The sequence below is a fragment of the Schistocerca cancellata genome, chromosome 7 (genome assembly GCF_023864275.1).
Source record: "Schistocerca cancellata isolate TAMUIC-IGC-003103 chromosome 7, iqSchCanc2.1, whole genome shotgun sequence".
NCBI classification, from domain to species: domain Eukaryota; kingdom Metazoa; phylum Arthropoda; class Insecta; order Orthoptera; family Acrididae; genus Schistocerca; species Schistocerca cancellata.
This window is the reverse complement of record NC_064632.1, coordinates 588,436,329-588,580,507: the sequence shown is the minus strand read 5'-3', so window position 1 is coordinate 588,580,507 and position 144,179 is coordinate 588,436,329. Positions and strand designations below refer to the sequence as shown.

The following is a 144,179-nucleotide window of genomic DNA, read 5'->3' as shown; positions in this document are numbered from 1 at the left end:
TCCACACTTCCCTCCAATACTAAATTGGTGATCCCTTGATGCCTTACAACCAGGCGCTCAACTACATACCCGAAAATGAAATACATTCGCAGTATATCCAGTCCTTAATGCTCTCAGCAAAATTAAGATGGGGCCAATTAAACACATGCCATCATACGAGGGCAGTTCAATAAGTGATGCAACACATTTTTTTTCTCGGCCAATTTTGGTTGAAAAAACCGGAAATTTCTTGTGGAATATTTTCAAACATTCCCGCTTCGTCTCGTATAGTTTCATTGACTTCCGACAGGTGGCAGCGCTGTACGGAGCTGTTAAAATGGCGTCTATAACGGATGTGCGTTGCAAACAACGGGTAGTGATCGAGTTTCTTTTGGCGGAAAACCAGGGCATCTCAGATATTCATAGGCGCTTGCAGAATGTCTACGGTGATCTGGCAGCGGACAAAAGCACGGTGAGTCGTTGGGCAAAGCGTGTATCATCATCGCCGCAAGGTCAAGCAAGACTGTCTGATCTCCCGCGTGCGGGCCGGCCGTGCACAGCTGTGACTCCTGCAATGGCGGAGCGTGCGAACACACTCGTTCAAGATGATCGACGGATCACCATCAAACAACTCAGTGCTCAACTTGACATCTCTGTTGGTAGTGCTGTCACAATTGCTCACCAGTTGGGATATTCAAAGGTTTGTTCCCGAACTTCTCCTTCTTCATGACAACGCAAGACCTCACACAAGTCTTCGCACCCGAGAGGAGCTCACAAAACTTCAGTGGACTGCTCTTCCTCATGCACCCTACAGCCCCGATCTTGCACCGTCGGATTTCCATATGTTTGGCCCAATGAAGGACGCAATCCGTGGGAGGCACTACGCGGATGATGAAGAAGTTATTGATGCAGTACAACGTTGGCTCCGACATCGACCAGTGGAATGGTACCGTGCAGGCATACAGGCCCTCATTTCAAGGTGGCGTAAGGCCGTAGCTTTGAATGGAGATTACGTTGAAAAATAGTGTTGTGTAGCTAAAAGATTGGGGAATAACCTGGTGTATTTCAATGCTGAATAAAACAACCCCTGTTTCAGAAAAAAAATGTGTTGCATTACTTATTGAACTGCCCTCGTATATCAACATCTCCAGCTGCCTAGCTGTAGTAGTGTATGACTGACAGCTACGTACAGGAAGGCCACGTCAGATTGGTGTGTCCCCACTGACACCTTACGCAACTCCCACTGGGCAATCAGTGGTGGGATCACAGGGCCACGACCCTTCCACTCACTTACGCTGCAGCAGTGAGGCCAGTATCTCCACCCGACACAGGACACTCCCTCTCTCCCGACACATTACGTTACGACACCACACGAGGGACAGATCTGAATAATGATGTGACAGACACGGAGCAACAGCTGGAGGCCATTCTACAGCAGTCTTTGCCCACCACAGTTTTTGATGCATTTGACTTAACATGCCAAGATTGTGTCGGTTGCTGGTCCGCTATTGGAGTGACACGCAACGGCAACCCATTATCCGCATTCCAGTTCTGAGTCACGTGTCCACAAGCAACTCACGCTGTGGAAACACATGAAGCGACATCGGACACAATCTGATGACTGTGTCTTGCAAGCATTAGCCACGGAAGATAGACATCTTGCGACCGCCGAGAGCAGTGCGCGAGCCTACACTGTACAACACTCAGCAGGCCGAGAGGCCACGGCGCCTGACGTACTGCCCTCAGCCACGTCTCTGCCCCGTGAGCTGATCTCTGCAGCCAACACCCTGCTAGGGTCACCTCCGACTCCACAATACGCCGTCACAGACGATACCCCCCCAAACACACACCACAACTGTTGCCCACCCAAACCACATGGGCGGACGATACCGAAGAGGCCGAGACGTCGACAGTCGACCACGAAAAGCATGAGTGTGCTCCCCATACTAGACAGAGACAATGACTGTAATAGTGGGAAGCAGCGATTGCGCCACAGCTGATGGATCACCTGTGCCACTTACTGGCTCATAGCCACCTTTTCAGAGGAAATGGAATTGAGGTATACAGAACTGCGACCATCAATATCAACGACATATGTACTTGTCCTAAGTTACTGTTGTTACAGGACATGATAAACGCAGCTAAAGTCGTATAGCTTTCCTCCAAGAAGTCAGCACAGCAGCGTTCCCTGACGTACAAGTTTATGGTTACAATGCATTTGTGTCCCACGCTTCACCCAGCAGCAGCGGCGTCACAATACTCCTTGAGGAGATTCCAGGAGGAGCTACAGGCTAATGGCGTGTTCTGCCTCCCCAATGCCAGAGGGATGGCGCTCACAGTGCTTGGAGTGCAACTTATCAATGTGTATGCTCCATCTGATTCCACAGCCGCCTGAGGCAGTGCGCCACGTTTTACAGAAAACGTGGCTCCTTTTTTTCAGGGCAGACATGACGAGATCGTTCTTTGCAGCTAGAACCACACAGAGCACGTCCCACAACGCTAATGTGATGGATTGCTTGTGACAGACTGATCATCTCTCGTACCTAGATTGCATACAGTCACAACACGGCTGCATGGAACCATCGGTCACTCGACTTCTATTACAATGTCTTACATGACAACAGTTGGATGCCACCCTCACCAGAGAGACAAATAGCGGTAAACAGGACAAAAAGACAGATTGTGGCAAACATACAGTGACAATCCGTTCAGTCATACGGGCACGGACGCCTGATATGTTTACGGTGGACAGACCAACCAGGTATCATGTTGGTAGAGAACGTCGACGGCGCCAACGAGCACCGACAAATGTCACTGACGTGGACGACAGGCGGCACTTTTCCACACAGCGCATCAGTGTAGCCATCTATGAACCCTACAACATGTTCCACTCGGCTCAAGACCCCAACCGACTGTCGGTGATGGAAGTCACAAAACAGATCTATGATACGTTAACGCCTGCCATGGCTGACGCCTTCATAGCGCACGTAAGGAGGAAGGGCTTGACGACTGCTACGGTCGCAGGTTCGAATCCTGCCTCGGGCATGGATGTGTGTGATGGCCTTAGGTTAGTTAGGTTTAAGTAGTTCTAAGTTCTACGGGACTGATGACCTCAGCGGTTAAGTCCCATAATGCTTAGAGCCATTTGAACCATTTTTAAAGGGCTTGACGCCATCAGTAAAGACGAGACCCATAGATCACCGGGCTTGGATTTTAACACTAAAAGCTTTTTATACTCAAGCAAAGGTTACGTTAAATTACAAAGTATGTAGGAAAGCTAATCCAATGGCAACAGAGAGTTTTTTGAACCTCGTTATGGAACAAGAGTGCCGATAACACAGATGACAAAAATATAATGCTTTGCTAAACACCTTTCTCATCCTTTTTGAGAGTTGCTTTCCGTTAAAACGTTCTAAACAGGATATTAGCAGTAAAGTGCAGCCAGGATGGCGGATAGTGGGATAAGGATATCATGTAGAACAAATTTGGGAGTTATATCAAAATGTTAGAATTAGTCACAATCAAGCCATTACAAACAGTATTGTAAGGTGCTAAAAATCGTTATTTGGAAGGCAAAGAGTATGTGGTACGCAAATAGAATAGTTAATTAACAGGATAAAATTACAAACATATGGTCAGTTACGAAGGATGTGTCTGGTCAGCAGCACAAGGTCGATGGTATAAAGGCAGTTTGTAGTAAAAATATTTCTGTTAATTATAAGTCAGATATACTCGTATGTACGGTATTTAACAATCACTTTCTGAGCGTTGCTGGTGAATTAAATAAAATCTTAGTTCCTACAGGTAATCATATGACTCTCTTCCTTTCTGAGATTTATGCTTGAAATACTCCTCTGTGATACTGACAACGGCGAGATCGAGGAGTCAATAATTAAATCACTGAAGACTGAGGACTCTCATGGGTATGATGGAGCGAGTAGCAGAATATTAAAGTACTGTTCTGCACATGTTAGCCCTGTACTAAGTTTTTCATTAAGAATGCTCAGTTTCCTGAACGGTTAAAGTACTCAGTAGTAAAGCCGCTTTATAAAAAGGGAGAAAGGGATAATGTAGACAATTTTAGATCTGTGTCAGTGCCATCAGTGTTTTCTAATGTTATTGAAAAGGCTGTGTATGTCAGGATATTTCATCATTTTACATCACACATTTTTCTGTCAAAGGTACAGTTCGGCGTTAGAAGTCGTTTAACAACTGAAAATGCTATATGCTCTGAGGTGCTGGATGGATTAAACTAAAGGTTTCGAACACTAGACATCTTCATTGATTTAACAAAACGTTTGATTGTGTTTATCACAAAATATGGCTCCAGAAGTTGGACCATTATGGAATATGGGAAGCAGCTCACAATTGGTTCACCTCTTACTTTAACAACAGACAGAAAAACGTCATTATACACAGTGTTGAGAATGGCTGTGATGTGTGGTCTGAGTGGGGCACATTTAAATGGGAATTGCCTCAGGGATCAGTGCTGGGACCACTCCTGTTCCTTATATATATATATATATATATATATATATATATATATATATATATATATATATATATATATCATATGCCCTCTAGTATTACAGGTAATACTAAAATATTCTCTTTGCTGATGACAGTAGCTTGATAGTAAAGTTATGTTCTGTGCAACAATGGCTCTGTTTCAAATTGTGCAGTTTGTTACGTAAGTTCATGACTTGTAGAAAATAAACTAACGCCAAATCACAGTAAGACTCAGCTTTTACAGTTTCTATCACACAATTCAACAAACGCCGACGTTTTAATTTCACAGAATGGGCATATAATTAGTGAAACGGAACGGTTCAAATTTCTAGGTGTTCAGATAGATAGTAAACTGTCGTGATAAGCCCACGTTGAGGATCCTGTTCAAAGACTTAATGATACCATTTTTACTATTTGAATGGTATCTGAAGTCAGTGATCTTTCGACACGAAAATTAGTCTACTTTGCCTATTTTCATCCACTTATGTCGTACAGTATTATATTTTCGGGTAACTCTTCCCATTCTCAAGGGATATATTTGGCTCACAAACAGGCAGTTTGGGAAATATGTGGTGGACGTTCGCAAACCTCTTGTCGCCCCATTTCATTAGTCTGGGTATTCTGACATTGGCCTCTCAATAAACGTATTCTTTACTGTCGTTTCTTGTTAACAATATCAACTTATTTCCAAGAATTAGCAGCATTCAATCAGTTAACACTAGGAAGGAATCCAGTCTGCATTTGGATCACATTTCTTTGACTCCTGTGCAGAAGGGTGTGCAGTGTACTGCTGCACCCATTTTTTATAAGCTACCACAAGTATTCAAGAATCTTAGCAGTAATCCACGCGCTTTCAAAACGAAACTGAAAGTTTTCTCAGGTGTCACTCCTATTCTGTCGAGGAGTTCCTTGAAAAATTAAGCTGATTCCTATGTTTTATTGTTGACTGCATTTACTTAAAAATACGGCTTGTCGTTTTTTTTGGGTTCATAGTAATTTTTTTATGTTATTACTTTTATGTTGTAATTTCATGAACTGACACGTTCCATGACCTTGGAGATTTCCTCCTCAATTTCGTCCTATGGAACTAGACGTGTAAAATAAAAAATAAACTGGTGATCCACATATCAGAAGCTGCTGTCCCTAGAGACGTCAGTTCTAGCTACCTTCGATGAAGGAATGGTCATCCCTATCATAAAACCGAAAGGCATAACATGGTTTCGAGATTATTGCCCGTTAACACTTTTTAATTATGACATGAAAATGCCGACCCGCCTCTTGTCGGCACGCACTCGCTGGACGCTGTTTAGCGACATCTCATACGGCCAAGCGTCGCTAGGAGAACCAAATAACACCACGCTGCTTTGTGCAGATTTCGCGATGCGATAGCCCTACCGAAGACGACAGTTTACCAGTGCTCTGGCATCCCTGGGAAGCTTTCAGAAGAGTAGATCACTCTTGGTTGTTGCATACTGTCCTGAACATGGGCTATCCGCAGCACTTCTTTACCTCTAAGGGTGACCTCCAAAGTCCTAATCAACGACCAACACACGCTCCACACTTCCATCGCACGTTCTTTGCTGAAGGGATGCCCGTTATTGGCACTCTTGTACACACTGGTGGTGGTGGTGGTGGTGGTGGTGGTGGTGGTGGTGGTGTGTTGGGGCTTATGGGCGCTCAACATCGAGGTCATCAGCGCCCTGACACACATTAAAAGGAACGAATGTGGACAGACCTAAGAAAACTAAAGCACACACTCAAAGAAAGCAGGAAAAGAAGGAAAATGCTACATAAGAAAGTAAAACCTAAGGAAAGGGGAAACATAGCAACAAGAATGTCACAGGAAATTGTTATTGGCTGGCCACTTACATAAAATATGGGCGAGCTTGTCACACAGTGAGCAAATTAAAATCCTCTCCCTAAAATCTTTGTAAAAACATTTGACAGGGCACAGAATTTTAAAACTTTAGCCACATTCGTCCGAGTGTTGCCTAAAAGAGATGGCAGGTCCGCTGGCAAGTCAGCCGCGACCTGCTGGTCAGAAAATAAAACGCAATCCAATAAAACATGGCGCACAGTGACCTGCACGCCGCAAGCACCACACATTGGAGGGTCCTCTCGCCGGAGCAGGAAGCCATGCGTCATAGGGCTGTGGCCTATTCGAAGCCGAGTGAGGAGAACCTCGTCTCGTCGATAGGGCTGAAAGGAAGTACACCACACACGCGTTGTGGGCTTGACTATACGGAGCTTATTGTCAGTCACTTCCAGCCACTCATCCTCCCACCGACGCATGACCCGTGAGCTCAACAGCGAGGTGAGTGCGTGCAAGGGGATAGCACACTGAGATACTTGTGGGGCGCGACACGCCTCCTTGGCTGCGAGATCTGCCCTTTCATTCCCAGCAATGCCGACATGCCCCGGAACCCAGCAGAAAGCTACAACCTTCCCCAGTCGCTGTAGTCGGAGGAGGGCATCCTGGATGGTCTGGACAATTTTGTCTGCCGGGTACAAACGTTGCAATGAGTGAAGGGCACTGAGTGAATCGGAACAGACAAGAAATTTAGGATAGGAAGAATGTCTCGTGTGCTCCAGTGCCCGCAAGATCGCAGACAATTCTGCATCAAAGACAGTAAAAGTCTGAGGCAGTCGGACCTTGAGGACACGATCCGGAAAAACAACTGAGCAACCAACAGAATCCCCTTGTTTCGACCCATCCGTAAAAACAGCTACATAGTCGTGGTGCTCAGATAAAATGGCAGAAAATGCTGTATTGAAAACGGTGGCAGGAGTGCAATCTCTCTTGTACTGCAATAAATCTAAAACCACTCCGGGCCTCTTCAGTAACCTTGGATTTGGGGTTGTACACACTCCACACCGAGGGACTCTAGTACGCGTTGCACACGCATCCCAAACGGCAACGTAGCCCGGGGACGGCGGGAAAAAAGGCGGTCCAGAGGTGGATGGGCAACAAGACGGTGGGCAGGCGAGCTGGGAGCTGCAAGAAACTTACAAGCCTGGCGCACCAGCAGGAGCTGCCGCCGGATGGTAAGTGGCGGTTCGCCAGACTCAGCACAGAGGCTGGGTACGGGACTGGTCCGATAAGCACCCGTGGCTGGTCGAATTCCAGCATGGTGAACAGCGTCAAGGATCCGCAAATAAGATGGCCTCGCTGACCCATATACTGTGCACCCATAGTCCAGCCGTGAACGCACAAAAGCTCCATAAAACTGAAGGAGACGCGCCCTGTCCGCGCCCCAAGACCTGTGGCTGAGGCACTTGAGGATGTTCAGTGCCTTCAGCGTTCTGGCTTTCAAGTCACGTAGGTGTGGCAGCCATGACAACCTGGAGTCAAAAATTAGGCCCAGAAACCGCACTGTGTCTCTAAAATGTAGGACAGTATCCCCCATATGCAAGGCAGGCAAAGTAAAAAGACGACGAGAACGATTAAAATGAACACAAACACACTTATCGGCAGAAAACCGAAAACCCGTCTTTGCAGCCCACTCCTCTAACCGTCGCTCTGTTAGCTGCAACTGACGGCTCACGGTTGCAACACTGGAGGAGGAACAGAAAACAGCAAAGTCGTCCACAAACATGGAGCACTGTACTGGACTCCTCACTGTAGACGTTATACTGTTGATGGCTATGGCAAAGAGGGTAACGCTTAAAACACTGCCCTGGGGGACACCGTTCTCTTGCTCAAAGCGATCAGACAGTGTGTTACCAACTCGGGTCCGAAAAAACCGCTGAGACAGGAAAGACCGAATGAAAATGGGGAGGCGGCCACGAAAGCCCCATTGATGCAGTTGTGCAAGAATAAAGTGTCTCCAAGTAGTATCATATGCCTTACTGATATCAAAGAAGATACCGATGCAGTGATGCTGACGGAGAAAAGCCTGCTGAATAGCCGCCTCTAGTAGGGTCAGGTTGTCGACCGTGGACCGAAATTTTCGGAATCCACACTGAAAGCGGCTAAGGAGCTGTTTGGTCTCTAACAGCCAGACCAGACGCCGGTTAACCATCCGTTCCAGGGTCTTTCCGACACAGCTTGTCAAGGCGATACTACGATAACTACTGGGACATGTGCGGTCCTTTCCTGGTTTGAGGAGAGGGATGAGGATTGCCTCCCTCCCTCCACGAGGTGGGGAACACTCCTGTCTGCCATATGAGATTAAAACATTCGAAGAGGATTTCCTTTGACGCCGCTGGCAGATGTCGAAGCATGGAGTACCGGATGCGGTCGTAACCTGGTGCAGAGTCAGAAGTCTCAGTAAGTGCCGATTCAAGTTCCCACATGGAGAAAGGGGAATTGTAGGCCTCAGAACTGTTCGACCGAATGTCCAAGGTCGCTCTTTCGACAGCCGCACGGTAGCGACGAAACGCTGGATCCTGATTTGCAGTGTCAGTACTCTGTGCAAAATGCTCTGCCAGCGTCTGAGCAATGGCTCTGGGTGTCGTTTGGAGGCATCCCTGGTTCAGGACAGCAGCTATTGGTAAACGGCTATGTTTACCGGAAATCCTCCGGATGGCTTCCCATACTCTTGTGGAACAAGTGGAACGGCTGATGGAGTCCAGGAACTCCTGCCATGACCTTTTCTTGCTCTCTTTAATGAAACGGCGTGCCCTGGCTCTCGCGATTCGAAAGGCGGTAAGATTGACCACTGTTGGGCGGCATTTAAATCGGCGAAGAGCCGCACGCCTGTCCCGGATGGCTGAACGGCACTCTTCTGTCCACCAAGGCACAAGGTGCCGCTTAAGAGCAGGTCAGCAGCATGATGGACCACAAGCGTGATGTGATCCACCCATTCCTGTACGTTATTGTGGCGGTCAAAGATAGCCAACCGAGTGAACAGTGGCCAGTTAGCCCTGCCAATCATCCACGATGGTGGCCGCTGCTCCAGCAATACACCATCCAGGAGATGAATGCGGATAGGGAAGTGATCGCTGGAATGAAGGTCGTCAATGACCTCCCAGTAAACACAGTCGGTGAGGGTTGGAGAGCAGAAAGATAGGTCAATGGCTGAGAATGACCCTGTAGCAGTAGAGAAATGAGTCGGAGTACCTGTGTTGAGGATGCACAACACTTGAGATGTTAGGAGGCTCTCCAAAATTCGACCTCGAGCGCAAAGAGAAGTGGAGCCCCACAGGACATGATGGGCATTGAAGTCTCCCAGGAGGAGAAATGGGTGGGGGAGTTGGTCGATAAGATCTGTGAGAATGTCTAAGGTCATTGCATCCAGAGGGGGTAAATAAAGGGAGCAAACGGTAAGCCTCCGAGGTGAATGAATTTCAACTGCAACTGCTTGCAGGTCAGTATCCAGGGGGAGAGCAGAGGAGTGGTGGTCATTATTGACAAACACAGCGACTCCGCCTTTGGCCCTTTCTCCAGTCAGGTCATCTTTGCGATATGACGTATAGCCCCTTAGTACAGGAGCATCAGATGGTTTTAAATGCGTTTCCTGTAAACACAAGCACAGGGGGCGTTGCCGTGCTAGGAGGTTCAGTTCCTCCACATGTGCCCGGAATCCATTCATGTTCCACTGTATAATGGGAGCCATCTATCAGGGTGGGAGTACCTTCATCCTCACTTTCTGTCGGGGAGGAGAGCCCACAACAGGTGGAGGCTCAGTTTTGGGGTGAGATGATTGCCCCAGTCTGACATCAACCTCCATCGCCTCAGAAGAGGAGTCGAGAGAGACGTCAGAGAGAATGACATCCACATCAGGAGACTGTATAACTGCAGTGTCCTTTAGTGGGCGAGTCTTCACCTTTGTCTTTGGTGTGTGTGTGTGTGTGTGTGTGTGTGTGTGTGGTTTGAGGTTTTCGGGCGCTAAACAGCGTGGTCATCAGCGCCCAAACGCATAGAAACAGGAACACATGCAGTGAAGGGACGAAGACGGACACCGAACAAGGAGAACGGCTAAAAGACACAGACCTGACGCAGTTCCAAATCCTTCGATGTTCTGGCCTGAGGTGGCATTGGAGCCAAAACCTCAGAAGCAGTAGGGGGTGTAGCAGCGCTGGGCAGTGCACAAGACTGGACCCGGGAAGGGGGGGGGCGGGGGGGGGGAGCAGCAGGCTTCACAGGAACGGCAGCAGCACACGTACATTGACAAGCGCAGGTGCTAGTGCTAACAGTAGCAACCTCCGTTTGTGTAGCGGCATCGGTTTTCAAGACTGGTTGTTTGGGAACGGAAGAAAAGGAAGCAGCGAACGTGGGTGGCTGCATGGACTTGTAAATTTTCTTCGCCTCACCATACGGGATGCGTTTTGTAGTTTTTAGTTTCTGGATCTTCCGTTCCTCACGGAAAACTCTGCATTCCCTACTCCACACAGGGTGATCCCCAGAGCAGTTGACACACTTGGGAGGAGAGGAGCAACCAACTCCCTCATGGGCGGCTTTACCACAATTCCCGCAAGTGGCTTCCCCTTTACAGCCGATAGTAGTGTGTCCAAAGTGTTGGCATTTAAAACACCACATGGGGTTGGGGTAATAAGGCCGTACACTGAGACGTAGGAAACCTGCCTTCACATGCTCTGGCAATTTGGTGCTGTTAAATGTAAGGATAAATGAGTCAGTCTTTATGAGAGCACCATCCACCCGTTTCATAATGTGTTGCATGTCGTCAATTCCTTCCCGGGACCATTCAGCCTTTAGTTCGTCTTGGGGAATGTCAACGAGATCTCTGCAAGTCACAACACCCTTGCTATAGTTCAAGGTGTTGTGAAATTCAGTCTCCATCGCAAACTCCCCAAGAAATTGTGCCTTCTGAAGGTTCTGGACTTGCTGGAAGCTAGATGTTTCAACCAACAAGGTGCCATTTCGCAAGCGCTTTACAGATTTTAATGTGCCAGCAATACCTTCTAAGCCCTTCTGTATATAAAAAGGCGAAACTTTTTCAAAACTCCCATCTTTTCTTTTAATTATGAAAAGCACATTCTGCGAAGCAGCATGCGTTCTGTTACTACTACCTGAATCAGGAGGACTGGCTACACGAGCCCTCTTGTTGGATTGGGTGTCAGAACCCACCAGCGGTCCACCCTTTCCCTCAGATCTGTAAGAAAAAGCAGAAACAGAAAAATGTTGTAGGTAAATTGTCTTATACCGGGGTGACAAGTGATAGGGTAGCGATATGTATACAGGGTGGGCCATCTCAATTTTCGGATGAGATTATCTCGAAAACTATAGATTGGGTAAGACAAGTTCGTAAGCTCACAGGGGACACCAAAAGATACTACACGTGACCTCCAGCCCCCGCCCCCTTGGGTGGGGCAGGGTGCAACTTTTAAATCTTAAATGGGAAACCCCATTTTTTATTGCAGATTCGGATTCTCCATAAAAAAGTAATCAAATTTTGTCTGAAACATTTTTAAACCATTGACAGATGGCGCTGAAATCGAGAAAAAAGTAAAATTGGGGAAGAACTCTGATTTATTTGGAATTATCCGAGAAAGACGCATCAAAGCGATAAAAAATGTGTGCAAATTCTTTTGTTACGCCAAATCAAGCTATTTTTGTACAAAATGTGCTGTATCCTACTTTCAGCGTTATCCAGGAACGTAGAATGATGTTACCATCCCGTGGTATGGCAACACACGCTCTTCGAATGCGTTGCTCCATATCGTTTCGGGTTCTGGGCTGTCTTTCATAAACAATATATCTTAAATAACCCCACAAGAAAAAAATCAGGAGATATTAGGTCTGGTGAACGTGGAGGCCACTGAATTGGTCCACCGCGTCCTATCCACCGACCAGGGTACCGTAAATTTAAAACGTTCCGCACATTTTTATCATAACAGGGAGCTGCTCCGTCCTGTTGGAACGACATTCGTTCAATAGTTTCTAAATCAACATGTTCCATTAGCTCCAACAAACCATCGCGGAGAAGCTGTAAACAAGATTCCCCAGTAACTTTTCGGTCAAAAAATAGTCTTATCAAGTAACCGTTTAAAATTCCACACCAGACCGTTAACGACCATTTGTGTTGACTGCCAACGGGTCTGTGCCAGTGTGAATTGAAGGGGACCAATACTGACAATCATGACGATTTAATTCGTCATTGTTTTTTAATGTGGCCTCATCGGTGAACATAACGTATCTAAAAAAATCATTTCACCTCTTATTTCCAAGACCTATTGGCAGAAATGCACGCGTGTTTGCTAATCTTTCGGCGTTATTGCCTGTCCGCGTGATATGATACGCATGATATTTATGTACCTTCAAAATCCTCAAATCAGTTGATTTTGGTATTCCAGTTTCTCTGAATCGCACTACTCATTTCGGGATCCAGTCGAACACAGACGAGAACGGTAGGGCTACGAGCGTCATTTTCATTGTATTCGCAATGACGAGGTTGACATTGCATGTATCCATTTCAAGCCCGTTGAGTGCAATTTCGAAAAATGTTCTCGCTTGGATGTCGACTGTTTAGGAAACGATCCGCATACCTAAAATTATCATGTCAACAATCTCTGTAGGAGGATAGTGAGCCATGTTTCGCTAAAGAATAGTTTACTTTCGTCATTTGTTCACGGTTCACAATTTGAAAGTGAAGTCACGTCTGATTTTTTTTTTTTTAAATAGAGGTGGAGCCCCTCCACGCCCACACCGGCATGATGGCCAACACAAAAGGTCTACTGCCATCTCTGCATAAGGGTTAGTATTCACTAAAGTGAGGTGTCGCAGGATGTGGGTACTGCGATGTTTGCGTACGTCTGCTTAGGATTAACCATTAATACGCGCTCATCTGGAGATAGATTGGTCGAAATCTGACGAAGGGTAGCGGTTTGAAGGGCAGAGGAAAAAAAGTGCCAAGGCAAGAGCCAAGGGAAAAAAACCTCTGCGAAAGTTAGGTCGGGCGGCAAGAGCAGTAGCGGTTGTCTTGCTGCCTGCGATAGGTTGTGCAAGGATAGGCTTTGTTAGTAGTGGGTATCATGCATGTCGATACCTTGACGTTGTGCGTTTGTGCTGCTCGGCGGCTGGCGCTGGGTGCTGGTATAGAGTCCTCGTTCAGCGTCCTGCTACCTGCAACAGTTAGGTTTGTTATCGGTCTTGTGTCCGATAGGTCATATACCGGAGGCACAGTGTGAGAGAGTGTTTGCAGATTGTTCGTGCGTCTGTGGGCGAGCTCGTCGGTGTCCCTGCTGTGGCCTGTTGGTCGGCTCTAATAGCAGCTGGTAGTTGCCAGTCAGTGTTGCTGATATGCAGGGGCTTACCGACGTTTGTCGCTGTTTGCGTATGTTAGTTTACCATAGGTGGTTATGCCCTAGCTAGCAGTGTCTTTGGTCGCTTGTGTTTCCACCTGTGGTTGTGATCGTAGTTTCCCAGAGTGAGGATGAAGGGATTGTTCGAGTGTGTCGAGTTCCTGGTATAGTCGTGTGGCGTGTTTTTTGAATACTTCCTTGAGGGTATCAAGGCGGTATTCATGGTGAAGATCCACTCGCAGTCGAGCAGCCGACCTGAGCGGAACGCTGCTCTCTGCACCTGGCGTAGCTGCCCACGGATAGCTCCTCGGAGTGGTCTCTAATAAGCTGCAACTGGCGTAGCTGCCAGTGACGCTCTTCTGAGCGGCACGAACCCGCGCAAGCCGCTTAACGCTTCCGGGCGCTAAGTGGCAAGAGCTTCGGCTCAACTCCCTGCAACTTCGGCTGCAAAGCCCCCAGCGGGACTCTCCCGTTCTTTGGTAGGGTAATCTCAGTGTCAGGGGCCCGTTCACGTCGGATAAACCCAGGCACTGTAGGCCGCTCTCTTCAAGCCGCGCTCTCTTGCGCCGCGCATTGCACTCCGCGCAGATAGGTCGTAGGGACACCCCTCTTCTGTAGGAACACGATACACAGCGCTTTCGCTAAAAAGCAAATATTGTCGCTCCTTGAAAAGAGCAAAATTGTCGTGCATCCATCCTTCCCTATCCAAATAAATAAATACTCCCGAAACAGCAAAGATGTCCGATCTTTCCTGTGCTTCCCCACCACTCACCCGCAGCAAAGCTGCAGCGCAAGAGGCGGTAATGCCGGCTACTCCCGCCATCATTTCCGTCCCACTGTCCACCTTCCGAGAGCAGGTTGCCTTGAAGGACAAACAGATCGCGGAACAGCTGGAGCTGATCGCAGAGCTGATGGGCAGTGAAAACACACAGACAGAAACACCCACACCACACACACAGGCACCTGCTGAACAACAGAAGGACATGCCCCCTATTTCACCTCTGGCGGCCCAGGCACCGACGGAACCGGATCCAGAGCCGACAGAGGACACAACAAACACAGATGAAGACGGGCCGTGGCAGCAGGTCGGCCCAAGGCGCAAACAGCAGCCAACTACGCAAACAAGTGAGCCCACAAACTCACGAGGCAACGGCCGAGCGCTGCTGCCAACACCATCCACATCGCGAACAAATAACAACAATAACATCACAAGGACCAACACAAACAACCCTGCGACTGCAGCAACCACAAATATACACGCAGCTACGCAGAACACAAACAACACCGCGACTGGCTTCCCACCGGTCATCATTCACAACTATGGAGACCTAAGTCTCCTAAACAAGGAATTTAACAATAAGCACAGCCGCACAACATACTACTCTAAGCTCACCGGGGAACACGCCGCACTGTACGTGGCGAACAAGTCAGATTACACAAACCTACTGGACTTTCTCAAAGAAAGGAAGGTAGAGCACTTCACGTACAGGACAGTGCTGGAAAAAACACAACAGTACGTGATAAAGGGGATAGACTCACGAACCCCGACCGAGACGGTACACAATGAACTCTCTGCTCTCGGGTGGGAGTGCATTCGGGTAAACCGAATGTCAGAGTTCGGCACAGCGAGACCGTCTCACGACTACATGGCGGAATTGGCCGACACGGCCAACTCCCGCGACCTGCTGAAGTTGAAGCTGTTTCTTCACATGGTCGTCAATGTAGAGGTGTACAACACGCCGCGCACCCCCCAACAATGCCACAACTGCCAGCACTTTGCGCACGCGGAACTGTGGTGCTGCCCATCCGGCAAACTACAGAGGGTGCATTGCATACAAAGCAGCTCTGAGGCGCAAAATCGCGAAACCTACCGCCATCACAGTCCCAAAACCGCCCCCGCACCCAGTAAGAAGTGAAATATCCTTCGCTGGAGTGGTCGCTGGCAGCCGCAGCAGTGCGGGACGGTCAGAGGATCCTCAGAGCTCAGGGCACGCACAACAAACAGCCCCAGCAACAGACACACTACAGACAAACACAACACCTTACGCCACACCAGCATCGGGTACACCACACGAAACCAGCAACAACACCACCCTACCCCCTGAGATCGCGGACTGCAGCTCACCACAGGCTACAGAAGACGCACCAACACAGGGACGAGCACAGCGCCAGAGGAGGAGGAGAAGGAGAAACAGCCGCAGCACGAGGAACACGACCACACCACAAGTACACAGACAACAAGACACCAACACTCACGAACACAACCCGGACACCAACTCAACAACGCACATAACACACCCACTCACCACAGAGAATACACAGGCGCCCACAACTGCCACACGAACAGCCGACTCTCAGGCCAGCCCTCACCAAACGCCAACACTGGAACAAGCGGCCGCTAACACGACCAATAACTCGCAGGCCGACATGACCAACATTACGACAACATTCCAGAGAATAATGGAAACATTATTTCCCGGACGCACGACCACCGAAATAGTCACGAAGATTATGGGGTGTGTCTCACAACTCTTCATGCAGTTCATGTCGGGTACGCTCAACTGGACTAGCTCCCAAGCCACTATCACACCGCTTTTTACACTACTACATGGATAATACACCACACCAGCCCCCAAACGCAGACTTAAACACAATCTCACAGATGCTGTTTTGGAATGCCAACGGGATCGCAAGCAAAAAAGCCGAGATGGCCGCGTTCATGGAGCGGAAGAGTATTCGAATCGCTCTTGTGAACAAAACACTGCTTACGCCTCACAAACAACTAAACTTCCCAGGGTATTGCGTCTATCGTACCGACCGAGCGGATGGCAGGAAGGGAGGCGGCACGGCAATCATCATACACAGAGACATAGAACACACGAACATCGAGCTCCCAGCACTTGAAAGACTAGAGGCTACGGCCGTCAGGGTCAAGTTCAACTGAGCTCACACCACACTGGTATCGCTATACAATCCTCCTAAAAACATAGTAACACGCGATATCAGCACAGTACTCAACATAGCACCGCGGGTAATAGCCGCTGGAGACCTCAACGCAAAACACCCTGATTGGAACTCACGAATACGAACCTCCAACGGCAAGAAACTGTACGAACACGCACTAGGCCGAAACTACATTATACTTGGGCCGGACGTTCCCACGTTCGTGCCTACACAGGCTCGACATAGGCCAGACGTGTTAGACATAGCCCTCATAAAGGGCATCACATGCACACTCAACCTAACAGTTGAAAACGATCTGGACTCAGACCACATGCCTGTAATACTGCACATGGAAGAGACACTGCAGGACATCGCACCACGCAGGATGCTTAACTACAAGCGTGCGAATTGGACACTGTTCAAGGAAATGCTTGATAGTCGCATTCCTGACACTCACGAAATTAACAACACACAGCAAATCGATGAGGCTGTGGAGGCTCTCACAACTGCCATCCAAGACGCAATGACTGACGCCATTCCATTTACAACACCAAGACAACACTCGACGGCCCTGCCCCAGGAAATCCTGGGCCTTATCTCAATGAGGAACCGCCTCAGGAGATACTGGCAGCGTACCAGGCGCCCATTCTATAAACTGCACGTCAACAGACTCCAGGGCATAATACGGAATAAAATACAAACATTCAGAAACGAGCAATGGGGACAGAAACTCGCTGGGCTGGATACCACGCGTCCTGGCGTGTGGCAGCTGGCCAGACACTTCACCAGGGAGAAACATTACATTCCCACGTTACAAGGACCAGACGGCCCGGCCTACTCCGCGACGGAGAAGGCAGAGCTTATGGCCACAACACTTGCAGCGTCCTTCATGCCGAATCTGGTTCCTTCAGACCCAGCATTCACACTTGAAACGGACCTGGAGGTTATACGACTTGTAGCCCAGCCCTCGCGCAACGAAATAAGACGTACTAGCACAAATGAAGTCACATGGGCTATCAAGCACACCAACGCTAGAAAAGCCCCTGGGCCTGATGGCATTCAAAACCGTGTCCTCCAGGAGTTCACGGATAAAGCCGTAGAATACCTCCACACTTAACGAATGCCATCCTGACACACCAACACTTCCCTGACTTTTGGAAGGCGGCCAAGGTCCTGATCAGGAAGCCAGGGAAAGACCACTCCCTCCCACAAAATTACCGACCCATCAGTCTGCTGTGTTCGCTCAGCAAGATTGATGAGAAGGTAATACTAAAACGTATCACTAGGCATTGCATCGCCAACGACACCCTAAGACCGGAGCAATTCGGCTTTAGGAATCACCACTCAACAACACAACAACTCCTCCGCGTAGTCGAACACATAACACACGGCTACAACATGAACAAAGCCACAGGGGCCGTGTTCTTAGACATCGAAAAGGCTTTCGATCGTCTCTGGCACAACGGACTCATACGCAAACTAAGCGAAGCTGGTTTCCCGGACGGACTCGTACGTCTCATACACTCATATCTCACGAACAGATGTTTCAACACTAACGTGCAGGATAAACAATCAACACAACACGGTATCCAAGCTGGAGTACCCCAAGGGAGCATCCTAGGGCCCATCTTGTTTAACTTGTACATTAATGACTTCCCAGCAACACAAAACACGACGTTAGCCGTCTATGCGGATGACACAGCCATCCTCGCGCAAGACTGGAAACCGTCGAACATCAATTCACGAATACAGACAGCACTCAGAACAGCTGAGCCTTGGTTGGAGCGATGGCGTATTAAAGTAAACGTCGACACGAAGCAGTTCTGTTCACACGCAGACCGAAACTACTGCGCAAACACCAACACTGTAGACCAATAACACTACATGCACGCCCAATACGTTTCCGAGAGAAAGTCAGATATCTTGGTGTCTGGCTGGACCGGAAACTTACATGGGGGGACCACATCGAATACGTTGCCAACCGAGCGCACACGAGGCTCAAACAGCGCTACCCAATGTTCAACAGGGGAAGCACACTGAATAGGAGGGTGTCGAGGTCCCTATACATGACACTGATTAGACCTCTGATGACGTACGCGGCTCCCGTCTGGGGATATGCAGCTCCTACACGACTGGGCCGCCTGCAGATCATACAGAACAAGGTGCTACAAATCATTAGCAACGCTCCACCTACACACGCACCGTGGATCTTCACCATGAATACCGCCTTGATACCCTCAAGGAAGTATTCAAAAAACACGCCACACGACTATACAGGAACTCGACACACTCGAACAATCCTTTCATCCTCACTCTGGGAAACTACGATCACAACCACAGGTGGAAACACAAGCGACCAAAGACACTGCTAGCTAGGGCATAACCACCTATGGTAAACTAACATACGCAAACAGCGACAAACGTCGGCAAGCCCCTGCATATCAGCAACACTGACTGGCAACTACCAGCTGCTATTAGAGCCGACCAACAGGCCACAGCAGGGACACCGACGAGTTCGCCCACAGACGCACAATCTGCCAACATTCCCTCACACTGGGCCTCCGGTATATGACCTATTGGACACAAGATCGATAACAAACCTAACTGTTGCAGGTTGCTGACGCTGAACGAGGACTCTGTACCAGCACCCAGCGCCAGCCGCCGAGCAGCACGAACGCACAACGTCAAGGTATCGACATGCATGATACCCACTACTAACAAAGCCTATCCTTGCACAACTTATCGCAGGCAGCAAGACAACCGCTACTGCTCTTGCCGCCCGACCTAACTTTCGCAGAGGTTTTTTTCCCTTGGCTCTTGCCTTGGCACTTTTTTTCCTCTGCCCTTCAAACCGCTACCCTTCGTCAGATTTCGACCAATCTATCTCCAGATGAGCGCGTGTTAATGGTTAATCCTAACCAGACGTACGCAAACATCGCAGTACCCACATCCTGCGACACCTCACTTTAGTGAATACTAACCCTTATGCAGAGATGGCAGTAGACCTTTTGTGTTGGCCATCATGCCGGTGTGGGCGTGGAGGGGCTCCACCTCTATTTAAAAAAAAAAAAAAAAATGTTACTTTCACGCTTCGTGTGAACCACGACAACTCTATTCTCATAAAGTCTTATTTTTATCCTGCGTGACTACGTACCCTCCCTTAGCGTGAAATATTTATTAATAAGACAGTCAAAAAAACTACTAACAGTCCTTAAGAATCAGCGTACTGAAACAACGTTAAGAAACAGACGAATGTAGCTTCCATTACACCTCGTAAGGAGAGTGATTTAAGTCAGAAATGGGAGCGGCGCCAGACAAGCAGCTCTCAGTGGTTCTGATTTTTAATGTCAAATAACAGTTGCTGTTGCCAGCCACGATTTTCACGCTTCTGAAAATAATTCCCAAAAAATGGTCCAAATGACTCTGAGCACTATGGGACTTAACTTCTGAGGTCATCAGTCCCCTAGAACTTATAACTACTTAAACCTAACTAACCTAAGGACATCACACACATCCATGCCCGAGGCAGGATTCGAACCTGCGACCGTGACAGTCGCGCGGTTCTGGACTGAAACGCCTAGAACCGCTCGTCCACCGAGGCCGGCAATAATTTCCATTTTTCGTTTCATTATGGCACTTCAGTTGCGATATGTGAGCTGCCGCATTCTGATGGCTTCAATACAAACACGCTTAACATTAGTAATTACTATGTATAGTTCTGTATAGATAGTGGAAAATTTGGAAAATACTTCTTTTTCACGTCCTCCTTTGCGGATGTTAAACAGCGCTTACACAACTGACGATACAGTTTTCATTTAACTGCGCGTGTTTATGCCTCATAGTAAAGGCACCGGACTAATGCAGCAGACCACACATCCGAATCATCATGCGTAAATGCCACAGTACACGAGACACACACTTGACAACGGGGAATTATTTCCACTTTTAGGCCAGAAGTGTTCACACGGGTCACGATAATGCCGCTGTGTGTGTATGTGTGTGTGTGTGTGTGTGTGTGTGTGTGTGTGCGTGTGTGTGTTTCCACATGGGAAAAAGTTAAAAGGAAGAGAAGTCGAGCGTAGTACGTGCGTTCTTTTTTAACAAAGCGAAGAGCTTCCGAAACTTGAACTGGTGCTGGACACATACATTTTGCAGATTGCTGAGACACGAGATTTTGTATAGATCATTAAAAAGCAATTCGTTAGAGAACTGGTAAGATCAATACTACACTACTGGCCATTAAAATTGCTACACCAAAAAGAAATGCAGACGATAAACGGGTATAAATTGGACAAATATATTATACTACAAATGACGTGTGATTACATTTTCACGCAATATGGGTGCATAGATCCTAAATTGCGTACTTATAGCTGTCCTGTGCGGCCGTTTTTTTAGTACGACTTTAAAAGAGAGAGATTATTAATTGATCACGGATGCGTCGGTTCTCGATTGTGTTCAGGAGACGTATGGATTGATTAATCGAATAACTGACCTATTGACCCGGATTGCCTTCACGCAATCAGAATCTTCGACGAAAATGTGTAAGGGACCTATTTGAATATAAAATGGAAACGACAGCAAATTAGTGGAATTTCGTAAGGGATAGATTAACAGATCAGAAGTTGAACACATTAGTGGTCTCCCAAATACAATCGAGACACCGCGATAAAGTGCGAACCTGTAACAAAGCTCATATACAATTTGAGCGTCATTTTTGGTTAGTGAAAGAAAAGAATAAGAAGAAAATTACTGCATCGTACTATATTAATATATTTTGAACAAATTGGCTTTAAACTTCTACACATTGACAAATACACAATAATTGCATGACTTACATCTGATATTTCTTTTGTAAATGGCGCAGTCCAATAATCGCTGCTTTGTTAGGCCGTTCCTTCTTAAAATTAAATGTCCTTGCGGTGCGTAAGCACACTGTATCCACACCCGAGTTACCGAAATGTTTGTTCGTCGTTTTACTTAGTTTTTACACAAAATAAAATACAACTTGTAGCAATGCTATATAGTACGTCTTAACATGTCGGCGACCAAAAATACAAGGGATAATGAAGTCTCTAGAATATTTTTTAACAAAAGATAGATTGTTCTTTCTTCTGTTTCGCAGCTTCTTGCTATCAAGCGCTGTGGCAATGATTTTAAATATCTGTGCCCGGCGGGTCATAGTGTTTAGAGTACACTCCTGGAAATTGAAATAAGAAAATCGTGAATTCATTGTCCCAGGAAGGGGAAACTTTATTGACACATTCCTGGGGTCAGATACATCACATGATCACACTGACAGAACCACAGGCACATAGACACAGGCAACAGAGCATGCACAATGTCGGCACTAGTACAGTGTATATCCACCTTTCGCAGCAATGCAGGCTGCTATTCTCCCATGGAGACGATCGTAGAGATGCTGGATGTAGTCCTGTGGAATGGCTTGCCATGCCATTTCCACCTGGCGCCTCAGTTGGACCAGCGTTCGTGCTGGACGTGCAGACCGCGTGAGACGACGCTTCATCCAGTCCCAAACATGCTCAATGGAGGACAGATCCGGAGATCATGCTGGCCAGGGTAGTTGACTTACACCTTCTAGAGCACGTTGGGTGGCACGGGATACATGCGGACGTGCATTGTCCTGTTGGAACAGCAAGTTCCCTTGCCGGTCTAGGAATGGTAGAACGATGGGTTCGATGACGGTTTGGATGTACAGTGCACTATTCAGTGTCCCCTCGACGATCACCAGTGGTGTACGACCAGTGTAGGAGATCGCTCCCCACACCATGATGCCGGGTGTTGGCCCTGTGTGCCTCGGTCGTATGCAGTCCTGATTGTGGCGCTCACCTGCACGGCGCCAAACACGCATACGACCATCATTGGCACCAAGGCAGAAGCGACTCTCGTCGCTGAAGACGACACATCTCCATTCGTCCCTCCATTCACGCCTGTCGCGACACCACTGGAGGCGGGCTGCACGATGTTGGGGCGTGAGCGGAAGACGGCCTAACGGTGTGCGGGACCGTAGCCCAGCTTCATGGAGACGGTTGCGAATGGTCCTCGCCGATACCCCAGGAGCAACAGTGTCCCTAATTTGCTGGGAAGTGGCGGTGCGGTCCCCTACGGCACTGCGTAGGATCCTACGGTCTTGGCGTGCATCCGTGCGTCGCTGCGGTCCGGTCCCAGGTCGACGGGCACGTGCACTTTCCGCCGACCACTGGCGACAACATCGATGTACTGTGGAGACCTCACGCCCCACGTGTTGAGCAATTCGGCGGTACGTCCACCCGGCCTCCCGCATGCCCACTATACGCCCTCGCTCAAAGTCCGTCAACTGCACATACGGTTCACGTCCACGCTGTCGTGGCATGCTACCAGTGTTAAAGGCTGCGATGGAGCTCCGTATGCCACGGCAAACTGGCTGACACTGACGGCGGCGGTGCACAAATGCTGCGCAGCTAGCGCCATTCGACGGCAAACACCACGGTTCCTGGCGTGTCCGCTGTGCCGTGCGTGTGATCATTGCTTGTACAGCCCTCTCGCAGTGTCCGGAGCAAGTATGGTGGGTCTGACACACCGGTGTCAATGTGTTCTTTTTTCCATTTCCAGGAGTGTATTTGAACGCTGGACGCGAGTTTTGGTATAGGCGCGCATTAAAAAAATTACTCTCGCGCCGCGATGCTTAGCATCTTTACGAACTACAGGTCGTTGGCTGTCCTTTTCTTTTGTGACAAATATCTCGCATGCAAAGTAGCTGAAATCCAATAATATTACAAGTTCCATCATTCCAGTACTCAAACCCGATAAAAACCCGCTTGATGTGGATAGCTATTCGCCCATCAGCCTCAAGAGACGTTCTCTGTACGCTGCTGGAACGTATGATGAGGTCAGCAGTTGGGTTGGGTCAGGTCGGGTCCTGCAGTCACATGACCTTCTGGCTCCATGTAGGGTGGCTTCCGCCAGGGTCGCTCTGCCACTGACAACCTTGGTTCCTTTGAGTCTGCCATCCGAACAGCCTTTCCCAGACGCAAACACCTGGGTGCTATCTTTTTTTATTTACAAAAAGTGTATGACACCACCTGGCAACATCATCGTCCTTGCCACATCATGCGAGTGGGGTCTCCGAGGCCTGCTCCCATTTTTATCCAAAATTTCCTGTCGCTTCGTACTTTCCGTGTCCAAGTTTGTGTCCCCCACAGTTCCCTCGTATCCACGAGAGTGGGGTCCCGTTGGGCTCTGTGTTGAGTGTATCTCTATTTTTAGTGGTCATTAATGGGCCGTATCTTGGTGAGCTGTCCTTCCTTGGCTGCCCTGCGATGGACTCGTCAGTAACCGGACTCATTGCCATTAATTTTAGCTGACAAAGCCTCATCGGCTAATTTAGTTTCATGTTTTATACGTGGCGGTGGGTTTTATCATTCTATGTAAGTTTTAGCGTGTGTGCTGTGTCCCTTTGTGTTCTCCACTCTAATTGTTTTATGGTGGATGTTTTAATGTGTCGCAGAGTGACTGACTTTTCCTTTTTATTCTCGTGGTCGACCAGCCACAGTTATCTGCTGTCTTGTTTTTACCCCTTCTGCCTGTTTCTTACTTGTCTCTGTGGTGTTATTTTCCTGTTTGGTCCATAGTATTGTTGGTTGTCCTTCTGTCGGTCTTCTGGTTCTTCCTTTCTCATGTTATTGTGCTGCACATTTCCTTTCGTTTCTTCTTTCCCATGTGTAATTACACTCCTGGAAATGGAAAAAAGAACACATTGACACCGGTGTGACAGACCCACCATACTTGCTCCGGACACTGCGAGAGGGCTGTACAAGCAATGATCACACGCACGGCACAGCGGACACACCAGGAACCGCGGTGTTGGCCGTCGAATGGCGCTAGCTGCGCAGCATTTGTGCACCGCCGCCGTCAGTGTCAGCCAGTTTGCCGTGGCATACGGAGCTCCATCGCAGTCTTTAACACTGGTAGCATGCCGCGACAGCGTGACGTGAACCGTATGTGCAGTTGACGGACTTTGAGCGAGAGCGTATAGTGGGCATGCGGGAGGCCGGGTGGACGTACCGCCGAATTGCTCAACACGTGGGGCGTGAGGTCTCCACAGTACATCGATGTTGTCGCCAGTGGTCGGCGGAAGGTGCACGTGCCCGTCGACCTGGGACCGGACCGCAGCGACGCACGGATGCACGCCAAGACCGTAGGATCCTACGCAGTGCCGTAGGGGACAGCACCGCCACTTCCCAGCAAATTAGGGACACTGTTGCTCCTGGGGTATCGGCGAGGACCATTCGCAACCGTCTCCATGAAGCTGGGCTACGGTCGCGCACACCGTTAAGCCGTCTTCCGCTCACGCCCCGACATCGTGCAGCCCGCCTCCAGTGGTGTCGCGACAGGCGTGAATGGAGGGACGAATGGAGACGTGTCGTCTTCAGCGATGAGAGTCGCTTCTGCCTTGGTGCCAACGATGGTCGTATGCGTGTTTGGCGCCGTGCAGGTGAGCGCCACAATCAGGACTGCATACGACCGAGGCACACAGGGCCAACACCCGGCATCATGGTGTGGGGAGCGATCTCCTACACTGGCCGTACACCACTGGTGATCGTCGAGGGGACACTGAATAGTGCACGGTACATCCAAACCGTCATCGAACCCATCGTTCTACCATTCCTAGACCGACAAGGGAACTTGCTGTTCCAACAGGACAATGCACGTCCGCATGTATCCCGTGCCACCCAACGTGCTCTAGAAGGTGTAAGTCAACTACCCTGGCCAGCAAGACCTCCGGATCTGTCCCCCATTGAGCATGTTTGGGACTGGATGAAGCGTCGTCTCACGCGGTCTGCACGTCCAGCACGAACGCTGGTCCAACTGAGGCGCCAGGTGGAAATGGCATGGCAAGCCGTTCCACAGGACTACATCCAGCATCTCTACGATCGTCTCCATGGGAGAATAGCAGCCTGCATTGCTGCGAAAGGTGGATATACACTGTACTAGTGCCGACATTGTACATGCTCTGTTGCCTGTGTCTATGTGCCTGTGGTTCTGTCAGTGTGATCATGTGATGTATCTGACCCCAGGAATGTGTCAATAAAGTTTCCCCTTCCTGGGACAATGAATTCACGGTGTTCTTATTTCAATTTCCAGGAGTGTATATTACCGGGAACAAGCGACCGATGACCTCGCAGTTCGGTCCCTTCCCCCCCTCCTCCCTCCTCTTTTAAACCAACCAACTTGTGTAAATCAGTTCGACAAATACATCACAAATTTTCCAGACAATTACCTTGAAATTTCACTCACTCACTCTCTCACTCTCACACACACTCACATTTCTGGAAAAAAGAAAGTCGAAGGGTGAGCCTCAAGTCTTCTATGCTAGGCCTGAGTGGGGAGCAGTTTCTGGGGCAGCTCCGTTTCTTTCTCTGATTCAAGAGGATGAACTTTGTGCCACATTTTAAGAGACTGATAAAGTTTTGAAACTGCTGATCACGATGCCTGTCTCGATGTCAGGAACTGAGCGGTGCTCTCCAATGCTCAAGAGAATTAAAACGTTCCTACGAAACACCACGAAAGAACGACTGAGTGCCTTTCCTGTTAAGTCATTCGCGTGTTCAATTGAAGGTTTCAGTTTGAGAATGACATATATCTTCCAACAAGGAGTGACGAATTGATTTCCCATACCGTTCCTACTATTTATTTTGAAGCTGTCTTCCCAAAGTCCTGGAGTTGCAGCTTTTGGTGAGTATAATTCTTTTTGTTTTAAATGTGCATAATACATTTCAACTTGCTTGGCAGGATTACAAGCTCGAATAATTCATACATGCCCTGTCAGGTCTCCTACTGCCTCTCACGTTGCAGCGGACACTTTTCTGGCTGTTGAGGGGAACAAGCCACATCGCTCTCTCTCTCTCTCTCTCTCTCTCTCTCTCTCTCTCTCTCGCCCCCCCCCCCTTATACAAACGCTTCCTACCATGTTATCCAGGAAAATATCACTCTCTTCCTGTGTATAAGAAAGGCACTGTTGTATTAAGTGTTTATTTCTGTTTCCCGATAAATTTTGTTTGGTATATCTTATGAAATACATGAATTATTGACAGAATTCCATGTTTGATGCTACTAAACTATTTTTTTTTTGCCGTTATAATTTAAATTTCAGATTCAACACAAACTAAACCATAGGAATTGGACATTTCTCTTGACTTATATAGCTCAACGCAGCTATTGATGCCAAAAGAGCACTTACAAATCCGAAAACTGGAACCAAACCCCCTCAACTCCAACTCAAATATTCCATATTCGGTACATCAATTAAAACACAAACGCCCTACCATAAATAAACAACACACAAAACATCACAATTACTATACAATAAAACCAGAACCATAATTCCTTACCAACAAAAGCCAGCAATAACATCTAGGTGTAAAAACACACAAACACACCGAGCATAGACAACACCACGCCACAAACATGACAACTAACTTATTCAGCAGAAACTTTGACAGACATCACATCACCCATCTCAGCACGTAATGATATCCTCGTGAACTTCACTTTCATATCCATACCTAATGATAAAAGCAATTAAAACAATTAGACTTCTTTCCGCACAACAAGGACCACACTAATCAGACCTAACAAACGCGCCAAACACAAACAAAATGAACCTTAACCACTCACTGAAAACACTTCCACAACCCACGTTACCGCACGAACTACCTAAACTTGAAACCACATTAGCACGATGACAACCAAAACTCAAATAAACCCAATTCCCCAAGTTAAACTCAGCACGTTCACATTCACCGCCAGAGGTCCCCATGGGATAAAACATGGCATCTACAAACACAACCATCTCAAACTTCGCGACATAATGACGTCACACACTACACCATTACGTCATGAGTTAAAGCAGATGGGTGGAATAAGACGCTTCTGTTGACTCCAATATATTGTGAGTTGAGCTGGCTGCTGCTATTTCATAAGACCCAAAGAAGGGAAAGCAGAAAGGTGGAAGGAGCATATAGAGGGTCTATACAAGGGCGATGTACTTGACGACAATATTATGGAAATGGAAGAGGATGTAGATGAAGATGAAATGGGAGATACGATACTGCGTGAAGAGTTTGACAGAGCACTGAAAGACCTAAGACGAAATAATGCCCCGGGAGTAGACAACATTCCATTAGAACTACTGGCAGCCTTGGGAGAGCCAGTCCTGACGAAACTCTATCATCTGATAAGCAAGATGTATGAGACAGGCGAAATACCCTCAGACTTCAAGAAGAATATAATAATTCAAATCCCAAAGAAAGCAGGTGTTGGCAGATGTGAAAATTACCGAACTATCAGTTTAATAAGCCACAACCTGCAAAATACTAACACGAATTCTTTACAGATGAATGGAAAAACTGGTAGAAGCCTACCTCAGGGAAGATCAGTTTGGATTCTGTAGAAATGTTGGTACACGTGAGGCAATACTGACCCTACGACTTATCTTAGAAGAAAGATTAACGAAAGGCAAACCTACGTTTCAAGCATTTGTAGACTTAGAAAAAGCTTTTGACAATGTTGACTGGAATACTCTCTTTCAAATTCTAAAGGTGGCAGGGATAAAATACAGGGAGCAAAAGGTTATTTACAATTTGTACAGAATCCAGATGGCAGTTATGAGTCGAGGGGCATGAAAGGGAGGGAGTGAGACAGGGTTGTAACCTCTCCCCGATGTTATTCCATCTGTATATTGAGCAAGCAGTAAAGGAAACAAAAGAAAAATTCGGAGTAGGTATTAAAAGACATGGAGAAGAAATAAAAACTTTGAGGTTCGCCGATGACATTGTAATTCTGTCAGAGACAGCAAAGGACTTGGAAGAGCAGTTGAACGGAATGGACAGTGTCATGAAAGGAGGGTATAAGATGAACATCAACAAAAGCAAAACAAGGATAATGGAATGTAGTCGAATTAAGTCAGGTGATGCTGAGGGAATTCAATTAGGAAATGAGACACTTAGAGTAGTAAAGGAGTTTTGCTATTTGGGGAGCAAAATAACTGATGATGGTCGAAGTAGAGAGGATATAAAATGTAGACTGGCAATGGTAAGGAAAGCGTTTCTGAAGAAGAGAAATTCGTTAACATCGAGTATAGATTTAAGTGTCAGGAAGTCGTTTCTGAAAGTATTTGCGTGGAGTGTAACCATGTATGGAAGTGAAATATGGACGATAAATAGTTTGGACAAGAACAGAATAGAAGCTTTCGAAATGTGGTGCTACAGAAGAATGCTGAAGATTATATGGGTAGATCACATAACTAATGAGGAGGTATTGAACAGAATTGGGGAAAAGAGGAGTTTGTGGCACAACTTGACAAGAAGGAGGGACCGGTTGGTAGGACATGTTCTGAGGCATCAAGGGATCACAAATTTAGCATTGGAGGGCAGAGTGGAGGGTAAAAATCGTAGAGGGAGACAAAGAGATGAATACACTTAACAGATACAGAAGGATGTAGGTTGCAGTAGCTACTGGGAGATGAAGCAGCTTGTACAGGATAGAGTAGCATGGAGAGCTGCATCAAACCAGTCTCTGGACTGGAGACCACCACCACCACAACAACAACAACATATCATAAGACTGTTTTAAATCTTTAGACGGATTGTCGAACCTTTAAAGCATTTTTTCTTAGTCAGTTGAGGTGGATTATTTGGGATGTCAGTGTGTTTCTGTGTTCATGAATTGGTTTGTTTCAAAGTGTAGCGAACAAAACTTATTATACAGGTAAACTGGGACTTTTTCCATAAGATCTTTTCGTCTGCTATTGACTAGCCATTTTCTGCACCTAAAGCGAAACATTAATCATTAATACACATGTAGTTGCAAGCGACTTCTGATGATAGTTTAGTAACACGATGGTATAGAGGTACTGAAGGTACCCTCCGCCACACACCGTCAGGTGGCTTGCGGAGTATGGATGTAGATGTAGATGTAGATATATACCTCTGTGTCCTTAGGAAACCTAAAAAAAAGACAGACGTGGTGTCTTCTTGTTGTTGCTGCAATTTATCACGTGCTCCCATTTGTAAAAAACATTGTACAAACCAAATAAACTACTACTATTCGGTTCCAAAAAATTTCTGGTTGGAACTGCATAAATTCGACTTTGATTTAATTTTTGATTTATTGAGCACCCATTTTATCTTGTACAATGATATGGGATTTGTCATATGTTACATACAGAAAAAATATGAATAACAACATATTATCTGAATTAAATATATGGGCAAAACAATTATAGCTTACAAGATATAAATTTGTAACAATATAGGACAAAAATAAGTTACATATATTCTGTGTATAATGGACAGCAACAAGAAACAATGATTATAACACTCTATATTGAGAAATTAATTTATTTTTGTGTGTACATAAGAGTCTACGCCACGACACAAGTTTGTATATGAGTGACTTATAAGATAGGTGAAGGGACGCTATCTTTCTGAAGAATTCATGTATTCACTAACTCCGTAAAAACTATTACTAATTAACATTCTTTTGAGTTCACTTTCAAAACCGCTCAGCTTCTGAATCCTTTTAATTTTTAAGGGAAGAGAACTATAAAGAAATTTTGGGTGGTATATTGCACTCTTGTTGTACTGGGCTTTCTTATGCACTTATCTGTGAAATTCATTACTCTGTCTTGTTGTGTCGTCATGGAACTTTTTGAGCATTCGAAATACATAGCAACATTTACTTAACTTTTTATTGAGCACATCTATATGCTTGGCCCACTTGAGATGCTCATCTAAACAAATTCCTAAGAACTTCTTATATTTCGGCTGAATGCCCTCCAGCTCACTCTGAAGATGGCTAATCGGTATTCAGACGAAATATTAAAATCGAATTTATATGGCTGCACGCCCGAAATTTTGCGCCGGAAAAATATGAAGATGCATATACTACTTTACGCTTTCACGATCGCACCAAACTCCACAGTTTCTCATACTGGCCACTTGGCGCGCTGCTGGCACAGTAGGCATGGGCAACAAAATCGAGGGCCTCGGAGCAGCACCCCCTATAGAGGAAAGCCTGCGCGCCCGCTCAGTGACGTCACGCACGTAGTCTGGTGCCGGTGCTCGCAGTCCGTTTGGCGACAGCAATAGACTGTTAAGGGAACCGCACGAGGAAAATTCGTAAAGAAATCTGACATACCTCTCTCATGAATTACAAGATTTCCTTTCTTAAATGACCCAGTTTTTTTGTCTGTAACTTATTTCTGCATACCTTTTAGCCCCGACGTAAAAGGTGGATGTAATAACTTTCACTATCTGAGGCATCAAAACTCCCAAATGAATGGACCAATTTCATTTTAGTTTATTTTAAAGTTGCTTTAATGGGGATTGTCACGACTTGTTTGATGACAGTCTGGTTAGCCGTTCAAAGATCGTCAGCTACACAAAGTGCAAGTGTTTGCCACCAATGTGCTCTTTTCCAAACTGTAAGTGCTGTAGTATAAATTGTAAATCTCGGAAAGGCCAATCTAAAAGTCTGCAACGGTATACATTTATCTTTTATGGCTGACCACCATTCACCATTCTTCCGTTTTTGCAGTTCCTGTGTAAGACTATTTTTAATGACAAAAATTTTGATTGAAAGCCACCCGCGAAAGATTCTCGTATGCTCTCGCGGACTTTCAATTAGGGTTTTTTTTTTTTTTTTTAAGTTAAATATTGCATCACTTTGACGCAGGTCTAATAATGTGGACGGCATTTTGCAAAGTAGCACACTTGCAGCTAACATTTTACGGGCACTGTTATTGCCGCTGTTTATTCCTTATGTAGCAAAATCCATTTTAAAACCTCATTGGATGATATACCTGTGAATTAAAAAAAGAAACACGAAAATTGGGAAATAGTGTTCGAATTATAACAGCGCCCCCTATAGAGAGGCACTGGTAATAAGCAATTCTATGAGTCGTTTCAAAAACTAACACTGCCCTGAAAGACATGTTCTACATATGTTTTAGTTACTTTGAAACAAACTGTTTGCATGAATTGCACATAAATAAATTTCAACTACGAAGTAAACTTTCATTTCATCTGCTGAGAACTTTTATGACGTGATGTGATTTGTGATGAAATAATTGTGAAAAATGAACCCTTACCTTCATTTGGGCTGCACTCACCAGTGGCTTAGATACTTCATCCTTCCATAAGTTGGGGGAAAGGGGTGGGGGTGGTGGTTCAGCTCTATTTAGTTGCAATACTTTAACAGATCATCATTCCAAAATATATATACTGGTAATTGTTTAGAAGTGGAACACAAGTTTCATCTACTGACCATGCTGATATGAATGAATGCAAATGAAGTAAAAAAATTCTGTGTATGAATGAATTTATTTATTTCTTTTATTCATCTTCCATACACTCTTGTCAATAATCACCAATACATGGAATGAGAAAAATTTTAGATTATAGTGGTTCACAATAGAAAATTATAGATGTAAAGCATGAATACTATGTAGGGACAAAATAATTAAGACTTATGGACACAAAGTCCAAACATTAACAATAAGCACATTCTTGAGACTTAAGTTTCATAATTTTAGGAATAATAATGATAAATTTTGAACAACATTAATTATTAAATTGCTTTCATAATCTCCAGGGTAGTAATGGAAGGTCTTTAAGTAAGTGGGACACTAAAAGAATGCAAATAAAACACTTCACGATAAAGTTTTGTGTAGGAAGAATGCATATGAAAGCACTGTAGTAGAAAAATGGCAATGCATATAGACATTATATTAGGTCACCCTGTAAATTGCAAGTAATCTGTAAGTGTATGTTATGTGGCAAAAATGTGTCGAGTGGTGTCGGAATATGATCTGGTTACATTAATTAGATTAGGTGAGTGAAAAGCAATTGTGACAGGCTTAAGCTTTTTGAATATTCTTTTATAAACAAATATAGTCAAAAAGCCAACAGAAGGGCGTACCTGAGAGTCCACCTCAGATATTTTCCTCCTCAGCAAAGATGAGCTAACAAGAAGGCACTTTACGGCACAGAGCAAGCATCTATTTAAAGAGCTCAGTAATTAGTCAACCTGAGGATTAGTGGCACTCAATAGTGCTTGTAACAGAAGTGAGAGCTGTTCCACAATTACATTACTATTAGATGAGGAGACCTGCCAATCATTATACACAAAGAAGGCCATGAAAGTACTGCAAAGCCCTCCCCTACCAGCTTCTCCCTTTGTAATGGTAGTAAAATATATACGAACATGATCTACATAAGAAAATGTTGAGAGAACAACAGTTATAACAGCTGCAGAGAAAGTAGTAAACTCAGAAAAAAAGAGAGGCAATTGTCACAGCATGCACATCTGCACTCATAACAGTGACAGTAGTAGAAGACAGAGGAACACCACAAACACTACGTGAAATTGAAGTTTGTCTACCTAAAGAATGCATAAATACTATAGTAGCTTTTTCAACAGTAACAATTAATGAATCATTACAAATTGGCAGATTTCTCAGACGTATCACAAGCTAAAGCAATAACTTCAGTATACAGAGAAAAGTGTTGCTGAGAATGTAGAGAACTATAGAGCAATTTTGCTCTTGTCTTCCATTTATCACCAAAACAAACTAACCTTGTTTTCAAAAAAAGTGAAGTCTGCTATAGCACAGTTTGTGTAAGTTTTTCTCAAAATAATAAAGGAAGGTGATCAAAATGGCATTGTCTTGTCTTTGTCAACGGCATGTGCCATGTTGGGCCACATAACTCTATTACACAAATCAGAAATACTATGAATAAGGCGTGCAGCAAAGAAGTGGTTTAAGTCATACTCGGAAAACCAAGTTAATTGATTTTTAGGTTTCGCATACTATAAAAAGAATACTATTGGTCCTCTCTGCCTGCCACACCCCCTCCCCTCCCTCCTCTATGTATCATTCACCACCCAACTTCACCTGAGAAAGAATTAGTGTAAGATTCTTTAATGTAAAGATTAATTTCTTTGATAAAAATTTCAAGTTAGGCTATTAGTGTTTATAGCTGTTAGCAGCTGTATATTAAAATATTTATATAAACTCTCAGCCATAAGTTGCAATTTGGTAAGTTTGACTAGTTTCAGATTAACCTAATTAGTTCAGCTTAAGAGGCATTTGTTGATGTGGCAATATTACTGATGACAGGTTTTGTATTAATGATTTAAAAAGAATCTAAGATAAAGATTTCAAAATTATGTTGTAAGAGTTTGCAGTTTTCGCCGAGTGTTTTTTTTTTTTTAATTTTTTTTTTCCATTAACCTTTTTACAGTAGTTGTTTAAAAATATATTGACACCAACCCAAACAACACTTTTCATTATTGCCTGGGATGAATGTCCATTGCATCATACCCCATCAAATAATAAAAAGTCATTTTCTTGAAGAGTAGCAAGTGCTACTGCACAGGCAATAGCACGTCGATTCGTACAGGCAGCTAACTGCTCATTTTCAAGCCTTTGCTTTTTCTCCTCTGGCCCTTCATGTCTACTTTCTTCCTTTGAAAGGTAGGAAGGACAGTTTGGGAGTAGTGATGGAAGTGCATCTGGTCTCAAACGTGGTTTGAGAAGGGGGCTCTTAATAACTGACCAGTCCTTTCATCCACAATTTGTGTTTCCCAAATAACATCATCCTTGTGAAAGTGAACATGACATACCTGTAATTAAAAATGAATAAAAAATGAAAAAAGGTGCTTACAATTGAATGTGATGACAATATTAATAGTGTGAAAACAATTTATGTTTATAAAGTTAGTTTATAGTTCTAAAATACAAATAGACTCACAACTAAAATGCAGAAGAATACTCAAGTGATAAATGTGGCCATGGCACAGGACCTATAAAACAGTAACACTACAATATCAAAACACATGCAGTTACATGTCATGGCAACAAGCTCTTGAAGAGATGGTGAAATGAAAAAAGTACTTGCCCCATCAATAATTACAAACATTGACTAATGTTTGTAGCATAATTCAATAACAGTGATAATTTTTTTTATAATTTACCCTTGTAGCTCATATATTCACTAGAGGGGGTGGGATTTTTGCTTAATGTCTTGCTCTATTGCCCCCCCCCCCCCCCCCCCACTCACACACACACATACCTCGGACACAAGAAAGCACGATGACACCAAACTCACACAGGTATAATCCATAGAAGCAACTGTGAAACAGTAACAGAATAATACAAAGTAATTGTCACACTGTGTAACCTTTAGAACTATGAAATACTTAAAGGTAGTGCTTTTTATCAGATAGACACTGTTTTACTTTTGTATTTCAGCTGCTATTTCCTAATCAATATATCAGTTCATAACTTACATAACAACTGACAATATGATGAACTAATACATTGCCACTTATGTGCTACCTATTAGGCTAAACATGAGCACACAATTGCTTTCAAGTACTTTAGCTGTGTATCTATAAGACAGCTGTGTAGGCCACTGGCATGTATCTGAAATTCCAGACCCAGAAAGTAAGAATTTGTAAAATCCACAAGTATTTTTTATTTTTTGTTTTCACAGTTTCTCCCTTTGCATTTTGTGATGGCCTGTTAATCCAATCATGTACTCATTCATTTTTCCTGTCTATGGTTCACTGTAAAGTCGAAAGCCTACTATATTCCCTAATAGTAACATTCCTTGCATTGACTTCAAATTCCCACCAATAATTTATTAAAAACAAGCGACTGAGACACTGTTTTTACTTCATTTTCAATTTCTGGGTACACCACATTCCTTGTTTTTGAACAGGCAACTTCCTAAAGACTTTTACAGCAAAAAGAAACACTAAATACAGAAGCAGAATACATCGAAAGTCGCCTGTATCTTAAGTGCATGTACTTAATTATAAACAGACTTTTATTCCTAACCACAGACAGCATAAACAGTAAGTATAAAGATATACTGAGATATTTAACTACGTAAGTATGACTGTGCTTAGGCTATACTGGTTGAACTTGCAGAATACAGAATTCATTTAACCTATACCAGTTAAACTGTAGAATTGCCAGGGCAAGAAAACAAAACACTATTTTCTTCGGCACTTATGCAGTTAAGATCTAATATATTGGTCACAATGTCTCTGACCTTCCTTACTGCTAGAGGTGGCAAAAAATAACGTAACTGATAGAAATAACTGGTTACTGAAAAGTAACGGTTACTGCGATAACCGTTCCTCTGATACAGGCAGTTATTTCAATAATTGTCTAATGTCAACAGTGCCTCGTGCCATCTGTTGACCGAAGATCGTACTACACTTTCCCGTCAACTCATCGGAGATCTGGCTAGGAGTAGGAACTAAGGAGAGGGTAGACCATTTGGAAGGCGTTCTATAGGCCATGGGAATAACTGTGAGACTGCGCGCCATCTGTTGATAATAACTGTGTACTATATCGTGCGCCTTCGTTACTTTTAGCACAAACAATTAAATAAAGCTAATGTCCAAGCGGTGGCTGATAGGAGATGCAGTACAGGCATTAACAAGTACGGTCGTTCCCTTAAGCCACCGCCTCATATGTCAATACAGGTAACCTGGAAGTTGATAACGGAATAACTGTGTCTGTGTTCCTGATACAGTGACTCCAGTCTTAGACCCCGGTGATATTACAGAGACGATACTTACTGGAGCGAACAAATATTTACGTACTTCTTCGGAAACAGCCGCTGGCCATCACGAATGACAAATAACATGTCAGAAAGAATAACATAACACAGTTGAATATAATAATTATTATCGTCATCATTTGTCAGGAGATTGTCAAAATACGTGAATATATCACAGTAACTGCTAATATTTACAAAATTGATACACTGTCAGAATAAAACACAGTTACGCACTTTTAATAAATTTATCATACACAGAATACCCGATCTTGACTGTTGCAACCAAGTGCTGTCAAAACTGAAATATAGCAGAATTTTTACCTAAGCTGGTCCATCAGTCTCTGTTACGATATTCATTTACAGAGTAGAAGGAGGGGTCAATGGAAGCGTCTGCTTCGACGTAAAGGTGTTGTGGTGTGTGAATGTCATTACGGTGTGTGTGTGTGTGTGTGTGTGTGTGTGTGTGTGTGTGTGTGTGTGTGTGTGTGTGTGTGTATTCCCATTTTCATAGTTGTATGTGTTGATGTTTAACTATCGTCAACTGAGGTCGACCTATGTAGGTCAAGGTCAAGGGAACTGTCCGATTCCAATTTTCGTACTTTTAGTTGTGGGTATTGGTGTTTTGGTATGGTCACCTGTGGTTGACCTATATTGTTCAAGGGAAGTGTCCGATTCCTGCAGATTTTTGTTGGTGTAGCAGAATGCTGTATTTTTTCCTTTTTGTTCTTCATTCTGTGTTTTGGGATCATGGTGTGTTTTTTTTTACTAGCTTATCCTCACCCTAAAACCCCCAACTTCCCGCAGTTGTCCTGTTGGTTTGATTGTATTTTTGGTGGGAGATGTTGTTGTATTATTTATATGTATCTTCGTGTTTGTTGCTATGTGTATGTAGTGACGTTATAGACACACTTAAAATAGCCATTTCCGGCATACTGATGACGGGTGGAATCAGACACTTCTGTATCAAATAGTCTTTAAAACACACAGTAAACCGTGCTTTATCTGAAACCAAGATTTTAATGGTTGCTGACTTGCTGGCAGTTTATTGAAAATGCATGTTCCTGAATATTGGACCTCTTTTGGACCAAGGTAAGTGATTTTAGGTCTTTATGTAGATTGCTGTTCCCATTTCTAGTACTGATATTATGTATTGAGCTGTTGGTTGGAAATACTTGTAACAAATTTCATTAAGCAATAAATATACTAGGAAGCAGTGGTTAGAATAGAAAGTTCCTTGAACAGGTTCCTACATGATGTTCTTGAATTTATACCACAGACGATTTTTAGTACACGCTTTTACATGCGAAAAACTTTTGCTTTGCTCCCTTATGAAATGATAGTGAAAAAATGTGGTATGCCCTTCCCAACTGAATTTATTATCGAGTTGTAGTCCCAGAAATGTAACACTGTCAACCTTTTCGATCTGCATGCCTTCATATGTTATAAACACGCTACAGCTGGAGAAATCGAGCAGTTTCCAAATCTGGCATAAAACTTGGATTAGCGTACTCACACTTTCCCCAATAGGACTAGCTTTTACAGCACAGGAGTAAACGAATCTGTCACATTAGGTATATTTTTTGTTGTATTACAAGGCTGTACACTTTATTCTATTATGTGAGAAGCACAAGAAATTAAGCTTCGAATTTAACCTACTGTACTCAGTTTACATATTACTTCATACTTAAAAACGCACGTTGTTAACATTTTACTTAAACAGTGCTGTGGCGAAGTTCCGTGTACTTTCTGTCGCAGCTGCGAAGATAATATTTCTAATAGCGACTGATAACCTACAAACATATAATATGAAACACTAATAATCATTCTAACATCAACTAAAATGTACGGAGTTAATAAGGGTTATGACACGATTCATACGACATTCCTGTTATTTCACACTACTCGCAGTTATACTGATAACTAAACTGATGGATTCCAATTATATCGTTATTTAACTGTAGCCCCTCGGAGTATTCGGTATTCGCTAGCGAAAAATAACTTGGCAGTTATTAATAACCGTTAACGATAACGGTTAGGCCGGTATTACACTATCAAATTTCTTTGTTAAAGATTTGATCAAAGATGTGATCAAATATCCGTCAAATATATTTGACAAAGATCTTTGACATAGCGCTAGAAGGGGTATTACACTGTCATCAAATTTTTCGTCAAAGTTCAAGATGGCTGACAACAACTTGTTATTAACCATAGCAGTTGCACGTACCACAATTGCATTGTGTGCACATGCGGGAAAGAAGTGGAGAAAAAAAAGGAACCATACATACCAGGTTGACAGTCTTAAATTCCTGCGATTACAACTTGATAATAAATTCAGTTGGGAGGAGCACACCACAGAACTGTAGAAACGCCTTAACAAATCTGTATTTGCAATTCGAGTGTTAGCAGACATGGACAACATAAAAATGAAACAGGGTGGCACACTTTGCCTACTTTCATTCCATAATGTCATATGGTATAGTATTTCGGGGTAAATCTTCAAGTCAGACAAAAGTTTTCAGAGTCCAAAAGCATGTAGTATGTATTATTTGTCCTGCAGAAACCTCTTCAAAGAACTGGGTATACTAACTATTGCCTCTCAGTATACTGGTTAATGAAATTTGTCCTAAACAATATTTCCCAACAAACAACACAGTTCATACATACAATACCAAGAACAAAACTGATCTGCACAAGGACTTAAAAGCACTTACTTTAGTTCAGAAAGGGGTCCACTACTCAGGAAAACTCATCTTCAATCATTTGCCAGCAAACATAAAAAATTTAGTTACAAATAAAGATCAGTTTAAAAGGGGCCTGAAAGACTTACTAGTGGCCAACTCCTCCTACTCCATGGACGAAATTTTTAATACAAACAAATGATGTATTTATTCATACTATTAGTATTGTTATTTCAGCTTAAAAAAATTGACATGTTCCACATCCACGAGGATCACCTCAGCACGGATCTATTGAACGAAAAACTAATCTAATCTTGGTGAAGCCGTGGGTTTTACGATGACACGATAAAAGCATTCGACAAAACTTGTTACGTGCGTTTACAGTGGAAGACGTCAAGTCGTACATCAAATACTTAGTAATGGATGAGCATACATTACTGTATGTGCTCAGTGATGTGTATCCTCATATCACAATGCACAATATTCACTTAAGAACTGCTACATCTACAGAAGACAGGCTCATTGTAACACTCCGATGCCTTGCTACAGGAGAGGGTTAGGTTAGGTTAGGTTAGGTCAGGTCAGGTCTCCAAGTCTCTTAATCCATTTTTGTATTCAGGGTGCCTCACGTTGTAAAGTGCCTCATCAGCGTCATACATCTCTATTAATTTTGTAGTTGTCAGCATACACCAATTGTATTTACCAGCAATGTTTATAAAAACACTACAGACAACAGAACGCTGCAGCGATGCTAGCGCTCCATGTGGTAACATGTCACATTGCAGTGAACAGAAGACAAGCAATTTCTTTGATCAAATCTACAGCGAGGCCCTAGATTTGACAAATATTGGATGACATTTGACAAAGTTCCTATTACACTATCAAATTTCTTTGTCAAAGATGTGATCCAATATTCCGTCCAATATATTTGACAAAGATCTTTGAAGTAGCGCTAGACGGGGTATTGCACTGTCATCAAAGTTTTCGTCAAAGTTCAAGATGGCTGACAAAAACAAATTGTTATTAACCGCAGCAGCTGCTGCTTGTGCCACAATTGCTGTGTGTGCACATGCGATACAGAAGCGGGGAAAAAAAAGGAAACGTACCGGGGTGAAGCCGTGGGTTTCACGACGAGACGAAAAAAGCATTCAGCAAAACTTGTTACGTGACCTAATAGTGGAAGACGTCAAGTCATACATCAATTTCTTGCGAATGGATGAGCATACTTTTCAGTATGTTCTCAGTGAAGTGATTCCTCATATCTCGAAACACAATACTCACCTAAGAACTGCTATATCTGCAGAAGACAGGCTCACTGTAACACTATGATTCCTTGCTACAGGAGAAAGTTACTCTAGCTTACAGTACAGCACTCGAATTCCACAATGCACATTAAGTAAAATAATACCTGAAACGTGTGAAGCAATTTATAAAGCACTAAAGGACCATTGTCTGAAGGTAAATAAATGTTCGATACACTTTATGTTCATGAAGATAAATTGTTATTTTATTTACATGGCAAATTGCAATTGATGTGTGATACCACAAAATTAATAGAGATGTATGAAGCGGATGAGACACTTTACAATGTGAGGCATCCTGATTATAAAAATAGATTAAGAAGATTGGAGAGATACAAAAATTATACACACATATATTTATAGAATGGAATCCTCATCCTCTATTCCAGCCTGCTGCAAGGCAGCCTGGATATATCCAGAGGTGGACGGTTGTGCACGGGCTGTTGCATGCAGCAAATCCCACCTGTCCATTAATGTCCGCTGCAGACTGTGCACAGTGGCAGTGGTGTATTCACTGTCGCCCGCCTTTTCCATTTCACGCAGTTCTGCTGCGATGTGGGCGCCAAGGGTACTGTAGCGGTCTTCATGGACAGGCATGGTTCTGGCAGCATCAGCCATAGCCTGAAGTGTCCTGCTGGCCTCCACCATGATGTTAGTTGCCACGTCTGGCGTGACTTTCCTCCTTTTAGTGGGAGGCCACTCTTGACGCAGGGGCTGTGGCTGCGCCTCGCTACATGCGACAGGCTCTTGCATCTCATGCTATAAAATGAAAGATAAAAGCCATTAGTTACATACTTCCTTGCACATACATAAATCTTATTTATTTACAGGTACCCACAAGCAGAGGAGAGTGGGAGCAAATTGCAGAGGATTTCGAGAAGAAGTGGAACTGTTATAACACTATAGGAGCAATGGATGGAAAGCACATTCGTATTAAATGTCCACAAGCTAGTGGATCTCACTTTTTTAATTATAAATCCTTCAACAGTATCATTTTATTTGCAATGGTAGATGCTTCCTACAAATTTTTGTATGTAGATGTAGGAACTAATGGGCGTGTTGGTGATGCTGGAGTGTTTTCAAAAAGCAAACTACGTGAGTGTCTCATTGACCGATCTATGCTCAACATTCCTGAAGGCAGGAAGCTTGGGAACACAAAAAACATTACAACTCCAATGGTAGTACTGGCAGATGACGCTTTTCCTCTGAGTTATAACATTATGAAGCCATACCCCTTAAAAGGAATCACAAAAGAAGAAAAGGTTTTCAATTACTGACTGTCACGAGGAAGATGATTAGTGGAGAGCAGCTTTGGCATTCTTGCAAGTCGTTTCAGGATTTTTCTTACTACCATTAATCTGCCTCCTGAAAAAGTTACCACAATAACACTGGCTGCCTGCACATTGCACAACTTGTTAACTGAGAGAAGAAAACACTTATACACACGTCAGGAAACAGTGTCTGCCGTAGTAGGAGACTGCACTTATCTTGAGACACAAAGCACAGAGGACCTACAGCAAATGGAACCAATAGCTTACCAAGCTGCTTCTGGACGTACAGTACACGGGAGAGCAGTTAGGGAATACTTTAAGACATTTTACAATGGCGCTGGGAAAGTGCCCTGGCAAGATAATCACATTTAGTAACGTAAAATGTAAACAAATGTACATACCGCAAACATTTCCTCAAACGTCGGTGTGGCACGTTCACTTCCAGTTTCACTTTCCGTGCTCTCCATATTGCACACACTCTCGTCGGCCTCTGTTGACTGGTCGAGAAATTTCAGCATTTGGAACCAGTACACTTGTGGTGTATACGCCGCCTGCGCACTGGCTCCACTTTTGCTTTTATGCATCTGCAATATTAATAATGAAAATAATTTAAACTACTTGTAGGTTACGTAAACATTATTGTATGCTTCAAGTCGCTGCAGTGAACAAATTAATGCTAATCATTTGTATGACATGTAAACTTTACTTGCATAAATAAATATAAATGAATATGTCAATACGTACTTTAGCTTTCTCGTACGAGTAGCTAGTACCACAGTCTAATGTTAGACTGTGCTAGTACGGAGGGCGGAGGCCATTTATCTTCCTCTTTATATCCTCGGCCGTACATCCAGGCCGTATGTCACGGCTAATAATCTCTGCTATATTTTTATAACTCTCCAATCTTCTTAATCTATTTTTATAATCAGGGTGCCTCACATTGTAAAGCGCCTCATCCGCTTCATACATTTCAATTAATTTTGTGGTAGACGCCACACAGCAATTGTATTTAGCAGCCATGTTTACAAACACAAAAGATGACAGAACGCTCCAGCGATGCTGGCGCTCCGCGTGGTAACATATCGCATTGCAGTGAAGTCGCGACTATTACAGTAACATTGCCCCACTTAGCAGAAGAATGTTGAAAATTAGGTGGACTGATACGAACGGATGAGGTCCTCTGCAGAATCAGCGAAGAAGGAATATTCTGACAAGAACAACTACATTCTACCATTAACGCAGAAGAATGTTAATAATTAGGTGGACTGATAGGGACGGAGGAGGTACTCTCCTGAATCACCGAAAAAAGGAATATTCTGACAAGAAGAAGGAAATAAGTCGAATACATCCAAAAAATAAGCGAGGACTTAAGTTCAAAGTTCGAGGCAGCGCGCATGAAACCAGTCTGAAGACAGGTGATTAAAAAAAACAAGTTTTTCTTAATTGTGAATGTTGGGATACAACACAAGTACATATTTGAGACAGTGTGTAAAGTATTCACCGTATAGTTTACTTTCCCCATAAAATGTAATTACGTTTTTCTTACGTCATCTTACATAGGCTGTTGCATTGTTAGCAGCAAGAGGCAGAAGGGCTTTATTGGTGCTCCAGTTTTAGCGATTTTGATCGAGAACGTATGGTGTAGTGTGTTTCGTCACACCAGTATAAAAGTACTCGTATATTTATTGATCAACTTAATCATTAAGTGTACAGAAGCGTACAATATGATATGGACCAAATCAAACAAATAATATGAGAACATGTATAGACATAGCATTATTTCTTATAGTTTACATCTCACTGGAGATGTATCACGTATGTATTCATAAGAATAAGTTCAAATAATAATGCTGCTCATAATCAGACAGCAAATTTAATTAATGGACAATTGGTTATTTCTAATGGAAAAGTTTGATTTTGAAACTTAAAATCTAAAATTTAATTTATGATTAGATAACATTGAAGAAAGTCTTGTATGCTGTAAAGGCAGTGCTTTCTTAGGCATGCTCTTAATGTTTTTAAATTTTTTTTTTTGATTCTTGAATACTTTCTACTGCTTTTGGGAGATGGTTGTATCGTTGATTCCCATATATTTAATGCTGTTCGTTTACAGTTTAGTAGAATGGAGAACTAGTCTTTTTTTTTTTTTTTTTTTTTTACGTGTCATGATGGTGACTGTCTGGATTCCTGTGCAGTCATTGATGATTCGCTTAATAAAACAGAAATTAAAATGTATACTGGCTAGAGAGAGGCAGTATGTTTAGTTTTTAAAGAGTGGTTAACATGTTTCTCTTTGATTTTTGTACAGGATTATTCTGATTGTTTTTTTTTCATTGTAAATAAGTTGATTTAGTACTGTAACCCCAAAAAGCAATTCCATAGCATAGTACTGAATGGAAAAGAGCATAATACCATAATACATATGTGTCAATGTGCTGGCACTATTTAACTTGTCCCTCAGTGAGTGGATCACAAAACCAAGTTTGCTTGGCCTGGCATTAATTGTGTCAACCTGTTTGTTCCATGTGAATGTATCAGTGACACCAGTCCCTAAGAATTTTGATTCATTGACAAATTCTACATTGCTGCCACTTAGTGTTACTGTTTGAACCTGAGCAGTTCTGTTCTGAATGGTATGGAAATTAGGCATAGTGCCTTTTTTTGCATGTAGGAGTAGTCTATTTGTTGCAAGCTATGAGTCTAGTTGGATTGTATTTCTATTAACTGCTGACTGAAGAGATTCATCTGCATTTGATATAAGGATATTAGTATCAGCAAAGAGAGATGTCTTATTAGTGGGTAAGGTGGAAGGGAGCACATTTATATCAAGTAGAAATAATGAGCGACCTAGAACAGAGCACTGTTTTATGACTCGTGTAGATGACTGCAGCCCATTTAGAATTTGTGATCAATTGACTTTATGTATTTGAACATACTGTGCTCAGTCTTTGCTGCTGAGCCAGCCATGGGTACCAGTAGTTCTCCTTACCCCCATAATAATCCAACTTTTGCTAAAGTGGTGTGTGATTTTCCAAGTCAAAAGCCCCTGTGATGTCAAGAAAGACACCTATGGTTGGGTATTTCTTGTCAACTAGATGTAGAGTTGTATCAAGAAATTAATCTATTGCATCAGTAGCGGTTTTAGTTTCTTGGAAACCATACTGAGCAGAAGAAAGAATGTTGTATTTTCCAATAAATGATTTTAGTCTGTCAGCCATTGCATATTCAAATATTTCGCTGAATACAGACAGCACTGCAACTGGACAGTAGATGCTAGGATCTTCTTTAGATCACTTTTTATGTATGGGTATGTCTTTTGCTATTTTAAGTCTCCTTGGGAATATTGCATCTGAAAATGAAGCATTTATTACAAGAAAAAGTGGCTTATTAATAAGTTTGCTGCAATGGTGTAGAAAGAACAAAGGGATCATATCTTCTCCTGCTGATGATTTTTTTGTTTATTTTATTATGAATTATATTTTCTCTCTGTGCTCCCGATGTTGGTGATAAGAACATTGTCTTGGTGAAGATATTAAGAAACGGTTGAGGGGGTAATTACTTTTTAGATGTTCTGTTAATTTTTCTACAGTTTCAATAAAGTAGGAGTTACATTCCTAAGCTACTTCCTCTTGGTCAGTAATCTATGTTGCATTAATGTCACTAACACTATTCCTATCACTACCCATTTTTGCATTAATTATTTGGCACATGCATTTGCTTTTATTGTGTGAAGACATTAGAACGGTGTCATTGTGTAGTTTTTTTAGCAGCATTCACCACATTTCTAAATATTTTTTTGTATGCAGTGAAGCACTTTGCCTAGTTTCCTCTCTGCATTTGACACAAAAAATTAAGGACATTGCTGTGACGAAAATTTGTGCTTTGTAATTCTCTTGTTTTTTTTTTACTTCCTAGAAAGACTGGCTGTATACTCGTGCATTATGGTCAGAAAATCCTAGATTTACAGAACAATCTATGTTGCTAGCTACTTGGTCAAGAGCATTTACACTTTGGTTGGTTACCCTAGTTGGGGATGTACACTTCATATTAGGGTTGTAACAGTTCATGAAATGTTTAAAATTACGCTGGTCGTCACCTTCTATAAGGAAATTGATATTAAAATCGCCACAGATTATGACTCTGCAAGGGTTCCTCTGTACCACTTTTTGTAATACTGGTATGAAATTTCTATAAAAGGAGCACAAGCTGCCTGAAGGAGATGTATAAACTGATATTACGTAACAGTGATATCTTTGATTTCAACACCTGACAATTCCGTGTCTTTCTCTGTAGAGTGAGAGTTGCATATTTCAAGTGGTGATGGTGTAACACTGTATTTTACAAATATACAGCTTCCTCCACCACTGGAGACTTTCCTTCAGAAGTGGTGCACTAGTTTGAATTGTGGTAGCACAAATGATTGTCCGGAGAGGTGTCCTGTAATGTTCCAAAATACCCAGTATTGTGGCATCTAACAGTTCACTGTTCATGCTCGTTAAAAGTTCTAGCTCATTCAGCTTACTCTTAAAACGCTGTACAGTAGGAAAATAGTGTTTTGGGGCAGAGTCATGTTTCTCGCCAAACACTGAATTTCCACGAGAGAATTCTGGCACTGTCTCATTAATTAAAACTGTATGTTTGGATTTATTTATAACATTACTGTATGTCTGAACTTCAACTTACGTTGTCAAGTCTGATCTTTTTTAGGGGCATAGCAAAAATCCTCCTCTGTTGCAGGCCCTCATGGCCTTAAGTTAGCACTTACTGTGGCTGATGCTCCTGTGTGCCATTGCTATAGTTGGCACATATACTGGTGATTGAGCTGTTGGAGTCATTGCTGTTGCTGCAGTAATTGTAGGAAACTTCACTCTTGCTGTCCTTCCTGGTTTGTTTTGTGGTACTAAATTAGCTAAGTGAAAAATCTGCGCAATACGCATGTTTGTTTGTATATAAAAGCCAATATAGAAATTTTCCCTTGTGAAAGACCACTTGTACAAGATCGTGTCTGGATTTAAAGTTCTGTATATGCATATTTTACTGTTCGTGTCACTTCTTCTGCGTATTCTGTCATTGATTGAATCAATATCCGTTTGAATTGCAATTTATTTGAAATCTCGAACATTCGCAAGTGTCACACTAAATTAGTATTGTTATCATAAACTGTAGGATTAAACTAAATTGTGCTCTCCTAAATTTTAAGGACAGAAGGCCTCTATCCTTGTTCAGAACAATAATCTAATTTAATTGTACAATTATGTGAAAAATATGTTAGTTTCAGAATTTTTGGGCACTTACAAAAATATATTTTCATAAGTTAATGGTAAGAGTGTTTTGGATAGGAATTTAAATTCATTGCAAATCAGCTTTTGTGGTTCACAGTTAAACCAAAGTATACATCACACCTGAATTTCATAATGTAATAATGCAATTAAACATGGGCTTTTGAGAATTTTCAGAAGCTAACATTGTCCTTTGTATAATCTATGAGCAATTTCCTACCCCCATGAACCATGGACCTTGCCGTTGGTGGGGAGGCTTGCGTGCCTCAGCGATACAGATAGTCATACCGTAGGTGCAACCACAACGGAGGGGTATCTGTTGAGAGGCCAGACAAACGTGTGGTTCCTGAACAGGGGCAGCAGCCTTTTCAGTAGTTGCAGGGGCAACAGTCTGGATGTTTGACTGATCTGGCCATCTAACACTAACCAAAACATCCTTGCTGTGCTGGTACTGCGAACGGCTGAAAGCAAGGGGAAACTACAGCTGTAATTTTTCCCGAGGGCATGCAGCTTTACTGTATGGTTAAATGATGATGGCGTCCTCTTGGGTAAAATATTCTGGAGGTAAAATAGTCCCCCATTCGGATCTCCGGGCGGGGACTACTCAAGAGGACGTCGTTATCAGGAGAAAGAAAACTGGCGTTCTACGGATCGGAGCGTGGAATGTCAGATACCTTAATCAGGCAGGTAGGTTAGAAAATTTAAAAAGGGAAATGGATAGGTTGAAGTTAGATATAGTGGGAATTAGTGAAGTTTGGTGGCAGGAGGAACAAGACTTTTGGTCAGGTGAATACAGGGTCATAAATACAAAATCAAATAGGGGTAATGCAGGAGTAGGTTTAATAATGAATAGGAAAATAGGAATGCGGGTAAGCTACTACAAACAACATAGTGAACGCATTATTGTGGCCAAGATAGATATGAAGCCCACACCTACTACAGTAGTACAAGTTTATATGCCAACTAGCTCTGCAGATGACGAAGAAATTGAAGAAATGTATGATGAAATAAAAGAAATTATTCAGATAGTGAAGGGAGACAAAAATTTAATAGTCATGGGTGACTGGAATTAGAGTGTAGGAAAAGGGAGAGAAGGAAACATAGTAAGTGAATATCGATTGGGGGACAGAAATGAAAGAGGAAGCCATGTGTTAGAATTTTGCACAGAGCATAACTTAATCATAGCTAACACTTGGTTCAAGAATCATAAAAGAAGGTTTTATACATGGAAGAATCCCGGAGATACTAAAAGGTATCAGATAGATTATATAATGCTAAGACAGAGATTTAGGAACCAGGTTTTAAATTTTAAGATATTTCCAGGGGCAGATGTGGACTCTGACCACAATCTATTGGTTATGAACTGTAGATTAAAACTGAAGAAACTGCAAAAAGGTGGCAATATAAGAAGATGGGACCTGGATAAACTGACTAAACCAGAGGTTGTACAGAGTTTCAGGGAGAGCATAAGGGAACAATTGACAGGAATGGGGGAAAGAAATACAGTAGAAGAAGAATGGGTAGCTCTGAGGGATGAAGTAGTGAAGGCAGCAGATCAAGTAGGTAAAAAGACGAGGGCTAGTAGAAATGCTTGGGTAACAGAAGAAATATTGAATTTAACTGATGAAAGGAGAAAACATAAAAACACAGTAAATGAAGCAGGCAAAAAGGAATACAAACGTCTCAAAAATGAGATCGACAGGAAGTGCAAAATGGCTAAGCAGGGATGGCTAGAGGACAAATGTAAGGATGTAGAGGCTTATCTCACTAGGGGTAAGATAGATACTGCCTACAGGAAAATTAGAGACCTTCGGAGAGACGAGAAACACTTGCATGAATATCCAGAGCTCAGATGGAAACCCAGTTCTAAACAAAGAAGGGAATGCAGAAAGGTGGAAGGAGTATATAGACGGTCTATACAAGGGCGATGTACTTGACGACAATATTCTGGAAATGGAAGAGGATGTAGAACAAGATGAAATGGGAGATATGATACTGCGTGAAGAGTTTGACAGAGCACTGAAAGACCCGAGTCGAAACAAGGCCCCGGGAGTAGACAACATTCCATTGGAACTACTGACGGCCTTGGCAGAGCAAGTACTGACAAAATTCTATCATCTGATAAGCAAGATGTATGAGACAGGCGAAATACCCTCAGACTTCAAGAAGAATATAATAATTCCAATCCCAAAGAAAGCAGGTGTTGACAGATGTGAAAATTACCGAACTGTCAGTTTAATAAGTCACAGCTGCAAAATACTAACGCGAATTCTTTACAGACAAATGGAAAAACTGGTAGAAGCCGACCTCGGCAAAGATCAGTTTGGATTCCGCAGAAATGTTGGAACACGTGAGGCAATACTGACCCTACAACTTATCTTAGAAGAACGATTAAGGAAAGGCAAACCTACATTTCTAGCATTTGTAATCTTAGAGAAAGCTTTTGACAATGTTGACCGGAATACTCCCTTTCAAATTCTAAAGGTGGCAGGGGTAAAATACAGGGAGCGAATGGCTATTTATAATTTGTACAGAAACCAAATGGCAGTTATAAGAGTCGAGGGACATGAAAGGGAAGCAGTGGTTGGGAAGGGAGTGAGACAAGGTTGTAGCCTATCCCTGATGTTATTCTATCTGTATATTGAGCAAGCAGTAAAGGAAACAAAAGAAAAATTCGGAGTAGGTATTAAAATCCATGGAGAAGAAATAAAAACCTTGAGGTTTGCCGATGACATTGTAATTCTGTCAGAGACAGCAAAGGACTTGGAAGAGCAGTTGAACGGAATGGATAGCGTCTTGAAAGGAGCTTATAAGATGAACATCAACAAAAGCAAAACGAGGATAATGGAATGTAGTCGAATTAAGTCGGGTGATGCTTAGGGAATTAGATTAGGAAATGAGACACTTAAAGTAGTAAAGGAGTTTTGCTATTTGGGGAGCAAAATAACTGATGATGGTCGAAGTAGAGAGGATATAAAATGTAGACTGGCACTGGCAAGGAAAGCATTTCTGAAGAAGAGAAATTTATTAACATCGAGTATAGATTTAAGTGTCAGGAAGTCATTTCTGAAAGTATTTGTATGGAGTGTAGCCATGTATGGAAGTGAAACATGGACGGTAAATAGTTTGGACAAGAAGAGAATAGAAGCTTTCGAAATGTGGTGCTACATAAGAATGCTGAAGATTAGATGGGTTGATCACATAACTAATGAGGAGGTATTTAATTGAATGAGGGAGAAGAGGAGTTTGTGGCACAACTTGACAAGAAGAAGGGACCGGTTGGTAAGACATGTTCTGAGGCATCAAGGGATCACAAATTTAGCATTGGAGGGCAGCGTGGAGGGTAAAAATCGTAAAGGGAGACCAAGGGATGAATACACTAAGCAGATTCATAAGGATGTAGGTTGCAGTAAGTACTGGGAGATGAAGCAGCTTGCACAGGATAGGGTAGCATGGAGAGCTGCATCAAACCAGTCTCAGGACTGAAGACAACAACAACATGAGCAATTTGTAACAAATCGGGATTTGTGATTTAGCTTCTGTAGCAGATTTAGTAACTAACATTTTGTGTTAAATCTACTTTTATCTTAGGAGGAGTAGCCTTATGTTATCTGCATTTATTGTAAATTAACACGGTTTTCAAGTTTGCTAACAACTACAGTTAACATCAAGAATTTTCTCCAGAACTGATTGTGGCCCTTTTGATTCTGAGTTGAGTAGAAGTACTGAATGAGAGACTTTGAAAGTTATGTGACAAGCTAGGCTGCGACTTGCCGGATTTGTGCCATAGGGGCTTGACAACTGTAGGGTCCCCCTAAATAGGTCAGGTGTGCACTGCACATCAGAGGCTGCTATTCGTGGTAGGTGTAAATGCGTCAAAACAGGTGAGAGCATTAAAATCCTAATGGTAAACTGCTGAAGCATTCGCAATGGTGTGCCAAGAGTTGAAGCACTCATGAAAAGCAGTGAAGGCTGTGTAGTACTAGGTACAGAAAGCTAGTTGAAACCCGAAATTGATTGCAGTGAGATTTTTGGTGAAAATTTAAGTGTGTATCAAAATGATTATTGCAGCAGGGGGAAAAAAACTCAAATCCACAAAAATTGGAACTGTCTGTTGTCCACCAGACTCACCTCTTGATGTAACCGAAAACTTTAGAGGAAACCTTAGTTCATTTGTACATAAGTTCCCCAATCATACTGTAATCATTGGTGGATGCTTTTAATTAATTGAGAAAATTACATCTTAGTTGTGATGACAACATATCCTGTGAAACTCTACTAAATGGCTTCTCAGAAAACTGCCGAGAACAGATAGTTAGGAGTCCATCTCATGATGGAAATGTATTGGATGTAATGGCAACAAATAGACCTGACCTCTTTGAGGATGTCCACATTGAAATCTGTATCAATGACCATGATGTGGTTGTGACAACAATGATTACCGAAGTACAAAGGGCAACTAAAACAAGCAGTAATGTGTATATATGTTCAGTAAATTAGATAAAAAAAATCGATCGTATATCTCGATGAGGAACTTGCAACTTTCTGCACAGGCCAGGAGCGTGTAGAGTTAAAGAATATACAAATATGGATATGGTGGATATACATTTACGGATATGGATGTGTCTGTTCTTTCGGACATGTCTGAAAGAACACACACTATTGATGACCTGCAGCCGTCTAGAACGAAATTAGCAGCTGCAGGTATTAATATAATTCTAACGGGCGTTGATATATACCAAAATGTGAAAATGTGTGCCCCGACCGGGACTTGAACCTGGGATCTCCTGCTTACATAGCAGATGCTCTATCCATCTGAGCCACCTAGGGCACACAGGAGAGAGCGACTGCAGGGACTATTTTGCGCACACTTCCCACGAGACCTACATTCTCACCTTGTATGTCCACACACTACATTCGTAGTGTCCCACCCAAACACACTCATTACTCGTAGAAGACATTCTTACCAAGTCCCAGAAGAGTTCGAGGAATATGTGTGCATCTGCACAGGAGGAGGTCATGGCCGGTGTTGCTAGAACTATATACATATATGGATATGGTGTCTGTTCTTTCGGACATGTCCGACCTGCAGCCGTCTTCTGTGCGGATGCACATATATTCCCCGAACTCTTACGGACTTGGTAAGAATGTTTTCCACGAGTAATGAGTGTGTTGGGGTGGAGCACTGTGAATGTAATGTGTGGACATACAAGGTGAGAATGTAAGTCTCGTGGGAGGCGTGCATGAGATAGTCCCTGCAGCCACTCTATCCTCTGTGCCCTCGGTGGCTCAGATGGATAGTGTGTCTGCCATGTAAGCAGGCGATCCCAGGTTTGAGGCCCGGTCGGGGCACACATTTTCACCTATCCTCATTGATATATATCATCACCCATTAGCAGCTGAAGGTATTAATATAATACTAATTTAAAGAATAGTTTAAAACGATAGTTGGCCACACACTGGATAGATACATACCCAGTAGAAGAGTTCATTATGGGAGGGAACCTCCATGGTATACTTTAACTCTTAAAGAGACAGAGTACTGCTTAATAGGTGTAAGGCAAAGTGCAGGGCTATAGATAGAGATGCTGGAAGAAATTTGTTTGGCTGTCAAGAGAGCAATACTTGATACCTTCAATGGCTACCATAGTAGAATATTGTAAAGTGATCTTTCACAGAACCCAAAGAAATTCTGGTCATATGTAAAAGCTGTTAGTGGCACCAAAGTTAGTGTCCAGTCCCTAATGAGTAAGACAGGAGCTGAAATTGAGAGGAGCAAAGCAAAAGCTGAAATGCTTAACTCTGTTTTCAAATGTTCCTTTACAAAGGACCCCCCCCCCCCCCTGGAGAATTTCCCCAGTTTAATCCTTGTACCATTGAAAAGACGAATGAAAGAAGTATTAGTGTCAGTGGTGTTGAGAAACACCTGAAATCATTAAAAATTGAGCAAAGCTCCAGTCCCCAGTGGAATACCTGTCAGATTTTATACTGAATTTGCGGCTGAGTTAGCCCTCTTTCACTAGGTTCTGTTGTAGATCCCTTGAACAAAATACTGTGCCCAATTAAAAAAAAAGGCACAGGTCACATCCATGTACAAGAAGGTAGTAGAAGTGATCGACAAAACTACCATCAGATATCCTTGATGTTGATTTGTTGAAGACTCTTAAAACATATTCTGAGCTCAAACATAATGAGATGTCTTGAACAGAATGACTACCTCAATGCCAACCATCATGGTTTTTGGAAAGCTGAAAGCTTTGGATCAAGCCAACCAGATAGGTGCAGTGTTTCTTGATTTCCGAAAAGCATTTGACTCAGTACTGCACCTACACATATTGTCAAAAGTACAATCGTATGGAGTATCAAGTGAAATATGTGAATGGATTGAGGACTTTTTGGCAGAGAGGACAAAGCATGTTATCTAGGATGAAGAGTCACCAGATGGAGGAGTAACTTCAAGTCTACCCCAGGAGAGTGTATTGGGGCACTTGGTGTTCATGTATATTAATGACCTTGCAAACAATATTAAGAGTAAAATCAGACTTTTTGTAGATGATGGGGTAATCTGAAGTACTATCTGTGAGAAGCTGCATAAATATTCAGTCAAATCTTGATAAGATTGCAAAGTGGTGCAGAGATTGGCAGCTTGTTCTAAATGTTCAGAAATGTAAAATTTTGCACTTCACGAAATGGAAAATGTACTATCCTACGACTAAAATATCAATGAATCACTGTTGGAATTGGCCAACTCATACAAATACCTCGGTGTAACACTTCGTAGGGATATGAAATGGAATCATCAAGTAGATTGTCATGTGTAAAGCTGGTGTTAGACTCCGGTTTATTGGTAGAATACTGGGAAAGTGCTATCAGTCTACCAAAGAGACTGCTTACAAATAACTTGTGCAACACATCCTGGAATATTGTTGAAGTTTGTGGGACCTGTACTGGATACAACTAAAGGGGGATACTGAATGTATAGGAGAAGGGCAGCACAAATGGTCACAGGTTTGTTTAATCCATGGGAGAGTGTCAGAGAAACAATAACAAATTTGCATTTTTCAAGAGAAACAATTTAAAGTCAAGTGTAAAGATCTATATATACCATAATAAACTACCACATTTTTGTGGGTAAGTTGTATTTTTTTCAGATTTTTAAACTGAATGCAGCACGATATATGATAATTTAAAGAGGATTCTGTAGAACTGTATAAAACTGTGTGACTTTTTGTTACTCATCACTGTATAACGACAGACTTCGGCTAATGAAACACTGTTCACACAAGTAAATTTTGATGCCTCTATGAGGGTGATACTTCTGACTTCAACCACTCCTCCGCTTCACCCCAAAACCAAAATCCTGGATTTGCCCCTGTACAGTCATTATGGTTTGCAATAAAAATCTAGATCTACACTCTGCAAGCTACATTATTTTCATGACTAAAAGTTATATCTCTGAGAATGACGAGCTGTGTTCGGTTTGCTGCAAACTCTTTAGCCCAATCTCACAACGGATCTGATATTCCATACACTCATATTTTGTTGATTAGATGGCACAGTGGAACTGTATTGAATGCCGCCCAGAAATCAAGGGAGGACATGGCACCAGCCTAGGTGCCAGTATCTACTGTTTTCTGGGTGTTGGAGACAGAGTGAGCTGGGTGTCACATGATCGTTGTTTCCAGAACCCGTGCTGATTCCAACAGAGATGATTTTTAGCTTCCAGAAATGTCATAGTATGTCAACATAAAATATGTTTCAAAATTCTACACCAGACAGATGTCACAGATAGTTTGTGCCTCTGTTCGATGACTCTTGTTGAAAACAGAAGCGACCTACCAGTATGCTTTCTTCTGCTTAGCACTTTGCTCCTCCAGTGATACACAGTACACTGCTGCAAGAAGAGAAGTGGATTCTGCTGCATACTGTGTGTATAATCATTTTGGTATCCAGTCAGATTCTGTGACCTTTCTTCTGCTCAGTGGTTGCAGTTTATTTTTTTATCCTATAGTCACTTACTTTGATATGTCATTTTGATGTTCGTGCAACAGTTTAAAGGAGGGACTACAGAGTGAATTTCCTCAGTGAAATAGTTTTGGAAAAATACATCCAACATTCAGCCTTTCTTGTGTCATCCTCCGCTTCGATGCCATTACAGTCACACTGATTTAATATGAGACCTAAAATTCTTAGAATTTGGCAGATAGAATTAGACTTTTGCATTCATTAAGAACTAAATGTATGATTCTCATCATGCTAATTGTGGTTTAATTGAGTTTGTCTGTGGGGCTTCTGCTACATTTAAATTCACAGTGAACCTCTTTGCTTTTGTAGCAGCTTTTTAATGTGACTGACAAATCAGTATCTTATCTATCCTGTACAATTGCACTAAGCATGTAATTGTTTGAAGTGTATTGTGCAATACTCTAAAAGTTTCTCCACTCATATTCGAGATTGTTAGTGTAGGAGATAAGTTTTCATGTTGACTGCTTACATAATCTGAAATCTATTATTCTTTGTAAGCAGAAAGATCCACATCATCATCAGGACCACCATGGAGTGGTAAGAAAATAGATGCCTACAATTCCTGGACTTTTTAATAATGAAAGACCCTGATTGCATATTAGGACGTTCCATATCCACAAATCTGTACCTAAACGGCAATAGCTGCCTCCATCTGACACAATGAAAAATCTATGCTCCCAACTGTGATATACAGAACATAAGAAATATATGACAGGGAAAGTCTGCCTACTGAGTTGCAGCAGGTGTGCCAAACCTTTCACAAGGAAACAAATAAGAGGGACTCTCCAGCCAAGCAAGACGAAGAAGAAGCAGCAAAGCACCTTGCATACCTTCCATACATAGGACAGCCAAGAGCCAAGATTGCCTGGATAATTGAGAAACACAACATAAAAACCATTTGAATAGTTACAATTGATATGGTAGTCAAAGAGCAGCTAAGGCTAAGGGCTATGGCAGCTGCAGCATCAGTTGTTACTGTGGCCAAACCGACGAGTCTGCAATGGCAGAGCACAGCATCAGCGAAGGACGTGTTTGTTTCTGAGCAGACAGTGTTGCTGTGTTGTGCCAATAGATTTTGGGATATGGTCATCAAAGAAGCAGTGGAAATAAGAGTACATTAAAAACTTGTCAATCAAGACAAAACAACAGGAAAGTGTGACAGACACTCTGCAGAAATACCCTTGCGAGACTCAGATTGACTCACAACTTGCAGTCAACAACTTCTGCTTGTGCACAGTTACTTAAGGATGCATCCCTCTTCCTGGTGGTGGTGGTGGTGGTGGTGGTGGTGGTGGTGGTGGTGGTGGTGCCCCTCCAGGAGGCAATGTTCCTGCTGTGGGCTGATGTTTACGGTACATCAAGTACCAGCTGTCACAAACTTGCCCTTTTTGATATCTCAGTACAGCACAAACAGACTAATTGTTTCCGTTATATTGACAGTTTTTTCACGACTGGCCCAGTCTCCTTAAAGTACTAACAGGAGCTCAAAAATGCTCATATCCATAATATTTATAGAAGCTAAAGCACCATTCAGAGCCCCATGCATTTCTGTGAGTAATGAACATTCATCAAGTGAGACTGTTGGCATGTTTGGGGGTTGAATATCTTGATACAGGTGTTTCCTCTCATTAAAAAGGTCTTGGCCACTTCCTACAGATCTTTACAAATATGAAACACACACTCAAAAGTTTTCTATTTTCTTTTGAAAACAGTTACACATTTTGGACAAACATGTTTTTTTGTTGTTAGTTGTGACTTTCACTGCAAACTTACCATATCCTTTCAGAATGTAGCTCCTGTTAATGTTCACTTTCTTCCACAAGAGGTTGTCCCTTTGTCGTGAACTGCACGGTTAACAAACCTTCGTATTTGTAACGTACAAAATTCTAGCACCACACGAGAGTTCCGTTCCAGCATCCAAAGAATTTAAAGTTACAGAGGGCTGGTGATACTAATGTGGAATGATCCAGGAGGCACACATGACAGGTGGGTTGCCATAGACGTGAGTGATCTGCCAATGCTGTGTTTTTCTACTTGTGTAGAGTAGTGTATTCATTCCTTCCAGATGCTCAGTCTTGAGTTTCAGCTCCATACGGCCATCACACGATTTCTGAGAGTGCCGTCAGTGAAACTGTGTTCTTATTGTTACGAAAATGAATCTGTGGAGTTTAGAGTGACATTATGCCATCAAATTTTGTGGTAAACTTGGGGAAATCTCTGAAAAGTTGAAACAGGCCTATGGGAACATTCCTTATCAAGAACAGAAGTTTTTTGCAGGCACAAATCATTTTTGGAAGGCAGAGAACATTTTGATGATGAACCTCGCTCAGGGAGACTTTAAATTTCAAGAGAAAATAAAAATGTCGAACATATGTGTGCTCTTGTGAGATCGTATCAAAGTTAAACAATAAGGATGATGGGTCACCGGTTAAACGCTTTCACTACACATCAAATATTGACCGAAGATTTGCACAAGCAAAAGGTTCGGCTAAAATGATGCCGCAAAACCTCACAATTGAGCAGAAGGACAATTGAAGACAGGTGTGCATTGATAATCTTCAGAGGATTGCAAGTGACCGTGAGTGGTTAGATTGTGTCATCACAGGTGGTGAATCATAAATTTATGAATATGATCCTGAGACAGAATGGCAAAGGCCCCACCATCTCAAGCCTTTCAGCACTGCTTCCAAGAATCGGAATAGTGACTCCGCCAATGTATAGCTGCTGAAGGGGACGATATCATTATTTGAAAAAAAAGTTTGGAGATGAAATCAATGACATTACTTTTTACACACACTAAGTAAAATGTACGAGGCCTGTCTAAAAATTATCCGACCTTTGGTCAGAAAAAATATTTCAAATACCTGACGAGGTTGGGACCATAATCCCCTTCAAAGTAGGCCCCTTGTGGTGGTGGTGGTGGTGGTGGTGATGGTGGTGGTGGTGGTGATGGTGGTGGTGGTGGTGCCACTGCAGGAGGCAATGGTCCTGCTGTGGACTGATGTCCATGATACATCTGGTACCTGCTGTCACAAACTCGTCCTCTTTGTTATCTCAGTACACCTCCCCCTGCGGGTCTGGGGATCAGAATAGGCCTGAGGTATTCCTGCCTGTCATAAGAGGCAACTAAAAGGAGTATCACACGTTTCAGCCTTGTGTGATGGTCCCCTGTAGGGTTTGACCTCTATTCTTCAAAATTTTCCCAAAGAGCGAGCCAGTTGGTGAATGGCGCCTCCCGTGGTGCATTGTCTCTATCGTGCATTCAGATCTTTAGACCACTTTCTCATCGTCGCATTGCAGTCCCATCCATTCTCCATCTCTTGGGTGAGGACACCTTCCTGGGTGCGTTTTCCACCAAGCGCTATGCAGTGTTGCTTTCTGCGTCGACGATGACCGTGGACATCTTTGCACCTGATATCCGTCATGGTAGCCAGACAGTTGTGATGGGGTCGCCATGTACCCTGTTGGTTGTAGCACCCTGACCACACAGGGATCGCTCTGCTGATGCCTGCATCGTTAACTCCCCACGTATGCCAAGGGGTAGATGCCCACCCCTCTGGGGCATCGGTACTCCGGCCAATGGCCATCCTGCCAGGTGGCCTTTGCTGCAGCTGGGTGGCGCCGGTGGGAGGGCGCCTGGTTTGGAGTGGGTGGCTTCAGGGCGGATGACACGCAATGAAACATAGTCCATCACCTCTTGCTGGTGGTGAAACACCAGCAGTCTCTAAGTGTTCAAGAGCTCAATTCAGTGCACAGGCATACAACCCCAAATCGTTCCCCTCCCTGGCCACACGGTGGGAGGAACGTCAGGCTAAGGATGGCAGCGGATCATATTCACCCCGGTAACTTGTATGTTCAAAAGCTGATGGGGAATCTTTCATGACAACGAAGCCTCAGCTTTTTGTTGAGCATTTAGAGGAAAAGTTTGGGGAGGTGGAGGGCTTGTCCAAAATGAGATCTGGGTCAGTCTTGATCAAAACAGCATCCTGTGCCCAGTCACAGGCATTACTCGCTTGGGACAAGCTGGGGGTGTTTCTGTAATCATCATGCCCCATAAGAGCTTAAATATGGTCCAGGGTACCATATTTCACAGAGACCTTCTTTTGCAGTCCGGCGATGAGCTGCACACCAGTTTAGAGCAGTAAGGTGTACATTTTGTCCGGCGTGTCAACCGGGATCCGAGGTATAATCAGATAGCCACTGGTCCCTTTATCTTGGCCTTAGAGGGTGATACATTGCCCGAGCAGGTCAACATGATGATCTACCACTTTTATGTAAAGCCCTATATCCTCCCCCTGTGCAGTGCTTTAAGTGCTGGAAGTTCGGCCATTGTCTTCCCGCTGTACTTCCAGCATCACATGTCGAGATTGCAAATGCCCGTCACATCCCAATACTCCATGTGCCCCGCCTCCCATCTGTGTCATCTGCGGAGAGCACCATTTGCCTCACTCGCCAGACTGCAATATTCTCCAGAAAGGAAGGAAAATCATGAAGTACAAGACCCTGGACTGACTGACCTACACTGAGGCTAAGAGAAAATTTGAACGCCTGCATCCTGTGTGTATGACATTGTCTTATGCTGCCGCTTCAACAGTTCCGGCACAATCAGCCCCACCAAACTCAGTCACCTCTCAGAGCTGGAAGACTACACCTGCTCCCATGATGGTGGGGGGGCATTTCCCTCCCTGTTGCTCCTGCACCACCTACTTCGGGAGAAACAACCCCCCATCCATCGGGGACGTCCGTCCCCACTTCTAAGCTGGAGAAGTGAAGTCGTCTTCAGCTTTTCTTGTTAGGAAGGGGTCCCTTGGGTCACTCCATTCCCAGGTTTCTGCTAGTGGAAAAAATGACGCCCGTCAGTGGCTGAAGAGCCCAAAAGCAGCTGGTCGTAGGGCTTCACACTCATCCTCAGTCCCGGAGACTGAGCCAGTGAAGTCCTCCCAGCCAGGGAAACCAAAGCAGCAGTGAGAGAAATCCAAAAAGAAGTTCCCTAAGACCAAGGTAATTGCAGTGGCTCCCACACCACTGCTACCGACAAGCTCTGCGTCTGCAGATGAGGTGGAGATTCGGGCATCCACTGAGGACCTAGATCTCACCGGATATAGACTGCTGAGGCAGTAAGTCAGTGGCAGCAGATGACTCTGAGGCGTAAACTATTTCATTGAATGTTCCATGCCTCCCAGTCTCACGTCATCCTCCAGTGGAATTGCAGCGGTTTTTTCTGCAGCCTGGCTGACCTACGGCAACTGTTCAGCTTTACACCTGCTATCTGCGTTGCCCTAAAGGAAACCTGTTTCCTGTCAATGCGGTCCCCTGCCCTCCATGGCTGTAAGTGACATTACAGGAACCGTAGCTACTATAATTGTCAGGTGGACTCTGCATTTTTGTCTTAAACTCAGTCTGCAGTGACACTGTGCCACTTCAAATCCCTCTTAAAGCTATGGCTGTCAGAATAAGGACCACACAGGAAGTAACCGTCTGCAATGTATATCTTCCTCCAGATGGTGCAGTACCATTCCTACTGCTGGGAGATTTTAACGCCCATAACCCCTTGTGGGGTGGCACTGTGCTTACTGGCTAAGGCAGAGATGTCTAAACTTTACTATCTCAGTTCGACCTCTGCGTCTTACATATTGGAGACGCTATGCATTTCAGTGTGGCTCATGGTAGCTACTCGGCCATTGATTTAGCAATCTGCAGCCCAGGACTCCTCCTATCTATCCACTGGAGAGCACGTGACGCCCTGTGTGGTAGTGACCACTTCCCATCTTCCGGTCACTGCCCCAGCGTCAGGCCCACGGACGCCTACCCAGATGGGCTTTAAACAAGGCGGACTGGGAAACTTTCACCTCTGAAGTCACCGTTGAATCTCCCCCACATGGTAACATCGATGTGGTGGTTGAGCAGGTGACTACCACAATTGTTTCTGCGGCAGAAAACGCGATCCCTCGCTCTTTAGGGTGCCTGAGGCGTCACACAGTCCCTTGGTCGTCGCTGAAGCAATTAAAGAATGTGGGCGAGTTCTGCAGTGGCATAAGCGGCACCCTTCTGTGGAACACCTCATAGCCTTTAAACGGCTCCGTGCTCGCGTTCGCCATCTTATAAAACGACGGAAGGAGGAGTGTTGGGAGAGATACATCTCAATCATTGGGTGCCGTACATCACCTTTCCAAGCCTGGGCAAAGATCAAACGTCCTTTCAGGTACCAGACCCCAACAGGTGTTCCTGGTGTTACCCTAAATGGCGCGTTATCTACCGACACAAACACAAGCAATTCTCAGAGCACTTCGCTCAAGCCTCAGCGTCAGAGAATTACCCCCAACCTGTCGCACTCTGAAACGGCCGCTGCAAGGTAATGTCCTCTCATTCACTACATGTCACAGTACATCCTAAATGCCCAATTTACAGAGTGGGAGCTCCTCAGTGCCCTCGCACATTGTCCCAACGCAGCTCCTGTGTCTGATCAGATCTACAGCCAGATGATTAAACATCTCTTGTATGGCTGTGTGTGTCGCCGTATAGGTGCATGACCTTGAAGCGGACTTAGCCGCTGAGCGAGCCTGGGGAGGAAGTGGAGTTGCTCAATTGTGTGAGAGAGAGCGCAACATAGGCCCTAGTATTACTAGGCCCGTGTTGCTGGAAAATCAAAAGTCACGTGACCGCGCTATCTTATCGGGACTTCCGGCACTTGGCGCTGGGGTCTCGGTGCACAGGCAGCAGCATGCTCAGTCGACTCGAGGCAGCCGCACGGAACACACAGCCATGCCGTACCGACGTAGAAGATATTCAAGGAGGACCAGAATGCCAGTGTACAAGACTGTTATCAGTTTTGATGAGACACCAAACCCAGTGTCCCAACAGGAGATATTGAGTGGGCCAATTACATTTGTTGGTTGTAAGATTAATTTCTCTTGTACAACAAGTGAAGTAGTACCAGGGAATTCATGGTTGACTGTTGCTGTCGTAAGGGGTAATGAAAAGCCTCTAGCAGGATTGGAGGCATACTATGACAGAGACCTTATCTGTTATAGAACATTTGCAATTGGAGTTGTTGCAGACAGGAATTATGGTACTTGTGTTGTGACAACGGACAAGCCTTTCTCATTGTATACAAGGAACAGAAGAAGAATTAATGCATCTTCAACCGTATCTGGTGCGATGGCGTCTTTATATTTCAATCCCGGTGCTCAAACCCGGTAAAAACCCGCTTGATGTGGATAGCTATCGGCCCATATAGGCCTCACCAATGTTCTGTGTAAGCCGCTGGAACATATGGTATGTCGGTGGTTGGGTTGGGTCTTGGAGTGACCTGGCCTACTGTATTCATGTCAGAGCGGCTTCCACCAGGGTCGTTCTACCACTGATAATCTTGTGTCCCTCTAGTCTGCTATCCGAACATCCTTTTGCAGATGGCAACACCTGATTTCCAGCTTTTTTGACTTACGTAAAGAATACGACATGACCTGGGGACGTCCTATCCTTGCCACATTATATGAGTGGAGTCTCTAGTGCCCACTCCAGATTTTTATCCAAAACTTCCTATCGCCCCATACTTTCCGTGTCCAAGTTGGTGCCTCCCGTAGTTCCATCCATATCCAGGAGAATGGAGTCCCACAGGTCTTTGTATTGAGTGTCTCCCTATTTTAGGTGTTTGTGAGCATGGACTACAGGGAGCCATCCACCAGGCACTTTGTTTTCAGCCGCAAAGTCATGTGGTCATGCACTTCTGTTGGCATTGTACCGTTCATTCGGACACAGAACTTCGTTGTTGATGATCCATTCACTATAGTGGAGACATATCGATTCTTAGGACTGGTTTTCGACGCTCTATTGACTTGGCTTCCTCATCTTCGTCAGCTTAAGCAGAAGTGCTGGCTGCACCTCAATGCCCTCCATTGCCTGAGCAACTCCAAATTGGGGTGCAGATTGCTCTACACTGCTGCGGCTCTACAGAGCCCTTGTCCAATCCCAATTTGACTATGGGAGTGTTGTTTATGGTTCGACAGTGCCCTCAGGTTTGCATTTACTTGACCTTGTGCACCACTGCGGGGTTCGACCAGCGACAGGAGCTTTTAGGACAAGTCTGGTGACCAGCATACTGGTGGAGGCTGGAATCCCTCCATTGCACAGACAGACTTGCACAACTGCTTGCCTGTTACGTTCAACACATTCATAGTTCTCCTGAGCATCCGAATCACTGTCTCCTTTTCCTGCCTGCGGCAATCCATTTCCTGCAGCAGTGGCCCAGGTCGGGGCTAAAGATAGTGGCTCACCTGCAGTCCCTTCTCTCCGAACTGGAGTCCTTCCCTTTACCACCTGTACTTGCTGGCCGATCACGTACGCTTCCTTGGTGTATGCTTTGGCCACAGCTTTGTCTGGACCTTTCACGTGGCCCTAAGGACTCCGTTAACCCTACAGCTTTCCGCTGTCACTTCCTCTAGATTCTTGACGTGTTCCGGGGCTCTGAAGTGGTTTACACCAATGGCTTGATGTCTGATGGTCATGTAGGCTTTGCGTATGTTCATGAAGGTCATATTGAAGAGCACTCCTTGCCAGATGGCTGCAGTGTTTTGCTGCTGAGCTGGCGGCCATATCTGGTGCTCTTGAGCACATCCGCTCATGCCCTGGCTCTACTGTGTACTGACTCATTGAGCAGCCTACAAGCTATCGACCAGTGCTACCCTTGCCATCCTCTGGTAGCATCTATCCAGGAGTCCGTCTAGGCCCTGGAACAGTCCTGTCGTTCAGTGGTGTGTGTTTAGACCCCTGGACAAGTCAGAATCCCAGGCAATGAACTTGCCGACATGCTTGCCAAACAGGCGACACAGAAACAGCTTCTGGAGATGGGCATTACGAAGCTGACCTGCGTTCTGTCTTACACCACAGGGTTTTCAGGCTTTGGGAGACAGAGTGGCATAACAGCCTGCACAACAAGAAGACGAATAATGTGTGGAAGTCTTCCATGCGGTCCTCTCGCTGGGAATCAGTTGTCCCCTGATGGCTCTGCATTGACCATACATGGTTAACACATGGTCACCTACTTCATCGCGAGGGCCCACCTCTGTGTCGCTGTGACTCCCAAATTACAGTTGCCCATCTCTTGCTGGACTGACCACTTTTAGCCGCTCTTCGGTGGACTTTTAACATTCCCAGCTCCCTACCTTCGGTGTTGGGTGATGATGCCCTTGCAGAAGCTTTAGTTTTAAATTTTATCCGTGAGAGAGGGTTTTATACTTCCATGTAGGTTTTATACTTCAATGTAGGTTTTAGCGCATATCCTTTGTCCCTGTGTGTCCTCCACCCTAATGCTTTTAGGGTGGAAGTTTTAATGTGTTGCAGAGGGGCTAGCTTCTCCTTTTTATTCTCGTGGCCGGCCAGCCACTTTCTTGTTTTACTCTCTTCTGTTTCTAGCGTCTGTTTTCTTGTTCTGTTTTGTTCCTTTTTAGGGTTCGTTGCCTCTCCTCCATTCTTGTCGTTCTTTCTTTCTTTCCGTTTTGTGTTATATGTCTCGTCCATTTTATTCTCACACTTGTGGCATTGTTTTATTAGGAACAAGGGACCGAAGACCTCGTAGTTTGGTCCCTTCACCCCTCTTTTAAACCAACCAATCATTATCTCAGTACACCACAAACAGACTAATTGTTTCCATTACATTCACAATTTTTGCACGACAGGCCCAGTCTCATTAAATTACTAAGAGTTGTGATACAGTGTACATGCTGTCTGGACTCCAACCAGTCTGGTTAGCCTAGGCAGTCAGCACACAAGTCATCAAAATATTGGGGAAAACATGGGAACAACAACAACTTGGCTGAACACACTCAAGCGCACCATTAGTGCTCCACTTGATAATAGTGACAGCCAACTGATTTGTGTGAATGAGACAGTTTTAAATACTGGAACAACCATGATTGGAAAAAATAAATGTAATATTATGTAGAAGTAAAAGTCTGCAGCAAGAGTTTTAAGAGTGATTCTGAGTAAAAGTATTTTAGAGATGACTTAGGGTTGAATAATATGGATGTGAGACGTTTGTGGAGTTGTGTGGTCAATTTCATGAGTGTAAATGAACATCGAGAATTTTTCTTCCATACTGTTAGTTACAATAAGATATGAGCCACCTCAAGTGTGAAATGAAGTGTTCCTGTTCCTCTGCAGGTGCAGTAGTGGCAGCAAGGGCCCGAAGCTGAGCTACTGGCATGAGGCCAGCGAGATTCCTCTTGTCAACCTGACAGTAGGTCAACTGCTGGACAAGAGTGCACAGCTTTGGGGAGACCGTGAAGCCATCGTCTCTGTGCACCAGGGCCACCGCCTCACCTTTCAGGAAGTCAAGGAAAAGGCAAGTCACAGTCAGTGTGTGCAGTTTTAACAACAAAAACATTGTCTCCTCCTGTTCCTCCTTCCTCTTCTGTCTTCTTCCTCCACCTCCTTCCTCTACCTTGTAAATTCATTATAGGTAATGCATGCTATGATCTATGGCAGCTGGATTTAGTAAAACTAAACTTCTAATTGTTGTTGTTTATAGGTCCCCTAACTCCGACTTCAGAGTATTTCTGCTAAAGCTAGAGAGGGTTCTTGATTCACTTTGTAGGAAGTACCAGAAATTAGTTATATGTAGTGACTTCAATTATGGATGTTGGTAGATCTCCGAAATTCATATGATCTGATGCAGACTGTGTTTTTTTCCAACCAGGGTGCAGAGGAACATTAGCACAGCCATAGACAATATTTTTATTTATTCTTCATTACTAGGTGCTGAGGGGTAGGAAATGAGACACTTAAAGTAGTAAAGGAGTTTTGCTATTTGGGGAGCAAAATAACTGATGATTGTCGAATTAGAGGGGATATAAAATGTAGACTGGCAATGGCAAGCGATTCTGAAGAAGAGAAATTTGTTAACATCGAGTATAGATTTAAGTGTCAGGAAGTCATTTCTGAAAGTGTTTGTATGGAGCGTAGCCATGTATGGAAGTGAAACATGGACGATAACTAGTTTGGACAAGAAGAGAATAGAAGCTTTCAAAATGTGGTGCTACAGAAGAATGCTGAAGATTAGATGGGTAGATCATATAACTAATGAGGAGGTATTGAATAGGATTGAGGAGAAGAGAAGTTTGTGGCACAACTTGACTAGAAGAAGGGATCGGTTGGCAGGACATGTTCTGAGGCATCAAGGGATCACCAATTTAGTATTGGAGGGCAGAGTGGATGGTAAAAATCATAGAGGGAGACCAAGAGATGAATACACTAAACAGATTCAGAAGGATGTAGGTTGCAGTAGGTACTGGGAGATGAAGAAGCTTGCACAGGATAGAGTAGCATGGAGAGTTGCATCAAACCAGGCTCAGGACTGAAGACCACAACAACAACAACAACAACAACAACTAGATGTGCATTCTGTTAGTAAAAGCATGAATGGCCTTTCAGACTATGATGCACTAATTTCAACACTAAAAGGGTTTTGTACTCAAACCAATGTCATATGTAATTACAAACTATGTAGGAAAGTTAATCCAACAGCAATAGAGTTCTGTAAACCTTGTCAGGGAATAATAGTGGCATGATGTTTATAGTGCCAATAACATAGTTGATAAATACAGTGCTTTCCTTAACACATTTCTCATGCTCTTGGAGAGTTGCTTTCCATTAGAATGTTCTAAACAGGGTACTAGCAGTAATAGGCAGCCTGGGTGGCTGACTAGTGGGATAAGGATATCTTATAGAACAAAGCGGGAATTATATCAAAATGTCAGCAGTAGTCATAACCAAGCTACAGTAGCCCATGACAAACAGTGTTATAAGGTGCTTAAAAATGTTGTTAGGAAGGCAAGGAGTATGTGGTATGCAAATAGAACAGCTAATTGACAAGATAAAATTAAAACCATGTGGTCAGGAGTCAAGGAAGTGTTTCATCAGCAGCACAGGGTCGATGATATAAAGGCAGTTTGCAGTAAAAATATTTCTTTTACTGATAAATCAGATGTATGTACAGTATTTAACAATCATTTTCTGAGCATTGCTGCTGAATTAAATAAAAATTTAGTTTCTACAGGGAATCATATAACTGTCTTGGCAAATGCTTTTCCGAGATTGATTGTCTGAAATACTCCTCTGTGATACAGACAAGAGGGAGATGGAGTGAATAATTAAATCACTGAAGACTAAAGACTCCCATGGTTATGATGGAGTGTCTAGCAGAATATTTAAGTACTGTGCTGCACATGTTAGCCCTGTATTTAGCCATATTTGTAATTTTTCCTTTAGGAATGGTCAGTTTCCTGAACGATTTAAGTACTCGGTAGTAAAGCCGCTTTATAAAAAGGGAGAAAGGGATAATGTAGATAATTTTAGACCTATTTCAATGCCATCAGTGTTTGCAAAAGTTATTGGAAAGGCTGTTGTGTAAGGATAATTGATCATTTTATATCACACAATTTGCTATCAAATGTACAGTTCGGCTTTAGAAGTTGTTTAACAACTGAAAATGCTATATTCTCTTTTCTCTGTGAGGTACTGGATGGGCGAAACAAAGCATTTTGAATGCTTGGCATATTTTTTGATTTAACTAAGGCATTTGATTGTGTTGATCACAAAATATTGCTCCAGAAGTTGGACCATTACGGAATAGGGGGAGTGGCTCACAATTGGTTCACCTCTTACTTTAGCAACAGGCAGCAAAAGGTCATTGTTAACAATGTTGATAATGGTTGAGATGAGTCTGAGTGGGGTACAGTCAAGTGGTGGGGGGGGGGGGGGGGGAGGAGTAGTGAGTCGTGAGTCTTTGGGCCACTCCTGTTCCTTATTTATATAAATGATATGCCCTCTAGTATTATGGGCAACTCTAAAACATTTCTGTTTTTGCTGATGACACTGGCTTGGTAGTGAAGGATGTTGTGTGAAACATGGGCTCAGTTTCAAATAGTGCAGTACATAAGTTCATGGCTTGTAGAAAATAAACTAACACTAAATCACAGTAAGACTCAGTTTTCACAGTTTCTAACACGCAATTCAACAAAACCCTTTTGTTTTAATTTCACAAAACGGGCATATGATTAGTGAAACTGAACAGTTAACATTTCTAGGTGTTCAGATAGATAGTAAGCTGTTGTGGAAAGCCCACGTTCAGGATCTTGTTCAAAGACTTAGTGAATACTGTCATTTTTACTATTCGAACGGTATTAGAAGTGAGTGATCGTTCAACATGAAAATTAGTCTACATTGCTTATTTTCATTTGCTTATGTTGTATGGTATATTTTGGGGAAACTCTTCCCATTCTAAAAGGATATTTTTGACTCGGAAATGGGCAGTTTGGGCAATAAGTGGTGTAAGTTCCCAAACCTCTTGTTGACCCCCGTTCACGAGTCTGGGTATTTTGACACTGGCCTCTCAATATATATATATTCTTTGCTGTCATTTCTTGTTAACAATATTAGCTTATGCCCAAGAACAAGCAGCTTTCACTCAGTTAATACTCAGCAGAAATCAAATTTGCATTTGGATCGGATTTCCTTAACTCTTGTGAAAAAAGATGTGCATTATACTGCTGCGTCCATTTTTAATAAGCTACCACTCGAATTCAAAAATCTTAGCAGTAATCCACGCACTTCCAAATTGAAACTGAAGAGTTTCCTCATGGGTCACTACTTGTGTTCTGTTGAGGAGTTCCTTGAAAAATTAAGCTGATTCTTATTGTATTGTTGATTGTGTTTACTTAAACTTATGGACTGAATTTTTTTCAGGTAAATAACATTTAGTTTTATCTGTTATTATCTTTGTGTTGTAATTTCTTGTACTGACGCATTCCATGACCTCGGAGATTTGCTCCTCATTTGGTCCTACAGAGCTTGACGTGTAAAAAAAAAAAAAAAAAAAAAAAAAAAAGTATAAATAAGGTCATGTGTCCCTGCTAGATCATTCCACATTGGTGTCATCAATCCTTTGTAACTTAAATTTCTTTGGATACTGGAACAAGTCGTGTGTGATGCTAGAATTTTGTATGTTACAAATATGAAGCTGGGTTCACGTCATGACAAAGGGACAACCTCTATTTAAAAAAGTGAACATTAACAGGAGCTACTTTCTGACAGGACGTATTAAGTTGAAAGCAGAAGTCACGACTAGCAACAAAAAAACATGTTTGTCCAAAATTTTAACTGTTTTCAAAAGAAAATAGAACTTTTGAGTGTTTTTGTGTTCGCCAAGGTATGGGGGGACAGAGCACAACTGCGAAACATCATGTGAGAGGTGTAGCATGGTAGTATGTGTATATTCCCAGAAAAATGTGTTAAGTGCTTAGGAGACCATTCTGCATGGAACTAAAAAAATTCCCAGTCTTCATACAGGAGAGTAAAATATGTATATAACACATGCCCCATGTTGGTATAAAGACGCGGGTCAACTCGACCTCACACTTTCAAAACAGCTTTTGCCGCAGCACTGAAATCTAATTCCTAGCTTTTGTGTTATCACTGATGCAAAGTCTAATGTTTCAAGAATGACAAATATCTATCAAAACCCACAAAATCTGCAAAGGCTGTATCATTAGTGGCATCCAATTTGTCATTTCCCCCAAGAAAAAGTGAGAAAAATACGCAAATGTGATAGAAAGAAAGAGAGACACACATCCTTTTCTACGCACGACATTAGACATTCCATGTTGATGATTCTGTACTTGATGTTGAAGCAATGATGACTGAACGTACCTTGCTTCAAGCTTCTTTCCCACTTGTGATGGAGGAATGAAGGAGGGAGGGGGAGCGGAACAGAAATCGTTAACTTTCTTCCTCATACATGTGAATATAAATGACTTCAGAACATGCAGAGCAGCTATACCTTCACTAAGAACTTCAGTGTGTCTCTAAATGACTCGGTTTAAACCTTCCCAAGCATCTACACAATGGGGCTACAAACTTCACAGGGAAGGTCGTCCTGGTGGAGACAGGGTGAATGGTGCAGAGCTAGCACAGGTGGCTTATCCACAAAATTACAGCACTTCAAACTGATGCTGCTACTGTCCTCTCTCATTATACATACCAATATGCTTGCCATACTCATTGCCAAATGATACCATTGACAGTGAGCTTGGGGACCAAAGCCCAAACCACCATTTATCCTTTGAGGAGATTCCTGTGAACACAGCGAGCTATGAGGCTCTTGTAAAACATGCCCCAAGAATCAGGTAGTTGAAGCTGCCTGCTACCCTGAATGACATATTTCTTTTGATCACAGGGAAGATACAAATTCAGCTAAACACCATTCCTTGTTTTCAGCCACTGACTTTGCTTTATGCTCACCAACCATCACAAAAACAGTTTGATTGGAAATATTTAAAGACTTGCACAGCAGAGATGATTACTCAGACCAGCTGTTCTGCCAAAAAAGAGGAATATCTGAAATCAAAAAACCTAAATGGATCTTTCATAGGCAAACTGGACTCCTTACAGCCAACAGACTGTATTTGACCAGCAAAACGTGCAATCTCCAGAACTGACTAGAATGTATAACCATCCATAGAGCCATCAAGGCATCCAAACACCTTAGAAGAGACCGTGTCTCTCGTGGAATGAGAGATGTCATTCTGCAAAAAGTGTTAGGCGGGCAGCCCTGATGGTTACATAGTAGGCCATCTACAAAATAACTGGAGAACCTAAAGAAGCCATGAATAAGTTCCAGAATACCATTATCCACTGCACCTCAACCATAGAAGTGTTGTTAGTTAGTAAGGATGATGTCATGCAAAAGTAGGGCTGTTCACTTGACAACCATACTCAAAAATGGGGTGCTCACTAAGGCACTGCAACAGATATCCCATTTAAATGGCATGATACTTCCACAATATATCATTGAAGAATCAAAGCTCAAATTTTCGTGCAGATGGGAAATAAATGTGGAACAACAAACTCCATATTGACATTGTAAACATTCAGATACGCAACCAACCAGCCTCTTTGTGGGAACTTCATGCTACATTAGCTGCCTCTCAAACCACCACATAAGGATAAGATTCATTATAGCAGGCTGAAACAGCTATGTTTTGGTATCCAAGAAAATCATCCTCCATTTTTTTAAAATGTAATCTGAGGGACAACACAATGGATAAGTGAGAGAAACTGACATAACTGTCTTAGTTGGGGAAAAGATTGCTTACATCCAACAGTGCAGCCTCAGAAGGATCCTAGAGCACTTGGTTAATAATCATAGAATCAAAGTTTTTGAAAGAAAAACAAAAAGACTATACTAGCCACAATTTTGGTAAACATTTTTGGAAAGCAGTGATCAATTAATTGTTATATTTTGACTAAAGTTCAGTCTTGATCACTCATGTATGTTTTAATGATATAGGTAACCGGTTTCGGTTCTTTCTACAGAACCATCATCAGACCCATGGCTCCCTTAGGATGGTAGGCGGAGCTCTCCTCGCTGCAACGCAGTTGACTGCGTTGCAGCGAGGAGAGCTGCGCCTACCATCCTAAGGGAGCCATGGGTCTGATGATGGTTCTGTAGAAAGAACCGAAACCGGTTACCTATATCATTAAAACATACATGAGTGATCAAGACTGAACTTTAGTCAAAATATAACTATACTAGCCACTTAAAATGTAGATTTAGGAAGCATTGATCAGCTCTATACAATTAGTACTCCTGCAAGTGGATGTTCAAGATTCATTTCAGGGCACCTTCACTCACAGTATAACACTAGATATGGAGGCACTACATTGTACTTCAGTTGCATGAATGGTGCTTATGTGGTTGCCTGCCCTATTTAGAGGTGTCTTTTATTAAAAACTGTCATTTTAGAAATGAATGGGAATAAGATTTGTCTTAAACTTCCCTATGGGCAACATTTTGTGTACAGTCAAAAGTCAAATGCAGCATTCCCTTTTGTGGGAAGACTTTTCATTTCTTTAATGCTCTAGTCTCACAATTACAGCTTTACACTTCATTTGCTACATAAGAAGCTAGAGGAATGGAGAAGGAACAGGGTTTTGCTTTTCAACCAAAAACTTTTCTTGGTAATTTTTGTTATATGGGCATTAGGCCATGCTCTTGGGGGTGTTAGACCACAGCCTACAATGTCAATATGATAAAAATGATTAAGGATGCAAACATCAGCTGTGAATGTGTGCATTGTGTAATCAGTGTGTTTTGTTTTACTCATTATCCTATTTCAAACTTGACCATACGTATTAACAACACACATTGTCAACTTTAAACAGTCATTGAGACTCCTCGGTCATAAAGTTAATAAGAACTTACATGATTGAATCACCTGAAGCTAAGGGTGTTCAGAAGTATATGAACAATAAGAACTGCAGGAACAGATTGTACCTCTTGCAATCTTTCTGGTGTTTCATATGATTATATTCACCTTATGGCAGGATTGTGTGTGTATAAATTTCAGTCTGGCACAGTGCACGTAAGATCAGACTGTTAATCCAAAGAGGTATTGGATTATATCAGCTTTTCAACCAAGTATTTTTGTTCTATTACTTCTTGCACCTTTCACCTCTGGCAGTGAATTGTATATGTGAAAAATGCCAAGCTGGACTCCATGTCAAAGGGTACGTTCCTCTGCAACTGGCTTAATCAATTTACAAGTCAAAGGAAGATGATGGCATAGCATTGCCAGTAGGATCAAACCTAATAAAATATGGTGTTTGCATCAACTGTCAGGTCAAGCCACTGCTTTAACAAATTTATTGAACAATACAGTCTCCCTTCCATAAACTACCAGTGCCAGGAGGGCTCCATGTGAGTGAGTAGAGCTTACAGCATCATCTCCGTACCCAATCTGCAGAGGCATGGAAGCAGCTTAGTCATTATGTGGCAGTTATGAACCATGGACCTTGCCATTGGTGGGGAGGCTTTCGTGCCTCAGCGATACAGATGGCCATACCGTAGGTGCAACCACAATGGAGGGGTATCTGTTGAGAGGCCAGACAAACGTGTGGTTCCTGAACAGGGGCAGCAGCCTTTTCAGTAGTTGCAGGGGCAACAGTCTGGATGATTGACTGATCTGGCCTTCTAACACTAACCAAAACGGCCTTGCTGTGCTGGTACTGCAAACGGCTGAAAGCAAGGGGAAACTACAGCCGTAATTTTTCCCGAGGGCATGCAGCATGATGGCGTCCTCTTGGGTAAAATATTGTTGTTGTTGTTGTCTTCAGTCCTGAGACTGGTTTGATGCAGCTCTCCATGCTACTCTATCCTGTGCAAGCTTCTTCATCTCCCAGTACCTACTGCAACCTACATCCTTCTGAATCTGCTTAGTGTATTCATCTCTTGGTCTCCCCCTATGATTTTTACCCTCCACACTGCCCTCCAATGCTAAATTGGTGATCCCTTGATGCCTCAGAACATGTCCTACCAACCAATCCCTTCTTCTGGTCAAGTTGTGCCACAAACTTCTCTTCTCCCCAATCCTATTCAATACTTCCTCATTAGTTATGTGATCTACCCATCTAATCTTCAGCATTCTTCTGTAGCACCACATTTCAAAAGCTTCTATTCTCTTCTTGTCCAAACTATTTACCGTCCATGTTTCACTTCCATACATGGCTACACTCCATACAAATACTTTCAGAAATGACTTCCTGACACTTAAATCTATACTCGATGTTAACAAATTTCTCTTCTTCAGAAACGCTTTCCTTGCCATTGCCAGTCTACATTTTATATCCTCTCTACTTCGTCCATCATCAGTTATTTTGCTCCCCAAATAGCAAAACTCCTTTACTACTTTAAGTGTCTCATTTCCTAATCTAATACCCTCAGCATCACCCGACTTAATTCGACTACATTCCATTATCCTCGTTTTGCTTTTGTTGATGTTCATCCTATATCCTCCCTTCAAGACACCATCCATTCCGTTCAACTGCTCTTCCAAGTCCTTTGCTGTCTCTGACAGAATTACAATGTCATCGGCGAACCACAAAGTTTTTATTTCTTCTCCATGGATTTTAATACCTACTCCACATTTTTCTTTTGTTTCCTTTACTGCTTGCTCAATATAGAGATTGAATAACATCGGGGAGAGGCTACAACCCTGTCTTACTCCCTTCCCAACCACTGCTTCCCTTTCATGTCCCTCAACTCTTATAACTGCCATCTGGTTTCTGTACAAGTTGTAAATAGCCTTTCGCTCCCTGTATTTTACCCCTGCCACCTTTAGAATTTGAAAGAGAGTATTCCACTCAACATTATCAAAAGCTTTCTCTAAGTCTACAAATGCTATAAACGTAGGTTTGCTTTTCCTTAATCTTTCTTCTAAGATAAGTCGTAAGGTAAATATTCCGGAGGTAAAATAGTCCCCCATTCGGATCTCCGGGCGGGGACACTCAAGAGGACGTCGTTATCAGGAGAAAGAAAACTGGCGTTCTACGGATCGGAGCATGGAATGTCAGATCCCTTAATCGGGCAGGTAGGTTAGAAAATTTAAAAAGGGAAATGGATAGGTTGAAGTTAGATATATTGGGAATTAGTGAAGTTTGGTGGCAGGAGGAACAAGACTTTTGGTCATGTGAATACAGGGTCATAAATACAAAATCAAATAGGGGTAATGCAGGAGTAGGTTTAATAATGAATAGGAAAATAGGAATGCGGGTAAGCTACTACAAACAGCATAGTGAACACATTATTGTGGCCAAGATAGATACGAAGCCCACACCTACTACAGTAGTACAAGTTTATATGCCAACTATCTCTGCAGATGACAAAGAAATTGAAGAAATGTATGATGAAATAAAAGAAATTATCAGATAGTGAAGGGTGACGAAAATTTAATAGTCATGGGTGACTGGAATTAGTGTAGGAAAAGGGAGAGAAGGAAACGTAGTAGGTGAATATGGATTGGGGCTAAGAAATGAAAGAGGAAGCCGCCTGGTAGAATTTTGCACAGAGCACAATTTCATCATAGGTAACACTTGGTTTAAGAATCATGAAAGAAGGTTGTATACATGGAAGAACCCTGGAGATACGAAAAGGTATCAGATAGATTATATAATGCTAAGACAGAGATTTAGGAACGAGGTTTTAAATTTTAAGACATTTCCAGGGGCAGATGTGGACTCTGACCACAATCTATTGGTTATGACCTGTAGATTAAAACTGAAGAAACTGCAAAAAGGTGGCAATTTAAGGAGATGGGACCTGGATAAACTGACTAAACCAGAGGTTGTACAGAGTTTCAGGGAGAGCATAAGGGAACAATTGACAGGAATGGGGGAAAGAAATACAGTAGAAGAAGAATGGGTAGCTCTGAGGGATGAAGTAGTGAAGGCAGCAGATCAAGTAGGTAAAAAGACAAGGGCTAGTAGAAATCCTTGGGTAACAGAAGAAATATTGAATTTAATTGATGAAAGGAGAAAACATAAAAACACAGTAAATGAAGCAGGCAAAAGGGAATACAAACGTCTCAAAAATGAGATTGACAGGAAGTGCAAAATGGCTAAGCAGGGATGGCTAGAGGACAAATGTAAGGATGTAGAGGCTTATCTCACTAGGGGTAAGATAGATACTGCCTACAGGAAAATTAGAGACCTTTGGAGAGACGAGAAACACTTGTATGAATATCAAGAGCTCAGATGGAAACGCAGTTCTAAGCAAAGAAGGGAATGCAGAAAGGTGGAAGGAGTATATAGAGGGTCTATACAAGGGCGATGTACTTGAGGACAATATTCTGGAAATGGAAGAGGATGTAGAAGAAGATGAAATGGGAGATATGATGCTGCATGAAGAGTTTGACAGAGCACTGAAAGACCTGAGTCGAAACAAGGCCCCGGGAGTAGACAACATTCCATTGGAACTACTGACGGCCTTGGCAGAGCAAGTCCTGACAAAACTCTACCATCTGGTGAGCAAGATGTATGAGACGGGCGAAATATCTTCAGACTTCAAGAAGAATATAATAATTCCAATCCCAAAGAAAGCAGGTGTTGACAGATGTGAAAATTACCGAACTGTCAGTTTAATAAGTCACAGCTGCAAAATACTAATGCCTATTCTTTACAGACAAATGGAAAAACTGGTAGTAGACGACCTCGGTGAAGATCAGTTTGGATTCCGCAGAAATGTTGGAACACGTGAGGCAATATTGATCCTACGACTTATCTTAGAAGAAAGATTAAGGAAAGACAAACCTACATTTCTAGCATTTGTAGACTTAGAGAAAGCTTTTGACAATGTTGACTAGAATACTCCCTTTCAAATTCTAAAGGTGGCAGGGGTAAAATACAGGGAGCGAAAGGCTGTTTACAATTTGTACAGAAACCAGATGGCAGTTATAAGAGTCGAGGGACATGAAAGGGAAGCAGTGGTTGGGAAGGGAGTGAGACAAGGTTGTAGCCTATCCCCGATGTTATTCAATCTGTATATTGAGCAAGCAGTAAAGGAAACAGAAGAAAAATTCGGAGTCGGTATTAAAATCCATGGAGAAGAAATAAAAACTTTGAGGTCCGCCGATGACATTGTAATTCTGTCAGAGACAGCGAAGGACTTGGAAGAGCAGTTGAACGGAATGGATGGTGTCTTGAAGGGAGGATATAAGATGAACATCAACAAAAGCAAAACGAGGATAACGGAATGTAGTCGAATTAAGTCGGGTGATGCTGAGGGTATTAGATTAGGAAATGAGACACTTAAAGTAGTAAAGGAGTTTTGCTGTTTGGGGAGCAAAATAACTGACGATGGTCGAAGTAGAGAGGATATAAAATGTAGACTGGCAATGGCAAGGAAAGTGTTTCTGAAAAAGAGAAATTTGTTAACATGGAGTATAGATTTAAGTGTCAGGAAGTCATTTCTGAAAGTATTTGTATGGAGTGTAGCCATGTATGGAAGTGAAACATGGACGGTAAATAGTTTGGACAAGAAGAGAATAGAAGCTTTCGAAATGTGGTGCTACAGAAGAATGCTGAAGATTAGATGGGTAGATCACATAACTAATGAGGAAGTATTGAATAGAATTGGGGAAAAGAGGAGTTTGTGGCACAACTTGACCAGAAGAAGGGATCAGTTGGTAGGACATGTTCTGAGGCATCAAGGGATCACCAATTTAGCATTGGAGGGCAGCGTGGAGGGTAAAAATCATAGGGGGAGACCAAGAGATGAATACACTAAGCAGATTCAGAAGGATGTAGGTTGCAGTAGGTACTGGGAGATGAAGAAGCTTGCACAGGATAGAGTAGCATGGAGAGCTGCATCAGACCAGTCTCAGGACTGAAGACCACAACAACATACTTTTGGTGCAGTAGCTATGCAGTATCAGAGCAGTCTATAGTAAGCTGTAGTTATTAATGAGCACAACCACTTGGAACCCAGGTGGAGTGGCATTTGACTGAACTGAGGTTGAGGGACATGAATGACTTGACACAGTTATTGCCCTTACAACATTGTGACCTGTATATGAATACAAAGTATACCAGAAAACCAGGCATGAGCACACTTACTAGGTACAATGGTGTCTGGTGATTTAGGATTTAATGGTCTCACAATATAGAATCCACAATGGCTCCAGATGCTGTGGATAAGACTCTTAGCATTAAAATAACACCTCCCATTACTGGATCAGCATCCTCTGAAAGCCAGCAGTGGTCTATGATGTGTCAAGGCTGTTGTTTTTCAGTCTGGAGCATCTTGTGTATGTTCAGATTTCAGAGCAATAAGTGAGCTAATCACTCTTAACACACAATATCCCCATATTGCAAGTACTTACTAACCAGCTTCACATTGTAGTTCTTTGTTACTCATCAGATTGACTGCATGTCCATAAGTACTACTAGAAAATCGAGCTTGCATAACATTGCAGTATGTCGTGCCTGTAGACTGATCTTTGGGTTATTAAGTGGAAAATGCAAAGATACGCCTTCAAATGAAATGGAGGTTGAGGAAGAGGGCCTGTTTCAAACTACTGTAAATACTGGCATTAGCAAGCTGATAAACTGCTAAAGAAGACACCACATCTCAGGCAGTGTGTTTGTGAGAATGAGGGCTATTCATAAAGAATCCCTATTTTCATGTAGTGTGAGAAATAGTGGGTGGAAGAGTCACTACACTGACTGTCACAATAGGCCAGTATGTTTTAGAGCTTGATAATGAGGTGGTAACATCGTTCATTCATTCATTCATTGAAGATCCTACCAAGTGTGATACCCATTCTGTAATATGGTTTGTAGTGGCATTAAATCTGAAAACTGCTACCATTCATCACAAAAATTTGTGCTGTAGACAGACGAAATGTGATAACTGATAGTGTTGTCAGTGATTATGTTGATGACGAAGGTGAACATCTGTCGACAGCTTGCAAACTAGCATGTGCAGTAAATTGATGAAAAATCCCATAAAACGGATGACTACTTCTGTGGACTTTCTTTCCATTATGATGTGGAAGGGAGATCCTACTGAAAAGAATGATGACAAGTGATAAGATGTGGGTTTCCTGTGGTAAGGCAGACATGAAACACCAGTCAGTAGTGGGGAGATTATACTGCCTCTCACAACAAACCATAAAAAGTATGCCAAGCTTTTTCACCCAGTATGATTAGGCAGGTTGTATATGACCCAGGAAACCTGGGAAAAATCTGGGAATTTTTTCATCTGGGAAAAAACGGGGAATGTTTTGGAATTCCGTGAATTTTTCATTGTTTTACATTCCAATTAAATTTTTGTAATTTTGACTGCTAAGAATTGATTCTCTAGCAAAGAATGTTACTGTAGCCTGTTACTGGAGAATAATACTGCAGCAATAAAATATAAACGAGAGGAAAAAAAATAAAACTTTAGTGGCAAAAATGTGTCAAAGGCTGTAGGGCGATGGCTGTGTGGTACTTCGTAACAATAAACTGCTTTCTATGAGCGTGACATCACAACTGTTTACATTAGGTTTGTTTGACCAGTTGCCAGCGACCTCATGCGCATGCACAGTTGACTCGCAGTACCTTCTCCCGCTTCCTGCTACTTGAAATGTGGCTGTTAGCTGTATCGGCATTAGCAACAAGCAGCCAGATGCAAATGATAAAAATTTCTCGCGCGCTCTAGCTGCCAGATTCGTGCATGTGGAGAGTTGTCAGAGTTGTAGTGGAGAGCGGGTTAGTCTCCACATGACCGGTGTTTGCGTTAAGTGATTTCGCTGCTTCTCTTCATTTACAGCTTCCACGTCAAATGAAAACAAAATGGATTTCAGTGGTCGGGAGCTATCAAGTGAATTAAAATACATTCACATAATTATGGAGGGCAAAAATATATTATTAGTTTCAGTTTTCTGATTTTTATTTTATTTCCAAGTTATTAGCAGTCGAGCATTAATTGCCTTGCAGAACAATGAAGTTATTTTTGCAAGTTTGTCAAAGAAATTTGGCTTTATTAATCTTTCCACTGAGGCAATCATTTTATTTGAAACGAAGTGTATTGGCTAGTTCCAACCGTTCACTGAATTTAAAGTGCATGTTTTCGTCTTCTGTCATGTACGACATTATGCCATAATGAAGAACCAAAAATGACATCGTACTGTACTGGTCCCCCCATGAACCATGGACCTTGCCGTTGGTGGGGAGGCTTGCGTGCCTCAGTGATACAGATAGCCGTACCGTAGGTACAACCACAACGGAGGGGTATCTGTTGAGAGGCCAGACAAACGTGTGGTTCCTGAACAGGGGCAGCAGCCTTTTCAGTAGTTGCAGGGGCAACAGTCTGGTTGATTGACTGATCTGGCCTTGTAATAATAACCAAAACGGCCTTGCTGTGCTGGTACTGTGAACGGCTGAAAGCAAGCGGAAACTACAGCCGTAATTTTTCCCGAGGGCATGCAGCTTTACTGTATGATTAAATGATGATGGCGTCCTCTTGGGTAAAATATTCCGGAGGTAAAATAGTCCCCCATTCGGATCTCCGGGCGGGGACTACTCAAGAGGACGTCGTTACCAGGAGAAAGAAAACTGGCGTTCTACGGATCGGAGCGTGGAATGTCAGATCCCTTAATCGGGCAGGTAGGTTAGAAAATTTAAAAAGGGAAATGGATAGGTTAAAGTTAGATATAGTGGGAATTAGTGAAGTTCGGTGGCAGGAGGAACAAGACTTCTGGTCAGGTGACTACAGTGTTATAAACACAAAGTCAAATAGGGGTAATGCAGGAGTAGGTTTGATAATGAATAGGAAAATAGGAATGCGGGTAAGCTACTACAAACAGCATAGTGAACGCATTATTGTGGCCAAGATAGATACGAAGCCCACACCTACTACAGTAGTACAAGTTTATATGCCAACTATCTCTGCAGATGACGAAGAAATTGAAGAAATGTATGATGATATAAAAGAAATTATTCAGATAGTGAAGGGAGACGAAAATTTAATAGTCATGGGTGACTGGAATTAGTGTAGGAAAAGGGAGAGAAGGAAATGTAGTAGGTGAATATGGATTGGGGCTAAGAAATGAAAGAGGAAGCCGCCTGGTAGAATTTTGCACAGAGCACAACTTAATTATAGCGAACACTTGGTTTAAGAATCATGATAGAAGGTTGTATACATGGAAGAACCCTGGAGATACTAAAAGGTATCAGATGGATTATATAATGGTAAGACAGAGATTTAGGAACCAGGTTTTAAATTGTAAGACATTTCCAGGGGCAGATGTGGACTCTGACCACAATCTATTGGTTATGACCAGTAGATTAAAACTGAAGAAACTGCAAAAAGGTGGGAATTTAAGGAGATGTGACCTGGATAAACTGAAAGAACCAGAGGTTGTACAGAGTTTCAGGGAGAGCATAAGGGAACAATTGACAGGAATGGGGGAAAGAAATACAGTAGAAGAAGAATGGGTAGCTTTGAGGGATGAAGTAGTGAAGGCAGCAGAGGACCAAGTAGGTAAAAATACGAGGGCTAGTAGAAATTCTTGGGTAACAGAAGATATATTGAATTTAATTGATGAAAGGAGAAAATATAAAAATGCAGTAAATGAAGCAGGCAAAAAGGAATACAAACGTCTCAAAAATGAGATTGACAGGAAGTGCAAAATGGCTAAGCAGGGATGGCTAGAGGACAAATGTAAGGATGTAGAGGCTTATCTCACTAGGGGTAAGATAGATACTGCCTACAGGAAAATTAAAGAGACTTTTGGAGATAAGAGAACCACTTGTATGAACATCAAGAGCTCAGATGGAAACCCAGTTCTAAACAAAGAAGGGAAAGCAGAAAGGTGGAAGGAGTATATAGAGGGTCTATACAAGGGCGATGTACTTGAGGACAATATTATGGAAATGGAAGAGGATGTAGATGAAGATGAAATGGGAGATACGATACTGCGTGAAGAGTTTGACAGAGCACTGAAAGACCTAAGTCGAAACAAGGCCCCCGGAGTAGACAACATTCCATTGGAACTACTGACGGTCTTGGGAGAGCCAGTCCTGAAAAAACTCTACCATCTGGTGAGCAAGATGTATGAAACAAGCGAAATACCCTCAAACTTCAAGAAGAATATAATAATTCCAATCCCAAAGAAAGCAGGTGTTGACAGATGTGAAAATTACCGAACAATCAGTTTAATAAGCCACAGTTGCAAAATACTAACACGAATTCTTTACAGACGAATGGAAAAACTAGTAGAAGTCGACCTCGGGGAAGATCAGTTTGGATTCCGTAGAAATACTGGAACACGTGAGGCAATACTGACCTTATGACTTATCTTAGAAGCTAGATTAATAAAAGGCAAACCTACGTTTCTATCATTTGTAGACTTAGAGAAAGCTTTTGACAATGTTGACTGGAATACTCTCTTTCAAATTCTAAAGGTGGCAGGGGTAAAATACAGGGAGCGAAAGGCTATTTACAATTTGTACAGAAACCAGATGGGAGTTATAAGAGTTGAGGGACATGAAAGGGAAGCAGTGGTTGGGAAGGGAGTAAGACAGGGTTGTAGCCTCTCCCCGATGTTATTCAATCTGTATATTGAGCAAGCAGTAAAGGAAACAAAAGAAAAATTCGGAGTCGGTATTAAAATCCATGGAGAAGAAATAAAAACTTTGAGTTTCGCTGATGACATTGTAATTCTGTCGGAGACAGCAAAGGACTTGGAAGAGCAGTTGAATGGAATGGATGGTGTTTTGAAGGGAGGATATAAGATGAACATCAACAAAAGCAAAATGAGGATAATGGAATGTAGTCGAATTAAGTCGGGTGATGCTGAGGGAATTAGATTAGGAAATGAGACACTTAAAGTAGTAAAGGAGTTTTGCTATTTGGGGAGCAAAATAACTGATGATGGACGAAGTAGAGAGGATATAAAATGTAGACTGGCAATGGCAAGGAAAGCGTTTCTGAAGAAGAGAAATTTGTTAACATCGAGTATAAATTTAAGTGTCAGGAAGTCACTTCTGAAAGTATTTGTATGAAGTGTAGCCATGTATGGAAGTGAAACATGGACGGTAAATAGTTTGGACAAGAAGAGAATAGAAGCTTTCGAAATGTGGTGCTACAGAAGAATGCTGAAGATTAGATGGGTAGGACACATAACTAATGAGGAAGTATTGAATAGGATTGGGGAGAAGAGAAGTTGGTGGCACAACTTGACCAGAAGAAGGGATCGGTTGGTAGGACATGTTCTGAGGCATCAAGGGATCACCAATTTAGTATTGGAGGGCAGCGTGGAGGGTAAAAATCATAGGGGGAGACCAAGAGATGAATACACTAAGCAGATTCAGAAGGATGTTGGTTGCAGTAGGTACTGGGAGATGAAGAAGCTTGCACAGGATAGAGTAGCATGGAGAGCTGCATCAAACCAGTCTCAGGTCTGAAGACCACAACACAACTGTACTGGTGCTCCAAGAAAATTTACATTGCAAAAACCACACTGAAAAGCTTAATGTCAAATTGGAACTACTTCACTGGGAATCGGGAAATACCAATGTGCACTTCAAGCTGAATTATGCATTTTATTATGGTTTACAAAATTCCAGTGCTTTTGGAGTATCCTCTGATGTCCTGTTTCTTTTACGGCGTAATGTAAGCTCTCTTAGTGCTTTATACATATGGACATGTGGGCTTCCTAAACCACTGCAGCTGTGCATGCGCAATAGTGCCCGTTTCCTGGCGTTCTCTGGCAACTGTTAAATCGAACCTATTTCTAACTTCTCCGGATAGTATTGTAAACGGTGGTTCGAAAAGTGTTACTTTCAAAGTAAATTTCTTTTTACGCAAGATGAGTTACGTGTGAGAAACTGGGATGAATTTCTTAAATCGCAGAGCATTTAAAACTGAACACTTTGATGACCAGCCACTTACAAGAATTTCGAGCTCAGAAGACCAAACATTTATGTCATTACTTTAAATGTTCGGGCTCATTTGTGTGATGTATCTTAAAGTATAACACATGCAAAAAAAGATCAATATTACATGTGAAAGCTTAGCTATTCTTGTAGCTATACTATGTATATTAATGTAAATCGTTAACTTTTCCTCTTTGTGTGTTCGCACTATTACTCGCACAAACGAAGTTGACGCCTGTCGAGCTGGCTTATGGGAGTGACTGTAAATGTTGCTCCCATCAGTCAGCGCGCTGAGTGTCAACTTTGTTCACACGAGTAGTATGTAACAGTGATCTTGTTATTGGCTGACTATAGCACGTGTCCTATGCTCTGAATATCTGCTGTCATCAGCTGGCGAGATCACGTGGCATGAGATACGACTGTCTTACATACAAAAGGACATCCCACTCTCAATTTAAACACTCGAGAAACTAATGCGCTGTGTGTGGTGCAATTCGAATTTATACTTTTGTAACACGAAAATATGCAGTGTATATGTTGCTGCACATCAAAGGTCTTTCCAAAACTTCTTGTGGGTTTTTTTTTTTTTTCTTTTTTTTCTTTTTCGAAAGTCATTCAATGGTACTGTCACTTAGCACAGAAAAAGTGTATTTTCGCTTGCGGAAAAAGCGTATTTTTTAAACGGGATATTCGGGACCAGTTGGGGATTTTTTTTTTTCCTTGTCCACGTATACACCCTGTTATGGCTACCATTTATTGGAACATTGTTCTACATTTAATCAGTTACGAAGCCTATTTCAACAAAGTATAACAACTGAGAAGAGCCATTCAAATCGAGCAACAAATTCTTGGTTATAGGTGTCATGTTTCTGCACAATAATGCTCAGCTGCCTGTTGCCAGGCACACACACTAACTGTTCAGTTAGTTCAGATAGGACATTTTTAACATCCTCCCTACAGCCCGACTCGGTGATTTCCATCTCTTCATGATCTCTAATATGTGACTTGGCTACCAGTCCTTTACTCCCATGAAGAACATACAGATGCTCTCATGGGCTGGCTGCAATCTCAGGTAGCAGAATGATATGAAGAGGCTATTAGCGAGCTCGTTCAGAGATGTGATAAATGCTTGAATTTGAATGGTAATTAACTGGAGGAGTAATATAGAAGTTAGTTCTAAGATTCTTCTAATTTACTTTGTCTGTTACATAATTTTATTTGTAGCCTAATGAAGGTTACTTTCTGGCTATCTCTTATCCAATAAAACACTGTCATGAACCTTGACCTGATCTTTTATCTTGGTACGAGTAACTGCAGAAATGATTCACAATTTATCATTGAATATGTTGTAATATGTCAGATTTTTTTATACAGTGTTGCAATGCCAATCTGAGATCCCTTGTGAAATAAGTGAATTTAAAGTAAAATACATACCCAAATTGCAGATGCCATAGTCATTGTCCTTAAATTAATAAGCATATACATAATATGCTTTCATCTTACTGACATCGCTCAAGGATAACTGACTTGTGCAGGTTGACAAATTAGCAGCCGGCTTCTTAGAGATTGGTCTAAAGCATGGTGATGCTCTTGCTGTGTGGGCTCCCAACCTTACTGAGTGGTACCTGACCAGCTTAGCTGCCAACAAAGCTGGATTAGTTATTGTAAGTTTATTTTATTATATAGCTTATTGTTACTTATAGTTCGTTGTGTGTGTGTGTGTGTGTGTGTGTGTGTGTGTGTGTGTGTGTGTGTGTGTGTGTGTGGGCGTACGTGCGGAAATTAGATGTGTAGTAGCTAGTGTCACAGAAAGAATAATGTATATTTTCTTTTTATTAGAATAACAAAGGTACTACAATGTTTTGATGAGTGTCATACTCACCGTCAGGTGAAGTGTCACAATATTGCTGATGTCCCACCATTTCTACCAGCGGAATGCCTGGTGCACATGGATGCGGGTGAGTGTGTGCTGTCTGCTGTACAGCTGGAGGGTGGGGAGGAGCTGGATGTGTAGTGATAGGGGTGGCTGCAGGCTGCCCTCGAGTCCCTGCATGGGTATTCTGAATGTGTTTGGCATGCCGGATGAGATGCTAACGGGGGATTCTGAGCTGAAGTTAATTCTTAATTGGAAACCTTTGTCCCTATTGACAGGCCTCTTGTGGATCTGCACTTCTATGAATTTCTCTGTAACTCTGTCCAAATAGTTGATCCCTTAGCATAGCAACTTGGTGTTCTGGAAGTCAAAAGTGTGATCCACACTCTCACTACCAATTTCTCTGTGTGCCCCAGTCATACACCCTTCATGTGCTCCTTCCATTGTTTTGGAATACAGAACTTCCTTTGTTTGATATGTTGCTGGCTACATTCCTAAGGAATGCTGTGTATCTGTAGTACATTTAGTGTCATTGAGTCTTTCACAGAACGAAGAAACTCTTTTTGTTTTGGCTGTTCTCAGCCAAAATTGTGAAGCTACTTGGAAAATGTAACAGCAAAACAGTCTTCTAACCACTGCCTAAGATGAGAGTTTCTTGGCTGTGTGAAAGACCAACAAAATTTAATATATCTGGGGTATATGGCATTGGGAAAACACAGCACTGTACCTTGAAATGCTGTGAAAAACACATGAGGTGTGTAAAACTGAGAAACACAAAGACTCATAGTGGCAGAGCATTGAATAAATGATCACACTCGTGACTTTGAGAACATATAGTTTTGCTACACTTAGCAAATGGCTATTGGGATGACATTGTAAAGAAGTCCATAAAAGTTGGGATCTAAGAGAATCTTGCCAGTAGGGCTGAAGTCTGGTTTGGAATTTGACATTAACAGCAATACGGCAAGAGTGCACTTAGCATTGTCTGGCATGCAGGATGCATGCTGAATACCATTACGAAGATTAGAGTGAAACTCTGGTGCTCCTGACTCCCCAAAAACTGCATCCCCGCTCTCCCCCCACCCGTAGGCCACACAGGGCCCAATCACCTACCACCTGGTAGGAGGGATGTACTTCTTATGTAAATATTGGAACATCCACAGTATCTCAGCACTTCACCAGTAGGCAACGAGCATGACACTCAGGCTGTAACTGTATCTTAATGCTGTCATGTTCCTGGAATCCAGAGTCTAGATTCACAAAACAACTCTTGATGTTGCATTTATAGGTTTTAAATATATAATCTCTGGAAACTTGTGTAGTGACAATGAAAGAAAAATGTTATACCACTGCCAAACAATAAGATACCTTAATTTTTACGTATCATTCAAGGCATTCGTATAATATGAAACTTGTGAAACTTCCTTACAGATTAAAACTTTGTGATGGACCAAGACTAACACCTAGTCACTTCCTTTTCATGAGCAGTTCACTTATCAACTTATACAGGCACAATGTGGGATTCAGACATTGACGTGTAAACTTTTCTGAAGTATGTTAAGCATGAGAGAGGTATTGTCGGAATGAAAGCTGTGTGGATGAGTTGTGAATAGCTGAGATCATTGTCCATGAAACACAAAAGTCGGGATTAAAGTTCACATGGTTTTAATCAGTCAGGATATTTCACAACCATGCACCTGTGACTTGAGAGTGAAATATTTATTCTGGAATACCAAACTTGTGAGCTGTCTTACTTTACATGTGTGAAAAATGCTGAGTTGCACTGTAGTTATTGCAGTTACATTGTAAGTACCAATGTAACTTGGCCTACAGGAGAAATTTGTCCACAAAAAAGCTGTACAGCTACACAAGCTAACAAAATTTTCATTTTCTAAATTTTTATTTATTTATTTATTTTATTTTCTTGTGCCTTTCGACAACTTCTACAATTAGCTGGCTTGTCACCATGACTTCTAAATTATTTACATTCTGTCAGAACTTTCCATATAAAATTTGTCACATGGTTATTTAAATTGTCATAAATACAGAGATTCTGCTGACACTTTCAATACAGTTAGTTTTCTATAAGCTTTTACTGAACAGTGGGATAGTTTGTGTTCACATGTAAGACTGCATTTTAAAAAATAATTAATTTATTTTTCTTTTAAAATGCCATTCAACCAGATGAATTTCTTCTGTAGGTGAATATCAATCCTGCTTATCAAATCCCTGAGTTAGAATACTGCCTGAAGAAGGTGCATGTTCGTGCTTTGGTTGCAGCGGAAACATTTAAGACACAAAAATATCCTGAGATGGTGCAGGCACTGGCTCCAGAGGTGACTGCAGCAAAGCCTGGACATTTGAAAAGTCTAAATTTACCCAATCTCACAACAGTCATTGTAATTGGAGATCAGCAGTATCCGTAGGTTAACTCTTGTCATTGCATTGCAAGGTTTATTTGATTAAGTTAAGATCATTCCTTTTTTATGCACTTACGTTGTTTACGCAACTAAGTATTGTAAATGTTAACTCATTTTTTATGCTAGTTACCTTCTCTCCCTTCTTTCCACCAACAACAGCCACTGCATTTGGGGCATGGATAACTGTTATTTGATGATAAATATCATTGTGCTCATTGTGATATTAAGCTATCAATAGGAAGTAATCAGCAGATATTTAGTACAACATGGGAACTAGCAGCTTTTTGAAATGTTACTTTCCTCTTCAGTTTATCTGTCTTAAATTTTACTTAAATATGCACATAGCAGTAACTTGCATCCCTTCCAACACCTTTCAACAACAGTCTCAAGATGTCTGCAGTTCATTTACATTTCTTCTTATTGGTGGTAGCAAGTAATTAGGCTGCTAAGATTTTATCTGCCCAATCAAAATTACCTATTTTTTCCCCCCAGTATCACAATGTGGTGTGTCGAAGTGATTCCTTTCGTTTTTCCTTAAGTTCAGTGTTTTGACCATAAAAGTTACTGCTCCATGTGTGATGCTGTATAAGCTACTTTCATAAACCCAATCTGTCTAGCAGCCAGTAGCTGCCTCAGCATAATGAATGAAGCATTTGACATGATAAATTTTTATCCAAATCCATTACAGGTATCTTAAACAATCAGTCTATCTACAAATTTGGTCATTACAGTTCTCTATTTTTATGGTTTTTCTCTCTGATTTGCAGTAATCTTTCATCCTCCAGCATTCCCATTTCTTTATCTTTTTAATGTTTACCTCCAAACCATAATTCTCTTCTGGTTACACCAGCATTTGACAGAAGCCATCCATCCGTCTGGTACAATGACACCACCTTACATAACAGCCTCAGTGGTTCCTGACAGAGCAAGATGGCACAGTACTCAGCACACTGAACTTGCATTCAGGTGAATGAGAGACTAAATGCACCTCCAACCATCCTGATTTATGTTTTACATGATTTCACAAAATTGTGCCCAGCAAATGTCAGGATGATTCCTTTGAAAGAGCACAACCAATTTCCTTCCCCATCTTTGAAACAATCCAAACTTGGGTTCTGTCTGTCCGTCGCAAATTCTTTATTCACTGTAAGGTTATTTTTGCCAACCATCCTTCTTATAGAATAAAAACAATGTGTGAGACTATACATTGCGAACAGTCCTCCTGTATGCACAGTGTTAATCTTCTCATAGTACAGATGCATCATCCTGTATTGCTCTGACAGTTAGAAGAAAGCAACCCATTTCCTCAGTTGCTGAACAACAACAATAATAATAATAATAATAATAAACTCAAATAGTACACAGCTTAAAATGTATGAATTCTGTACAACTGAACTAGCTGTAGTTTTGTTATGTAAAAACAGTGGAGTATCATATGCAGTTGGTATTGAGAATGTCCTTACAACAGCTGTAAATCAGAAATAAAATAAATAACTGTTCCTATGTAGCTGTACAAGGAGATGGGTTTTCTTGTGACAACTTTGACATCCAGTAAACAAATGCCTGCCAATACTGGCACCTCACACTAAACATAGGCAGACAAAGATAATGTGCATGAAAAGAGAAATATGTACTTAGTGTGAGTACCATACACTACTGTTAACGATAGACTTCCCCAGTCTTGGGAGCATCATTAAAGTATGCTAATATGATCATTTAAAGCAACACACAAAATTACCAACTCAATTCCTACATTTCCAGTGCAAATTGTGTATTACTGTGATGGTACAAATGGTTTCTGAGTAGAATATCATACAGCACTTGAAGCAGCAATGACCACTGTTGGAATATTTTGCAGAATTAGTATAATTCTCAAAAATTAATAATTCATAACGTCTTGGTGGTTTAGGACAAAAATTGCTTCTTTTATTTCAATAATAATGTTTCAGCAACCTAGTTGCTTCAATTTGTCTTATAAAAAATATGATGTCATTTCAGTGGAATGTTCAGATTCAGTGATGTTATGGGCTGTGCTTCAACTGCATCGTTTGAGAAGTTAAAGCAGCTGGATTATGATATCCAAGCAGATGAAGGCTGCAATGTGCAATTCACATCGGTAAGAATTTTACTTTTATTTTCGTTGTATGGCTTTTTTTTTAGAAGAGGAAAACACTATCTGAATAGGTACCAAAGTAAACAAATACATAGGTCTTAAGAACCACATTCAAAATGGTGATCAAACTACTTGTACAACAAATTACAAATTTTATGGAAGTACTGGGGCTCTTCTGGGCCAGTGTTTGCCTGGGTGGAGAGGGGGGGGGGGGCAGTTGTATTTGCTTAGTCTTCTGTGTGGGCAACGTTGCTCGAGCCCCGTGTCAAGCATCTTCTGACTGTAGCCCATAACAACTTAATGTCTGTAGCCCGTAACAACTTAATGTCCTTGTCTCCCTCGATATGATGTTTGTTAATACTTACTTTTATTGATTTCTTTAGCACAATCTCTCAATAGTAAGATCACAGCAAGGTTATGCATTGAAATAAAGTGTTTTTACATTGAAGCTGTGTTCTTCCATCATCGATTTCTCTTTATATCCTATGTGTATGCATTTAATGCATGCTATGCAATGCCGAGAGATACAGTACTGCCTTTGTACTTTGTGCTGATGCTTTTGTATACCTGGTACATGTGGCAGGTTACACATATCTTTAATCTTTCATGGTGGCTGAAAACGATTGTTTAATTGATTTAAGTTATTCATATAATTGCAGTTTATCACACTGCAGACCAAGTCTCAGTGAAGATCGACTTAAATTTTTAATTTCCCAGGAATATCAACAATGTTGTTGAGTGTGGTTCTGTAAGGAACATTGCTGTGCGAAGTCAGCAACTACAGGGAGAGCATCATAAAGAAATCAATAGGAATAAGGATAAACACAGAGGAGTGCTATCATCTCAAGTTAGCATGAAATCCTCTGTAAGCAGCCTTTGTGAGAGCTCACCTACAAATATGTTGCACATGAGCTGAGGCAAGAATGTACACCAAATGAATAAGCACAGCTTCTACATATACAAGCAAGAGGACATTCCCAAGGACTCGACACTTCATCTGAGAGTTATGGATATGACCCTTGTTGCAATGCCGCGGAATCTGAGCATGGCCGCGGAATCTGAGCATGGCCGCCAACTCAAACCCAAGAGCTACTCATCAGTATTATACGTAAGGGGACGCACGCTCATGCACATATCGGTCCATTGTTCCAGGACTGCAGTCCAACTGGGATGAGGATTGCTAGCAGAGGAGGGGGGGGGGGGGGGGGGGGAGGGTGCAATAGTGACAGCTGGGAGGGAGAGGCAGCAAGGGAATCCCACCACTGTAGTGTTTCAGGTTGTTACAGCAAATATCATGGTCCACTATGAAGAATCGTTCCACCAAGACATGATTGCTATAGAGGAAATTGGTAGAAATAGTGTTCAAGGTGAAATTAGAGACCATCCGTGCCGCATTTTACTGGCACACATGCTGTGGAAAGGACAAGGTATGTTGGCAGTGAATGTGCAACATCTAGCAGCTGGGCCTCCAGTTGAAGGTGTCATGGGCTGCCTGGAATACACAGCCTGCTGACAATGTCAACTTCATCACCAAGACAAATGAATTATCTTTTAATATACCACTGCCTGTCTGTATGGCCTTCAAATCAGAAGTGTTTCAATGATTTTTGTCTGTTACCATAGGTATAGCTTCTTTGAACCACCTTAATATATATCAGTGAGACGTAATGAACTGTAAAATATAGAAGAGCTGAATCAAGAGTTCATTCAGTCATTTCGTAGCTTGGAGTAGAAGTTGCGATCTCTCATTTAACATTTCCTGCAAGATGGAATGAAGTGCAGAAGAGTTGGATGTTTGAGCGTGGTGATGGGATGGAGAGTATGGACAACCAGAACAATGTAGCAAGACAATAATTCATCAAGAACAGACATTTGACGTGGTAGCAGATGGCATTCTAAAACTGTGTTAAAGATGTATTCAATCTATATAAAGCATACTGACAGCTTTTAGTGCAGCTATTTGTAAATTTTACACAGTATTTGGTGACTGTGAAGTGAGGAGAAACTGCGAGGCTGGAAAGATCACAAGTTTTGCAAGAAAGTATACCAATTTTCAGGAAATGTTGAGATTATTATTTTCGTTTCCTGTGGCAACTGAGGACAAACATGAGAGCTAAATCGCTCGATACACCATGTCATCTAAATATTTTGACGAGAAATAAAAGATACTAAAGAAATAGTATTGAAAAGTGCACGATAACATTATTCACACACCTAATTGGATAGCTGAAAGACAGTTGCCAGTCGCGCGCGTGTGTGTGTGTGTGTGTGTGTGTGTGTGTGTGGTTTTTATTTCTCTCCATCACACTCGATAAATTTTCTTCTAAATTTTAGTTGTATTTTATCTGAGTTGTGTGTCTGCAATGTGCGTGTGCACATTGCAGACACGCAACACAGATAAAATACAGCTAAAATTTAGAAGAAAATTTGTCGGGTGTGACGGAGAAGACAGCTGACGTAGTAGTGGCTTGTTGACAAAACATATACCATCTCAGCACTGCTGTTGACTACAAAACTATATGCAAGTTCATCGCCAGCTTGATTACTTGGTTGGATCACTGAAGCAGATAGAGATAAGCTGTAGTTGGCTAAATGCTCAGAAGATGTATAGGGACTGAAAGGGACAGGCCAGTGTGTATCGACAAATTGTTAGCATGTTTCGAGGAAGCAAAGTACTTTAGTTTGGTGGATTTAATGGCTGGCTATTGGTAGATTAGTTCAGATGAAGATGCAAAACAATACACACCATTTTTTCATGTTGGAAAATCATTTAAATACAAAATATCATTATTTGGGCTAAATATACTTGTTTCTGTATTTACGTGAGTCTGAGATAAAGCTTTTGGCAGGGAGCTACTGCAAGAGCTTTTGATCTACATAATTATTTTATTAATCATATCCAAAACTTGGAAAGAACAATGTTACTAAGAACCTGGGATAAATTTTATGAGGCAGGTATAACAATTAAGTTAGCAAAGTCACACTTTGGAGGTGATGAACTGAAGTTTGAAGGACGTCTTGTGGGAGTAAACAATGTAAAACTAGACCCTGAACACACGAGCTATGAAGGATTGTCTAACATTCTTTACTTCAGGACAATTCTGTTCATTCTTAAGATTAGCTGATTTCTGCCACCAGTATATGTGTGAACAAGTTATGAATGAACCACGTTTGTTATTGTTATTAAAACAGATAGCTATTTGGAATTGTTTCAGGGTGAATGGGATCCTAAGTTGGAAGAACATAAAATAATTGCTTTTGCTAGTCGAAACTTAGAGACTTGTATTGAATTATACTGCAATGGAAAAAGTTATTAGCAATAGTGTAGAGTTTACAAAAATTTGAAACCCTCATTTGGGGTTCTCAAATAGTACTCTATACCAACCACCAAGAACTTAACTTTTTGATGGAGAGTCATTTATACATAGCTGCCTCATGCATTGGGTACTGTTTCTTCAACAGTTTCATATAGACATAAAATACATTGAAGGTTTAACAAAATAAAGTTCCAGGCAGATTATCAGAAGTGAAAGATTTTACAAAAACCAAGGGGCCTGAGATAATATTTGCTGTTAACTTTAGTTACACTGAAAATAAAGAAACCTAGCAAATCAAATAAAACAAGGAACATTGAAGTTTTAAGAGTAAAGTTCAGAAATGTAAGCAGGGGTTGTTACTACCAGCAGAGAGAGAATTGTGGATAGTGGTAAACTAAGTATTACATTGATGAAAGTCAGAATACACAATTTTGGAAACTACGTATTATTGAATATGCTCGGACAGAATTGGTGTGGTTCATACGTAAAGTGTATGATCATTTCAGTATACATAGAAGTATTACACACATGAGTAAGTTCTGTCATTTCAGAGGCTTAAATAAATTTATTGAGAACCTGTATAACTTGTCAGAAGGTAAAGGAGGATACTGGTATTTGTTATGCAGTGCATCAGATGTTGCCGAAAGGATTACATGATTTAACAGTTTCTGATTTTTATGCTCTGTTGCTGACTGATAGGGAAATGTCACATTTATATATTTACTTGTGGAATGCTGGTCCAGATATTTGTACAAATACTGAGACAATAATTAACTGTATGCAAAAATATTTTGCTGAAGTAGGAAAACTGAAGTGACTTATTACAGATCATGGAACACAATTTATTAGTCATAGTTTTGACATGAGAAGGCATAAAATGTATTGAAATTTCAAAATAAAGTCCAAAATCATAACCTTGTGAATGGATAATGAAGTAAATAGGAAGTTCTAAAAGGCAAACAACCTAGGCACAACTAAATGAACTACCCCATTTATCAAATGGATTGTCACTCGTAAGAATATTACACCACAAATTCATTGAGAGGCATTATTGAAGTTATTTAAATGGCCAGAGGCAAATGTAGATCTAACGAATTAAGTAGAAGAAGTGGTGAAATGGCATTTACGAGAATCAGCGTGCAAATGACAAGGTAAATACTTTGAGGTGACAAGTCATGGGACACCCTAAAATTCCATGTGAAACATCTTTTTGACTGGCATTGTGAAGCAGTTTGACATGGTATGTATTCAACAAGTTTTTGGGAGTCCCTTGCAGAAATATTGAACCATGCTCCTCTATAGCTGTCCATCATCATGAAAATGTTGCTGGTGCAGGATTTTGTGCATAAGCAGACCTCTTGATTATGACCCATTAATCTTCATTGGGATTCATGTCGGGCAGCCTGGATGGCAAAATATTTGCTCGATTTGCCTAGACTATTCTTCAGACCTGTCACGAACAACTGTGGCCCCATTCCATTGTTTGGAAACATTGAGTCCGTGAATGGCCACTGAGTCCGTGAATGGCCACAAATGGTGTCAAAGTAACTGAATATAACTGTTTCCAGTCAGTGATTGGTTCAGTTGGACCAGAGAAGCCAGTCCATTCCATGTAAACACAGCGCACACCATTATGGATCCACCAACATGCACAGTGCCTTGTTGACAACTTGGGTCCATGATTTTATGCAGTCTGCACCACACCTGAATCCTACCACCATCTCCTACCAACTGAAACTGGGATTCATCTGACCAGGCCATGGTTTTCCAGTTGTCTGGAATCCAATGAATATGGTCATTAGTAGGGCAAGAGGGGCACTGTAGGTGAAGCATCATTTGTCTGCTACCACAGCCCATTAATACTAAACTTTGCCGCACTTTCCTAACAGATACATTTGTCTTACATCCCACATTGATTTATGTGGTTGTTCCATGCAGTGTTGCATGTCTGTTAGCACTGACAACTACACAAACAGCACTGCTCTCGGTTGTTACGTGAAGGCCGTCGGCCACTGTGTTGTCCCTGGTGAGAGATAATGTCTTAAAATTTGGTATTCTTGTTGTACTCCTGATGCTGTGGATCTCAGAGTATTGAATTCCCTAATGATTTCCGAAATAGAATGTCCCATGCCCCTAGCTACAACTACAATTCCTTGTTCAAAGTCTGTAAATTCGGGTCGGAAACCTGTTCACATGAATTACCCGAGTAAAAATGACAGCTCCACCAACGCACTGCCCTTTTATAGCTTTTGTACATGATACCACTGCCATCTGTGTACGTGTATATCATGATCTCGTGACTTTTGTAACCTCAGTGTAGAATGAAACAGCAGTTACATCAGTACTTAACTTAATGACTTATTGTTAGTCAAAGTAGTACATCAAAGCTCTAACATAAAGGAACACAAGAATTTTTTTCCAAGGTACAGTGGACATTATATGATAATCAATAGATCACATCCAAAAGCAGTTTTCTTGCTAAAACCAAATACCAGTTGAGTAAAAGGTTCATACAGTGTGGGTGTGCAGAAATAGAATCCACTAGTTACCTAGAAGTTCACGACTTTGTATAATATTATAACTAACAATAATTGCAAATACAACAAAGTAAATGGAGCATAAGGCACATTTGTCAATAATCAGCTTGAACTTCAACGATATTATTGCAATAAATAATTAGCACAAAAGATACCAGATAAATTGCAGATTTGTAAATGAGTAGTCACTTTTTTTAGTACAGAAACTACTGATTTGACGTGATCAAAACAGTAAATAAGGCATTTACTGTACGTTTTACACTGGTCGAATAGCAAATGAGAGAAATATTTCACGAATGCTTGCTGTGTCAGTAGTGCACATGTCAAAAATATATTTATCTTAAAGACAGATCAAATAGAAATTTATTTCATTATGGTTAGGTACCTGAATAATCACAAGAGACAAGGTATGACATTTATGACATTCGATGTTACTCAGGACAATCATGATTTACAAATTATGAATTTTCTTTTTATCACGAGTTGCTGCATCTGTATCAACACTTTTGTAACATGGATTTGTTGGGACTACTTTTTGAGGACTTGACCAGGAGAAACTGCGACACTTTGTTCTGTAGAGCATGCTGAATATCTATGTCCTCAGAGCTCACAATGATGTATCTGCCAGACGGGAGACTGTGGGGTGGGTGCGTGGGTGGGAATGATAACCAGTCTTTGGGATCTGTCTTCTTCCCTTCCTCAGTTCCAATAAATGTTCTCCTTCCTCATTTTCGTTCTTCGTGTATGCAAGGTCCAGCACTATCTTCCCATCTGTCCATATTCAGTCATCGCTAGTGCGGAACTCTTTCCTTCTCTCTTTGATTACAGCCTGTTTTCACAGAACAGCCGATGTTTATCTACACACATGGGACGATAGAACTTGAACAAGACAAGAAAGCTCATAGTAAATATTGCTTAGGCACATCGGCCATTTGGGGGAAGAGAATACCCATGAGGTAGGTAACAAACATGCAGACATACGAATGAAGTGTCGTTTGACAAGTGCAGACGCCAAAGAGAAAAGTACACTTTGGATAAGGTAGATAGCCAAATAGTAGAATAAGGAAGACATTGATAAGAATACTTAACACTCTTGAGGAGAGACATTGAATAAGTATGTAAAGGGTATTGTGAACTGTTAAATTAAGAATCTGCAGTGAGACAAATGTTCCGTAGAGCACATATTAGCTAAAGTGTAAAAATGCTATTGTACTACCGGTACTACTACTCATTGAGTATAAATGGTAGGGCAAACAACTGTAATGGTGAGAGGGTCTTTCCACAAGCCAGACCTTAATTACAAGCATGGAATAGTGATTAAAATAGTAGTAGCCACAAATCCCACTTGTTTATTTCATAATCAAAGACCGTTCATAGATCATACTGAGACAAATAAAGATATATAGAATGATGGACACTTTAAGCTGCAGTAGGTAGATGTAAAACAATACAGGAAAGGCTAGGTTATCATAGATTTGCTTTAATGTGAGAAAATGTGTTTATACTAGAGAACTGTAGAAAATTACTGATAAAGAGCTTACAGTGACATCAGAGTACTGCCAAATAAGGAACGTCTGAGTAGTATTGTAAAAGAATAATAAAAAGGTGGTGTACAGTTTAGTTATGATAAAAAGGTGAAGTGTAACTGCAGTGAAGAAGGATCCAGATCCAGATGAGATTGAACTATGCTACGGTCCTGTGAAATCAAGAAAGAAATGGCATATACCATATACAAGGTCTGTTCAAAAAATTCTGGAACTTCATCAACAAAATTTTTTACCTTTTACTTATAACAATATTATGAGAAGTAAAGTTGCTACTCACCATGTAGTGGAGATGCTGAGCCACGAAAAAAAAAAGAACAAAAAAGAAAACTTCGCGCGCGCGCACACACACTCTCTCTGCAGTCTTGAGTGAGTGTTGCATTTTGTGAGAGTTTGTGTGCGGGTCTTTGTGAGAGTTTGTGTGCAAGTTTTTGGTGGTGTGTTGTTGATGAAGGCCTTAATGGCCGAAAGCTTTAATTGTGAGTGTCTTTTTGTTGTGCCTATCTGCGACTCAGCATCTCGACTGTATGGTGAGTAGCAACTTTCCTTCTCATAATATTGTTACATTCCATCCTGGATTTTCCATGGTTTGATTTACCTTCTACTAACTGTGCATGGTCTCCTTCGAAATACTCTCCTCTACAACTGATACTTAACTCCCAATGCAGTTTCCATTTTAGGAAGCAATCTAGGTATGCCTTTTGCTGGATCACGTGAAGTGCCATCTGCGAATTTCCTTTTATCTAGTGTGTCGTTGGAGATCTTCGTCCTTTCAATGGGTTTTTCAACTTTGGAAATAAAAAAGTCTGCAGGGGCCTGGTCTGGAGAGTATGGAGGATGAGGCAGTGAAGTAATTTAGTTTTTTGTGCAATAGTCGTGCATCAACAGGAATAAATGTACAAGTGCATTATCATGATGCAAGAGCCATAAATTGTCTCATTTCATTTCAGGCCATTTTCTTCTCACATTTGTTCACAGGCATTGCAGCACATCCCAAAAGTACCATCGATTAACAGGTTGTCCCTGTGACAAGAATTCATGATGAACTAATCTTTCAAAGTCAAAGAAAACTATCAGCATGGCTTTGCTATTTGACCTTTCCCAACCCATTCTGAAGATAGAACCTTGGTCTCAACATCATAACTGTAGACTCGTGTCCCATAATCGGCTGTGGTTCTCGTAAGGAACATCCCTTTCTCACTTGTGCTCATCAGAGATTGCGAGGTGAAGGTCTTTCTGCTCTTGACTCGTGGGTCTTGGCAGCAACACAATGCATTCCAAGATCCTGCGTCAGGATTTCATGACATGATCCAACTGAAATGTTTGATTCTTCTGCAATCTCTTGGGCAGTCAGGCTTAGATTGACAGCCACAATTTTGTTGACGTTCCTGACGTGAGCGTCATTGTGAGATGTCGAGTGGCGTCACGAATGTGATCTTTAACTCCTGTCTGGTCATTTTTAAACTATGTGAACCATTTGTAACACTGAGAATGGCTTAAGCACGCATCACTGTAGGTTTCCTGCATCATTTGCTGTGTCTCTGTAAAGATTTTCTTGAGTTTCAGGCAAAATTTAATGCAGATGCATTGCTCCTCTAACTCTGCTATCTCGAGATTCGCAAACTGTGCGACAACGTTCTGCTCAAAAAAGTAGTGACAAATAACTAACGGACATACAAGAATGAAACTTCCAGACTTCCAGCAGTTACACATTAAACACAGGCTTGTGCAGGGATGCCAAGCACATTTTGCTTCAAGACACCATTGGTGTGAAATTATGAATGTTCCAGAATTTTTTGAACAGACCTCGTATTTGTCGGGATTGAAATGGGACACTGTCATGGAAATAAAGAAAGAAACATTGTACAGTAAGGTCTAACAATTATTTGACGGTGTAATTAAATAGTTCCAGTGACGATTGTCATGTAACTGGAGAGGTTTTCCTTACTAGTGAAGGTAATGAGAACATTGCTAGTTGCAAGGGGTGGAGACCTTTTACATCTCCATGTGTACAAATGCAAGAGAATTTGAAATATTGAGGTGTACTCATGGAAGTTTAGGAATCTATATAAGTTGCTTCTAGAAATAATGTTGTATACATTTGTATGTTCCGTGTAAAAATATTAAATGAAAATGTGAGATGTCAACATCAGAAAATTTAAAAGCAAATTTGTCCTGTTATATTATCAAGCCCAAGCAAAAAGAATATCTACATACGTGAACAAATTTTAAATATTGATGAAGAGAGTTGTGTACAGAATTGTAAAAGAAAACCATCATTTGCTGTGATAATTTTGACCTAGTGAATAGAAAGAAAAATGTTTTCTTGGGGATTTATGATCTGTTAGTAACTACATAGTAATCAGTTATGACGTGTGAAATATATGTACCTGTTGGATATGTGTTACAATCATGATGTGTGTAAGAGTTATTACACATCTCTGTTGGAGATGTACTACAGCATTGGTAATGTATATAGTTAAGAAATTTGTACATGACATCTTTAGCTTCAGTGTGGGGATATTAGTGTATCGGGATCTGTTAGCAAGTATCCTAGTCCACCAGAAGAATCATCATCTCAACAAAAGATGATCGTAAGAGGAAATAGATAGAAATAGTGTGCAAGGTGAAATTAGACTGTCCGCACTGCTTTATATTGACACAGCTGCTATGGGAGGTTCAAGGTACGTTGGGGAGAATGTGTGGTATCTACCAGCTGGGGACACATGTTTATTCTGTGATACCTCCTATTGAAGGTATCATGGGCTTTAAAATATATAATTGAAACAAATGTTCATTCAGTCATTCCGTAGCTCGGAGTCGAAGTTGTGATCTTTCATTTAGCATTCACTGCAAGATGGAACAAAGTGCAGAAGAGTTGGATGGTGAAGCATGGTGGTGGCACGGATTATCCGGACCACCAGAACAAGGTAGCAAAATGATGATGTATCAAGACACACTTGAGGTAACATATGGCAGTGTAAAACTATGTTAAAGGTGCACTCAAGCTGTATAAAGCATACCCGCATCTTTTATCACAGTCACTCTCAAATTTTATAGCATACCCCTATGCACAAAAAACCTGGATTATTGTTGTATCACATCTACTCCCGACCCCCTTTCCATATTAAAAATATCCTTTTGGAAGGAGCAACACCTGCCCCATGCACCCAACTTGCACACCCTATTCTAGCCCTGGGACAGGCATTGTCTATCCTAGAAGAGGCAGAGCCACCTGTGAAAGCAGTCACATTGTATACCAACTCTGGTGCATATTTTGCGGAGCCTTTTGCACGACTGTAAGCCTTTTTTCCTTTCATTATTTATGGTCTTCCCCCAGAACTTCGCAGTATCATATTAAAACAGTTTCTTTGATGAGCAACCCTGGAAATAGTGAGGATGCACAAATTCTGGAATATTATAAGATATCAAATGTTTCTTCCTTTTTGCTGTAAGTTTGTGTAAGACTACTGAATGATTTGCAGAATCTAAGGCCTTAAACAATTTAAGAATAGCCCAATAAAATACAAAGACCAAGACAATGAGTTGGGTCTGGGCAAAGCAGTCAAATGTAATGAAATGGGATCTTTATTTAAAGGGTTCCAAACATAATAGCTCAATTAAAATAACCCTGTGACTGACAAACTCCATTGGCAGCTGGCAGTATTTTTTGACATGGCTCGGCATGTACCTACAAAACAGGCGACACAGCAAGCGCGTGGCAGTTGAGAAAGAACTATTAACAGGTGCCTGGTGGCTGGCTGAAGCCAACCATTTGACTCGCTTAGATGTCGGTCATAAAGTTATTTTAACCAAAGTTTAATGTGAAAGTTTCGAAAACAGTGATTATGTGGAATAGGAAGTACATATTGTCTTCATACTGGAATGTATAGAAGGAATTGTTGCATTAAGATATTTATTTCTACTAGGCTACAAAATAATTACTTCATTTATCTTGGTGTAAACAGCCACGACATAAGAAGAGGTCAACACAACATTAGAGGCAGTTCATAAAATGCGTTCATACTGTAAATTAATTGCAGGATCCCTCTGCATAGCTAATATTACCTGAAATTGCCTCCTACCAGAGCTTGAAAGTACTGCTAGAGTTGTAAAAGTTCTTTTATTATCACAAGACTGGTTTCGGGCTCTTATACGTCCATGTTCAGGTGTCGTAACTTGATGCTGTGAGGCCCCCTCTCCCTTGCGCAGTGGATGTGTACAAGGCGCGGTGCACTATACAATTTTCAACCTCTGGTATAATGCTCAGCTGCAGATGTTCCTCCAACAGGATTGCTTGAAATTGCCTGTTAATGTCAAAATGTGCAATAGCTATAGAAGTAAATTTTCTGATGCATCATTTTAAAAATCAAGAATGGTAGTTTCCTCAAATTGTTGATTGGTTTTGACTATTTTCAGCTCTTCCACGGCTTATTCTCATTTTAATGATTCAAGACATTAGAATTCTAAATTGTGAGGCCTACTGAGAGAGGGACTTATGCCACTTAGACAAGAAAAGGGACATATTATTTTCTAAACCATTGCACTGAGGCTTTATTTGTACAGTAAGGGGTTAATTTTTTACTGCTTAACTTAGTGTCAGGTAAATCATGCAAAAGTTGGTTAACAAGAAAATATAATCCCTTCTTTATGCATAATAATACAAAATTGCCCCATTGGCAGTTTGGTGTAATTAATTTTTTTCTGTTACATTTTCATAGTTTATACAATTGCCTTGTTTTTAATATGTATATCTTTAATAGGGCACAACAGGACATCCAAAAGCAACCTTGTTAAGTCACCATAGTGTTGTCAACAACTCATATTTCTTGGGTGAGAGAGCGGGCCTATATAAAAAGGTAAGTTATATATCATTTAACCTATTACCTGAGAGATTTAAATATAGTAATATGGGTATTCGAGAGCATGGAATTTGTTGTGTTCTAGCATCATCGTATATGTCTACAAGTGCCCTTTTTTCACTGTTTTGGAAATGTGTGTGGAGTTCTCAATTCACTGCATCATGGGTGTACAATTGTGTTACCTTCAGCGGGTTTCAAAGGAGAGGATTCAGCAAAAGCAATACTGAAAGAAAAGTAAGTTTTTTTGTAATCATCTCATCATAATTAACAATTAGTCGCAGACCAAAGTGCTTAAAGACTAGTTGATAGTCTTCTGAACTGAATGTTACAAACATTCATCAACTCAGCCAGGCACAGGCACAAAATATAAATTCTAGTGTACTGTGATTTATTTAGAACAAACTACAGAAAATTATACAGACTCACTAAATAGTCACTGTAAACTAAACATGAATTGAAACAAGGGCAGTTGAAATTTTTACAGAAGTCCAAACCCAAACAGTAACTAACTGGAAAAAAATCACACACACACACACACACACACACACACACAAACTGATAGCTCTTTGATGACGTGCTGATGTTTGTTGCTACATCAGCCGCTCCCTGGGGAAGGTGGATTGTCATTGCAATGGGAAATGTACGTGCCATCCAAGATACGTTAGCACTTGGGTTGAGTTTCTCCTTCATCTGGAAATGTGGCTGGTTACATTGTGCAAGCATTTGTAGTAATGCAGGTAACATGAAGACTGGATTCGACATTGATCAAAATTTCTATGGTTCTTTAGCCTCAGCCAATGACATGACAAGGGCCTGTGTATGGAAGTGTCACTGCAAGTTTCACTCTATCTGTGCATAGCATAACATGTGTGCATATAGGTAGGTGAAGTTCCACGTCTTTGTGCTTTCTGAGGTTGGATTTGATTCACCCGTTCCCTCGGGCAAGAAATGAAATACGTAAGATTGATGTCATCCATCTTGACTGCACTTAGAAGAGTTGCCTCACTTGGCAGTTGCTGGGCTTTGCCATAAACGAGCTCAGCTGATGGAGAGTCCAGGTCAGGTTCATAAGTGCTTCACATACTGAGCAAGACCAATGGTAAGGTTGTTGTCCAGTGTGGATCGTGACACATGATTGTGGCTCCTAATGAACTGTGGCAGTGTTCTCTCTTGCCATTACTTGTTGAGTGATAGCGTGTGGTCTTCTGATGTATGGCACAACAGAATTCGCTCAGCTGGGCAAACAATTTAGACTCTTAATTGTCGGCTGTGGGCTGTTGTGATATGTAGCAAACAACCAAAGCTTGAAATCCAGTGTGAAATGGAGGTGGCGGCCAATGTTCCTGCTGAAATATTGTTGACTGGTATGGCTTCAGGCCACCAGGTAAATCAGTTGATCGCTCTTAATAGGTATTGTTGACTATTCAGTAAAGGCACATGTGCAAATCATGTGGTTGCATCAGGGAAATTTCACACTGACACAGGAATGTGCACGTGGTGAGATACTTCACTACATTGACACTGAACACATGCTTGAGTCCACACTTGATCATCTTTCTGCATACCAGGCCATATGAAATGGTTAGCAATCAGTTAAACTGTAGATCTGATACCAGGATGGTGAAAGTTATGAAGGGTCTCAGTACCTTGTCTGGAGAGACTTCACAACAAAGCTTTACATTTGTGGCAGGAACACCAATCAGTTTCAGCTGAAGATTGGAGGAAGCATCTTTGAGAAGGCCCTGAAGCTCCCGGTCTGACTTTTGTGCTTTAGGAAGTTACCAAAATCTGTAGCATTCATTGAGCTGTTTACGTGGGGTGGGCAGTCGAATACTGTGTTATCAATTCTTGCTATGTAGTGTATGTCAGTGCCAAATTGAGTGATAAATTCCAACTGATTGTATTGCTGTGGCATGCATTTATCATTAATCTGTCGGAAGGCACAGAAGGGTTTTGTCGCTGGTGAAAATGGTAAACACTCTCGCCTCCAACTGTGTGCAAAGTATTAAATACCTTGCAATCAAACTCACTTCCTTTTTAATTGTGACAGAGATCATGTGAATAAAATGCAGTTGGCTTCAGTGAACCATCTGTGTCTTGTTCCAGTGCTGAACTGACTGCAGTTTGACTTGATATAATATGCCAGACAACCTGGGCGCCAGTTGTGGAGACAGTGACCGTGGACTACTGAAAAGGTGAATGGTGCCTTCCTTCCGCTTAATATTGAATTCCGCCTTGGCAACAGCATAGCTATCGGGGGCAAATCCTCTTCACCTATATGAAATTGGTGGGCTGCAGTAGTCTTAATGTAGTGCACAAAGTTGTGACATACCTCGTTAGGTGCACCTGGAGGTAATGTAGTACCTGGGAACGGCTACAGCAGCTCGGTGTATCTGCTGCCTGCCGACTGGATAAGCTTGGCACTGTGCATCGCTGCACTGCGTAAAAAACCAGTAGCAGCTAGGCCAGTGATGAGAGACACTGTGTAACCAAAAGTATCCGGACACCTGGCTGAAAATGATTTAAAAGTTCGTGGCACCCTCCATCGGTAATGTTGGAATTCGGTATGGTGTCGGCCCATTCTTAGCCTTGATGACGGCTTCCACTCTCGCAGGTGTACATTCAGTCAGGTGCTGGAGTGTTTCTTGGAGAAGGCAGCCCATTCTTCGTGTGGAGTGCTGCACTGAGGAGAGCTATCAGTGTAAGGTGATGAGGCCTGGCATGAAGTCGGCAGTCCAAAACATCCCAGAGGTGTTCTGTAGGATTCAGATCAGGACTCTGTGCAGGCCAGTCCATTACAGGGAGGTTATTGTCGTGTAACTGCTCGGCCACAGGCCGTGCGTTATGAACAGGTGCTCGATCTTGTTGAAAGATGCAATTGCCATCCCTGAATTGCTCTTCAACAATGCTAGAAGATGCTTAAAATATCAATGTAAGCCTGTGCTGTGATAGTGCCATGCAAAACAACAAGAGGTGCAAGCCGTCTCCATGAAAAACATGACCACACCATAACACCACTGCCTCAGAATTTTACTGTTCCCACTACACATGCTGGCAGATGACGTTTACTGGGCATTCGCTATACTCACATCCTGCCATCAGATCACCACATTGTGTACTGTGATTCTTCACTCCACACAATGTTTTTCCACTGTTCAGTCATCCAGTGTTTACGCTTCTTACACCAACAGTGGCGTCGTTTGGCATATACCGGCGTGATATGTGGCTTATGAGCAGCTGCTCAACCATGAAATCAAAGTTTTCTCACCTCCCACATAAGTCATAGTACTTGCAATGGGTCCTGATGCAGTTTGGAATTCCTGTGTAATAGTCTGAATAGAAGTCTGCCTATTACACATTACAACCCTCTTCAACTATCGGCGGACTCTGTCATTCAACAGACGAGGTCAGGCTGTATGCTTCTGTGCTGTACGTGTCCCATCACGTTTCCACTTCACTATCAAATCAGAAGCAGTGTACCTAGGGATGTTCAAGAGTGTGGAAATCTTGTGTACAGACGTATGACACAAGTGACACCCAATCACCTGACCACGTTCGAAGTCCGTGAGTTCTGCGGAGCACCCCATCCTGCTCTCGTGATGTCTAATGACTACTGAGGTTGCTGATATGGAGTACCTGGCAGTAGGTGGCAGCACAGTGCACCTAATATGAAAAACGTATGCTTTTGAGGGTGTCTGGATACTTTTGATCACATAGTGTACATGTTGACGATGTGTGGCAGTAGACTGTACTGCACCAGAAAGTCAGCTCAGTTAACCGATTAAATCATGTTTGCTATGGTAAAGTTCCAAGCAGAAGTGCGAGATAATCCCAAATTCATTTCCGTGTGTTGTGTGCTGAAGGTTACTGTGCTAGAGTTTTTGGCTGCAGAGAGGTAAAGTCAAGTCGGCTGCCAATACTTAAACAAAAGGATCAGTGTTAAAAATCAATCCTGCATCCACCAGAAACATCCATCGTATCTTCCAATCCATTATGAAGGGGCACAAGGATGGCAACTGTCAACTGTGTGCATGTACGTCCAATTGCCGTTGCTGTTGGGGAAGGCACACAAAGTGCATTTACATGCCTGGTCTTTGAATTTCCAGTGTTACCAACAGATGTCAGACAATGGCTGTGCTGTGCTGCTCACTACTGAAGAGTTCATGGAGGAATGACTTACTGACCTCTCACATTGTGGCAAGAGAATAGCTTACTGATTTGTTGGCTTAAGGCATCAACCTTGTTAACGAGGTATTCATAATCTACATGTATCACTGTGGCCAACGATGTGCTGTTGCGTGCCACTGCTGCTGAACTGTGTGGGGTGGCACAATTGCATCGTGAATTTTACCTGCTACATCTGCCATGGCGTCAAGTGGCGTCTGTCTGGGCCGCTTCAGTGGCAATTACTTGAGCTGGCAGTTGGCTGCTCCAGTGTGTGCAGCAGTGTATCTGGCACCGTGCCTGTGTTGGCGCTGGTGAGTAGATGTTGGAGATACTGCAACTTGTTTCTGTCCCCGATGTCTTCCTGTATAAGTACATAAGTGCTCTTCTTGTGAGGCAGATAATCTGCTTATCAGCTCTCCTTTGAGCTTCTCCTATGACTCTGTTTCAGGTGCTGTGGTTATGTCCTGGACTACTGCAACACTAGAGCAAATTCTGTGGAGTCTGTGGTTACTAGAGTGCTGAGAAATTGCCTCAACTTTAGTAAACCATAGTGTAGGATTGTGTGGTCAAAATGGGTTATTCAAACTGTGAATCTTCCTGTGGCAGGTACATCTACCAGTGTGGAAAATTTTGACTTTTTGAGAAGCTGAGCATAAGTCCTCTGGTATTGCAGGTTTATTTACACTGGCTAATCACGCCAGGGTCACAACTGTCACGAGACTAGTTGAGTCTTCTGAACCAAATGCTACAACTATACTTGAACTAAGATGAGGCACAGCCACAAAATATCATCTCTGGTGGACTGTGTCCTGTGATCAAAAAATCTATGTAGAAAAAGCACCGAAACTAACACAGACTCGCTAAATAGTTATGTCAAACTGTAAATTGAATGTGAATTGAAACAAGGATGGATACAATTTCAACGGAATTCGCAGCTCAAATTGTAACTGAAAGAAATTCTACAGATGAAAATCAACAGTCACGGAGAATCAGTGTACAAGAGGGGATAAACAATGCTCTTTGTGTTGATTGCCTGAACATGTTTGGCAGCTATGATGAAAAAAATCAGCTGACATCTTGTTGACAGTGTGTACAGATTCTGCCTCTGAAATAGCTTTAGTAAGCTTGGGGAAGTGCACCAGGTTCTTAAATAGACAATAATACTTGTCATTTACCATACCAAAAATAATAATATGTATTGGTACATTCAGCAGCCCACCCAGTCTCTAAAGAAATTTGTACCTTAGCTTTGTTCATGCTGCAAAAGCTTGTGCTGTTATTGAAAAGGCTAATTTTTAATCTCTAATTTCTCAGTAGGTACACCAGACTGCTCAGTCTGTAAAGTGACTAAACTCATTTCAATAATTTAGTGAAAAAAAATAGAGAAGTTAGTGGAAAATAATAGAGAAAAAGGACCATGTGTCAACCACACACACACACACACACACACACACACACACACACACACACACACACAGATCGAGAGAGAGAGAGAGAGAGAGAGGAATGAAATGCAACACTTGATTTTGTGGACAAAGACAATTAAGAAATGAGAAGTGTACAAAGTGAAACCAGTGTGTAGGAAGATAAACCATACTTAATTGGAATAAGTCGTCTCAGGACTTCTCAAGTATGACATGTCATGCTATTAAATAGTATATAAGGAAGTTACGCAGTCAAAATGCTTGCTTCCATTTTCACCCTAAACTATTTTTTTGTTAAGTATTTGTATAAGAACACATCACTAGTCAGTGAACAGAGAAGCCTTTAAGCAGTGGTATGTGCATGAAGAAAATGTCAATTAGCAGCTGAGATTTTTTTACAAGCAGTGAACACTAAAACCTGCAATCACAGTTTTTTTTCTAAGTATGGTTAAATAGTAATCTAATATATAAAGCTCTCAAAGTAGCTGGAATATGGATTTGCAATGACTTTTCCTGACATAATATCTATCATTCTTTGACATGAATATAATAGAGGGAAACATTCCACGTGGGAAAAATATATCTAAAAACAAAGATGATGAGACTTACCAAACAAAAGCGCTGGCAGGTTGATAGACACACAAACATACACACAAAATTCAAGCTTTCGCAACAAACGGTTGCTTCGTCAGGAAAGAGGGAAGGAGAGGAAAAGACGAAAGGATGTGGGTTTTAAGGGATAGGGTAAGGAGTCATTCCAATCCCGGGAGCGGAAAGACTTACATTAGGGGGAAAAAAGGACAGGTATACACTCGCGCGCACACACACATATCCATCCGCACATACACAGACACAAGCAAACATTTTTCAAGCTTGTGTCTGTGTATGTGCGGATGGGTGTGTGTGTGTGTGTGTGTGTGTGTGTGTGTGTGTGTGTGTGTGTGTGTGTGTGTGTGTGTGTGTGTGTGTGTGTGTGAGCGAGCGAGTGTATACCTGTCCTTTTTTCCCCCTAAGGTAAGTCTTTCCGCTCCCGGGATTGGAATGACTCCTTACCCTCTCCCTTAAAACCCACATCCTTTCGTCTTTCCCTCTCCTCCCCTCTTTCCTGACGAAGCAACCGTTTGTTGCGAAAGCTTGAATTTTGTGTGTATGTTTGTGTTTGTTTGTGTGTCTATCGACCTGCCAGCGCTTTTGTTTGGTAAGTCTCATCATCTTTGTTTTTAGATATATTCTTTGACATTAGGTTTTCTTGTCATAGACAGCTGTTTAAACTTATATCATACTTTGTAAATGCATTATCTGTTTAGGCCTGGGTCAGTTTTGTAGATGGTTTAACATACCACATCACTGAGTCTTAATGTTTTTTTTTATGTTCTTTCCTGAAATATGGAAGAAATTTTTTACTGTAGCAATCCTTAGTCATCCCATTCATTTCAGCAGCACTCAAGTTTTGGCCAAATTCAAACTTAATGACTCAGGCTATTACGTGACAATACTGTGGAATTATGATGACCTTTCCAGGAAAGGACTATCTTCTACACTTGTAGCTGTTCTTGTCTGAAATGTATGTCAAGCTGTGTCATCCCTACATTAACTCAGTAAAAAATTGTAGTAAATTATTGTAATCTTATTGTTTCTTTTTTGTTGTTGTGTGATGGAAAGGAGATGACGAGCCAAAACAGTTTACTTTAGTCACAGGTTTTGTTTCTTGTTGCAGATGCTCTGTTCTGTATGGTACCCCTACTATGAATATAGATCTGTTAAATTTTGTCGAAAGTTCTGGATTGAAAATAAACTCATTAGAAATTTTGGCAAGTGGTGCTGCAATATCTTCACCAGACCTGTATGAAAAGTTAACCAGAACATTTGGACTTGAGAGAGTTACAGTAAGGAACAATAAATAAGTCACTTAAGTTTTCACGAACTAGTAAAGTTGCTGGGTGTTATAACTTTGATGTCCTATTTGCAGACTTTATATGGTATGACTGAAACTGCTCCCTTGTCATTTATTTCTGAGGAAAATGATCCACCAGAAAAAACATACACTACTGTTGGCAGAGTCATTGACCATGTTGAGGTAAACAGTTGTACATAAAGTCGTTTTATCTGTTTAAAATGCAATGGTGTTAAACTGCAGATGTGTCGTTATGTTTGATATTCATGACAGTGGGAAAATATGCACTGCACTAAAAAGTAACAAAACTGCTGTTCCTCTCCCTTCACACACATTCACTCACTGAACTGCATCCCACTATATATACGAGAGTTGGAACTTACAGTTTTAGTTCATTATCACTTTCTCTGCCCAGGGACTGGGTGTTTGTGTTGTCCTCATCATTTCATCATCATCATCATCATCATTTGTGATAGTGGCTAGATTGGATTGTGTAAAAAAGAAATTGGACCGTGTAAAACTTGGGACTTTGTATGGGCACTGATGACCGTGCGGTTGAGCACCCCACAAACAGAACATAATTACTTTTCAGTACAGCCCTACTCCCTCCACCTACTTTATCTGTTCCATATTTTGCATTTATCCTACATATTTGTACATATTTTTACATGTTTTTATTCTCCAATATGGATCCTAGGTCCTTCCATCTACACCAATACAGAAAAGTTTCTCTATGCCTAACCAGAACCTAGTCCCGCATACTGTTCCTGCATTGTTACCTTGCCCATGGAAACCACATCAAGTGGCCCATCTCTGGCTGCAGCTCCTCCTTTCACAAGGACCTCTGCCTGTTCGAATTCTGTCACTCCATAATTCTCTCTAACGTAATCCAACAAAAGTCAATATTTAATCTGTCATGTTCCATTCACTTATGGGGCATGGGAACAATGATTGTTCGAATGGCTCTGTGCGTGCAGTAATAATTCTAATCTTATCCTCATGACTCCTATGTGAGGGGTTGTAGTATATCCCTAGACTAATCATTTAAGGCCAATTCTTGAATTTCTTAACTGATTTTTTCGGGATGGTTTACATCTGTCTTCAACAATTCTCCAGTTCAGTTCCTTCAGTATCTCTGTGATACTCTCCCATGGATTAAACAAACCTGTGACCATTGATGCTGCACTTCTCTGTATATGTTCAATATCCCCTGTTCATTCTATCTGGTATGGGCCCTACACACTTCAACAATATTCTAGGATGGGTCAAATGAGTTTTTTTTTGCAAGCAATCTCTTTCCCAGTATTCTACCAATACTGAAGTCTACCACCTGCTTTACACACAATTGAATCTATGTGATGATTCAGTTTAATACCCCTATGAAGTGTTACACCCAGGTATTTATATGAGTTCGCCGATTCCAACAGGGCTCATTGATATTATAGTCATAGGATACTTTTTTTTTTAAATGTGGTGTAAAATTTTACATTTCTGAAGATTTAGAGCAAATCTCTACAACACATTGAAATCTTGTGAAGTTCTGACTGAATATTTGTGCAGCCTCTCTGACAGTACTTCTTTACAGATAACTGCATCATCTGCAAAAAGCCTGATTTTATTGTTAATAAATCCAGCCCAAATCTCCTTGCAATACCTCCTCTCCACCTGTAAATTTCTCCTGCTCTGCATTTCCAAATTCCTGCATCCCATCTCACACATTAAAATACTTTCCATCCAAGAACTAGAGCAGTGAGCACACCACCACCTCAAAAACATCTCCAGCTTGTTCAAGAACCTCTCAACCTCCCTTGCATCCCCTCAAAGCTGGCTAATCGCGCCTTAATGACAAACTCCCCATCACCACACACAATCCAGGACCTAAAAAGATCCAAAACACTGCTGTGAACCTTTTCTCTTGTAGCAGACACCTTAGTCCCACAGAAGTAGCAATCATCTCCAGAGGTCTTACCTTTTGCCTCATTACCAAAGTCAGTCATGTTGGACTTGGTAAAGACCTTCTCTCGTCCTCGTACTCTCCTCCTCGCACTCTCTGTATGGAAATATTTTTTTCACTGACACTACCAATCAGACTCTACACAAAACCAACATTGAACCTTGCCTGGTTCAGTTCATTCTATCCAACCATGGGCCACCCCGACTGCCCCCAACCTGCCACACCCCTCCCCCTCCTTCCCAGTTAAAATTACAGAATTTCTTAACCTCAAACCTTGCTTCACCATTATTCCTCATTTTCTTCAACATGGAATCCAACGATACACCCCACAGAAAGAACTGCAATCCCCCAGAAAAATAAGGATTCTAACCTTACAGTCCTATCTGCTGACATTGGTTCCACCACTGTGGTTGTGAACCATAGGAATTACATGGCAGAGGACCACCTACAAACCCTGCCACAGTGACCCCATTCCAAAAATCCAACAGGCCCTCCTGTCCCTCCGCTTGTCCTCTGAGGTGAGCAGAAGAGTATCCTTTCTATAATATTTTGTTAGTCCATCATGGACTTCCCATTGTTTTTAACAAAATTAACCTGTTTATAACTATTATTATTATTATTATTATTATTATTATTATTATTATTATTATTTTGCAGTGGTTATTAATTTTTTTGTTTCATTTCAGGGCTCTCATTGTTGAGACATGTAATTTATCAGAGAAATTATTACAGCTATTTTTTATAACTAGTAACTACGATGGAACTTACCATTTGTTTCTGCAGTGCTATTAAACAAGTTGTATGAGCATTGTATATGGTTTAACCTAAACAGGCAACATTTACAAATTGTTGTTGTAATAAGAAAAGAAAAAAAACTTTCTGATATAAGAACTTTCTATCAAAAATATACAGATATAAAAAGCATCATTTGAAATTATACACACGCTATTTTAGCTAGATGATATCCATTTAAAAAACTGTTTAGGATATTCTGTAGAATTACCTTTCACTGAATAATATCTGTAACTGAGCAATTCAAGCACAGGACAGACTAAATATTGACTAATGTCAAATTTGCTGCAGTTTCAAGAAATGCAGTAATTAGTGTGGAGAAAGTAACCATTTTGATTTGGTGTTGCACAACAATCAGATCGAAAACTGATGATGTTAGATTGTGGTGAAACACTGGTTGTGACTCAAACTACAGTTAGTGAAAAATTGTACCTGATCTTTAAACAATAGAAAATCCAGAATGGAATATAACAGTGTTTTGAAAAGGATAGTTGCTACTCACCATATAGCAGAAATGCTTGGTCACGGATAGGCACAACAAAAAGACTGTCAGAAAGCTAGCATTCAGCCAACGAGGCCTTTTTCAAAAATACCCCCCCCTTCCTCCCCCCCCCCCCCCCCACACACACACACACACCTATTCCATCCTGTTTGAGTCTTCTGGAGGGAACCTTCCTGTTGGGAATGCAGGACAGCGGATAGGTTTTTTCAATCAGAAAGATTCCCAACAATTAGCACTAAAATAATAATTAGTAAATATGAATAAATATTCAGCTTAAATGATGCTGCTTCTTGTGAAATGTCCAGCACAATTAGATGTAAATTATTGCAAGTCCTCTAAAATATCAAAGTCCTGTCACTGTGCCTCTGAGTGATTCCTACATAGAGGCCAGAGCTGACCTACAGTGCCTAATGTACCATGTCAGCACTGGTGCGTCTTGCAACTAAAGACTTCACCTCTGACTGGCATTGGGTTCATGTCCGATGCTGACAGGGATGTGGCTATTGGCTGGCAGGAGTCTCGCTGGTGCGGCATGAGGCATGCAATGAGGTGAGGGTGGTGAGACCTAAGTTAATGTGACGCCGTGGACGAACTCTGACTGTCAAAGGGATAGGCAATGCCTCCAAGGATGCTAAGTGTTTCTGGTATTTGAGATTGGCATTGATTGCAGTGTCATAGTAAATCACTTATAGTGCTTACCGTGCTTCCAATGAAGTGTCCTTGTGAATTACTGTGGCATTGGCTACCTTTCAACATTGCTCCTGCAAGTTACAAACTCAAGCTTGTTACAGGTGACATTTTATATCGCTGTGTCAGTCTTAAAACACTAAAGCGGATGTGTAGGAGAGTGTTGTTATTGGCAGGAGAAGCAAGAACCAAGAGGAAAGATTAACATTGTATGGAAGCACTCCACTCCGCAGCAACACACTGATAGAAGGGAAGACACATTGCTTTATTTCGTTAATAGTTGCCTATCTGCAAAATTTCTTTTTGTTCGATGATGATGATGATGATGATGATGATGATGATGATTCTCTCTCTCTCTCTCTCTCTCTCTCTCTCTCTATCTATCTATCTATCTATCAAACAAAAAAAGTAAAGGTCCCATAATGCTCAGTCAGTCATTCCACCCCTTGACTTCCAGCTTCCTGTTGCACTACGGGTCCCAAGCCTCGGAGACGGTAGATAAACATTGCACCTTGTAGACTCAGCAGTAACTGGAGACCGTACACGACTCGGAGCACTGAAGAGAACTGTCAACTGTAGCTCAGTGCTCCAGTATTTGAGGCATTGATCAATTGCTATATACACATGTGACGCACACGAGTTGGCAACTGTGGCCCCTTGCAGACTGCAGTAAAGTTTTTACTTCCAACCCATACAACTGCTGTGCTAAGAGTGTTTTGAGTGCAGCTTATTGGCCGTAGTGTGGTACTATCTGAGGCCGTGAGTACCACACCATCCCGCTCCCTCACCGAATTGATGCACAGTCATCGGGAAACTGTTGAACGGTGGCAGGGGAGGAGCACTGCCGTAGATTAGAAAACTGGTGGCAGAACTGTGACAGATAGCTCCCACTAGCCCACACCCTGACATTTGTCTCGCACCTGCGAGGGAACATCTGCCAGGAAACTGTCAGCAGGGTGCACACCTGGGGCAGATCTTCAGGGGCGCCAGGACACGAGGCATCCCTGGTGGTTCCTGAAGGTAGTCGCAACAGGGAAGATGTTGGTGCATTCAGGTCCGAGGGGGCAGGGTTGTCTGTTGATGGCAGGTTCACATTTGTGTGGGTTGGCAGCAGGGAAGGTGGCACTGGTGACAAAGGCTGCTTGAAGGCATGCAGAGGTGGCTGCAGCCTGGAGGTGGGGCTGGCCAGAGGAGACTCCATTAAGTCGGATGGAGGCCGTGAGATGCAAAGCCCAAATGAAGCCCGGGGTGACAACCAGCCAGAATCTGTGGAATGAAATCTCGTGACACAATCACCGTAATCATCACAAGGGTGGGCTCTCAATTGATTCTGGTGCCAGCAACAGATATGACCAGAAGGTGGCGCGACGTCATAATGTGCTCACCCATGAATGAGAACCACAGTGCGTGGCTCCTAGGTATGTTGCGGATTATATACGCAGAAGTATACGTTGTCAGACCCTGTGAACTTTGTGCAAAAGTGCTGAGGAGATGGCACTGTTTGGGGATGCGATAAGCTCAAAATAGTACCGTGGGGATGTCCACGTAGCTCTGCTGGAGATTTGCCATTAGGAGGCAGAGATTGATAAGAACTGAAGAATAAGAGAAGAGCATTCTCTCTGGAATGTTCTCGGCGGAGCTTCGTCATCTGCATCTTAAATGTTCTTACAAAGTGTTAGGCTTCCCCATTGCTTTAGGGTGAGAAAGTTGCTGTAGTCAAATGCTTGATTCCATTGAGGCAACAAAACTGGCAAAATTACGCAGAAACAAATTGAGTTCCATTGTCAAAAACACTCGCTTTTGGTAATCCCTCTAAACAAAAAATAGCCTCCCGTGCACAGACATTGCTCACTGATGATTGTAAGAGTGGATAGGGACACAAATGGCAAATCTACTGTATGCTTCCACTAAAATCAGCCATCTTGTATTCCAGAATGGGCTACAAAAGTGAATATGAATACAGTAGGATGAGGCCACCTGAAATTCTGTTGCCAAGGCACTGCAAAATTGTCAGGACGTGCTTGACATTGCACAGTGATGCATTCAATCGTTTTAAAAATAGTCCAAACAAAGTAGAATGTCAACAAACGAACTGTTTGGTATTGACCAGACCCCAGTGTCCCATGCGGAGCTGGTGTAAAACAGAAGCTTGACCCTCACGAGGAACTAGGACCAGAGTATGGTCATTTGGTGAGTGAACCAGAATGACACCTTGCTGTATAGACAATGCCTCACGTTGTGGATAGCAAGGGCAGATGACAGGACCAGTGATCCCCAGGCTGTTAGTCAACTATCTGTGTTGAATGAATTGAGAAAGCCATTTCAGTTGTGGATTGCGTACTTTGGCTGAAGCAATGATCTGTGCATCGACGAGGAAGGATTTCAGTTTCTCAAGTTCAGGATGATCCAGCTGACATAAAGAATCTTCTGATGAATTGATACCTGGATCTTCACTCACTGGCAGACATGAAAGTGTATCTGCATTTGCGTTCTTAATGGTGGGCCTATACACAATATCATAATTGTAATTGGACAGAATCAGTGCCCAAAATTGAAGTTTCTGAGCTGTTTGATCCAGTATATCCTTGGACAGATGAAACAAAGAAGTGAATGACTTGTAGTCAGTGATTAAAGTAAACCATCTTCCATAGAGGTACCGGTGAAATTTACACACACCAAAGATGATGGCCAGAGCCACCGCCTCCTCTATCTAGCTGTCATTATGTTGGGTCTCGGTAAGCAACTGGCATGTGAACGCAATGGGTCATTCCGAGGGGCCAACCTTGTGTGACAGCACTGCCACTAAGCCAACATCAGATGTGTCCATTGCTATGATAAGTGTCTTCACTGGATCAAAAGGCATGAGGCAAGGGTCACTGAGAAGTTCATCCTTAGGTTTCTGAAAAGTATATCGAAATTCCCTTGTCCATTGAAAAAGCACATACTTCTGCTGAAGGCAGTGAAACAGAGCAGTGATTTAAGCTGCATTTTGGATGAATTTAATGTAATAAGACAACTTCCCCAAAACAGACTGTAGTTACGACACAATCTTTAGCGGTGATAGGCGGCAAATAGTGTCCAAATGGTTTTAAGCTGAGTGAATGCCTAATTGATCAGTCATATGGCCCGAATATTCCAACTTGGGAACAAAAAATACACACTTGTCATGATTACATTTAAGACCAGCTAAAGCTAATACAGTAACAACATTTATGAGGTTAAAAAAACTAAAAACCCTCTTCGATTGCGAAAAAAGCACCTAGTGTTAAGTGTTAACCCAGGTTTCGGCGTAGATAACTAAACCTTCTTCAGAACAACAATAAAACCCACAAGTGCCTAAGAAGACCTTTGTGAATGATTAAAAGAACACCAGGCACTTGTGGATTTTATTGTTCTGAAGAAGGTGTAGTTATCTACACCGAAACCTGGGTTAACACTTAACACTAGGTGCTTTTTTTGCAATCGAGGCAGATTTTTAGTTTTTTAAAATATTAACCAACAATTGCTGATGCACTGTGATGTTGAAGGTTCTTAAATATTTATGAGGTTGTTCAAATGATTCTCAGGCAATGTTACTATCCAATGTTATCATCCAGATAGGTGGCACAACATGGAACATTATGCAATAGTTGTTCTAAGTCCTTTGGAAATAATCAGGAGCGGAAGAGCTGCCAAATGGTAAACACTGAAAACAAAACAGGCCAATGTGAGTGTTAATCACCACAAACTGTAGGGTTTCTTCATCCGATGGTATCTGGAGGCAGACATTCTTTTGATCAGTTTGCGATAAGTATGTGCCAGATTGAAGTTTATTAATGATATCTTCAGGGTGAGGCAGGGGAAGAATGTCACCTGTGGTCTGGGCGATTACTGTAGATTTGAAATCCACACAAACTCTAATGTCTCCATTAGGTTTAGTTATTACGAGATGTGACACCGACTTGACTTGCCATAATAGTCTGCAAAACGCCATTGCTTTGCAAGCGACATAGCTCTGCTGCAAATTTGACGCGAAGTGAACGAGGGACTGGGTGAACCCTACAAAACTTTGGATGGGCGTCTGGGCAAAGAATAATACGTGCAGCCTAATCTTTGCTGCACCCTAGAGAACCATCAAATAAAATCTGAAATTCATCACACAATGCATTGTTGTTGTTGTTGTTGTTGTTGTTGTTGTTGTCTTCAGTCCTGAGACTGGTTTGATGCAGCTCTCCATGCTACTCTATCCTGTGCAAGCTTCATCTCCCAGTACCTACTGCAGCCTACATCCTTCTGAATCTGCTTAGTGTATTCATCTCTTGGTCTCCCTCTACGATTTTTACCCTCTACGTGGCCCTCCAATACTAAATTGGTGATCCCTCGATGCCTCGGAACATGTCCTACCAACCGATCCCTTCTTCTAGTCAAGTTGTGCCACAAGCTCCTCTTCTCCCCAATGCATTAAAATCAGTAAAAGATGGAAGAGAAGCCAGGTGCAGAACATTGACATATATTGTCAATCCAAAGAGATCAAAAGCATCCAAACCAAAAATGTTCTGACTCAGAGCTGCTGGAAGGACAGTAAATGGCACCAATTTTATGGTGTTCTTATAAAAATAGCGTTTAAGACACATGTTCCTAAAATGTCAAGTTTAGCACAATCATAAGGTGTCACATGTGTATTTGAAGGGAGCAATTGCTGGCTGCCAAGCAATTTGTAAGTATTTTGATTCAGTAAGTTAAGAGGTGCACCTGTATCCAGTTGAAATTGCACATCATGCTGAACAATCTTCAGCGAAATGAACAATTTGACATCCAGTTACTTTTGGTTGGCTCTGGACAGGGTTTGCTTTATTAGCAGTAGCAGATGCTGGAGCAGATTTAAGACATCTGTGTGGACTTGACATTTTGATGGGTTGATAACATTTATATCCACGTGTTGTTCTTGCTGTCTGTGCTGAAGGCTTTTGTGAACATAACTTGTGAGAACAGACTTGCTGTACATGACCAGGTTTTGTTACAGGAAGAACATACAGCGTCTTTATGAAGACAAAATTCATGTCGTGGCAGACAAAGCATTGTGGGCATGATTTTTAATTTATTTCTGGCAGATGCACTTGGTGATTGTTTGTGTATGTTCAAGCACGTCTCTCTTGTTTAAGAGAATGCCGTGCCCATACTGGGCTGCAAGAGCATGGCTTGCTGCATGCTGGCAGCTGTTTGCTGCAGCACTTTGTCAACAGCAGCAGTTACGGGAAATGGCTGCACATAATTAGAGAATCTGCACATCATGTTATAGGTTGAATTCCTGTGCTGCACTATTTTAGAATGGATTTTTTCATCGGGAACATTCTGAGTAATTGCGTGAGAGAGCATTTCATCAGCAAATGAATTTCCACGTGAACGGCGAAATTAGCAATTTCTAGTGAGAAAACATTGCTTGGTAAGCAATTTCTTTTAAGTTTGCTGCGGTTGTTTGGTACCTCAAAAGAATTTGAATCGAGCCACAGGAACATGAGTTTTGCTGGCATAGTAACCTATCAGAGATGTGCTCATAAGTGTGTTTGTCTGGATCAGACTTGGCAAAATGTTTGACAAGGAGACTGTAGGTCTCCTTGCCAACCCAGCTGAGAAAATAAATGATAGACGATCCTCATCTTTGATGTAGGCTGCAAAGCGCTGCTGTAGTTGCTGAAGGTAGTTTTTCCAGTCTTCTACCTTCTCATCATAACTACGAAAAGGTGGTGCGGAGATTTGATTGCTTTGTCCCTCGTGACTAAGCAGCAGTGTTTGAAGAGCAGCCACGAGCTGTGTCATCTGTTGTGACCGAGACAAAAATAATTCACGTCGCTGCAGAGAAAGTGGTGTGTCAAACGGAAATTGCTGACTAAACCATTTATTTGGGAGTGCAGGAGGACAGTGCAGGTTATCTTCAATCTAAAAAATTCCCAGCAATTAGTAATAAAATGATCTTTATTAAATATGAAGAAATAATAAACTTAAATGATGATGCTTCTTGTGAAATGTCCAGTGCAATTAGATGTTTGAAACTATTACAAGTCCTCTAAAATATTGAAGTACTGTCACTGTGCCTCTGTGTGATGCCTGCGTAGAGACCAGAGTTGGCATGCGATGCACCGAGTCATTCTGCCTTTTGACGTCCAGCTTCCTGTTGTGCTACGGAGCCCAAGTCTCGGAGACAGTGGATGAACACTGCAGCTCATAGGCTCGGTGGTGACTGGGGCTGTACACATCTCGGTGCACTGAAGAGAACTGGCCGCTGTAGCTCAGTGCTCCGATATTTAATGAGCCATTGACCGATCGCTACATGCACGTGGATTGGCAGCTGCAGCCCTCGTGTACCTCAGTATAGTTCGTACTGCCAACCCATACAGCTGCTGTGCTAAGAGTCTTTCGAGCACAGCTTATCAACTGTGGTGTTGTACTCTCCGAAGTCACGAGTACTGTCTTCACACTTTCTAGCCACCGAAGATACCAAACTGTAACCTGGCAAAGCCACTCAATCCTCATGGAAAGTTGCTTACCTGCAGTGTCATATTCTGCCCTCATTATCTCATTGGATACATCAAACCACTTTAAATAAATTTGATTATCTTCTTCATTTACTGTCCTCGTCAGAACAGTGACGAATCTTATGTAAATAAATCCACAAATCTAACAATAATGTGGTCATTACGGTATAATTGCAGTGCACTTCAGCAGATAAAGATTGACATAATAATGTAACTACAATATTTATGGTGCACACAATTTGATACATCCAGTTTCCACAAATGTAATGCAAGTCCACTGTCTTTCATAATGTTGAAACAATTACACAACTGGTACAAATGTTGCCTACTGAAGACACTGCATGTAACTGCAAAGTTGTTAATTGTAGACATTTGAATGGCAGGTTTTAATGAAGATTTTGTATGTACTGACTTTTGATGATATTGACTTGAAGATATTAATCGTGAGAGTGCTAGCCACAGACTCTCCACCACATAGATGTTGCCAGAGTTAATGCTAGTGGCAGAGTCAACATGTTCACACTCAAGTACTGTGGGGTTTGACTGTGTAAAGACTAGCATAAGAACTAATTGTTATTTCTGAAGCTTCATTATCATTTGAAAAACAACTAGGTTAAATTTTGCTACCTAGGCTGGATTAAAAGCATTAACATTAACTTGTTTTATGAAATATATTGGAGGTTAGTAAACCAGAAAAGTTCATTGAAATATGACATCCCGGCTACAGTCCCCAGTTGAAATATGTTTTCCCGGCTACGACACAAGTTGAAAATATGCTCACTATTTTTTATTTACTTAAATTTGCCATATTTTGTGACAGTACCTTTTCGGTTAGACGTTTACACGGCGATATTAGTCTTGGCTTCAGTTGTCTAAGTATGATTCCACAATGCATCTTTGTCGGTTGCAGAATTGACGTGGTTCAACGTGTTTCTCTCATTTTGGTGTTTCAAATACCAATTCTTCAAATGTAGTTTCTTCTTATAGTTAATACAAAAAAAAACAGTAACATAACTCAAAATTATTTATGACGGCGACCTTCACATTGTTCTACCGTCAACACACTCCAAGAGTTAACTGCCGACTGACTATAGTCAAAGACGACTCTAGCGTCAAAGATGTTTTACACAACACATAAGTTTCCACTTGTAATCAGTCTCTTTGCTATTCTTCGATACATTTACTAATAGTAATCAAGATGCTTTCACTCTCAAAAACATAAGTAAATTAACATATACTAAGGCAAATTACAATAAAAAATATTCTGACAAAAAATATAAGAAAACATTCACAATTTGGTATCGATAAATACAGTAAAAAAAAAAACATAGCTCCCAGATCCATTACATCATGAAACTATTTTATGCATCTGCATTGGGGATACTCCAACTTAAAGTATGGCAGTCATATTTAAATTTGTAATGTTTTATATTAGTTTTATCAATTTTTTAATTTGTGGCTAAACTGCTGAGTGAAGGATGTTGTTTGGTCCAGCAACATTCAGTCTACAAAAAGTATAAAGTTTATCTTGGGAATCTAACAAATAGTGTATGGCATGGAAGACAACACTGAGTATAGCTTTTTCTGAACTTTAATTACAAATATCTTTAAAGTTAATTGATTCCCATCAAATCAAAATATTCTCAGAGAAAGTGATATGAATGCTTCTGAATGAATTGTGTCAATAGTTCATAGATTGTGCCGATTACCACAAAATGTTTTCCCATTTGACTTCATTATTGTAACTTCAGTTACTTAGAACTTTCAGTCAAAAATAATTTGTAAAGCTAAAGATAACAGATCATCAGTTATAAGAAGAACAATAAAATTATATGAATTATGGTGTAAATAGTACTTTGATAAACCATCTGCTGCTTATACATGATGTGTATAATTATTTTTGATGAAAGTTACAAGATAAAAATAGTAATTTAGGAAGCATAGAAACTCAACAGATGGGGAAATTCCTCCTTATTATGTCATAATCTCCCCTCATACAATGGCCTCCTTGCTCGTGGCCCTGCCACTGTCAAATTCTACCTCTCCTGTGTCCTCCAAATCCACCACCTCAGTCCTCGAGAGTAATATGTACAAACAAATACATTGGCACATCCGTGGGAATCAATATGGCGCACACACATCTGTGCCAACCTGTTTGACCCATCTGAAGGGAACCTTCCTAGTAATCCAAGATCAAAAACCTCTGAATCAGATTCATTGATATCTTTATAATCTGTGCAGTGGGCAAAGCCAGTCTCTCTCCCATCTGCTTCACCTGGTCTTCCTCAGCTCCTATATCATTATAAAAATCTCTGGTCTTATCACACCCACTAATCATCAACAGAACTTCCATTTTGATAGCGGTCACTGCTTCCACACTAAAGTGATTTCCATGTAGTCTGCCTACCTTGGATGACTCATCTGCAGTGATGGTCAATCCCTTGCCCAATATTCTGTCTTGCTAAGTGCTTTACAGAGCTGTTACCCTCCAAACCTAGTCCACAAATAAATCTTCTGTGCCATATCCAAACACACACCTAATCCTTTGATCATTCCCAGTACCTACATTCACTCTGTACTGGAACAACTTAACTGTATCAGTCAGAGCTTCAACCTCTTATCAACCCTTTCCCACCCTTTCTATGAAATGCTCTAGTACTCTAATCTGTCCTTATGCCACATATGCTTCAAACACTTTGCCACATGGATCATACATGTGTGGTTGGAAAACCAATGCGTAAGACTACCATACACATCTTATTTCTGTCCCATCAGACATATCCTATTTTATCTCTTCTGCCTTGCGTTTGTTTGGTACTGAACTATACGAGGCACAACTAATAGTGAAAGCAAGTCATGTCATCTCTGCTGTAACTTCCACACAGTATTTTATGGTGGCATGACCACCAACCAGCTGTCCACCTGAACAAATACTGTGGCAGAGACCAAGTGCAAAATTGTTCACCCAGTTTTGTGCACGTGTGCACACAGTATATAATTCAAACATTGGGCATTGACTGGGACTTAAGAGACTGAAATTGTAGCTAAGCTTTTGGTCAATGTCCTTATATAGGGTTAAATGAAAAAACATGCACATACTCGCCCTTCATTACATATTTTCAGCTGGCCACATCATCGTAGCACAGGTTGGGCTACTGTGTAGGGACAATTTTCATCTTGTTTGTTTGCCTGTCAATACCCAATGTCTCAACTATATGGTGAGTAGCTACCTTTACTCCTTCCATTATTTGTATTCAACCCAAGACTTTCCATTTCAGCACTGTTCAAACTGCAAATCTGTCTTACAGCTACTTCTGTTGTAATTGATTTCTTTTGAAGGGTATTGTAGTTGCTCCTTCATCATATTTTCTTGTTAAAATTTGCTCAAAAATTTTGTACTTTCCATTAAATGAAAATTATATGCTCACTTCAGGTAAAAGTAGTCGATGAAACTGGAAAGATGGTACCACTTGGTACCACTGGCGAACTCTGGGTGCGTGGCTACTGCAATATGTTAGGTTACTGGGGTGACAAAAAACACACAGAAGAAACAATCAGAGAAGATCGATGGCTCAGAACAGGGTATGTACAAATCACATGCTATATTACACCACTGTTTAGCTTTATTTCAAATATGTTAATGAAAGTATACCAATAGCAGAGTCGCTGCTCTTCTTTATATTACAAAAACATCCAGCAAATTCTCTTGTGTAATAAAGCTGGATATTGTTCTGGACATATAGCTAAAAGTGTTTTATCACTTATTTCCTTGACTTGAAATCTTTGTCAGCTCTGTATTCCATGTTAATAGGTAATGAACATAAATTGAGAAATAGAAGTTTTATACTAAGGTTACCTAGTAATAAAATGTTACTTACAGCTGTTAAGATGAATTATATTTTTTTCTTAGTAGTTTCAATCAATAATGTTCATCCTCACACAGAACCTGTCACTGAAACTGATAGTAAAATAATGTAATTCATCTTTTGCAGAACCTGGTGAATATTATCACCTAAGAGTCCTTAGCCAAGTGCACAGAGCATTGTGGCAGAAATACGTGCATGATATTTTGTCAACAAAATGAGTTACCAGGCTTACTGGTGCACTAATATCTGGAGGCAGCAGCACCTCTCTTTTAATCCATATGTGCTTGATCCACTCCTTCTGCAGCCTACAGAGGTTAACCAATCATTATATGCTAGATTCTCACCATGGTACTACCACACCTGATGTGCTATCACTCAAAAATTTTGAAGTGCTTAACACAGTGCATTTTGTTTGACTTCATGTTTGGATTGTCAGATGCCATTCTCCGCATCCACTGTCCTTTAATGGAATGGAAGGTACCATCCCAGACAAGAAATATCTGATCAGACTTCTCACAATCCAAATTTCAATTGAATTATCTATGACCCAAGGATTAGACGTCATTGAGAGTACCTTCATTTATAATAAATTAAACTATGCAGAAATGTGTTCGTTAGGATTTAAGATTATGCAACAAAAATAGAAAAGAAAAAACTGAAAATAATATTAATAAAACAAAACATACACCTATGTTGGTTAGACACCACATTTGAGCATGTAAGATTCCAGGTGGCGAAATAACAACAAAAAATATAAATTTTTAATATTGGTTTAAATTTTTGCATAGTTAAAGAGATGAATCAGAAACACAAACAATAATTAAGAGAATGTCTGCTGTATATATTATGCAAGAGACATACTGAAGTTATACTAGCGACATAGAAAAAATATTAACTTTTAATCTGGTAAAGGAAGAAGTTGGTCCCAGAAGAGAGTACAGCACAGTGAACTACTTGCAAGCTACAAACAAAATTATAGACTGGCATAATGTGTATGAATTATCACTTTATCTGGGTTCAAGACGTTGAGAAAGTTTTTGTCTAGGTTTGCCTAAATCCTTTTCAAACAAAACGAGAATTAGTGTTAACTCAACCTTTATTAGTATACTGAAGAATATATTGCTATAGCTTCCCTTACAATTTGTAAAGGTAGTGAGAGATTCAGGTCTCCTGAACCTAGCAATACCAGATATCCACTACTTTCCATGACATTATCATGTTGTTGTATGTGATGTCATGCAGATGCAAACAGGAAGGGAACTGTACACTAACAATAATGTCTATTGTACCCATTAGTTTAAAGAAGTGGCTCAGTATAACTGTCAGGAATTTGAAGAATTACATGCTTGCCACCAGCTGTACAGTTTATTCTTTAATGGTGCTAGTTTTGGTTGTAGTGACCATCTTCACATGAACAAAAGCTGCACTGTAGATGAATATGCAGTTCAGCCTTCTATAGAATAAACTGAAAACTTCAGTCATGAATCATGTACGGAGCCATATATAATGGGTCACGATTAAGATACCAACATAAAATTGGCTGTTCCTTGACTAAACTGAGTGATCATTTAGATAGTGTCACTAGGACTGGTATCTGTTGACATGAGTACATGAAAGTAGTTGTTCTTTGAGGTACTCATGTCGGCAGTGGCCAGTCCTAGTGACACTACCTTAATGATCACTCAGTTTAATAACAATGGAAGTGAAATTGTACTGTTTGCTTCTAGTGCAGAAGTTACTTTTGTTCTGGCATCATGATCATAACCTATTATGTTGTTCTGTAAACGTTTTTTGATTCAGTTGGTTTTCAGATTATCCTAAGGAAAGTTTTTTGTTTGTAATTTTTTGGAATGTAGGTCATTGTGACAAACTGATCTTTAGCCTGTAGCATAGCTCAAAGTAAGTCAGACTGAAAGGTGACAACTTGGTTGATAGTTAGCAAAGCCAACAAAACTGAGTTATTAGATCTTAATGTGGAGAAATATTGATCTGTAGTGTAGCTTGAGTTCTATGGTTTAGTAGTGATTTAGTTAAATGGTACCAAAGATTTCAGTTAATACAGAATTAAGGAGGAAATATGCAAGGTGGAGTCCACACCAGCTAAACTATTCTTGGAATTCATAGAGGAAGTTTTCAGATCCTATAGCAGGAAGTACGAAGAAGGAATAAGAGATGCCAGAACATAACTGAATGAAATTTGTTCACTGATGACATATTGTTTCCCTCTAGTGTGATAAAGCATCAACAATGAATAGAAGAAACTAGTACCACAGTATTTGTAGCAGACCTGGAAATTGATTAAAGTAAGACTGGAAATAATGCAACATATTACACAGAAAATAGTACAAATTAACAATAAAATCATAGAACTGGCTAAGTTCATGTATTTAAGGCAGTGGAAGACCTTTGGAAGGATAGCTGTAGACATAAACAGAACAGTAGGAAATGACTTAAAGTGCTTTTGGTAAACTAAATGTAGTTTTCAAAATTAAGCTTCCAGTCTGTGTGAAAAGGAGGGTTTACAGTCGGCATATATTGCCTGGTTTCACTATATATTGCAAGGTGTGGACTCTTAATGTAAAAATGATTCAAAGTTGTAGTTAACTCAACTATCAGTGGAGATATCCATGATGTGAATTACTAGGACAGGCAGGATAACAAACAAATGGATCAGGAGCAAATTGGAGTGAAGACATGATGATGACCATAATTAAAGTGAATTGGAGTGGGCAGCCTTTGAAGCCAGGTAAATAATTGCAGATAGACTGTGAAGGTTCTTTAATGAATACTAAGAGACAAGCAAAGAAAAAGATGATGACTTCGTGTAAGGTAAGCAGGTGACTAGAAAACATCCAGAAGCAGCTTGGACCTGTATAGTTATATATCATAAAATTTTTGAAAACCTACTCAGCGATCTTATAATTTGTTAAATTTAAAATTTAAGACAGTCTTGATAGCAATTTTTTTTTATTTATTGGAGTTAGTGAGCGGTTTAGACTCTTTCATAGTCATTTCAGACTTCAGAGTGGTGGATGGACACTGCCAGACAAGTTTCTAGGGTCACAGATCACACTTACTAATAATTGTAATACAGAGTAATATCTCCTGTTACAGTTACATTGTCAGCAAGTAGAATAAGTCCTTTCATCAATACATGAATTTTTTCATCATTACTTACTTTTCTACATAAAAGTGTATACAATGTAAAAGACAAATTACTATATACATAACTAGGTCTACTTTGTGTCTTCGGATCGATACTACAATGCCAGGTTTCATAAGTGGTAACATTACGATCTGCGAAGGATTCCAGTCCAGGTAATGAAGCATTTTCACAACGAACAATGGAGAGCGTAAACCAACCGCTATTAGAATTTCCTGTTGTGACGTCAAGGGTAAAATTAACTCTGCACCCACGGAAGAAGATAGGTCCATTGAGAACTACACTTTGAGCAGTTCTTGTGTTGATGATGATGATGATGATGATAATGAAGAAGAATTCCAATTTCTAACACCCTACAATCATCCCACATTCCTCACAGGAATTCTGTGATCGTATCACTCTACATTTTCTAGGAATTCCACATTTCACTATCTTCAGTCTAATATTACCACCCATCTCGCCTGCAAACAATGGTGAACTAACTGGGGGCAATGGGGTGGGGATGAGGTATGGTTTCTGCCCTCTCAAATTCACTCATCATCATCATTTAAGACTGATTATGCCTTTCAGCGTTCAGTCTGGAGCATAGCCCCCCTTATAAAATTCTTCCATGATCTCCTATTCAGTGCTAACATTGGTGCCTCTTCTGATGTTAAACCTATTACTTCAAAATCATTCTTAACCGAATCCAGGTACCTTCTCCTTGGTCTGCCCCGACTCCTCCTACCCTCTACTGCTGAACCCATGAGTCTCTTGGGTAACCTTGCTTCTCCCATGCGTGTAACATGACCCCACCATCTAAGCCTGTTCACCCTGACTGCTACATCTATAGAGTTCATTCCCAGTTTTTCTTTGATTTCCTCATTGTGGACACCCTCCTGCCATTGTTACCATCTACTAGTACCTGCAATCATCCTAGCTACTTTCATATCCGTAACCTCAATCTTGTTGATAAGGTGACCTGAATGCACCCAGCTTTCGCTCCCATACAACAAAGTTGGTCGAAAGATTGAACGGTGCACAGATAACTTAGTCTTGGTACTGACTTCCTTCTTGCAGAAGAGAGTAGATCGTAGCTGAGCCCTCACTGCATTAGCTTTGCTACACCTCGCTTCCAGTTCTTTCAGTATGTTGCCATCCTGTGAGAATATGCATCCTAAGTACTTGAAACCGTCCACCTGTTCTAACTTTGTTCCTCCTATTTGGCACTCAATCCGTTTATATTTCTTTCCCACTGCCATTACTTTCGTTTTGGAGATGCTAATCTTCATACCATAGTCCTTACATTTCTGATCTAGCTCTGAAATATTATTTTGCAAACTTTCAATTGAATCTGCCATCACAACTAAGTCATCTGCATATGCAAGACTGCTTATTTTGTGTTCACATATCTTAAGCTCACCCAGCCAGTCTGTTGTTTTCAACATATGATCCATAAATAATATGAACAACAGTGGAGACAGGTTGCAGTCTTGTCTTACCCCTGAAACTACTCTGAACCATGAGCTCAATTTACCGTCAACTCTAACTGCTGCCTGACTATCCATGTAAAGACCTTCAATTGCTTGCAAAAGTTTGCCTCCTATTCTGTAATCTCGTAGAACAGACAATAACTTCCTCCTAGGAACCCGGTCATATGCCTTTTCTAGATCTATAAAGCATAGATACAATTCCCTGTTCCACTCATAACACTTCTCCATTATTTGCTGTAAGCTAAAGATCTAGTCCTGACAACCTCTAAGAGGCCTAAACCCACACTGATTTTCATCCAATTGGTCCTCAACTAATACTCGCACTTTCCTTTCAACAATACCTGAGAAGATTTTACCCACAACGCTGATTAAAGAGATACCTCTGTAGTTGTTACAATCTTTTCTGTTTCCATGTTTAAAGATTGGTGTGATTACTGCTTTTGTCCAGTCTGATGGAACCTGTCCCGACTCCCAGGCCATTTCAATTATCCTGTGTAGCCATTTAAGACCTGATATTCCACTGTATTTGATGAGTTCCGACTTAATTTCATCCACCCCAGCCGCTTTATTGCACTGCAATCTATTGACCATTTTCTCCACTTCCTCAAATGTGATCCTATTTCCATCATCATTCCTATCCCATTCTACCTCGAAATCTGAAACATTACTGATCGCATTTTCACCTACATTGAGTAACTCTTCAAAATATTCCCTCTATCTGCCCAAGGCATCCACAGGATTCACCAGCAGTTTTCCTGACCTGTCCAAAATACTTGTCATTTCCTTCTTACCTCCCTTTCGAAGACTGCTAATTACACTCCAGAATGGTTTTCCAGCAGCTTGACCCATAGTCTCCAACCTGTTTCCAAAGTCTTCCCAAGATTTCTTCTTGGATGCTGCAATTATCTTTGGCTTTGTTTCCTTCTTCAACATAACTTTCTCTGTCTACCTGAGTTCTAGTATGTAGCCATTTCTGATACGCCTTCTTTTTCCTTTTACAGGCTGCCTTGACTGTGTCATTCCACCAAGCTGTTTGCTTCATCCTACTTTTACACACTACTGTTCCAAGACATTCTTCAGCCACTTCTAGTACTGTGTCCCTGTACCTTGTCCATTCCTTTTCCAATGACCATTCAACTAACTGGTACCTTTTTGAGACCGCTGTTATGTACTTGTGCCTGATTTCCTTATCCTGAAGTTTCTCCACTCTTATCCTCCTACATATGGACCTAACCTGCACTTTCGGCCTCACAATCCCAATTTCGCTGCAGATTAAATAATGATCAGTGTCATCAAAGAATCCCCTGAATACACGTGTCCCCCTCACAGCCTTCCTGAATTCCTGATCTGTTATTATATAGTCAATGACAGATCTGGTTCCCCTGCCTTCCCAAGTATACCGGTGAATGTTGTTATGTTTAAAAAAGGAGTTTGTGATTACTAAGCCCATACTGGCACAGCAATCCAAGAGTTGTTTCCCGTTCCTGTTGGCCTCCATATCCTCTCCAAATTCACTTGGAGAGGTAAATGATCTACAGTCAATTGGTGATAAAAATTAAGCTGCCATCAGGAAATACGTGATTGATACTTCAGTTGACAATAATTTATGCTCGTTACTGAATCAGATCACATTCTTGAAGCTACTGTCTGTCTGACCATGTTAAACATCTTATAACTTGATGTGACTCTTCAAGCTCTCCTGGTGGATGTCTTGTAAATAGTCTTCACGGATTTGCTGCCAGATCACGTTGTGCAAATTCCACAATATTTCCTCAGAGCAACTGTCAGACATCTTCAGGTGGTTCAACCTTGCTGGTGGCTAGGTAAGACTGATGGTATCAGCACATCAGTGCCCATTTCTAAAACACGCACGTGAAGAATGCGCAGGCGCGGAAATCGTGCCTGCACATTCTTCGCACGCGTGTTCTAGAAACAGGGCATCGATGTGCTGATACAGTCAGTCTTACCTCGCCACCAGCAAGGTTGAACCACCTGAAGATGAAGATGTCGGACAGTTGCTCCAAGGAAACATTGTGGAATTTGCACAACGTGATCCGGCGGCAAGACTGTGAAGACTATTTAGATCTTATGACTTCTCCTAGACTCTTTCCCGTCCTAACCTGACCTGTCCTTCTCTTTCTTTGTCCCATTTTTTAGTCCATGCCTCTTTAACTTTCCATAAAGAAAAGCCCTACTGGGAGACAAGCACTGACTGTATTTGTAACGAACCACTTTTGTGTAAAATTTAGCCGTGTGAAAATAGGACAACTCGCATGAGATTAGAAACATCTGCTGGTCTATCAGGAGAAAGCTGGAACTGCTTTACAAGTAATTGTCAGTTGACTCAGGTTACTGCAGTGACCAGGAAAGGCACCTTTTATGTGCACTTCATCAATGTGTAGCTCTGATCTTCCAGTCTGATTGCTTGTGGTGCCTAGAAGGAGTCTTACCTGAGAATATCAGGACTACATTCTTTTAAAATGACAAATTCAAGGGCTGCATCCTGTCATACATATTCTTGTAATAGATCTTCCTGTCAGCTGGATGTATTTCCCATTTGTGATGTTCAGCACAATTACTTTGATATCACAGAACATAGTCATTTTAACTGGCAATGAAAAGCATTTAACATGATAGAAAAAGAAACTGCTGTGTTGTCTAGCACCTGGAATGGTTGGCTGTTGATGGTGAATCAATGCCATCTTGGTAACTGTCACCCATGGAGGATTTACATGTGTGACAGCCTCAACAGCATAGATGGCCACCTCACTTGGTTTTCCTGAATTCAGCAGCTAGGCAAGTGGCTGGACCCTCTGTGATGGGAAATGGCTACAGCATGTTGAGGAGTGATCTCGTCTAGCGTACAGAAACTAGCTTTGACCCACAAGTTGACGTTAATCATGTGAAGTTGAACAGCATTAATAGGGCTCTTGTGAAATTGACATCTTGTTGTGTAATAGTCATCAAACACTCATCCTCTTTCTCTGCAGCCTCCAAATGTCTGTTCTTCTGGAGTGCTTCATACTTGCTGTAGGAGTTGGTTGTACCTGCATCAGCCAGATATTGGATTGTCAATTGATGGCTGCGCCACAGGTCCGAATTGGTAATGGCCATTCTTCATGGGGCATTCATCTGATGGTGGAGAGTGGTGCCAAAGATACATACATCTCTTCAATGTTCTCTACTACCTCCTGACGTATGGGGTCAACGTTGATGGGCTCTATATCTTGTGTATTCAGTGCAACAGTTTTGGCTGCCATAAAATGCTGCGAGTCTTCTTTTACAGCCTGGTGTAGGAGAGAAGCAAAATCATAGTGATCTTCCACAACTGTCATAGGGACCTCTTTCATCTGACTCTTCTCTTGTACATTTCTATGATATGCTGTCACAGCTTCATGAATTTTTGTGTTACTGTGTTGTTGTTTAGTAACTTGGTACATGTCTTCTGTGAGGCCTTTCATGAAATAAGAGATTTTGTCAGATTCTGTCATATTAGGATACACAATATTGCAAAGGGCCAAAACATTTTGTATATAAGACTGCCACTCCTCCATGACAATGAGCCCTGCTTGTAGATAATTCTTCTGCTAAGTGGACTTGCTGTTGATTTTCACCAAATGTTTTCTTCACTTCAGCTTGAAATTTGTCCCAGCTTTTGAGTTTGTCTTCATTGTTCTTAGCACATTCTTGGGTTGTGCTGTCCAGGTAAAAGCATACATTTTCCAAACACAGCATGTCATCCCACTTGTTGTATTTGCTGATTTGGTCAAGTCCTTTAATGTTACACTGGGTTGTGGCCAGTATCTCCAGAAAACAGTGGCAGAGCCTGATGTACTCCTGTTTTGGAGTCTATTGTCTTCTGACTATATGGACCTTGGGAATGATATATTGCTTTTATTCTGATTCCTGCCCATGTAGGTGATGACTTTTGTATTGCTTAATTGGAGCCACATTGATGGAGATGTTTTGAAGTACGTGCCATCTTCAGCAAACTGTCATGTTGAAACCACAATAAAGTCCAAATCTGAAGGCAGTATTGTCAGTGAGGTAAAACACTTAAAATTGAAGACAAATTTATTACTGACATCAGTGTGCAGGCAGAGCAGAACTGACTTCCTAGACAAAGTGTGCAGCTGATACGCAAACGTGCCGCGCCCCCCCCCCCCCCCCACCCCACACACACACACACACACACACAAATAACAGATTTTAATAAGATGCTTCCATTTCTTACAGGGATGCTTTCATCCTTGAAGAAAATGGTTATGGTAAAATTGTTGGCAGGATAAAAGATATGATTATTCGCGGAGGAGAAAATATATTCCCAAAGGAAATAGAAATACTATTGGAGACTCATCCAAGTATTTCAGAAGCTCAGGTAGGAAGACTTCTTCATTTATTCACATATTCAGCTTTATTCCCATGCTTGCTAGAATTAAATTTGTGATTTCTCATGTTAATCAGATTTGGTATTTTTATCCTAAACATTTTCAGTGCATAGCCAGGGCTTTTTTTTCCCCCAGTCACAAATACAACCCTCACTCACATTGTATCTTTCTGCTGTACAGTTTCCAATGTTCTTTGCTTCTTCAATAATTTTAAGTTTTTCTTTAGCTGTGTATGAGTGATGATGAGAACTTCTGGCCTTCATAAGTTAACATATGGTAAACACTTCACTTCTAACGTGCTCACATTAAGATTGAGGCCACAACACCTCTATAGTATAACGAGATCTATTGTTGGAGATGGAGCAGTACCAACCTTATTATAATTAACCCATGCAACCCAGTTTCCATCCTTAAATTTGGGGAAAATATGCACAGATTATTCATGTATATATTGTAATAGTACTATGTTAATAGAATTATGTATTAAAAATTAACTGGATGACTGCCTACATACTCAAAAAATAGAGAATTAGACAAATGGCATTATTATCTTGAGTGTAACAATATTTTACTTTGGCAAGCTGAAGTATTTCCTGTGTTTGAATCTGCACTTGTTATTTTATTTAGGTGTTTGGGATAGCTGATGACAGACTTGGTGAACAAGTGTGTGTTGCCATAAGTACCAAAAAGGGCCACAAACTGACCGAACAAGATGTGAAAGACTTCTGCAGAGGAAAGGTAGGGTGCAAACCTAGTCCTTGTTAATCTTCTCAACATTAAATATGTTGTGTGGCCTTGGTTGCCTGAGACTGCAGTCACACATGTCTGTCTCATTTATTTTTTAATCTATTTTTGATGATTGCCTTACTGGCCGAAAGCTTTATTTGTGACAGTCTTTTTGTCGTGCGTATCTGCGACTTAGCATCACCACTATATGGTGAGTAGCAGCTTTCCTTTTCATATTATAGTTACATTCCACCCTGGATTTTTCCATTGTTTGATCAAGTAATGAGAGTATTCTTCAAAATTGTGTTGGAATTATTCTCTGATGAATAGGGAAAACAATTAGTTAGTGCATTAGAGCTGCTATCAAAGATTGTCACTACAGTTACAGGAAATAATAGTAACTAATAGTTCATTTTGTTCTAAATACGATAGCCAGTTCTTGAACAATCTTGTTTTATTATTTATATCATAAAAACATGTATAAATCAGTTTAAAATTACTAAGTTTCAAAACTAAGAGTTCCTTTATTTATTAAAAAAAGTTTCAAGGACTTGGAAATACTTAATAAAACATTCACTAAGTATCTCAGCTCATGGACTCTGCTAAATACCAGGTTGAGAGGAAAATCAGCAATCCAGGACCAAAAATACAAATGATTTGAAAGCTGAGAACTTGGAGGGAGGTGATTCATCAAGAAAAGCAAAATTAATAAAACATCCAGGAAAGATGTATGTCAGGCATATCACACTTGCTGTAGGAAAAGATCTGCAAAAGAGAGAATTTTTAGAAAGAATGGAAATATTTGAGGATTTGAAGTATTAGGTTGAGACCAGTCAATAATTTACTTTTTGTAATCACCACACTAATATAGAAATATGAACTATCACGTTAGAACAGCTAGCAGGATACTGGATTATGAAAGAAGGGGCTAGATTAGTTGTTATTGGAAGACCATGTAGAGCAAGATACGTAACAGTAGTGTTGTCACAAGTGTATAAACCATATAGGAAGAGTGCTGAGTAGAGAAGTGCTCTCTCTCTCTCTCTCTCTCTCTCTCCCCCCTGCGGGTCCGGGGATTAGAATAGGCCCGAGGTATTCCTGCCTGTCGTAAGAGGCGACTAAAAGGAGTCCATCCCCCTCACGGGGGTAGTTAGCGCCTGCGTCCGGAGACGGACGGTTTCACGACCTATAATCGTGATCTTTTTGGTTTTAAACTTCTCGTTTCTTCCTTCCTTTTGTTGGTCCCATTCTTTGCTCTTCTCCACCTCACTGTCTTCCTTACTCTTTCCCTTGACTTCTCCTTGCCTTCTCATTGCCTTTTCTCCTTGCCTTCTCATTGCCTTTTTCTCCTTGCCTTCTCATTGCCTTTTTCTCCTTGCCTTCTCATTGCCTTTTTCTCCGTGCCTTCTCATTGCCTTTTTCTCCTTGCCTTCTCATTGCCTTTTTCTCCTTGCCTTCTCATTGCCTTTTTCTCCTTGCCTTCTCATTGCCTTTTTCTCCTTGCCTTCTCATTGCCTTTTTCTCCTTGCCTTCTCATTGCCTTTTTCTCCTTGCCTTCTCATTGCCTTTTTCTCCTTGCCTTCTCATTGCCTTTTTCTCCTTGCCTTCTCATTGCCTTCTTCTCCTTGCCTTCTCTGGTCTCCGCCTCGGCGTTTGAGACAGTCTGTCCTCTTTCTCCCTCTCTCTCTTCTTTTTCCTCTTCTTCCTTCCTCCCTGTGCGTGTCTGAAGGCCGACCCACGCGTTCGCACGCGTAGCCGGTGACGGGGTAACGCGTAAGTCCCCGCCCTGGGTAGACATGTAAGGCACGCGCGTACCCCCTGGTAAAGGCCAGGCCCGGGGAGGGGTGATTGCCTGAGCTGATACCTTCTGACCATGCCGATTGGTCCCTCCGTCTGTTTCTCGGGAGGTGTGACCTGAGGTGTAAACATTCACCTAAGGCGGGAGTGCCCTCTGAGAGGGTCCCCACAAGGAAGGAGCGCGCCATCGGAGACGTTGGCAATCATGGGGGATTCCTCCGCAATGGATTCTACTCCATTGCTTTCGACTTCGACCCAAAAACGGAAACGTGACCAGCCAACAGTGACAAAAGTACTACCGCCTGCCCCACAGTTCCTCGTAGTTTCTCGCACTGAGGACGGAAAGGATTTTTCCTCTGTCAACCCTTTTGTTATTCAGAAGGGCGTAGATGCCATAGCCGGATCTGTCAAATCTTGTACCAGGTTGCGTAACGGCACCTTATTACTAGAAACTGAGAGTGCCTTTCAGGCACAAAAACTGCTTCGGGCCACCCTCCTGTACACGTTCCCTGTCCGGGTGGAGGCCCACCGAACTTTGAATTCGTCTCGTGGTGTAGTGTATACTAGCTCCCTCGACGGATTGACTGACGAGGAGCTTCAATCTTTCCTCGCTGAGCAGGGCGTGACGGCTGTCCATCGGGTCATGAAAAAGGTCAACAACGACCTTGTACCGACCCGGACACTCTTCTTGACCTTCGATAGTGTTAAGCTGCCATCGCGCATCAAGGCGGGCTACGAGGTTATTTCTGTTCGCCCCTATGTCCCGACACCTACGCGCTGCTACCAGTGTCAGCGTTTCAATCACACTCGACAGTCTTGTTCCAATGCGGCTAAATGTGTCACTTGTGGCAGGGATGCCCATGAGGGTGACTGTCCACCTCCGTCTCCTCATTGTGTGAACTGTCAGGGTGACCATGCCGCATCCTCCCGCGACTGTCCTGTCTATAAGGACGAACGTTGCATCCAAGAAATTCGTGTCAAAGAGAAAGTGTCCACCTCGGCTGCTCGCAAGCTATTGGCTAGTAGGAAGCCCACGCTGCTCCCAGCGGGGAAATATAGTACTGTCCTCGCCTCTCCTCGGACTACCCGGGAGGTCGCAACCCAGACATGCGATCTGACCTTCAGCACCACGGTCGTCCGTTCGGCCAGTGCTAAGATCGCGCGGTCGACGTCTCCTCTTCCTCCCATCACACCACAGACACCAGCCACTTCCTCAGCTTCTGCTAAGTCGAAGACACCGAAGTCAGATGCACGGTCCTTCAAGAAGGAACCATCCCGTGCAGACTTCCTCCGTCCCTCGACCTCCCAGCCTTCGACCGATACTTCCACCAAACGTCCTTCCAAAAAGGCGCATAGGAAGCACAGTTCTCCTTCTCCGCCACGGCGCATCTCTTCTCCTGCGCCACCCAGCGGTTGCCGCCCCAGGCCGTCATCCGTTTCGCCTGGCCGCACCGCCGGTAGCCGTACATCTGGCCGTTCACCGGCGGAGGAAGCTCCCCCTCCCGGCCATCCTCCCGAGATGGCCGATGACCCTATAGACCCCATGGACGATGACTGTCCGCCTACTGATAGCGGCGGCAGTGCTCGCTCGAAGCCAGGCCCTAAGCGGCCTTCGAGGTGACCCCTTCTCTTATCTTCCTTTTCTTACGATGGCACTTATTCACTGGAATATTCGCAGCATTCGCTCCAACCGAGAGGACTTGAAGTTGCTGCTCCGCTTGCATCGTCCGCTCGTCGTAGCCCTCCAGGAAACGAAGCTACGCCCATGCGATCACATTGCCTTGGCACACTACACCTCTGTGCGTTTTGACTTACCCCCTATGGTAGGAATCCCAGCTCATGGAGGGGTTATGTTGCTGGTCCGGGATGATATTTACTACGATCCCATCACGTTGCACACCGGCCTGCAGGCAGTCGCCATCCGCATTACTCTCCCCACTTTTACGTTTTCCTTTTGTACCGTTTACACTCCCTCGTCATCTGCCGTTACCAGGGCAGACATGATGCAACTTATTGCTCAGCTACCTGCACCGTTTTTGTTAACTGGAGACTTCAATGCCCACCATCCCCTTTGGGGTTCTCCAGCCTCCTGCCCGAGGGGCTCCTTGTTAGCAGACCTTTTCAACCAGCTCAATCTTGTCTGCCTTAATACTGGCGCCCCTACTTTTCTTTCGGACACATCTCATACCTATTCCCATTTAGACCTCTCTATATGTACTCCCCAACTTGCACGCCGGTTTGAGTGGTATGCACTTGCTGATACATATTCGAGCGACCACTTCCCGTGTGTTATCCATCTCCTGCAGCATACTCCCTCTCCGTGCTCCTCTAGTTGGACCATCTCCAAGGCAGACTGGGGGCTCTTTTCTTCCAGGGCGACCTTTCAGGATCAAACCTTCACAAGCTGCGATCGTCAGGTCGCACACCTCACGGAAGTCATTCTCGCTGCTGCTGAACATTCCATCCCTCACCCTACTTCTTCTCCACATCGCGTACCGGTCCCCTGGTGGACTGCAGCATGTAGAGACGCTTTACGTGCTCGTCGACGTGCTTTACGCACCTTTAAACGCCACCCTACAGTGGCGAATTGTATTAATTATAAACGATTACGTGCTCAGTGTCGTCGTATTATTAATGAAAGCAAGAAAGCCAGCTGGGCTGCTTTCACAAGCACCTTCAACAGTTTTACTCCTTCTTCTGTTGTCTGGGGTAGCCTGCGCCGGCTATCTGGCACTAAGGTCCACTCCCCAGTTTCTGGCTTGAAGGTCGCGAATGAAGTCCTTGTGGCCCCTGAGGCTGTCTCCAATGCCTTCGGCCGCTTTTTCGCCGAGGTTTCGGGCTCCGCTCATTACCACCCTGCCTTCCTCCCCCGCAAACAGGCAGAGGAGGCTAGGCCACCTGACTTTTGCTCCTCGAATTGTGAAAGTTATAATGCCCCATTCACCATGCGGGAACTCGAAACCGCACTTGGCCGATCACGGTCCTCCGCTCCAGGGCCTGATTCTATTCATATTCAGATGCTGAAGAACCTTTCTCCTGCGGGTAAAGGTTTTCTTCTTCGTACATACAATCGCATCTGGATTGAGGGACATGTTCCCGCATGCTGGCGCGAGTCTATTGTTGTCCCGATTCCTAAGCCGGGGAAGGACAAGCACTTGCCTTCCAGTTATCGACCTATCTCACTTACCAGCTGTGTCTGTAAAGTGATGGAGCGAATGGTTAACTCTCGATTGGTTTGGCTGCTTGAGTCTCGACGCCTACTTACCAATGTCCAATGTGGATTTCGTAGGCGCCGCTCTGCTGTTGACCATCTGGTTACCTTGTCGACCTTCATTATGAATAACTTCTTGCGGAAGCGCCCGACCGCGGCTGTGTTCTTTGATTTGGAGAAGGCTTACGACACCTGTTGGAGGGCGGGCATTCTCCGCACCATGCATACATGGGGCCTTCGCGGTCGCCTCCCTCTTTTTATTCGTTCCTTTTTAATGGATCGACAGTTCAGGGTACGTGTGGGTTCTGTCCTGTCCGACACCTTTCGCCAGGAGAATGGGGTGCCACAGGGCTCAGTTTTGAGCGTCGCTCTGTTCGCCATCGCGATCAATCCAATAATGGATTGCCTCCCAGCTGATGTATCAGGCTCCCTTTTTGTGGACGATTTTACCATCTATTGCAGCGCGCAGCGTACACGTGTCCTGGAGCGCTGTCTTCAGCGTTCTCTTGACCGTCTTTACTCCTGGAGTGTCGCCAATGGCTTCCGTTTTTCTGCCGAGAAGACGGTCTGTATTAACTTCTGGCGCTACAAAGAGTTTCTCCCACCGTCCTTACGACTTGGTCCCGTTGCTCTCCCAATCGTGGAGACAACCAAATTTTTAGGCCTTACCTTTGACAGGAAACTTAGCTGGTCTCCACATGTGTCATATTTGGCCGCCCGTTGTACCCGTTCTTTAAATGTCCTCCGTGTTCTCAGTGGTATGTCGTGGGGAGCGGATCGAACCGTCCTACTTCGTCTATATCGGTCGATCGTCCGCTCCAAGCTGGATTATGGGAGCTTCGTATACTCCTCTGCACGGCCATCCATCTTACGCCGCCTCAACTCCATACAACATCGGGGTTTACGACTTGCGATCGGAGCATTTTATACCAGTCCCGTAGAGAGTCTTCATGCTGACGCTGGCGAATTGCCGCTCACTTACCGGCGCGATATACTGCTTTGTCGGTATGCCTGTCGGCTACTGTCAATGCCCGACCATCCATCTTATCGTTCCTTTTTTGACGACTCTCTCGACCGTCAATACGGGTTGTATGTCTCTGCCCTGCTACCCCCTGGAGTTCGCTTTCGTCGCCTCCTTCAACACCTTCATTTTTCACTCCCTGCAACCTTTCGAGTGGGCGAGAGCCACACGCCACCTTGGCTCCAGGCTCAGGTCCGCGTTCACCTTGACCTCAGCTCGCTCCCAAAAGAGGTCACCCCCAGTTCGGTCTACCACTCCCGTTTTTTGGAACTTCGTTCGAAGTTCATCAACATGACTTTCATTTATACAGATGGCTCTAAGACCAATGACGGGGTCGGGTGTTCCTTTATAGTCGGGGCACAAAGTTTCCAATACCGGCTCCATGATCATTGTTCGGTCTTCACAGCTGAGCTCTTTGCCCTCTACCAGACTGTTCTATACATCTGCCGCCACCGACATTCTGCTTATGTCATCTGCTCAGATTCCCTGAGCGCCATCCAGAGCCTCAGTGATCCGTACCCGGTTCACCCTTTCGTACACCGGATCCAACGCTCTCTTCAGCGGCTGGTGGACGTCAGTCCGCCAGTTAGCTTTATGTGGGTTCCTGGCCATGTCGGTATCCCTGGGAACGAAGCTGCAGATGCCGCGGCCAAGGCTGCGGTCCTCCAGCCTCGGACAGCTTCTTGTTGTGTCCCTTCGTCCGATTTTAGCAGGGTCATTTGTCGGCGCGTTGTGTCGCTGTGGCATGCCGATTGGGCTGCACTTACCGACAACAAGCTTCGGGCCTTAAAACCTCTTCCCGTGGCTTGGACGTCCTCCTCACGCCCTTCTCGGCGGGAGGAGGTCGTTTTAGCAAGGTTAAGGATTGGACACTGCCGGTTCAGCCATCGCCATCTGCTGACGGCTGCGCCGGCGCCGTTCTGCCCATGTGGGCACTTGCTGACGGTTAGACACATTTTAATGTCCTGTCCCGATCTTAACCAACTGCGCCTCGAACTTAACCTGCCTAATACTTTCGATGCCGTTTTAGCGGATGACCCACGAGCAGCTGCTCGTGTTCTTTATTTTATCAATTTGACAAACCTCGCTAAGGACATTTGATGTTGTTTTTTAATCCTATGCCTGTCAGTCTCTTTTAGCGTGTTTTCCCTTTTAGTTGTTGTCAACTTGTGCCTCGCGGTGCATTTTTAGAGTAGTCAGGGCGCTAATGACCATTGAAGTTGTGCGCCCTAAAACCACAAAAAAAAAAAAAAAAAAAAAAAAAAAAAAATCTCTCTCTTTCTCTCTCTCTCTCTCTCTCTCTCTCTCTCTTTCTCTTTCTCTCTCTCTCTCTCTCTCTCTCTCTCTCTCTGGGGGAGAGGGGGGAGGAGATGTCTGTAGCTAGTGAAATCAGTACGATTATGTTTCAGTATTGTGAAAAGGAAAGTTGCTACTCACCATATGGCGGAGATCCCGACTCCAGTCCAGACACAAACAACACCTATCCCATCAAAAGCAGGACCACCTGTGAAACCAGTCATGTAATCTGCAAGCTATGCTGCAACCACTGTGCTGCATTCTATGTGGGCATGAAAACCAACAAGCTGTATGTCCCAATGTATGGCCACTGACAAACTGGGGCTAAGAAACAAGTTGACCACCCTATTGCTGAGCACACTACCAAACACATCATTCATTTCAATGACTGCTTCACAGCCTGTGCCATATGGATCCTTCCCACAAACACCAGATGTCCAGGATTTGTGCAGATGTGAACTTGTGCAGATGTGAACTTTCCCTGCAATGTATCCTACATTCCCGTAACCCTCCTGGCCTCAACCTTAGTTAGTCATTGTCCTCTCCCATGCAGCCCCTTCTCTATTCCCATTCCAGCACTACACAGCCCTTATTCCTTCATCGCACAGTAATTTCACTTCCCCCTCCTAACCTCCTGATTGCACATAGCTATCCTACCCTCTTTACACCTTGACCCTCCATGCTCCCCAACAGCGCTCCACCACACCTACCCTACTATCCTTCCCTCTCCCAGCCTCCTCCTTACCCCCACCCAGTTGCCACTCCCATCATGCACCAGTGCTGCTGCTCGCAGTGTGGGCTCAGTCACCTGAGACTGCAGTCAAGTGTGTGTGAGGTGTGCGTGTGTGTGCACTGTCTAATTCTGACGAAGGCCTTACTGGCCAAAAGCTATTATTTGTGACAGTCTTTTTATTGTGCCTATCTGCAACTCAGCATCTCCACTATATGGTGAGTAGCAACTTTCCTTTTCACAGTATTGTTGCATTCCATTGTATTGTGCCTATCTGCAACTCAGCATCTCCACTGAGGAGGAGGAGGAGGAGGAGGAGGAAATGTGGATTGATTTGACACATGCAGTAATATGTTATAAGAATAATTAGATAATATAGATGTACTAAATTAAGGGATGCACAAAATTAAGTACCTTTAAAAAAGTGGATATCATCATTTGATGTGGATTTATGTGAAATGTATGTTCATTTCCAGTATTTCTCCAAAATCTCTGTATGTTAAACAATATAACGCTATAATATATCGTGTTATGTGGAGCCTTGTAGTATAGTTCAGAATAACTATTGTTGAACATTTGTGCCACATGGAGTTAAACACAAAAAATGAACAGTGAAATTCACTCCCAATAGAAGTATAAACAATATCCATATAATTATTAGATTTAATTTCCACAATTGTCCATCTCAAGAAGTTAATGCTAATCACAGCCTGCAGTAGCTGCTATTAATTTACAACTTGATGAAATCCACATCCTTGAAGGCACTCCTTCATGATGGGATTTACAGAACTTTTTGTATGTATAAATAAATGAAAGTCCATTTTGTCTATTTTAAACATTCAAATTGTAGTGTTAAACATTTCATGTGTTTATTCTGTGCTGATCAATACAAAGCTGTATGCTTGTAATTTCAGATATCTTGCCATATACAGTTTCTGCAGTTTGACAATATATTGACTTCAATAACTTCTCTTCTTTTTTTGAACAGATTGCACATTTCAAGATACCACACTACATCAGATTTGTGGAGGAATTTCCAAAGACTGTGTCAGGAAAAATTCAAAAATTTAAACTGAGGAAAATGTTAGAAAATGAACTTGGGAAAGAAACACAGTGAATGATGATGCAGTCATGAAAAGAAGTATTCTGTGTAACTGTAAAAGAATATTTTATTGTGCTTAAAATATTCTTTTGGGATATTTAAATAATAAATCTAAAAAGCAGAATGAACAACAAACAAACTGTTAAGTTTAAATCAATGTTCTTAGTTAATATTGAATAGCTGCCATAAGAAACTTGAAAAATAATTTGTATAGATCAGTGGAGCACCTTCATCATGTAAATGTAACTATGAACAGCAAGTGACAGAAGTCACTGATATTAGAATACTGGCACTGTTCAATGCATACTACATAAAAATGTATACATGCTGAGTATAATATTTATAAATTAATAACCTAATTTGATGTTACAGTAAGTAAACTTTTTTTAATTGTAAAGTCTTGGCCATTTTTCTATGTTCTGTGAGTCAGCTTCCACCTCTGCCAGTTCAAATATTTCAAAATGTTTTTACCAGAATGAAGATTGTAATCCCATACTGGTATTGGGAGCAGTGCAAGAGAGGATGTGAAACATTAGAATTTTTTAAAAAATATTCTCTGCATGTTCTGATTTGGTAATTGCTCTATGGTATACAGTTGATTTGAAAAACTTTTGACTTCTCTGAACGACTTGTTCTGTTCACACAATACACAAAGTTAACATGCAAATTAGTAATGAAATTGTGCTAATGACATAAGTATCACATCAAAGTGCTGCATCTTTCTACTATAAATGCTGAAAAATAGAACTTGTAATACAATAAATGTTCATATAAACCTGTTATCTGATGGATTAAAAATAAAGGAATGCACAAATAACTCAAAATCAGCACATATATTATGAAATCATTTAAATTTACACCCAACAATGCTTACATTGTGACAGCTGAAAGCAAAAAGACAAGTGCGGACAGAGTCGTGTGAAGTTAGCACCCTTTTTTTCAGAAATGAATATTTTTTCAGAGTTCTTGATAGATATGAAATAGTTCTACAGTTCTTTGTACAAAATTTCAATAGTCCTGCAGAATTTAGCGAAGAAAACAATAATACTCGAAAAAAATTTCGTATCGAAAACATTCTTTGTCAATTTCCGCAAAATGTAAATAAGTACGACAGTTCTGAGCACAGTTCTGAATTGAGCTCCAAGAGTTCTATCAAAAGTCCCAGTAACATTTTTTTGTGCAGCTAATAGTTTAAGAGATAATTGCAATTTAAGGAGAAAATCTTTTCACTTACTGTGAAGTTGGCACCCTTTTTTTTCAGAAATGTATATTTTTTCAGAGTTCTTGACAGATATGCCATAGTTCTAGAGTTCTTTGTATAAAATTTCAATAGTTCTGCAGAATTTAGCGAAGAAAACAACAACATTCGAAAACGTTTTCATATCGAAAACATTCATTGTCAATTTTCGCAAAAATTAAACTCGTACAACAGTTCTGAGGACGGTTCTGAACAGAACCCCAAGAGCTCTATCGAAAATCCCAATAACATTTTTCTATGGCTATAATAGTTTATGAGATAAATTGATTTAATGTGGGACACACTTTCTCTACAGATGGTTGGTTTGTTGGTTTGAGGATTGAAGGGACCAAACTGCAGAGGTCATCGGTCCCTTGTTTCATAAACACGCAGAGCACAGGGAAACCATCCATTAGTCATTCGAAGCAGAAGATAAAAATTCCAGGGGAAGAAAATCCCCAAGGTCAATAATAAAGAAACATGGAAAACGGA

At 42.0% G+C, this 144,179-nt stretch overlaps 2 protein-coding genes across 2 annotated transcripts; one reads left to right on the top strand and one right to left on the bottom strand.

Annotated features, from left to right (window-relative positions):
• Window positions 1–27,114: 27,114 nt before the first annotated feature.
• On the bottom strand, window positions 27,115–42,535 carry LOC126092914 (uncharacterized). The gene is made up of 5 exons (XM_049908644.1): window positions 42,270–42,535; window positions 41,927–42,109; window positions 40,718–41,013; window positions 34,773–34,831; window positions 27,115–27,200 (listed from the first exon to the last, which is right to left on the bottom strand). The coding sequence occupies exons 2-5, from the start codon at window positions 42,107–42,109 to the stop codon at window positions 27,115–27,117; spliced, it is 624 nt and encodes a 207-aa protein (XP_049764601.1). The 5' UTR covers window positions 42,270–42,535.
• A 75-nt stretch (window positions 42,536–42,610) lies between these two features.
• LOC126092000 (medium-chain acyl-CoA ligase ACSF2, mitochondrial-like) lies at window positions 42,611–143,268 on the top strand. Its single transcript, XM_049907374.1, has 13 exons — window positions 42,611–43,052; window positions 64,988–65,168; window positions 84,616–84,744; window positions 87,155–87,375; window positions 89,372–89,489; window positions 101,648–101,743; window positions 101,832–101,980; window positions 109,055–109,223; window positions 109,307–109,414; window positions 123,112–123,260; window positions 132,416–132,557; window positions 133,195–133,305; window positions 142,337–143,268. Coding segments are annotated over exons 1-13 (1,704 nt in total). The 5' UTR covers window positions 42,611–43,050; the 3' UTR covers window positions 142,466–143,268.
• The last annotated feature ends 911 nt before the right edge of the window (window positions 143,269–144,179 follow it).

Excerpts from the sequence above, each read along its gene's own strand:
- LOC126092914 (XM_049908644.1), bottom strand. The coding sequence starts at position 42,109 with ATGCATAAAAGCAAAAGTGGAGCCAGTGCGCAGGCGGCGTATACACCA. Across the intron at positions 41,014-41,926 it reads CGTTTGAGGAAATGTTTGCG|CATGAGATGCAAGAGCCTGT; the intron begins GTATGTACATTT and ends TTCATTTTATAG. Across the intron at positions 27,201-34,772 it reads CGTGCTTTCTTGTGTCCGAG|GTATGGATATGAAAGTGAAG; the intron begins GTATGTGTGTGT and ends TTTTATCATTAG.
- LOC126092000 (XM_049907374.1), top strand. Across the intron at positions 87,376-89,371 it reads ATTGGAGATCAGCAGTATCC|TGGAATGTTCAGATTCAGTG; the intron begins GTAGGTTAACTC and ends ATGTCATTTCAG. Across the intron at positions 123,261-132,415 it reads GATCGATGGCTCAGAACAGG|GGATGCTTTCATCCTTGAAG; the intron begins GTATGTACAAAT and ends CATTTCTTACAG.